Here is a 121896-nt window from a genome sequence, read left to right on the forward strand (position 1 = left end):
TCGATGGCATTGGAGATTTCTGCTCTCTTCACTCCCGTTTTAAACTTCATCGAGAGCACTCGTGGATGGTGTCTAAGCCACCAGTAGTTTGCCTTATCTCCTGCAAGGCGGGTGCAGTGTATACGAGACTGCTGTCCGGCTCCAACGCCGATAACCTGCCCGCTCTTGGCGTAACACACGGAGTTGGACTGAGTGTACTTGACAGCAATGGTGGCTACGATGAGGTCTCGGAGGGCGGACTCTGGCAGATCTTTATTCTTGGTGACAACATTGCTAAATAATGACTTGTCGACGACACCATTATTTCTCTTCTGGCTTAAATGAAGACCGAAGAGAGTTCGAACTTCATTTTCATCTGGTTTGTAAGACTGGTCCATCTGAAGAACACAGTAGTTTCCATTTTTCTTTTTGGAAAGTATTGTCAAGGCTTCTTCTTCATATCCTGGGGCAATTATACCATCAGAGACTTCTCTGGAAATAATTTTTGCAGTTGGTACATCACAAACGTCAGACAATGCCACAAAATCGCCAAATGACGACATCCTATCAGCCCCTCTTGCTCGTGCGTATGCCGTTGAAATGGGTGTAAGGGTTTTATAGAGATCAAAGACCATGCAGACTCTGGCCTCATCTTCACTGAGTGGAATTCCAACAGCAGCGCCTGCTGGGCTGACGTGTTTGAAAGAGGCAGCGGCTGGAATACCTAACGCCTCTCTGAGTTCCTTCACCAGCTGCCAGGCATTCAAAGCGTCGCACAGGTTTATAAATCCAGGGGCTCCATTTAGAACTGTGATGGGAAGCTTGGGCTTCGCTGTGTACAGCTGGGCAGGGGTCTGATGAGGGTTCATTCCATACCGCAAGGGCATCTGAGATATGCCTTTGCTGTACTGTTTCCTGAAATAATCTGAAATTGCTTCATCGTATTGTGCCGTATGACTGAATGCCTTCAAGGCTAACTGGCGTCTAGTCTCCAAGGAGGTGTCCTTGCTCTCGGAGCTCTGCATCTCTGTGGACACTGCCACATAGTCCTCAGGTTCACACACCACTGTCACTCGAGCGTGGTTTTTGGCTGCAGCTCTCAGTAAGGTTACTCCACCAATGTCAATTTGCTCCACAGCCTCCTCAACAGTTACACCTGGAGAAGCCACTGTCTTCACAAAGGGATAGAGATTGCAGGCAACAACTCTTCTAAGATTGAAATCAAGTCTGGCCATGTCAGCTTTATCTTCTGGGATATTGCGAGCCAGGATTCCAGCATGCACTGCAGGATGCAAAGTTTTCACAAGTCCCCCCAACATTTCAGGAAATCCTGTCAACTCAGAGACATCTCTGACTGCCAGACCAACATCCCTGAGAGCTTTTGCAGTCCCTCCGGAAGCGACCAGATTCAAACCGAGAGAGGTCAGGTTTCTTGCAAATTCCACAAGGCCAGTTTTGTCAGAGACACTGAACAAGGCGAGCTGGCCAGGAGCCATGACGGCAGGCGCTGGGTCTGGGACGAGCGGGAGGCAGCACTGGCGACACCACGTGTGCCTTGAGTCAACTTTTTAATTACAAGTGCAGTAAAATAGGTTCCCTTGTCTGAATCAATACTTTCTTCTTCTTTTTTGTTTTTCTTTTTTTTGAGACGGAGTTTCGCTCGTTACCCAGGCTGGAGTGCAATGGCGCGATCTCGGCTCACCGCAACCTCCGCCGCCTGGGTTCAGGCAATTCTCCTGCCTCAGCCTCCCGAGTAGCCGGGATTACAGGCACGCGCCACCGTGCCCAGCTAATTTTTTGTATTTTTAGTAGAGACGGGGTTTCACGATGTCGACCAGGATGGTCTCGATCTCTTGATCTCGTGATCCACCCGCCTCGGCCTCCCAAAGTGCTGGGATTACAGGCGTGAGCCACCGCGCCCGGCCTTCATTACACTTCTAAGGTTTCTCTCTAGTGTGAACTCTCATATGGCGTGTCAGGTGCGAAACACGCCTGAAAGCCTTGTCACAAACCTTACATTGGTATGGTTTCTCTCCAGTATGAATTCTTTTATGAATTCCAAGGTCTTGTTTCCACCTGAAAATTTTGTCACATCCTTCACATTGGTAAGGTTTCTCTCCAGTATGAACTCTATGATGACATGCAAGGGTTGATTTTTGACTAAAACACTTGCCACATTCATTACACTTGTAAGGTTTCTCTCCAGTATGAACTCTACGATGACATGCAAGGATTGATTTTTGACTGAAAAACTTGCCACATTCATTACACCTGTAAGGTTTCTCTCCAGTGTGAGTTCTAGTATGTTGTGTCAGGTGTGAAGGAACCCTGAAAGCCTTGTCACAGACCTTACATTGGCATCGTTTCTCTCCATGAATTTCCCTATGTCTTTTAAGTTCTAATTTCCGACTGAAACCTTTGTCACATTTTTCACATGTGTAAGGTTTCTCTCCAGTATGAAATCTACGATGAAATGCAAGGATTGATGGGTATTTAAAAGCCTTGCCACATTCATTACACTTGTAAGATTTCATTCCGGTATGAATTGCCTTATGAAATACAAGGGCTGAATTTTGACCAAAGGTCCTGCCACACTCATCACACTTGGAAGGTTTATCTACAGTATGAAGTCTACGATGGCGTGCAAGGATTGACGGCCGACCGAAGTTCATGCCACACTCATTACACTTGTAAGGTTTCTCACCAGTGTGACATCTACGATGGCGTTCAAGGTATCGCTTCTGATTAAAGACTTTTCCACATGTATCACATTCATACTGTTTCTCTCCTAAATGGATTATCTGATGTTTCCTTAAGAGTGAGCTACAATGAAATGCTTTACCACTCTCACTATATTGGAAAAAATTTTCCGTCATGCGTACGTCCTGTCGATGTGTAAGTAATGAAGAATGGAGGAAATTATTTTCATAGTTAATAGAAATATGGCTTTGGGGCCTACAAGAAATCCTTTGGGATGTTGAAACTGAGGAAGCATCGTTGGTAGACTTCTCTACTTGATTACCAATTTTCCCTTCAGTCTCAAATATGTGCAGTTCAGGCAGATGTGAATGAAAGCTTAATCCAAGCTCATCTTCAATAGGCTTGTTTCCAGCATGCCTTTGATCGGATCGCTCTGAACTACTAGTGAACTTTTTCATTTTTGTCATGGGAGTTTCTTGGCTATTTCTTTCCTCTTCTTCCCTCTGAAACTCAAAGTCATGAATATCTTCCTCAATTTCCTGGAAGCAAAAGTCTCCAATGTGATGACTTGCATGCGTTTCCAATGTCCCTGTGTGGGACATTTCTGTATTGCCCTGTGCTGTTGAGAACTTCTTCTTCATCATGCATTTGGAAGAGATATCTACAAAATAGAAACACCAACAGGTTTGCAATTGAGTACAGACGGTAAATAATACTGAAATGTGTAAATATTACACAGAAAAGTTTCCCAAACATGATCTTCAAAGTTTCGGAACACAAAAGGAGTGAGATTCTTTAATAAATAAAGGTCGATGACATGTACTTCAAGTCATTTCCACAGAAGCCTATTCCAGTATCATGACCACACAGTGACAGGGCACAAACATCTGTAAGCCTCAAGGAAGGAGCATTTTTCCACTATGACCCTAAAGTGTATGACAACTGGCAAAAAACGTATCACTGTCACCTCAATAAATTGAAAAATTTATATTCTTCATATTTACAGCACATTTACTGTATACAAATAAATGCTCAAGAACCATATAGTACACTGTATTGATAAATAATCCACAACAAGCTCATGTAAGCATAACCAAAATCAGTGGAAATTTTCTACTGTGAAACAAGAATAGCCCTGAGAAGTGATGAAATGATTACAAAAATTGGCCAGGCCTGGTGGCCCACACCCATAGTCACAGCTATTTGAGGGGTTGACGCAAAAGAATCACTTGAACCCGGAAGGCAGAAGTTTCAGTGAATCGAGATTGCACCACTGCACTTCATCCTGGGTGACAGAGTGAGACTCCATTTCTATTATTTATTTATTTATTTATTATGAGAAGGAGTCTCACTCTGTCGCCCAGGCTGGAGTGCAACGGTGCGATCTCGGCCACTGCAACCTCTGCCTCCCGGTTTCAAGCGATTCTCCTGCCTCAGCCTCCCGAATAGCTGGGATTACAGGCACCAGCCACCGCACCCAGGTAATTTTTGTATTTTTAGTAGAGACAAAGTTTCAGTATCTTGGCCAGGCTGGTCTCGAATGCCTGACCTCGTGATTCCCCGGCATCGGCCTCCCAAAGTGCTGGGATTACAGGCATGAGACACCACACCCAGCCGAGACTTCATCTCAAAAAAAAAAAAAAAGAAAAGAAAAAGAAAAGGAAAATATTAATATAATATTTTACTAAATAAATGTCATAAAATTACATATATCCAGAGAGAACAGGTATTTTGTGACTTTTTTTAAAGAAAACATTTATATTTTTATTTTTTTGAGACAGTCTTGCTCTGTCCCCCAGGCTGGAGTGCAATGGCGACACCTCTGCTCACCGCAACCTCCATCTCCTGGGTTCAAACGATTCTTCTGCCTCAGCCTCCTGAATAGCTGGAATTACAGGCAGGCATCACCATGCCCGGCTAATTTTTGTATTATTAGAGGTAAGATTTCACAACGTTGGCAAGGCTGGTCTCAAACTCCTGACCTCAAGGGATCCACCTGCCTCAGCCTCCCAAAGTCTTGGGATTACAGTCATAAGCCCCTGTGCCCAGCGGCACTTTCTGACATTACCAAGTGGAGTGTGTCAGTTATACTGCAGACCACATACCAAAAAGCCGTATGTAAAATCATAAAAAGTAGTCAGTCAGGTGTGGTGGCTCACGCCTGTTATTTCAGCACTTTGGGAGGCCAAGGCAGATGGATCATGATGTCAGGAGTTCAAGATCGGCTTGGCCAACTAAGCAAAACCCCGTCTCTATTAAAAATACAAAATTTAGCTGGGTGTGGTGGCACACGCCTTCAGACCCAGCTACTCAGGAGTCTGAGCTGGGAGAACTGCTTGAACCCAGAAGACAAACGTGGCAGTGGGCCAAGACCATGCCATTGCAATCCAGCCTGAGTGACAGAGTGAGACTCTGTCTCAAAAAAAAAAACAAAAACTGATTTTGGGCCAGGTGCGGTGGATCACGCCTGTAATCCCAGCACTTTGGGAGGCTGAGGTGGGTGGATCACAAGGTCAGAGTTCAAGACTAGACTGGCCAAGATGGTGAAACCCTGTCTCTACTAACAATACAAAAAGCAGCCAGTGTGGTAGGGGGCACCTATAATCCCAGTGACTCAGGAGGCTGAGACAGAGAACTGCTTGAATCCAGGAGAAACAGGCTGCGGCGAGCTGAGATCGTGCCACTGTACTCCATCGTGGGTGACAGAGCAAGACTCTGTCTGAAAAAAAATAAAAAATTAATTAATATTGTAACCAATGACAAAACCAGCAAGCAAACAGTAGTACATTTAGACAGCCTACAGAATTCTAAACAAGTCCCTCTTAAGAAAAAAGCCACGACTTCTACTTACCACCAGCACACAATATAAAAAGTGAAATAAATGGTAAGATCACTACTTTCTGAATGAACCCCAGCACACCATTGAAGAGACACATTATAAACAAACTATGGAAAATCAAAAACTCAACATTATTTTGAAATAAAAACACTCAATACACACAGAATACAAAAAAACCTACCTCAACATAATAAAGACCATTTAGGAGAAGCCCACGGTTACCATCACAGTGGATGGCGAAAGCCTGAAATCTCTTCCTCTAAGATCAGGAAAGAGACTAAGAAGCCTGCTTTTGTTATTTCTAGTCAGCATGTTACTGGAATCCTGACTGAAGAAATCAGACACAAGAAAAAGAAAGAAATGCCAAGCAGTGAGAAAAAAAGTAAAATGCTCTGTGTTCACAGAAGACATCATCTGATATGAGGAAATCACCAAAGACTCCATGGAAGACTGGGCACCACCGGTGACTCATGCCTGTAATCCCAGCATTGTGGGAGGCTGAGGTGGGCAAATCACAACGTTAGCAGTTCGAGGCCAGCCTGACCAATATGGTAAAACCCTGTCTCTACTGAAAATACAATAATTAGGAGGACATAATCCCAGCTACTCGGAAGGCTGAGGCAGGAGAATCGCCTGAACCTGGGAGGCGGAGTTTGCAGTGACTCAAGGTCCCGCCACTGGACTCCATCCTGGGCGACAGAGCTACACTCCGTCTCAAAAAGAAAAAAAAAAGAAAGATTCCATGAGAAAACCGTGGAAATTATATATTTCATCGGGGATTAATATTTAGAAAATACAAGGAATGTTTACAAGTTGGCAACAAAAGTCAAAAAACACAATTAGAAAATGAGTCTAGGAACTGCATACACATTTCTGGACAGACAAATCACCAATAAGCATAGAATAAATAAGCACCAAAACAAACAAACAAACAAACGAAAAAAAACGTAGCATGTAGGAAAAAACAATAACTACAATGAAACATCATCTCAAGTGCATTAAAAGATTTAGCATCCATAGGAATAGACAAGAAGTGTTGGTAAAAATGCAGACACGGCCAGGAGCAGAGACTCACTTTGGGAGGCTGAGACGGGTGGATCATCTCAGGTTAGGAGTTCGAGACCAGCCTGACCAACATGGAGAAGCCCCATCTCTACTAAAAACACAAAATTAGCCAGACGTGGTGGCACAAGCCTGTAATCCCAGCTACCCGGGAGGCTGAGGCAGGAGAATCACTTGCATACAGGAGGCGGAGGTTGCAGTGAGCAGAGATCACACCATTGCACTCCAACCTGGGCATCAAGAGTGAAACTCTGTCTCAGAAAATAATCAATCAATTTTTTTTTAAATGCTAAGGTGAAAAAGCCTTTTGCACTGTTGCTGTGAATGTATAATGGGATAGTCCCTTTTAAAAAATCATATAACAGTTCCTCCAATCATTCATAATTGAATAACCCCATGAGCCAAAAAATTGGAAACAGGATCTTCAAGAATATCTCTAGTAATATATAGATAGATAGATATAGATACAGATATAGATACAGATTTTTTGTTTTGTTTTGTTTTTGAGACGGAGTCTGGAAACAAAACCAGTCTACTCCACCTGGACTGGAGCACAAGGGCCTGATCTCGGCTCACTGCAGCCTCCCCTCCCGGTTCAAGAGATTCTCCTACCTCAGCCTCCTGAGTAGCTGGGATTAAAACTGTACATCACCATGCCCAGCTAAGCTTTTTTTTTTTTTTCTTTGTATTTTTAGTAAAGATGGGGTTTCACCACGTCGGCCAGGCTGCTCTCCAACTCCTGACCTCAGTTGATCTGCCCCCTGGAACTTCCAAAGTGCTGGGATTACAGGCTTCAGCCACCACGCCTGGCCTAGCAGTATTATTTATAATAGTAAAGAGAAGGAACCAACCCACATGTCCGTCGACAGATAACGATATCAACAAAATGTGGTATACACATACAATGGAATACTATTCAGCCTGAAAAGCAAACTTGCACAGGGCCAGGGGCAGTGGCTCATGCCCATAATCCCAGCACTCTGGGACTCTGAGGCAGGTAAATCACATCAGGCCAGGCATTCGAAGCCATCCTGGCCAACGTGGTGAAACAGCCATCTGGAATAGAACTACCTAAAATGAATCACGCGTGGTGACACACGTCTGTAATCCCAGCAACTCAGAAAGCTGAGGTAACGGGATCACTTGATCCCAGAAGGCAGGTGGCAGTCAGCCAGTATCACACTACTGCACTACACCCTGGGTGACAGAGTAAGAGACTGTCTCAAAAAAATAAAAATAAAGGAAATGAGAAGCCATTCCCTGACACAACAGTACTCACAATGCAGATATGAAAAAAAAAAAAAAATGAAGACTATCACTGAAAATAAGGAACTGAGGATTACATAAAATAAAAATGCATTTAGAATACATAGAAACTGGCCAGGCACAGTGGCTCACGCCTGTACTCCCAACACTTCGAGAGGCCGAAGCAGGCAGATCACCTGAGGTCAGGACTTCAAGAACAGTCTGGGCCGGGCACGGTGGCTCACGCCTGTAATCCCAGCACTTTGGGAGGCCGAGGCAGGTGGATCACCTGAGGTCAGGAGTTCGAGACCAGCGTGACCAACATGAAGAAACCCCGTATCTAAAAACAAAAAAGGCCAACATGGAGAAACCATGTCTCTACTAAAAATACAAAACTAGCCAGGCATGGTGGTGGGTACCTGTGATCCCAGCTATTCAGCAGGATGAGGCAGAAGAATCACTTGAACCCGGAAGTTGGAGGATGCAGTAAGCCAAGATCACATCACTGCACTCAAGTTTGGGCAATAAAGCAAGACTCCAACTCAAAATAAACAAACAAGTTAAAAGCCACTGTGTCTTAAACAAATGACAGAACTAATATATGGGGACCTCATTCAACCTCACAAGCCCTCCCTCAATAAGACTGATGAAAACATATCTGTTACAGGGTCGATCCTACGCCAAATTGAGCAAAAGTTTTCTTGTTAAAAATGAACGATAACACATATTGGTGTGAAAACAGTGAAATGAACAAGAGTTCAGTCAAAAGCCTCATACATATGAGGCCGTGAGCCACAAAGATGGCCTCCTTTGGAGGAATTTCAACAACACTGACCACTGCTTAGAGATGATTATTAGTTTATGAGATAAACATTGTCACAATGCCACTGGCAGAGGCTACTCTGATGCTCCTCAAAACCCAGAATAGGCCGGGCATGGTGGCTCAGGCCTGTAATCCCAGCACTTCGGGAGGGCGAAGTACGTGGATCACCTGAGGTCAGGGGTACGAGCCCAGCTTGGGCAACAAGGTGTATCTCTACTGAAATACAAAAACTGGCCAGGCGTGGTGGCCCACTCTTGTAATCCCAGCTACAAGGGAGGCTCAGGCAGGAGAACTGCTTGAACCCAGGAGGTGGAGGTTGCAGTGAGCTGAGATTGTGTCACTGCACTCCAGCGTGGGCGACAGAGGGAGACTGCTGTCTCAAAAAGCAAAACGAAAACCAAAACCAAAAAAAAAAACACAAGCACTACGGTGATAACACCTCACAGTCAGTGTCATGCTCTCTACCTCGTATCCTGGTAGAATATGAGGATTGAATACGAGCATTACAGTGGTAACACCTCACGGTCAGCGTCATGCTCTCTACCTCGTATGCCGGTAGAATATGAGCATTGAATACGAGCATTACAGTGGTAACACCTCACGGTCAGCGTCATGCTCTCTACCTCGTATCCTGGTAGAATACGAGCATTACGGTGATAACACCTCACGGTCAGCGTCATGCTCTCTACCTCGTATCCTGGGAGAACACGAGCATTACGGTGATAACACCTCACGGTCAGCGTCATGCTCTCTACCTCGTATCCTAGTAGAATACGGGCATTATGGTGATAACACCTCACGGTCAGCGTCATGCTCTCTACCTCGTATCCTGTAGAATACGGGCATTACGGTGATAACACCTCACGGTCAGCGTCATGCTCTCTACCTCGTATCCTGGTAGAATACGAGCATTACGGTGATAACACTTCACAGTGAGTGTCATGCTTTCTACCTCGTATCCTGGGCTATGCTGACAGTTGTGCTCAGGGATTCCAGGGGTGTCTCTGCCTAGAGCAGGATGGTTCAATTATATTAGTGAAAACGTTCTTCACGAATTTTCTGTTTCTATGTAAACCCACTTCACAGGAGAGTCCCTAACAAGTTATCCATGACCGATAGGAGGGTCATCACTGCAGAAAATAACGACATACACACGTAAAGCATATACAGAGGCCAGGCGTGGTGGATCTCACTTGTAATCCCAGCACTTTGGGAGACCAAGGCAGGTGGATCACCTGAGGTCAGGAGTTCGAGACTAGCCTGACCAACATGGAGAAACCTCGTCTCTACTGAAAATACACAATTAGTTGGGCATGGCGGCACAGGCTTGTAATCCCAGCTACTTGGGAGGCTGAGGCAGGAGAACAGCTTGAACCTGGGAGGCAAAGGTTGTGGTGAGGCAAGATCCCACCACTGTACTCCAGCCTGGGCAAGAGTGACACTCTGTCTCAAAAACAAACAAACAAAAAAGCATAATGTACGGGGCAAAATCACAAAAAGAAATATAAAAGCAGGAAGAGCCAAGATAGACAAGGGCAGATTCCTCGTGTCTGGAATTTTCCTCACCCACAAACTGCAGGTTCCTGTAGTTCTCCGACATCACTTCCCTGTATAAAGCCCTCTGCGCAGGGGTCAGGCATTTCCACTCCTCCAATGAGAATTCTACAGCCACATCCTTGAAAGTCAAGTGTCCCTAAAATGGAAAACACATTTCAACAAAACATGGAGGACTGAGTTACCACCTTCACATGAAATGAGAAAAGAGAAATTAAGCATCCACTTCATCACAGACTGTTCTGACAAACCCACCTTAAGGGATTTTTGAACATTTCTTCTCTATTGCTGCATTTTATTGTACTTTCCCACGAAAGATTTTAAGATCCCCAAAGTCAGTGTAGAAGTCCTGGTTTTATGGACAATATAAAAAATACACAAACAAAAAGGAAACACAAGGCCAGGCGGGGTGGCTCGCGCCTATAATCCCAACTCTTTGGGAGGCCAAGGCGGGCAGATCACTTGAGGTCAAGAGTTTGAGACCAGCCTGGCGCGGTGGCTCCTGCCTGTAATCCCAGCACTTTGGGAGGCTAAGCCCGGAAGATCACAAGGTCAGAAGACCGAGACCAGCCTTGCCAACATGGTGAAAGCCTGACTGTACTAAAAATACAAAAATTAGTGGGGCGTGGTGGCAAGTGCCTATAATCCCTGCTACTCAGAAGGATGAAGCAGAATTGCTTGAACCCAGGAGGTGGAGACTGCAGTGAGCTGACATCGCACCATTGCACTGCAGACTGGGTGACAGAGCAACACTGTTTTAAAAAATCAATAAATAAAAGATTAATTAGCTGCTGCGTGTGCTGACACGTGCCTCATCATTCTAGCTCTTTGGGAGGGTAAAGTGTGGATGACTTGAGCCCAGGAGTTCAAGGCTGCTGTAAACCAGCATTATGCCATTGTACTCCAGTCCTGGGCCACAGAATGACACATTTTCTCCTTTGTCTTTTTTTTTGTTTTTTTGAGATGGAGTCTAGCACTGTTGCCCAGTCTCTATTGCAATGGTACGATCTGGGCTCCCTGCCACATCTGCCTCCCAGGCTCAAGCGATTCTCCTGTCTCAGCCTCCCGAGTACCTGGGACTATAGGCAGGTGCCACCATGCCCAGCCAATTTTTTTTATTTTTAGAAGAGACAGCGTTTCACCACGTTAGCCAGGACGGTTTCAAACACCTGACATCGTGATCTACCTGCGTCAACCTCCCAAAGCGCTGGGAATACAGGTGTGAGCCACCATTATGCTCGCTTTTTTTTTTTCACACAGAGTCTCTATCTATTACCCAGGCTGGAGTGCAGCACAGTCTTGGCTTGTTGCAACCTCCACTTTCTGGGCTCAAGTGATTCTCCTGCCTCAGCCTCCTGAGTAGCAGAGATTACAGGCATGCACCATCACACCCAGCTAATTTTTGAATTTTTAGTAGAGACGAGGTTTCAGCATGTTGGCAAGGCTGCTTTCGAACTCCTGACCTTTAGTGATCCATCTGCCTCGGCCTCCCAAAGTGCTGGGACTATAGGCATGAGCTACTGCACCCAGACCAACAACATGTCTCTTAAAAAAAAAAAAAGTTTGGAGTCAGAGATGTGTTGATCTACTAGTGTGGCTTCCACTGCATTACCAAATCAGTTACAAAATATCTCCCCTGCCGGGCCCAGTGGCTCACGCCTGTAATCCCAGCACTTTGGGAGGCCAACGCAGGCGAATCACGACGTCAAGAGATCGAGACCATTCTGGCCAACATGGTGAAACCCCGCCTCTACTAAAAATACAAAAAAATTAGCTGGGCGTGGTGGCGCGCGCCTGCAGTCCCAGCTACTCGGGAGGCTGAGGCAGGAGAATTGCTTGAACCCGGGAGGTGGAAGTTGCAATGAGCCCAGATCGCGCCACTGCACTCCCGCCTCACGCCTGGTGACAGAGTGAGACTCTATCTAAAAAAACAAACAAACAAACAAAATATCTCCCCTTACTGGTTTCCTTTTCCAGAATTCACCACACATCTGTGCACATTAACCTATGTGTTTCATATGTGGTTTCTCTGATCTGGTCGCAAAGAGCTGATATCCAGATGTGGCCCCTGAACCATCCAGGTTGCCCAGCAGCACTGACACCACAAGGCCCACATCCCGTGTCCATCCAGGTCTGGGTGTCAGCCCTTCCCATCACCATGCCCAGTGGAGCCTCTTCCCAGGTTCATGTCACTGGGTCACAGGAGATGGAATCTCCGAGCAGATGACAGGAACTGAGGGAAGGCATGGGTGAGTGTGAGCCAACGTGTCAGGCAGGACGCTTCAGACCCAGAACAGACTGGCTACTACAATACCTGGCATTTCAGAGAGGAAAGAGACAGATGAATCCACTGAGGAGTATCACTTTACCTGAGGAAGAGCCATGCCTGGCTCCTTTTCTTGCCTCTTATGAGTTTCTTCCTCACGGAACATGAGTCTTTAGAAATCAACCCTGTATGTGAAAAAAATTTAAGACTTAACGTTGGAAAAAACTGACTCCCTTCCTATGACAACACACACAAAGCGGGGAGACCTCACCCTGTAGAAAGGCAGGCCTCTGCTGCCCACCGCACCAGAGATCATGCAGAGAGAAGAAAGTCCCTGGCCACATGTGGTGGCTCACACCTGTAATCCCAGCATTTTGGGAGGTGGAGGTGGGTGGATCACAAGGTCAGGATCTTTGGTAGAGATGAGGTCCCACTATGTTGCCCAGGCTGGGCTGAAACTCCTGGACTCAAGCATCCCCTTGCCTCAGTCTCCTAAAAACTGCTGGGATTACAGGCGGGAGCCACTGCACCCAGCCCCTCTTTCTTCTTGCTTTCTACTCTGCTTCCCTCCCTAATTCTGCACATCTCTCTCATTCTCCTCTTCTCTCTCTAGCTCTTCCTTTCTTTTCTTTTTCCCTGGGATTCTGCTCCTCACTTTGTACCCCTCTCCTCTCCTGCTGTTTATCCCCTTCTTCCCTCTATTCCTTCTCTTCCGCCTCTTCTGCTTCATCCTCACAACTTACTTAACCTCTTGTTGCTCCTTCTCCCCAATCTTTCGATCATCCTCAATCTCCATATATTTCCGACTCTTATTCCATCTCTGCCCCTCCTCTGCTCTCCCTGTTAAATTCTCTCTTCCCTGCTATACCCCCGTCCCCACTCTCTGGCACCCCACGTCCCCAGGTGTCCTCCCTGCTGTGGTTCCCTCTGCTCTCCTTGCCACCAGCACCCTCTGCTCTGTCTGCCCCGGCTCCAAATCCCTCCTCCTCTCTCTCACTCTCATGAGCCTCCCTGTTTGCTGCCCCATCCCTACCATGCTGTCCTTCATCTCTCTCTACATCTCGCTTTTCTCTACATTTCTCCACTTGCTTTAGTCCTCCTGCTTTTTTTTTTTTTTTTTTTTTTTTACTTTTGCTGTCTCTGGGCAAATCCCTCACCCATCCTCAACTTTGCCATCTGTTATGGGTCTTTCTCACTCTTCTTTTCTGTCTCAGGTTTTCTACTGCTCGGAGCGAATCTTCCAGAGGCTGGAGCTGGACAGGCAAGACCACCCCGTGGCACAAGACAGACCCCGGGCACCTCCCCAATGCGGGCTCAGCGGAAGCGGTAACTGAGGAGGGGAGACCTGGGGAGCGGCAGGGCCCCTCACAAGGAGGGAGGCGTGGGGGCGACGGCGCCTTAGCACAACGGTGGGGTCTGCAGGATCCGACGACCAGGCAGAGGACGCGTCTTCCCAGGGACTGAGGCGGCAGCGCTGCACTCAGTGGGCCGGCGAGAGTGAGGGTGGGAGGCGCCCGGGGCGGGAATCCCCCTGTCCGGTGAGGACTTTAAAAAGCGAGGGGCGGGGCCGGGAGTGGTGGCTCACACCGGGAATCCAAGCACTTTGGAAGCCAAGGCGGGCGGATCACCTGAGGTCGGGAGTTAAAGACCAGCCTGACTAACGTGGTGAAACCCCGTCTTTTTTAAAAAAAGAAAAAAAATAGGCCGGGCGCGGTGGCTCAAGCCTGTAATCTCAGCACTTAGTGAGGCCGAGGCGGGTGGATCACGAGGTCAAGAGATCGAGACCATCCTGGTCAACATGGTGAAACCCCGTCTCTACTAATACAAAAAAAAAAAAATTTAGGTGGGCATGGTGGCGCGTGCCTGTAATCCCAGCTACTCGGGAGGCTGAGGCAGGAGAATTGCCTGAACCCAGGAGGCGGAGGTTGCGGTGAGCCGAGATCGCGCCATTCCTTGGGAAACAAGAGCGAAACTCCGTCTCAAACAAAATAAATAAATAAATAAATAAAATAAAAGGGAGGAGCGGGAGGAGTTAGAAAAAGGTCTTGAGCAGGAAAAGGAAGTGTATACAGTGCCCTATAGCAGAAAAACCAGGGACGGGACAAACCTGAGAGCGACTTTACACCCAAAAGGGAGCGACCCTCGGACTCTCATGGGGTCTCAATTTGCTCTTGGTGAAGAAAAACGGGTGAGAATTTCCAGTTCTGTGGGCCCACGTCCCAGATACAGAAGCGCTGGGGCATGGGAAGCAGAGACTGAATTCAGTACAGCGAAACTCGCGCGTCACAAACGGACCTTCGTTCGACGCGAGCCGCTTCCCGCTTTGCGCGAGTGCGCGTGCGCAGGACGGAAGTCCGTCCTGGGTGGGGCCTGCAGGGAGGTGGGCGGGGCCTGGGCAAGGTAGGGGCGGGGCGCAAGGCGGAGAGACCTGACCCTTCAGAACCCGCAGAGATGTAGGGGGCAGCATGTGTGTGTCTCTCAGCCTTGATCCCAGCGCCTCTGTTTCTCAGGTTTTCGAGGTGAGACCGTCCAGGAAGGTTGAGGCCTGATTCAAAAGCCCTGGAATTGTCTGGAAGCCATCTAATAGCACTAACATGTTTTAATAACCTTGAGGTAGGCCAGGCACGGTGGCTCACCCCTATAATGCCAACACCGTGGGAGACTGAGGCAGGAGGATGACAAGGTCAGGAGATCAAGACTATCCTGGCTAACACGGTGAAACCACGTCTCTACTAAAAGAATACAGAAAGTTAGCCAGGCGTGGTGACACGCCTGTAGTCCCAGCTACTTTGGAGGCTGAGGCAGGAGAATTACTTGAGCCCAGGAGGTAGAGGTTGCAGGGAGCGGAGATCGCACCACTGCAGTCAAGCCTGGGTGACAGACCAAGACTCAAAAAAAAAAAAAAAAAAAAAAAAAAAGTTAAACAGTAACTTCAACCACAAATATATATAAAGTTCTTCAGTAAAGGTAAAGAAAAGGACAGATAGGCCGGGCAGGGTGGTTCACACCTGTAATCCCAGCACTTTAGAAGGCCAAGGCGGGGGGGGGATCACATGAGGTTGGGGGTTCGAGACCAGCCTGACCAACAAAAAGACACCCTGTCTCTATTAAAAATACAAAATTAGCTGGGCATGGTGGCACATGCCTGTAATCCCAGCTACCCAGGAAACTAAGGCAGAAGAATCACTTAAACCTGGGAGATGCAGGATGCAGTGAGTGGGGATTGCACCACTGCACTCCAGCCTTGGCAACAAGAGCAAAACTCCGTCTCATAAATAAATAAACAGTTACAGAAATTGATATAAGTGTACCTTTTCTTCATAATTCATTTTGTATTTTTTAGAAGAAAAACACATTAAAAAACACTGTACATCTATGTTAATGGAAATGCAACATACACAGAAATAATTCTGATATAAATAACAAAAACTTCTACTGGAGAAGAGGTGCTTTTTGCAGGTTATAAAGTTTTGTTTTGTTTTTTTCTTCTGGGACAGATTCTTGTTCTCCTGCCCAGGCTAGTGCAAGGCTGTAACCTTGGCTCACTGCAACCTCCACCTCCAGGTTCAAGAGACGTTCCTGCCTTAGCCTCTGAGTAGCTGGGATTACAGGAGCCCACCACCGCACCCGGATGATTTTTGTATTTTTAGTAGAGACCGAGTTTTGCCATGTTAGCCAGGCTGGTTTTGAACCCCTGATCTCAGGTGATCCACCGGCCCTGGCCTCCCAAAGTGCTGGGATTATAGGTGTAAGCACCTGGCCAGGTAATGCAAATTTCAAGTTTTATTATTATGCTATAACTTTAAGATGTTTAACATACCAGCTACATAACCTCCTCCCAAATATCTACACAACACACTTCAGTTTTTCATACTGAAAGGAATGGATACTAATGTGATTGTTATATTCACATTGTAATCATGCTGAAACCACTTACGTGTTTACTAAAAACTAAAAGCCAAAACTATTTAAAATAATAACAATGGCTGGGCATGGCGGCTCACGCCTGTAATTCCAGCGCTTTGTGAAGCTGAGGCAGGTGGATCACTTGAGATCAGGAGTTCAAGACCAGTCTGGCCAACATGGGGAATCCTCATCTCTACTAAAACCACGAAAATTAGCTGGCCGTGGCGGTGGGCACCAGCAGTCCCAGCTACATGGGAAGCTGGGACACAAGAATCCTCTGAGCCTGGGAGGTGGACTCTGCGGTTAGACAAGCTCACGTCACTGTAATGTAGCCTGCGTGACAGAGTAAGACTCTGCCATAAAAAAATAATAAAAATAGGCCGGGCGCGGTGGCTCAAGCCTGTAATCCCAGCACTTTGGGAGGCCGAGGCGGGTGGATCACGAGGTCAAGAGATCGAGACCATCCTGGTCAACATTGTGAAACCCCGTCTCTACTAATACAAAAAAAAAAATTAGCTGGGCATGGTGGCGCGTGCCTGTAATCCCAGCTACTCAGGAGGCTGAGGCAGGAGAATTGCCTGAACCCAGGAGGCGGAGGTTGCGGTGAGCCGAGATCGCGCCATTGCACTCCAGCCTGGGTAACAAGAGCAAAACTCCGTCTCAAAAAATAATAATAATAATAATAATAATAATAATAATAAAAATAAAGGAAATAAGAAAGCAGTCAAAGCACGTCTACAAACAAAAGAGCAATGAAACACAAAAAGTAGTAAATGAGAAATGAAGAACAAAGAAAACCTATAAGAATTACAGATAATATTTAACAAAAAGACAAAGGCAAGGTTTTTCTCCATCAGTAATACCTCCAGTGTAAATACTTAACTCTGCACTCAGAAGAAAAAGACTGGCTGAATCAATAGGAACCGACTACGTGTTGTCCACAGAAGACTCGTATTAGCCCTAAGGACACACACACGCTACAATTCAAAAAATAAAAACCAGCCGGGCATGCTGGCTCATGCCTGTAATCCCAGCACTTTGGGAGGCCAAGGTGGGTGGATCACAAGGTCAGGAGATCGAGACCATCCTGGCCAACATGGTGAAACCCCGTCTCTACTAAAATACAAAAAACTAGCCAGGTGTGGTGGCGTGTGCCTCTCGTCCCAGCTACTTGGAAAGCTGAGGCAGGGGAATCGCCTGAACCAGGGAGGCAGAGGTTGCGGTGAGCCGAGATCGAGCCACTGCACTTTAGCCTTACAACAGAGCAAGACTGTCACAAAAATAAATAAATAAAATAAAATACCAACAGGTATGGGGCTTGGAGGCTGTAATCTCAGCTACTTGAGAGACCAAGGAGGCTCTCTTGAGCCCAGGAGATCAAGACCAACCTCAACAACACAGCAAGACCCCGTCTCTAAAATAAAAAAAACTAAAAAATCAGCCCGGCCTGATGGCATGGACCTGTACCAGCTGGCATTGGAAGCTGGAGTGGGACAATCACTTGAGCCCAGGAATTCAAGGTTGCAGTGAGCCATGATGACACCACTGCACTGCACTCTGGGTGACAGAAAAAGACACTGTATTTTTAAAAAATTGTTTTAATACAAAATAATACAAAAGATACCTAATGATATTCCAAGCAAATGTCATCCAAGGAAAACAGAGCCGGCAACAGTTAAATATGTTTTAACACAAAATTATTATTATTATTATTATTATTATTATTTCTTTGAGACGGAGTTTCGCTCTTGTTGCCGAGGCTGGAATGCAATAGCTCGATCTCGACTCAACGCAACCTCCGCCTCCTGGGTTCAGGCAATTCTCCTGCCTCAGCCTCCTGAGTAGCTGGGATTACAGGCACGTGCCACCATGCCCAGCTAATTTTTTGTATTTTTAGTAGAAACGGGGTTTCACCACGTTGACCAGGATGGTCTCGATCTCTTGACCTCGTGATCCACCCGCCTCGGCCTCCCAAAGTGCTGGGATTACAGGTGTGAGCCACCGTGCCCGGCCCTAGGAACTCTTGAAGCTCTCAAATAATCCTTGACTCCATGTCCCACATCCCGGGTACACTGATATGAGGGACTGGTTCACAGGCTGCAAGCAGCTCCACCCCCGTGGCTTTCCACACAGAGGTTGCAAGCTGCTGGTGGCTCTACCATTCTGGGCCTGGGGTGGTGCCTCCCTTTGCACGGTGCCCTGGTGGGGGCTCCAACCACACATGTCCCCTCCATACTGCTCTAGTTGCGGTTCTCTGCCTGCCTCAGCCTCCTCAGCAGCTAGGACTACAGGTGCACGCCACTAATTTTTGTATTTTTAGTAGAGACGGTTTCACCATGTTGGCCAGGATGATCTCAATCACTTGACCTCAAGATCCACCCACCTCGGCCTCCTAAAGTTCTGGCATTACAAGCGTGAGCCACCGCGCCTGGCTGATGGTTCTATTTTTAATCTTTTAAGGAACCTCCCCACTGTTCTCTACAGTGATTGCACAATTTTTCATTCCCGCCAAGTATGCAAGGGATCCAGTTTCTCCACATCCTCACCAATACTGTCTCCTTAAACAAATAATATCGGCCGGGCGCAGTGGCTCACGCCTGTAAACCCAGCACTTTGGGAGGCCGAGGCAGGTGGATCATGAGGTCAAGAGATCGAGACCATCCTGGTCAACATGGTGAAACCCCGTCTCTACTAAAAATACAAAAAATTAGCTGGGCACGGTGGCGCGTGCCTGTAATCCCAGCTACTCAGGAGGCTGAGGCAGGAGAATTGCCTGAACCCAGGAGGCGGAGGTTGCGGTGAGCCGAGATCGCGCCATTGCACTCCAGCCTGGGTAACAAGAGCGAAACTCCGTCTCAAAAAAAAAAAAATAATAATAATAATAATAATATCCATTGCAGGATGTTTTTAACATGTTAAATACCTTGCGATTTTAGCAAAGATCACAATATTAAAAACTTGGAGAAGGGTTTCTGTGGCTCCCATTTCAAATACGAGGAAATGTCAGCTTCTGGGTTTGTAACGTCTTGCCCAAGAGCTGCGGCCGCTGACTTGTGGAGTTGGGATGGCGTCCAGGTCAGTTTGTTGCACGACCCCATAGGACAGGGACCTTTATTCTGCCATGTACCCCCGCCCCACCGCCCTCCTGGGCCTAGGTGAGTCCTGGAGGGAGCAGGGAGGACTGGAAAGAGGGTTGGGAGGTCTGGAAAGTTCCCTGCTCCCATAGATTTAGAAAGAGGTGACGCATGGGGTAACTAGCGTCATCTGATCATGCGGGTAAGCGACATTTTTCAGAAACCAAGGCCCTCCCTCTCGTCTCACTAGTGAGAAGTGTGAAAAGAACAGGATAAAAAGCTCTTCCTCTTGTGTGAGGCAGCTGCTGTGGGAGCCCCACAGGCAGGAGGCGCCCGGCCAGCACATCCTGCCCGCTTGCAGCTGCTGCAGAGTTCTGGGACCGGGGTCATGTCTCCCCACCCCACCACCCTCCTGGGCCTAGGTGAGTCCTGGAGGCAGTGGGGAGGACTGGAAAGTTCCCTGCTCAAGGCTGACTCCAGTCCAGAGGATTCTGCTGGGGGGAAGTCTCCTCCTCCCCCAAGACCGCCCTGCTGCTCTCCCCGGGGCCTAAGTATGACCAGAGAAGACCTTGTCCTAAAAACAGGGGCCTCGGTGTGGGGATGAGGTCAGCTTTAAGAGGGGCTGGGGGGCCGGGCGCAGTGGCTCACACCTGTTATCCCAGCACTATGGGAGCCAAGGGGGGTGTATCACCTGAGGTCAGGAGTTTGAGACCAGCCTGGCCAACGTGGTGAAAACCTGTCTCTACAAATACAAAAATTAGCCGGGCGTGGTGGCTCACGCCTGTCATCCCAGTTAGTTGGGAGGCTGAGACAGGAGAATCTCTTGTACCCGGGAGGCAGAGGTTACAGTGAGCCGAGATCGTGCCACTGCACTCCAGCCTGGGAAAGAAGAGCGCAACTCCATCTCCAAAAAATAAAAAAGGGCTTGGGGAGCAGGAGCCTTTTTGGAAGAGGAGACTTTGGGATTTATCTTGAAACCGTTTTGCAGCAAGAAGGATTATACTCAGAAGGTGATGTGGAGGAGGGGTGGTTTGGTCGTTATGAAATGCTGAATGTGCCCAGCTGCATGGAGCCCCCTTTTGATAGCAGCCCGTATGAGGACTGGGTGGTGGGCATTTCTCTCACTGCGGCTTCTCTTCCAGTGCTCTGCCTGGCCCAGACGATCCACACGCGGGAGGGTGAGTCCCGTCTTCATCCCGTCTCCCCAGTCCCCTCTGTACCCCAAGGGCAGTTCTGGGTGGGAGTGATGTTGATTCTCAGAGGGCCTGGAGGGATCCCCTGAAGTGCACCCTAGCTTGCAAACGATTCCAAATGTGAAATGCACAGACCTCACCTCTTTCTCTCCTTCATTCTCCTCCTGTGGCATTTTGCTTTTCTTATTTTTAACTGACAAATCTTTTTTTTTTTTTTAACAAATCTTATTTTTAATTGACAAATAATTATGTATGTTTGTGGGGTACAATGTGATGTTACAACGATGTAAACATTGTGGACAGATTAAATAAGGCTAACTAACATACCAATCACATCACATACCTATTGTGATGAGAATATTTAAAATATACTTTTAGTAATTTTGACACATATAAGTTATTATTAACTATAGTCAGCCTGCTGTGCGATAGATCTCAAAACCTACTCCTCCTGTCTCATCGAAACTTTGTATCATTTGATCGGTGTCTCTCCCAAGCCCTCCACCTCCAGCCCTAATACAATTATTCTACTCTCTACCTCTGTGAGATGACTTGTTTTTCGAGATGGACTTTCACTCTTGTCGCCCAGGCTGGGGTGCAGTGGTGCAATCTCAGCTCACTGCAAACTCTGCCTCCCAGGTTCAAGCGATTCTCCTGCCTCAGCCTCACAAGTAGCCGGGATTACAGGCACACGCCAACACACCTGGCTAATGATTGTATTGTTGGTAGAGATGGGATTTCATCATGTTAGCCAGGCTGGTCTTGAACTCCTGACCTCAGGTGATTCACCTGCCTTGGCCTCCCAAAGTGCTGGGAGTACAGGTGTGAGCCACCACGCCCGGCCGAGATGAACTTTATTTTAGATTCCACATGCGGCGTTTGTCTTTCTGTGCCCGGCTTATTTCACTTAGCCTAATGTCCTCCAGTTCATCCATGTTGTTGGAATGACAGAACGTGCTTCTTTTTCTGGGCTGAGTAATATTCCACTGTGTCTGCACACCACATTTTCCTTACCCATTCCTTTGTGGGTGGACGCTCAGGTTATTTCCACGTCGTGGCTGCTGTGGGTCGTGCTGCAGTCGTCACGGGAGCGGGCGTCACTTCCACACACCGATTTCCACATGACGGTTCAAATCCAACATGACCAAGGCTGAGCCCAGGAGCTTTCCCCAGATGAGCCCACACTTCCCTCGGCAGCTCCTTGGCGGGGAATATGACAGTCCCCAGGGGCAGACTCTGAAGATTCATCCTCTTCTGCGTCCTCCTAGATGCATCCTGTCACCCAGTCCTGGCGATTTCACTCTAAATTGTTCTCATCTTTCCCTCTCTCTTCATGTACTTTTCCTGCGTCTCCCCCACGTGACCCCCCTCCCCTCCACGGCTCCGCGAGGCCGGCCTCAGCCTGTCCATGCCCCGGCTGCCCGCTCCCTTCCTGACACCAGGGACGCTGTGATTTGCGAAAGCACAAACATGGTCATTGGACCGTCCACAGTTTTTAAATTGTGTTCAAAATTTTTCTTTTAATATCTCATTGTAAAGTGAAACATCCTTTTTTCCTCAGAGCCCTTCCTCTGTTTATCTTCAGGTAGAATCAGACCCACGCCCCTCTCTTTGGTCCGGACATGCTGATTTTCCCAGCCACATCCTGTCCCCGTGACTTCGGGCTCACTCATCTCTACATTCCTCCAGCTTCTTTTGCTTTCTCAAACACTCTGTATCCTTCCAACATTGGGCTGTCTCACATGCTGATTTAAAAAAAAATCATTTTAAAAATGACAGAGGAGGCTGGGTGCAGTGCATCACGACTGTAATCCCAGCACTTTGGGAGGCTGAGGCGGGTGGATCACCTGAGGTCAGGAGTTTGAGACCAGCCTGGCCAACATGGGGAAATCCTGTCTCTATTAAAAATACAAAAATTAGCTGGGTGTGGTGACGGGTGACTGTAATCCAGCTACGCGGGAGGCTGAGGCAAGAGAATTGCTTGAACCTGGGAGGTGGAGGTTGCAGTGAGCCGAGATTGTGCCACTGCACTCCAGCTTGGACAACAGAGCGAGACTCTGTCTCAAAAAACAAAAAATAAAATAAGATAAAATAAAATAAACAATGAAAACTGCGTGTTTATCATGTCCAGTATGATGCTGTGGGCTATGCGCAGTGTGGAACGGCTACATCGAGCTAGGTCACGCAGGCATTCCTCCCGTGCTAATCACTTCTTGTGGTGAGAACGCTTAGAATCACCTTTATTAGCAATGTCCAGTAATGCAATACATTGTTGTTAACTGTAGTCACTGTGTTGTACATTACATCTCTTGAGTTGATTTCTCCTCTCTAACTAAAACTTTGTATCCTTTATAGCGACATTCCCTGGCTGATTTTCCCCCTTTGAGTGCCCTGGTGTCCCGTCTGCTCAGCTCGGGTAGCTTCTACTCCTCCCTCAGCTCTCAGCTCAATAGCACTTCCCCCGTCTTTGCCAAGGAGGTCAGCTCCACCGCCCACCGGCCCCGAGATGCCCACACTTAACCACAGGAAGCTGACTGCAGTTCACAGCTGCATATTTGGACAATTCTTCCATCAGTATCTGTCCTCCCTTCTAGACATCCACCTCCCAAAGGCAGGCATCCTGTGTGTGTCTCTCACATTTGTGGAAATAGCAGCCCATGAAAAGTGTCTTTAAACAGATTGACAAGCAACTGAGATATGCTTAAAAGAACGAGAAATGGACAAATGGGTGGGTTTGGGGAGATGGCGGAAGGATACAAATTTCAGCTAGACAGGAGGAGTAAGTTGAGGATGGTGCAAGGTGGTGACTGGATTAATCACAATGTATTGCATGCTTGAAAACCGCTAAGAGGGCAGATTTTAAACGTTCTCACCACGAAAATACTATGCAAACTAAGGTTATACTAATTAGCCTGATTCAGCCACTCCACAGTGTATACCTGTATCAAAGCATCATGTTGCAAACCTTCAATAGATGCAGTTTTGATTTGTCAATCATAAAGAATGATAAAGTATGGATGAGCGAATTGAAGCCTTGCCAGCTCTCTGCCCTGGTCAGGGATTTTGCTGATTTTGACACAACGTTTACTGTTTCAGGGTTTCAAACCCACCTTTCCTCCTCCACCCTAAGCCCAGAGACAAATGGGGTTTTCCAAGAGCCTTAATAACAGGGAAATGCAAATTAGGCTGAGAAGAAAGCAGAGACTTTAGAGGAAAACCCAGAGGTGGTGGCTCCACAGAGACTTGCATTAGTAGCGGGGACCTGTCACCGGCTGGGCTGCTTCAAGCAGATCAGGGCTGGGGGCTTCCCCCTCCCACCCACCAGACCCTCACAGGAGCCTGGCAACCCCCATCCCGCACTCAGTCCCACCCTGGGACCGGTCAGTGCCCTCAGGCCCCAGCACCCATCATCTCCAGAACCCTCACTTCCCTGTCCCCTGTCCTTCACGAGTGACCATGTCATCCCCATGCTGTACCTCCCTCCCACCCTCGGTCCGTCTGGAAAGTGGCCCTGGGCTCTGCAGCAGACACGAAGGGCCCCAGGCTGCTCTGACTCTTCCCACGTGACCCTGAGCGAGGCTCAAGCTGTGAGCAAGTCTCAGGGTCCTTAGTGTCCACTGGGAAAATAACTCCGCAGTGATGAGAATTCACACACAGGTGGAAGGTGCAGGAAGCAGGAAATGTTCTGAAGTCGGGCTGTGGTTGTGGCTGCACAGTTGTGTAAGTTTGCTAAAAACCCTGAATTGTGATGCGAATGACATGTGTGGCATGGTGACTTCCTACAGTGGACACTGAGTCCTTCTCTGCTTCCCTCCTAGGGGCCCTGCCCAGACCCTCCATCTCGGTTGAGCCAGGCACTGTGATCCCCCGGGGGAGCCCTGTGACCTTCCACTGCCAGGGCCCAGTTGGGGTTCACGCATTCCGCCTGGAGAGGGTGAATAGATCCCAGTACAAAGATAATGATAAAGTGTCTCTAGTTAGCCCATTTTTGTCAGAGGCCACATTCCGCATTGACTCAGTGAGTGAAGACAGCGCCGGGCGCTATCGCTGCATCTATCATAAGGCCTCCAGATGGTCTGAGTACAGTGAGCAGCTGCGGCTGGAGGTGGAAGGTGAGGACGTCACCTGGGCCCTGCCATAGTCTCAGCTCTGCCCTCGAGCTTGTCCCCAGGTCCCTGGGCCCTGTCCCAGCTGCTGTCCTCCCTCTGTGGCCACCTTGCCCTCCTCCTGACCTCCAAGCCCCCCCTCCCCCTCCCCCTCCCCCTCCCCCTCCCCCTCTGCGCACAGCTCCCCTCTGCCCTCACACCTGCTTAGGTCCTGGCACCCTGGTCCCCTCTGGACACCACGGATGGCCTGGACACTCAGCCCAGCAGCGGGTGGGCTCAGAGCTGCCTCTGCTTGGCTGGGTGGGGAGTGGGTTCCCAGAGATTAGGGGGCAACCCCCCTATAAGGGGCTGAGAGTCTTTTCACACAGGATGGATGGTCCACTTGTTATTCCTTGTCACTGAGCCAGAACCTGCCCCAGGGAATGTGGTTCCTCCTGCTGTGGCTCATCTCCCATTGGGCGGAACACAGGGTCCAGGGGTGGCTCCTGACCAGGGCTGGACAGTACTGTGGGAAATCCTCTGGTATGTGGCCACACGGACCCCTGTGTGTGCTCAGCCGCAGAGATGTCCTGGAGTCAAAGTCCAATCCACTTTCATGTCCCCTCAGGGCCTCAAAGGAGTCCCCTAAGGTCAAGCAGAGCTGGTGGGGGGAGTGGAGCAGAGGGAGTGACCAGCCCCTGGCAGAATGGGCCAAGCAGTGGGGCTCTCCCAGCCTTCTGTCCCCTGCCCCATTTTCTCCGGAGTCTTGGGACATTGTCTGGGATTATGTGATGAAATGGGGCTTTTGGAGGGGGCTCAGTGGGGAGGAGGACAGGTTGGATGGGACGGTTCTAAATATTTCTCCTGCCCTTGTTTACAGGAACCCCTGGGGGTGCCAACTTCCCCTCGTACCCACCCCGCTCCCCACACAGCAACTCCTCCTCCCCCCGTCCCACTCCCCCCTGCACCGAGCTCAGCACCTCAGTAGGTCAGTAGTATGTTCCTCAGCAGGAGGGGATTACAGCGGGATCTGTGCTGGGGGTGCAGCTCTGGGTCCAGCCCTGGGCCCTGGGCTTGGAGTCAAGGACTAGGGAGACCGTGGGAAGGGACTGACACCACCCAGCTCTGGGAGGTCGCTGATGCTCATAGAGACCACAGCAGCAATGGTGCCGCGAGTGCAACCTCACTCCTAGGCTGATTCTCTAACTCCTCCTCCTCTCTAATATGCAACGCAGAAATTCAAGTTTCTTGCTCAAAGGCAGGAGGCTATGAAGGAGCAGGGGCAGGGGCAGGGGCCGCCCACCCGGGCAGCCACACCTCAGACTTCCGGGCTTGCCCGAGCTCCACGCTGCCCCTTTGTGGATGTGTCCTCACCATTCACCCCGCTCTGCACCTGCCAGTGACTGAGAACTCACCTTCCAACCTGGGACACCCAGAGAGGGACCAGGAGGCTCCTGTTGGCTATGTGATTTCCAGGGGAGGCCTGAACAGTGGAGTAAGGTCCCTTACGAGGAGGACGGTGTCAGAGGAAGGGGACATAGCCTGTGCACGGTGACCAGGATGAAGTCATGAGGCTTCCCTTCTATCTGGCTCTGCCCCTGGACTCTGTGATGGGAGTAAAGCTGCCCCAGGTCCCTGGGTGTCAAGTTGTCCACCTCCCGCTGTGGTCTGTGACCAGAACCTCCCAGGCGAGGACACGGGGTCAGAAGCCATCCACAGACCCTTCCCTACCTGTGTTCCCATCACTAGAGTGGTCATCTCTGACCTAGACCAGTGACAGTCTGTAAGGCTTGGGCTCTGAGCTCAGGCAGGTGGGACCAGGGGCTAAGGCCACATGGGAGGTGGGAGGAGTGATGCTGTGCTCCATCTAGACCCCCTCAGAGGCTCCTGGGCTGCCAGGGTGCAGTGGGACATGCTCCTGAGTCCAGCAGACCTGGTTCAAGTCCAGTGTCTGGTTTTAATTAGCCTTCTGTCTGCAGGAATGTCTTCCCTCTCCTTGTCTCCCTCTCCTTCCCTCTCTCCTCTCTCATCTTTCATGCAGTGACATATAAAGGTTACGACGACAGACCCTCCTTGCAGTCAGATTGCTGGGTTCATGGTTCAAATCCCAGTGGTTCTGCCACCCCTCAGCTGTATGCCTGATGGTGACCCACACAAACCTCCTGTGTCCCAAATTCCTCATGTGAAAAATAGGCAGTGAAAAAGCTGTCCTTGCAGAATCATTTAGGGGAGGCCAGGCGCAGTGGCTCACACCTGTAATCCCAGCACTCTGGGAGGCTGAGGTGGGTGGATCACGAGATCAGGAGTTCAAGACCAGCCTGGCCAATATGGTGAAACCCTGTCTCTACCAAAAATATTTTTAAAAATTAGCCAGGCATGGTAGTGGTCACCTGTAACAGGCCCAGCTACTGGGGAGGCTGAGGCAGAGAATTGCTTGAACCCAGGAGGCCAAAATCATGCCACTGCACTCCAGCCTGGGTGACAGAGCATCTCAAAACAAAGGAAAAAAAGAATTGTTTAGGGGACACTTGAGTTCGGGTACACACAGTGCTTCCATCAGTGCTGATGAGAAAACTCCCAAGGAGGGTGAAGTATTTTGTACTCACAGGGACTGTGCCAGGCACAGAAGCCTCCGGGTTTGATGCACCATGAATGAGAAGAAATGGCGTCCCGCCCTGTGAACCTCAATGGGGAGAAATAGTTAGAATGAGTAACAGAAATGCACATATGCCTTCACATGCATGCACAAATAAAAATGTATGATTTGCAATGTATAACTTCAGATCTATAATTTAAATTATATTAAATATGTTTACATCATATATTACATATATAAGAAACATATAAAAATATGTTAGTGAATCACTACATATGACTATAATGTATATTATATATTATATGAAATATATATTTACAATATATAGTGTAATAAATTTCAAGTGTTATAATTAATAAATAAATATAGGTATTCATGTAAATATATATTATCTATTATGTATAATTATAATAGAAAAACATTTTATAGTTAATTATAGGTTTATCAGCAATATAAATTACACATTATATATTATAGCGAATATATGTAACATATAAGTAATTATAAATCATATACACTTAACATTATATACATTAAATTGTATGTAATGTCAAGATTACATAATTAAAATATATATTTGTTATATATTATACATTTGCACAATACATGATACATATAACCATAAATATTATAAAAGTGTAATATTGCACATACATAGTACATATGTAATTTTTTTAAATGGTGGCAAATGTTGTAAAGACCAAGCCCAGGCAGTCATGGCGTAGAATAAAGCATAGTGTGCTGGATCTTGGACCCTGGAGGAGGTGTGAGGGAAGGACGCTCCAAGACAGAATGTCTGCCTTTCTTGAAGGATATTGAAGACCCTGCCTCCACACAGGGGAGGGGAGGGGCCGCTGTTCCTGGAAGAGGGACACTGGTTTGGGGGAGCCCTGCAGGACCCCATTTAATCACCTGTGAAGTAGGTAGCAGTGTGCACTGTGCAGAGGAGGGTGGATGATCGAGATGACAGACAAGCCCTGAACAAGGAGCCTGGCCGGTGCCGCACACACTCGCCCGCTAGCTGCAGGCCTCCAGGAAACAGGAGCACAGTGGGACTTGGATTCTTCCCACAGGAGGGTGGGTTACATCCCCCATCAGGGGTTTGCCGCTAGGGCAGATAAAATCAGACATAGGGATTCTAGCATTCTGGTGAGAACCCAGAAGGAGGTCACGGAGGGAAGGGCTCTTTTCCTCTTCTTACGGGTGGCTGGTCTCTGCCTAGATCCGCAGAGGGCAGAGAGCAGCGATGTCTAACACAGCTCACGCCAAGGAAACGCGCTGTATCTGCACCATCCAGTAGGGATGGCATTAGGCACGTGTGGTCACTGAGCCCTCGGGGCGCAGACAGTGCAGCTAGCTTCTCATGCCATTTAAATATCAATAGCAACGTGTGACTTTCATTCTGGACAGCAGATGTAGAAAGTTTCCATCATCACAGAAGACTCTGCTGGGGGGGTGCTGGGGAATGAAGGGAGATTCCTGCAGTGGTCGTGGGAGGACTCAGAACCTTTTCTGTCCAGCTCAGGGCTCTGCCTCCACCTCCTTCTGATTCCTTCCTCCCAGGACCCACGCCGAGGCCTTCAGACAACAGTAACAATGAGTGTGAGTGATGGGGACTGTGGGGCATGAGCTTGGTGTGTCCCTCTTGGGGAAGGAGAAAGAGGTCAGGCTTTGGGGTTGGTCAGATTCCCGCTCTGCCAATGGCTGGCTGTGTCCCTGTGCAGAGGACCCCAGCACTCAGGACCCCAGTGGTGGAAGAAGGGGATGATGATCCCTGTGCTGCAGGACTGTTTTCCCCCGAGACATTTTAATCGCTGTGCTGTGGGAAGATTATTTATCTGAGAGATCTGATATATTAGTAAGTCTGTGACACACACATGATATGTGTGTGGTATACAGTAGTGCTCAATAAGTACACACTGCTGAACACCTGTTTCGGTCTTTCTTAGATGCCCCTGCTCCCCAAGGCCTGAACGCTGAGCATCTTTATATTCTCATCGCGGTCTCGGTGGTCTTCCTCTTTTGTCTCTTCCTCCTGGTCCTCTTCTTCCTCCATCGCCAGAATCAGATAAAGCAGGGTAGGTGTCAGGGGCAGGGTGGAGTGACTTGGGGAAGCTGTCAGGAGACGCTAGGAAGAAGGTCTCCTTAATTCAGACCCCGACTGTCCTCAGGGCCCCCCAGAAGCAAGGATGAGGAGCAGAAGCCACAGCAGAGGTGAGGCCCCCGGGAATGAGTCCTGGACGTCCATCCAGTCCTCTGCCACCAGGCTGCCCCTAATGTTCATTGTTATTTTTCCTCTCAGGCCCAACCTGGCTGTTGATGTTTTAGAGAGAAAAGCAGGTAAAGGAGGAGGAGGAGGGACAGGCCTGGGACGGGGAAGTGGGAACTTGGTGCCAATCCAGATGCAATGCGGGGGGAGAGGGGAAGAATCTTCAGGAACATTCTAGAAGGTCATATTATAGATTGGGTGCAGGATGACATCTGAAGCTGGGGGTCTCAGGCAGATTTGCCCTGTGACATCCTCCCTACGAAACTGACCATGTGTCTTGTCCCCCAGACATGACCACAGTTGATGCACTTCCTGAGAAGGACAGAGAGACCAGCACCTCGGTGAGCCTTCCTGCTAGTTATCAAAGTACCCCAGATTTAGCAGCTTAAAAAAAGTCTCAGTTCCTTGGGTCAGGAATTCAGGAGTTGCTCAGCTGGGCAGTTCCAGCTCACAGTCTGTGCTGAGGTTGCTGTCGAGAGGTCGCCCAGGGCTGTGTGCATCTGAAGGGTCCTGTGGGCTGGAGGCTCCACATCTGAGACGCTCACTCCCGCAGCTGCGGCAGGAGGCCTCTGTTCCTCTCACAGGGCCTCTCCACGCTGCCAGCTTCTCCCAGAGGGAGGTACTCAAGGGTGTGGGGAGGGCAGAAGCACGATGTCTTTTGCCTCAGCTTGGAAGTCAGGAGTCTTCCCTTCTGCCTTGTTCACTGTCACATAGACCAACCCTAATATCCTGTGGGTGGGCTCTTCACACGGATGCAATTTCAGGAGCGAGTCCTCAAGGCCCATGGAGATGGCAACCACAGCCCTCCATCCCCACAGCCCTCCATCCCCACAGCCCCACATCCTCACCCTCCACCAGCCTCTCCCTCACCCTGTCTCTCTCTCTCCCAGGCCCCGGCTTCAGGGCGCCCCCAGGAGGTGACGTATGCTCAGCTGGACCACAGGGCCCTCACACGCAGGACAGCCCAGGCTGTGTCCCCACAGTCCACAGAGCCCCTGGCCGAGGCCAGCACGTACGCAGCCATTGTCAAACGCTGACTCCTGGCCCACCTGGCCTCTGCACCTGAAGACTCTAGGAAAAGCCTGAAGCAGCCCTTTGGAAGGCTTCCGCTTGGACTCATCCTCGTCTGGAAAGGCCCCCCAGGCAGATTTCCTGGAGACAAGAGCTGGAGCCTGGAGGTTTCTAACCAGCATGTGGAAGGCTCATTAGCCAACTGGTCCCTTCTACAATTGAGCAGCTCCTTGGACAGACTGAATCTCAGTTGATTCCAGAGACCCAGCTACAGTTACCTGGCTGTTTCTAGAGAACCAGCTTTACTCACCTGACTGTTTCCAGAGACCCAGCTAAAGTCACTTGCCTCTTCTGGAGGCCCAGCTACGGCCATCAGGCTATTTCCAGAAACCCAGCTACTGCCAGTCAGCTGATTTCCTGAGTAGCGATGCAGCCCCCAAACTGGTCCCAGGTGTCTCCTGTGAACCTCCAGTGACCCCAGAGGCTTTGCTGTAATTATCTTCCCTGCTGACCCCAAAGACCTGCCTAGAAGTCAAGTGCTAACCTTGAGACTGCGCTATACACACCCAGCTGACAGCTAAGCCCAATTCTCTGCATCACGCTTTCCTCTGTGCATCAATAAATTATTCTGAAGACTTCACATCTGGCAGCCCTGTTCCTGGTCCTGGGTGCACAGGTCACTTGGACCCAGCCTCTGCCTTCGCAGTTGTTCAAAGCTGAGTAAAGGAAACAGAACCTACAAAGGAGGTGTCAGAAAAAAAGCATTTCCTTTTTCAAATTTAATTGATCAAGACTGTACATATTCAAGGCGTCAAATATGATAATTTGTTATACACATATATTGTGCAACGATAACCACAATCATCTCTTTTTTTTTTTTCCAAGATGGAGTTTCGCTTTTGTTGCCCAGGCTGGAGTGCAGTGGCACAATCTTGGCTCACCACAACCTTTGCCTCCCAGGTTCAAGCGATTCTCCTGCCTCAGTCTTCCGAGTAGCTGGGATTACAGGCATGCACCACTATGCCTGGCGAATTTTTTTTTTTTTTTTTTTTTCAGACGGAATTTCGCTCTTGTTACCCAGGCTGGAGTGCAATGGCGCGATCTCGGCTCACCACAACCTCCGCCTCCTGGGTTCAGGCAATTCTCCTGCCTCAGCCTCCTGAGTAGCTGGGATTACAGGCACGCACCACCATGCCCAGCTAATTTTTTGTATTTTTAGTAGAGACGGGGTTTCACCATGTTGACCAGGATGGTCTCAATCTCTTGACCTCGTGATCCACCCGCCTCGGCCTCCCAAAGTGCTGGGATTACAGGCGTGAGCCACCGCGCCCGGCCAAATTTTTGTATTTTTAGTGGAGACGGGGTTTCACTATGTTGGCCAGGCTGGTCTCGAACCCCCAACCTCAGGTGATTCACCCGCCTCGGCTTCCCAAAGTGCTGGGATTACAGGTGCGAGCCACCATACCTGGCTGATAACCACAATCAAATTCACCAGCGCACCCATCACCACGGATACTAGATATTAGATATCCCGAACTTGCCCATCTTAGGACTTCATGTTGGTGTCAGTGTTTTCTGACAAAGCACGTGTATCAGGAATGAATGAAGGAGGTTCAGCTGGGTGAAGGCAGAGAGCTGACCCTACCAGTCCACACCTGCACATACATGCACAGGAATGCATGCTCTCACACACATGCATACACAGGTGGACAGATGTGCACGCACACTCCCATGCCCAGGAAACCAAGACGCCATTGAGCCTGCTCTGGCCGAGGCGCATCCGAGTATCCGCCCTACCTGTAGGGTCTGTTTTTTGTTGTTGTTTTGCTTTTTTTTTTGAGACGGAGTCTTGCTCTGTCGCCCAGGCTGGAGTGCAATGGTGCGGTCTCGGTTCACTGCAACTTCTGCCTCCCAGGTTCAAGCGATTCTCCTGCCTCAGCCTCCCGAGTAGCTGGGATTACAGGCGCGCACCACCATGCCCGGCCACTTTTTGTATTTTTAGTAGAGACAGGGTTTCACCATGTTGGCCAGGCTGGTCTCGAACTCCTGACCTCGTGATCCACCCGCCTTGGCCTCCCAAGTGCTGGGATTACAGGTATGAGCCACCGTGCCGGGCCCGTCTTTAAAAAACAAAAACAAAACCCTAAACAGTAACAAGATTGAAGTGGAGACTCCAGTGGGCATAGCTTCTGGTGAGACCCCACCTGAGGAGAACTGCGCGTGTAAACAAATATCAAAACATTTGATATGATTCGGCTCCATGTCTCCATCCAAAATCTCATCTTGAATTGTAATCCCCACAATCCCCACGTGTCAAGGGAGAGACCAGGTGGAGGTAATTGAATCATTGGGGCAGTTTTCCCCATGCTGTTCTCTGATAGTGAGTGAGTTCTCCTGAGATCTGACGGTTTTATAAGTATTTGGTAATTCCTCCTGTGTCCATTCTCCTTCCTGCTTGCTTGAGAAGATGCCTGCTTCCCCTTCACCTTCTGGCATGGTTCTAAGTTTCCTGAGGCCTCCTCAGCCATGCTGAACTGTGAGGCAATTAAACCTCTTCCCCTTATAAATCACCCAGTCTCGGGTAGTTCTTTATAGAAGCGTGAAAACAGAGTAATACAACATTTGTACTCCATAACTATTCACCATTATTAACTGTCAATGAAAAAAGAATACTAAACAATCCCAGAAAAGCAAACCTAACAAACGAATGAAGGGACCCGGACAAGAAGCCTGCATGCCCATTACAAAGAGAGCACTTAAAAATATTTTTTATAGAAAGATTTTTAATTCAGCAAAAATTCAGCCAGCTCTATGGGGCAGTTGCTAATTTAGTTCTAGGCAAACATTGACATATTAAATTCTCCTACAAACACTCCACAGCGTGCCCTATATTATTTTCCTCTTTAAAAAAAAAAAAAGAAACTATGGACCAAGACTTGAAGTAACTTGTCCAAGGTCAGCCATGTCTCAGCGGCGGGGGCTTCAGACCCTCATGAGGCTCCCGACTCCACGTTGTGAACCCCTGGGCAGGCTGCAGCTCACTGTGCTGGAAGGGTTCTGTCCTGGTTCAAAGAAGGTGGGTGCCTGGCTGGCTACCCAATTTTAATTGGCACTGAGATTTAATTTCCTCCTGGGATCTACTTCCCAATGCTGTACCCTGTATCTTTGCTTTCATGTGTGAACATCCTGACTGATTTTTCCTCCTCTTCACATGGGACACATTCCCCCTGCTCTGTCTCTGTCCCTGTCTCTCTCTCTTTCTGTCTTTCTCTTTCTGGGTGTCTCGTCTCTTTTTCCGCATCTCTGTCTTTCTTCTCTGGTTGTTTTTCAACCATCAGCAAAGTGTTTTCTCCCATAACATCTTGTTTGACTCTGACTCTGAGGGTGACAGCTGGGTAAATGAACTCTTTTTTTTTTTTTTTTTTTTTTTTTTTTTTGAGACGGAGTCTCGCTCTTGTTACCCAGGCTGGAGTGCAATGGCGCGATCTCGGCTCACCGCAACCTCCGCCTCCTGGGTTCAGGCAATTCTCCTGCCTCAGCCTCCTGAGTAGCTGGGATTACAGGCACGCGCCACCGTGCCCAGCTAATTTTTTTTGTATTAGTAGAGACGGGGTTTCACAATGTTGACCAGGATGGTCTCGATCTCTTGACCTCGTGATCCACCCGCCTCGGCCTCCCAAAGTGCTGGGATTACAGGCTTGAGCCACCGCGCCCGGCCAAATGAACTCTTTAGCAAAAGGTGAACAGTCTGGATATAGCAGAGGATTTGTGAATTTTTTTACCCCTTGCAGAGCACAGGAGGGCTGAGCAGGTCCCAGTGTCTGCCCAGTGTAAGGAAGTCCAGGAAGTTCGGGCAGTGAGGTCACAGTGGAAAAGGACAGATACAGTTTAGGGGAAATGAAGCAAAAACACCAAACTTGTTATTAGTAGAAAGAGGAAGAGCCAAGAGAGAGGACAGAACATCAGATGCAGGGACTCTTTCTTTCTTTCTCTTTCCTTTCCTTTTTTCTTTTCCTTCCTCTCTCTCTCTCTGTCTCTCTCTCTCTCTCTCTGTCTCTCTCCTTTTTTTTTTTAACGGAGTCTTGCTCTGCCACCCAGGCTGGAGTGAAGTGGCACAATTACTGCAGCCTCCGCCTACCGGGTTCAAGCGATTCTCCTGCCTCAGCCTCCTGAGTAGCTGGGATTACAGGCGCTTGCCACCACACCTGGCTAATTTTTGTATTTTTAGTAGAGATGGGGTTTCACCATGTTGGTCAGGCTGATCTCGAACTCCTGACCTCAGGTGATCTGCCTGCCTCAGCCTCCCAAAGTGCTGGGATTACAGGTGTGAGCCACCACGCCCAGCCCCAACTTCATTCTTTTGATGAAGATATCCAATTTGTGCAACATAATTTATTGAAGAGACTCTTTAATTGTGCTTTTTTTTTTACTTTTTTTTTTGAGACAGAGTTTCGCTCTTGTTACCCAGGCTGGAGTGCAACTGCACGATCTCGGCTCACTGCAACCTCCGCCTCCTGGGTTCAGGCAATTCTCCTGCCTCAGCCTCCTGAGTAGCTGGGATTACAGGCACACGCCATCATGTCCAGCTAATTGTTTGTATTTTTAGTAGCGACGGGGTTTTACCATGTTGACCAGGATGGTCTCGATCTCTTGACCTCGTGATCCACCCACCTCGGCCTCCCAAAGTGCTGGGATTACAGGCGTGAGCCACCGCGCCCGGCGTTCTTTCCTTTTTTACTTTTCAATTCCTTTTTCTTTGGTCCTCCCACTCTCAAGATTTTGGAGTCATCATTGATTCTTTCCTCTCTCTCCCCAGTTCAGTCCAAGGCCAAGTTCTGCAGAACCCAGAGGTAGCATCATGAGCATCTCCTCAGTGCCTTGGCGTGACAGCTTCTACTTCGCCATCCACCTCGGATGAGCGGCTGAAGACAGTCCTTCCTCAGAGACGCCCGCCCCGCGCGCCGCTCCCTCCTCAGAGACGTCCTCCCCGCGCGCCTCAGAGACGCCCTCCCCACGCGCCTCTCCCGCCTCAGAGACGCCCTCCCCGCGCGCCGCTCCCGCCTCAGAGACGTCCTCCCCGCGCGCCTCAGAGACGCCCTCCCCACGCGCCTCTCCCGCCTCAGAGACGCCCTCCCCGCGCGCCGCTCCCGCCTCAGAGACGTCCTCCCCGCGCGCCTCAGAGACGCCCTCCCCACGCGCCTCTCCCGCCTCAGAGACGCCCTCCCCGCGCGCCTCTCCCGCCTCAGAGACGCCCTCCCCGCGCGCCTCTCCAGCCTCAGAGACGCCCGCCCCGCGCGCCTCTCCCGCCTCAGAGACGCCCGCCCCGCGCGCCGCTCCCGCCTCAGAGACGCCCTCCCCGCGCGCCTCTCCCGCCTCAGAGACGCCCTCCCCGCGCGCCTCTCCCGCCTCAGAGACGCCCTCCCCCGCGCGCCTCTCCCGCCTCAGAGACGTCCTCCCCGCGCGCCTCTCCCGCCTCAGAGACGCCCTCCCCGCGCGCCTCTCCCGCCTCAGAGACGCCCTCCCCGCGGCCGCTCACGCCTCCCGCGACATGCCGGTCCTCCCTCGGAAATACGTCTCACCGTCACGCAATCTCATGTTCATTGAAGGAAATCAGATGCAGCAGCAAACGTGCTTCTCAGGCTCAGAAACGGCCCCCTGGCCACTGTGGCGGTAAGTCTGCTCTGCGCTTCTGAACAGTGTGGAAAAGGTTCGTGCCTGAGGCGCGGGCACGCCTGCGGTTCCTTCCATCCGGGCATCCGCGCATTTTCCTGAAGCAAGTATGGTCTGATACGTGAGGTCACCTGTCCAGGGTCGGCCGGGTTTCAGGGAGGGGGTCTTCAGACCGCCCGGGGCCTGGCTCTGTGTTCTAAACCTCGGGCTGCAGCGCTCTGGGCTGCGACAGTTCTCCTGGCTCCAGGAGAGTGAGGCGTGGCCATCCTGACCGGGTTCGGGAAAGCTGAGCTAGTCAAGTTTAGTTTCATCCAGAGATCTTCCTAACCCTCTGTTATTTATCGTTGTTTTTGTGAACAAATTCGAACCTCAGAGACCCAGTCCTTCAAGATGAATCCTAAGTGGTCGACTGGGCCGCTGATACAAATTGCTTGGCTCTAATATAAAGTCTAATATTTATTTATAAATATTCTAATAAATAAATGGAATTTATCTATTAATATAAATTCCAATATTTATGTTAGAGCCTAGCAGCTATTTTAGGGCCGGAAGTCGCACACGCGCCCCACCAACTGTGGGGCTTCCAGAGCTCACCTGAACCAGCCAATCAGGGCTCAGCTGTACTGACCAACATTAAGCGAGTTTAAATCCTTCCTGACCTCGCCCCTTATTCCCCTGAGATGAGTCCTGGGGCTGGAGGGGTGTATGCGGGGGGTCTGCAGTGGGGTCCAGTGTGGAGCGGAGGAGAGACATCACCTTGACCAGGTGGGGCAGCAGCAGATATTTGCAGATACTCACAGACGCCCCTGAATCCCTGGGACTACGTGGACCTTGAGGCATGTGACGGTTAATATTCATATTAGGGGTAAACTTCTTGATTGGATTGAAGGGTGCCTAGAAGCTGGTGAAGCATTGTTTCTGGAGACTGACATTTGGGTTAGTGGCCTGGGAGAGAAGGACCACCCTCAGTGTGGGTGGCACCATGAAATCGCTGCCAACGCAGCTCTGACAAAGCAGGTGGGAGGAGAGGATGAGCAGCTTGCCGAACCCTCTCGCCCTGGCTCTCTTCCTACCCCCGACACTTGCTTCCTTCCCGCCTGTCCCTGGCTCCAGGTTCTTTGACCTGTGGACTCCAGGACTCACACCAACGACCTCTGAGGGTCTTTTGGGTCTTTGGCCTTAGACTAAGGGTTTGGGTGGCTTTTGGACTCTGACTGAGCCACACTATCGGCTTCTTTATTTTTCTAGCTTGTACACAGTATATCGTGGGACTTCACCTTGGAATTGCATGAGCCAGTTCTCCCTTATAAACTTCCTTTTATCTAATTAATTAACTTACTAGTTTATTTTGAGATGGAGTGTTTCTCTGTCACCCAGGCTGGAGTGCAGTGACGCAATCTCGGCTCACTGCAAGCTCCGCCTCCTGGGTTCAAGCGATTCTCCTGCCTCAGCCTCCGGAGTAGCTGGGACTACAGGTACCTGCCACCACGCCCGGCTAATTTTTGTATTTTTAGTAAAGATGGGGATTCTCCATGTTGGCCAGGATGGTTTCGATCTCCTGACCTCAGGTGATCCACCAGCCTGGGCCTCCCAAAGTGTTGGGATTACAGGCATGAGCCACCATGCCCAGCCTATTTAAAAAAATTTTTTTGAGATGGAATCTTTCTGTGTCGTTGAGGCTGGAGTGCAATGGCACAATCTCAGCTCACTGCAACCTCCCTCTCCTGGGTTCAAGTGATTCTCCTGCCGCAGCCTCCCTAGTAACTGGGACTGCAGGCGCACACCACCACGCCCGGCTAAGTTTTGTATTTTTAGTAGAGAGGGGGATTCACTATGTTGCCCAGGGTGGTCTCGAACTCCTGTCCTCAGGTGATCCACCTGCCTTGGCCTCCAAAGTGCTGGCATTACAGGGGTGAGCTACCACACCTGGCCCTTCCTAGAACTTTCTTATTTCAGAACAAGTTGCACTGTGGTCTAGGGAGTGTTTACGTGAGGCAGGACCTTCACCAGGTTGGAGATGCCCGAAGTTCCACAGTGCCCAGGCACTGGCCCAGTGATGAAATGTCCACTGTCATTTATGAATAGTGATGTGGCTGAGCATGGAATTTAGGGCAAGCACTAGCATTCCTGCATTTTGGAAGCCTTTGTGGGTCTCCCCCATTCCACTCAAAGTAGAGCACTGCTGCTCGTTTTCCTTTTCAGTGAGGAGAGATTTGGGAATTTCCTGTGAGCCACTCTACCATAAGGGTTCTTATATCACATGTCTTAATCTAGTCAAGGAAACTACACCAGATTAAAGCCTTCCATGTCTCCATGCACACATATGTTTATTGCAGCACTGTTCACAATAGCAAAGACTTGGAACCAACCCAAATGCCTATCAATGATTGACTGGATAAAGAATATGTAACACACACTATGGAATACTATGCAGCCATAAAAAAGAATGAGTTCATGTCCTTTGTAGGGCCACAGATGAAGCTGGAAACTATCATTCTCAGCAAACTAACACAAGAACAGAAAAGCAAACACCACATGTTCTCACTCCTAAATAGACATTGAACAATGAGAACACATGGACACAGAGAGGGGAACATCACACACCACGGCCTGTCAGGGGGTTGGGGGCTAGGGAGGGATAGCATTAGGAGAAATACTAATGCAGATGATGGGGAAGGGGGGATGGATGCAGCAAACCACCATGGCATGTGTATAACTATGTAACAAACCTGCACGTTCTGCACATGTACCCCAGAACTTAAAGTATTATACTAATAATAAAGAAATAAGAAATTTCAGAGGGAAGAAGTGCTTCCGAGAAACAAAACCAGACAGCAGGCCCAGGAGGGAGGTAGCACTTCCTCTGCAGTCTGTTGACAGCCTTATAAATAGCTCCCTAGCCTGGTTCCTCCCCAGGGTCATTCGTCCTGTGATGACACCATGGGTTGCTCCAGTGAACTAAGAGAATGAAACAGACCCTAGTTACTCACTTTTGTTTCACATACAGTGAACAAATCCAAGCAGTTGTACCCTTCAGCCCTCCTCGCCCACATCCCCTGGTCCATCCCACAGCGCAAGCTCACTGGAGACTGAAGACAGCCTGTCTGTACCATCACATCAGCCTCCTCCTGGTCCCTACTCCAAGACCTCACTCCATGCTGACATCTTTTATTCTCACAGCCCCCAACCTCATCTGTGGCTGACTCTTCCTTGGTCAAAATCCTCCCCCAGGTCTGAATCTTCCTCCAAATAAGACACAAGTATATCTGCCTGATGTTCATGATGTTGATGACCAGGACTAAGCTAACACCTCCAGTGCCAGAAAACATGGCTCCTCCCTACAGAGCAAATTCATTACAGGAAACCACTTCCCCATTCCCCCACCACGCTTCAGAAAGACACTTGAGATAGTAACATATGTCTGCCTTCTCAGTCAAGTCCCTGAGAAAATTTAAACCTAGAAAATGCCTTTCCAAACTCCTAACTATGGTAAAGAAAAGGAAGTCTTGCTGTCTCATCCCATTTTACTGCATTCATGACTTAGGATTTAAGAATGAATTTCAGGAGAAATCCACATTAACCACTTAGAGTACTGATTGGCATATTACCTAGAGGTCAGCTGAATGCTGGAGTTGTATCACTGCTGATTATCAACACAGCCCTTCTACCATCCATGCCTATATAGTGGTAGTTTTCTCTCTCTCTCTCTCTTTCTTTTTTTTTTTTTTTTTTTTTTTTGTCATCCAGGCTGGAGTGCAATGGCTCGATCTCGGCTCACTGCAACCTCTGCCTCCTGAGTTCAAGCGATTCTCCTGCCTCAGCCTCCCGAGTAGCTGGGGCTAAAGGCATGTGCCACCTCGCCCGGCTAATCTTTTTTTTTCAGTAGAGATGGGGTTTCACTGTCTTAGCCAGGATGGTCTCGATCTCCTGACCTTGTGATTCGCCCGTCTTGGCCGATTACAGGCGTCAGCCTCCCAAGTAGCTGGGATTACAGGTACCCACCACCACATCTGGCTTATTTTTGTATTTTTAGTAAAGATGAGGTTTCACCATGTTGGCCACGCTGGTCTTGAACTCCTGACCTCGGGTGATCTGCCTGCCTCAGCCTCCCAAATTGCTGGGATTACAGGTGCGAGCCACCACACGCGGTCGGTCAGTGGTTTTCTTAAAACAGAAATCTGCTCACACGTTCATTTGCTTAAAATTTACCAACTGTCTTCAAGATGAAATGCAGGCCGGGCGCGGTGGCTCACGCCTGTAATCCCAGCTACTCAGGAGGCTGAGGCAGGAGAATTGCCTGAACCCAGGAGGTGGAGGTTGCGGTGAGCCGAGATCGCGCCATTGCACTCCAGCCTGGGTAACAAGAGCGAAACTCCGTCTCAAAAAAAAAAAAAAAAAAGAAAGATGAAATGCAAGTATACTTGCAAGCCACACAAGAGCCTGAGTGACCAGATCCCTACATTCTCTGGATTACTGTCAGCTCTGAGAACAGCTCACACTCTTCCTGGTCGAGGGCTCCCACCCTTGTCTCTCTAGTAGCTCCAAATATTCAGGACTTGGGCTCCCGTTCTCCAGAAGGTCACCCTACTGTGATGGCTCTGGCTGTTTCATGTTCACCTGCTGTTGAGTCTCATCCTCTCCTGGTTCTCTGCTTCTCTATGGTTCAACAAAACCATAGCTGAATTATCTGTTACCTGATAATTGCAATGTTTGTCTTTATCAGTCTGAGTTCTACAAGTCCAGGGAAAATGTCTTTTCCACTTGTATTCCTCTAGATCCTCCAGAAAAAGAGAACTTGAGAGCTTATAGAATACACACACACACGCAGAAATGCACACACACAGTTTTATAATGAATTGACTCATAAGATTATACAAACTGAGAATTCTTTTTTTTTTTTTTGAGATAGGGTCCCATTCTGTTGCCCAGGCTGGAGTGCAGTGGCCCAGTCTTGACTCACTGCAACCTCTGCCTCCCAGGTTCAAGCACTTCTGCCTCAGCATCGCAAGTAGATGGGATTACGGCGTGTGCCACCATGCCTGCTAATTTTTTTATTTTTAGTGGAGATGGGGTTTCACCATGTTGGCCAGGCTGGTCTGGAACTCCTGACCTCAAGTGATCCACCTGCCTCAGCTTCCTAAATGCTGGGATGATTTTTTGAATCTTTTTTTTTTTTTTTTCCTAAAAAGAGCAGCCTGTAAAATCAAGCTGCAGATATAAGCAAGCTGTAGGGTTGCCCAGGTGAATGCCGGCAGCTGCACCAATAGGAAAATTCTACCTGGGGCTAGGTGTGTCCAACATGGTGGCTCTATCTTCCCTTTCCTTGCCAACCATGTGTGTAGTAGGGAGCACACTGCATGGCGCCAGCCAAGTAGAAAAGCCATTTGCATAATAGATTAGGGTGGGTGGCCAGCTTCTTCACGTGATATGTAAATGTCACACCTGGGTCCAACCAATCTTTGGGCCCTATGTAAATCAGACACTCCCTCCTCAAGCCTGTCTATGATGAAAATCAGGTTTTTTCCTGTGCTGTTGTGATAGTGAATAAGCCTCAGGAGTTCTGATGGTTTTATAAATGGGAGTTCCCCTGCACACGCTCTCTTGCCTGCCACCATGTACAATGTGACATTGCTCCTCCTTGGCTTCCACCATGATCGTGAGGCCTCCCCAGCCATATAGAATGGGCAGTCCATTAAACCTCTTTCCTTTATCAATTACCCAGTCTCAGGTTTGTCTGTTAGCAGCGTGAAAACAAACCGATACACTCCTCCTCCTGTTGCACACCCCCGTGACCCCAGTGTTTGTGTTCTCAGGATAGGAGCTCCATGACCCATGTGCATGGAAATTATAGACCCTCAGCATGCATCCCTATGCCAGGAGAGCCCTGGGCTGGAATGGGAAGGAAGGAGTAGAAGAGAGGGTTAGACACAGGGCAATCCCAGCCCAGAGAAGATAAAAAAAGACAGTTATTCTCACTCTCATCCCATGCCTTACCTACCTCACTTGGGAGTCACAGATGAGTGAAGGAAGATTAACAATGTTGGAGGTTTACCTTTTAGGAAAGGAGATGGAGGCGAGGGACAGAGCAAAGGGAACCAGAGCCTTACATGTTCCTCTTGTCATGTCCCAAGCAGCATGTGGGTTCTGCAGCCCTTCACCCACATGAATGCACTTCACATCTGCTGAGTAAGAGGGTCCTAGAGGAGTCACAATCTCCCCAAGTCCTGAGCTGAGTTTCTCAGTGTATCCTGCACATGAAATCTTTACAGAAGAGGTTGCTTCCAGAAGGGGTAGGGAAGAAGGGGAGATGAAAAGAGAAGGCTTTATTTTTCCAGCAGTGCTGGGGTCATTGGTAGCTCTTGGGTGGTCATTGTGGAAGGAAACAAGTGAAGGTTAAGAGGCCCACCTGAAGTGGGAAGAGAGAACAGACCGCATCCCTTGCTCTTGTCCACGGTGCTGATTTTTTTTTTTTTTTTTTTTTTAATTACAAACAGATATCTCCAAAACCAATGGAATCAGGCCCCAGTTTGAAGACCAGAATAAAAGGAGTCTTCTATTCTAAGGGACAGGGTGGTCGGGGAACTCGTGGAGAGTGGAAGTTCAAGGTTGAACTTCAGCTGCTCTGAAGATGAACACCTTTATTAAACTCTAAATAAATCTGGGATGTTATTCTCCCATTTATCAAAGGCAGAATGCCATTTGTGTTGTGTGTGTGTATGTGTTTTGAGACAGAGTCTTGCTCTATTGCCCAGGCTGGAATGCAGTGGTGCGATCTCGGCTCACTGAAGCCACCACCTCCAGGGTTCAAGCAATTCTCCTGCCTCAGCCTCCCGAGTAGCTGGGATTACAGGCACCCACCAACACGCCCAACTAATTTTTTTATTTTTAGTAGAGACAGGGTTTCACCATGTTGGCCAGGCTGGTCTTGAACTCCTGACCTCAGGTGATCTGCCCGCCTCGGCCTCCCAAAGTGCTGGGATTACAGGCATGAGCCACCACGCCCGGCCCATTCTTGTTTTCAAAAGCTCATTCTTTTCTGAACTTCTGTCCCAGTGACTTTCTAGGAAAGGCAATGCCAGATACATCTTTTCTTGGACTCCAGTCCACTCTGGACATATTTTGTCTCCACCAGTAACCATGGCCATTGTGTTGATGAAGGAACAGAAACAAGGTAGAGATTTTCTGAGCAGATTTCTGTGAGCACCAGGCTGTCACCCTGCAACCACAGGACTTGAAAGTGACTCTCCCCTGCATATGACACCCACTGTGCTACTTTCCTCAAAATCTCACTTTCCTCCCCAAGAAAATAAGAGCTCCCCAGCTGAACCAACACATGGGTTTGGGGATGTGAAAAAGGGAAATGAAAGAGATAGAATATTTATGATTTCGACCACACTGGGAACTCATGGAACCTGCTGTAGCCAACCCAAGAAACAGGGGCCAGGCTAAATTTGGAGAAAGATACACAGCTCCCATTTTTAGAACCCAAGAGGCCTGCAGTTTGTATTATTATTAATTTGTTTTTATTTTTATTTTGGAGATGGAGTCTCGCTCTGTCGCCCAGGCTGGAGTGCAGTGGTCTGATCTCCGCTCGCTGCCACCTCCGCTCCCTGGTTCAAGTGGTTCTCCTGCCTCAGCCTCCCGAGTAGCTGGGATTGATTACAGGCACCCACCACCATGCCCAGCTAATTTTTTTGTATTTTTAGTAGAGATGGGTTTCATCATGTTAATCAGGCTGGTTTCAAACTCCTTACAGGTGATCCGCCCACCTCGGCCTCCCAAAGTGCTAGGATTACAGGCGTGAGCCACCACGACTGGCCCAGCATTCTTCTTCTTAAATATATTTTGGTAAAGTTTTTTTTTTTCCAAAAAGGTAAAAAAAATTACTGTTCTACAAGGATAAAATGTACGCAAGTTTTTATTTAACTTAATGCAGGAACTGGAAAGATGTTAATACTTAAAGAATAATGTAAAGAGCAGACATTGATATGTTTGGTAATGTTTAAAGGAGTTCAAAAATAAGGCTAATTTTTGCATTTTTAGTGTAGAGACAGGGTTTCACCCTGTTGGTCAGGCTGGTCTCAAACTTCTGAACCTCAGGTGATCTACCCACCTGGGCTTTCCAAAGTGCTGAGAATACAGGCATAGCCATTGTGCCTGGCCATAAAATTGATTTTTAAGTACGTTAATAAAACCTACTACTTTTCACCACCACATCTGCCTACATAATTTCTAGTTGGCTATCTCTTCTCAAATATGCTGCATGCTGTCCCCATCTTCCCCCATGCACATGATCTTACAAAGAACATTTCTCCCAGACGTGACTCAGAAATCAGGGCTGTCCAGAGGGGATTGTGGCAGCTACTTCTGTCTAGGGAAATCAACTCTTCCAAACTTAGCATCTGCTCAAGGCTGTAGCTGGCAAGGCAGAGTCCAGTGTGACCTCCCAGTCACACGTGGGAAGACATCCAGGTGTGACAATACCACAGACTTTTTCACACGCACACACACACAGGGGAGATGGAACTTTCTCTATGGGGAGGCTCTGAGAGGGAAGGAGGAGCTGTCAATCCTTCTTGCCTGGAAGGGGGTGACTCAGGGAGGCAGTGGGTCTATTTGCTGCCACATCCTGGCCCTTGGTGAGATGAGGACAGATTAGACAGCAGCTAAGGTGAGGGGAGACCCCATTTCTGTCTGTAATAGCTCCAGAGAGCCTGGTGTTCACTCCCAGAACAAGCCCTGGGAAATGAGAGCCAGGCTCCTGGGGAGGGGCAGTTCTTCTTTCTGCCCCTCATGTGCTCTCACCAGCAAGCAGAGATACGGCAGTGCCCATGTACAAACACGGAAGATGCGGGGGCACAGGTCCCCACCTTCACCTGGAGCCCTGGTTCCTCCCTATCTGTCAGGAACCTGGACTTCCTTTTCTGTCCCCCACAGAGATGGAAACGTCCTTTTTTTTTTTGAGATGAAATTTCGCTCTTGTTGTTCAGGCCGGAGTGCAATGGGGTGATCTTGGTTCACTGCAACCTCCACCTCCCAGTTTCAAGCAATTCTCCTGCCTCAGCCTCCTAAGTAGCTGGGATTACAGGTATCTGCCACTATGCCCAGCTAATTTTTGTAGTTTTAGTAGAGACAGGGTTTCATCATGTTGGTCAGGCTGATCTCGAATTCCTGATCTTGTGATCTGCCCGCCTTGGCCTCCCAAAGTGCTAGGATTACAGGCGTGAGCCACTGTGCCTGGCCAAAAACATCCTTCTTAACAATCCCCTTGTGAATCCCCATTTCTGTTGAAATACCTGCAGAGAGCCTGGTGCTCACCCTCAGAACAAGCCCTGGGAAATGAGAGCCAAGCTCCTGGGGAGGGGCAGTTCCTCTTTCTGTGGGGCTGCCGATGGGACGACCTCGTGATGGGGAGGACCCAGCCTCCGAGTGCCCCACACCATGTGTCTGTCTGTCCTGTGGGCACCACGGTCACATCCACCTGCACAGCCGGGGCCAGGAGGAGGAGATGCCATGACTCCCATCCTCACAACCCTGCTCTGCTTTGGTGAGATCTTAAGAGGGGGAGGAGAGACCCTAGTCTAGGAGAGACCCCAATCCATAGCCAGACCCTGATCAATTAGGACACCCCAGGGGCTCTAGGAAAGAAGATCTGCTCAAGCTTTGGGGACAAATCTCTCACAGGGAACTCTCTTCCAGCGCTGAGTCTGGACTCCAGGACCCAGGTGCAGGCAGGTGAGTCTGTCCCCAGCTGTCCCAGGTCCCTCCTCCTCACTAGGGACAAGGGGTCACTTGTAGGCAGGTGGGGATGGAGAAGAGCAGCTTAGGGCTGACTGCTGGGGATGTCTGGAAGGTCCTGGGGCTGAGAGTTGGGATCTGAGAGGTGGGGACATCTTGGGGCCTAACCTGTGATTTCCTCCCAGAGAACCTACTCCAACCCATCCTGTGGGCTGAGCCAGGTACCGTGGGCACCTGGAATAAGCCTGTGACCCTCTGGTGTCAGGGCACCCAGGAGGCCCAGGAGTACCGTCTGGATAAAGATGGAATTTCAATGTCAAGGACTATATTAAAAACACTGGATTCTGAAAACAAGGTCAAATTCTCCATCCCAGCCATGCAGTGGGAACATGCAGGGCAATATCACTGTTACTACCAGAGCCCTGCAGGCTGGTCGGAGCCCAGCGGCCCCCTGGAGCTGGTGGTGACAGGTGAGAGGACACTCAGGGGTCCCAGCCCCAGGCTCTGCCCTCAGGAAAGGGGTCAGCTCTCAGGGGTGTCTCCCTCTCACAGCCTAGCCCTGAGAGAGAGGGTGGGAGGTGTGAGCCCCATTTAACAAGGCTGCTGTTTTTTTCTCCTAAAGGCTACAGCAGACCCACCCTTTCAGCCCTGCCGAGCCCCGTGGTGACCTCAGGAGTGAACGTCACCCTCCAATGTGCCTCTCGGCTGGGACTGGACAGGTTCACTCTGATTGAGGAAGGAGCCCAGAGGCTCTCCTGGACCCTGGACTCACACCAACACAACCATGGAAAGTTCCAGGCCCTGTTCCCCATAGGCCCCCTGATCTTCAGCCACAGGGGTACATTCAGATGCTACGGCTATCAAAACAATACTCCCTACGTGTGGTCGGAACCCAGTGACCCCCTGCAGCTCTTGGTGTCAGGTGAGCACACCACGGCCTTCCCTTATACAACGTCAGGGCACCGGGGGAGCTGTTGGCAGCCTTGCCCTCAGGCTAGTCCCACTCGAGAAGAAAAGGGAAAGATGGGCCCCTGGGGACACAGAGTGAGGAAAAACAAGGACACTGGAAACCCGAGTGAGGAAGACTACGGAAGGAGGGGGCAAGGGAGGAATCGGCCTTCTGAGTCCTGGCTCCTCTTTCCCTCCAGGCGTGTCTAGGAAGCCCTCCCTCCTGACCCTGCAGAGCCCCGTCGTGGCCCCCGGAGAGAACCTGACCTTCCAATGTGGCTCTGATGTCGGGTACGTCCGATATGCTCTGTACAAGGAGGGGGGCGATGGCCTCCCCCAGTGCCCTGGAGAGCAGCTCCAGGCTGGGCTCTCCCAGGCCAACTTCACCCTGAGCCCTGTGAGGGTCTCCCACGGGGGCCAGTACAGATGCTACGGTGCACACAATGTCTCCTCCGAGTGGTCGGCCCCCAGTGACCCCCTGGACATCTTGATCACAGGTGAGCCCAGCGGGTTCAGTCAGGGACCCAGGCTCTGCGCAAGCCCTGCTGGGGGAGACCAGATGATGATGGCCAGGATGAGGGGTGGGGGTCCCAAGGGAGGGAGAGACAGACAGAGACAGCGGATGGGCGGGTAGGGGGAGACAGAGAAAACAGAGACTGAGGGTCCCAGAGAGAGGCCTGGGTAGGTCTCAGCTCAGAACAAGGCGGGGTAGCCCCTCACCATCCTTCTCTCCAGGACAGATCCCTGACAGACCCTCCCTCTCAGTGCAGCCGGGCCCCATGGTGGCTTCAGGAGAGAATGTGACCCTGCTGTGTCAGTCACGGAGCCCAGTGTTCAGTTTCCTTCTGACCAAGGAGGGGGCAGCCCATCCCCTGCTGCGTCTAAGATTCACTTACAGAGCTCAACAGTACCTGGCTGAATTCCCCATTGCTGTGACCTCAGCCCACGCAGGGACCTACAGGTGCTACGGCTCATACAACTCCAACCCCTACCTGCTGTCTCACCCCAGTGACCCCCTGGAGCTCGTGGTCTCAGGTGAGGGCCCTGATCCTGTCCTCTCTGAGCTCAAAGGCTCAGCTCAGGCCCTGCACCTAGGAGAGCTCAGGACACTAAGGAGTGAGGGGAGTGAAGGGGGAGGGCCCGAAGGGGAGGGTCCAGCCCATGAGAGAATAGATGGGGACCTTCCACCACTGGCTCCCACCCCTGAAATCTCAGTAGGGTAAAGAGTAGGGAGGGCTGGGAGGAGATGGGGTGAACCTCAGAGGAGATGAGATTAGACTGAGGGTGTAGGACGGAAGTCCCACACATTCCCCTCCTGATGTCTCCACCTCAGATTCAATGTCTGGGTGTCCCAGCCCCTCACCACCAGGTCCTGACCCCATGGGAGATGAAAACACAGTTACTCTGACCCAGTGTAATACTCTACTGTTGTCTCAATCTTATCTCCAATATTCGGAAAAGGGGTCTGTTCCCCAGGAGGAGCAGAGGGGAGGGTGGACAGTAAGGGTGTGGTCCACATGGCTCCCTGAGACTCCAAGGATGGGGCAGGTGTTCCCTCCATGGTAGTCAGAGGGGAGGGAGGTTTCCTGGGACCAGGTAGGAAGGAGGGAGCAGTGATGATGGGTGGAGAAGCCAGGTCCTCCCCTACCTGAGCAGGACTTGGGGTCCAGGCCTGACTTGGACAAGGGGAAGATGCTGGGGCTGATGGAGGAGGAAGAAAGGTGGGCAAGTTGGACAACGTCAGGACACGCTCCCTTGGAAGCTCTCATTTTTCATTTCCAAGAGCCCCTGGGGATGGAGCCCCTCACCCACACTTGTGGGGTTCCTAGGCCCTCTCAGGACAGGAGGGGAGGCTGCTGAGAGGCCTCAGTCGGATCTCACTGTGATGAGGGTGGAGTCCACCCCAGATGTGCTCCTTTAGAGAGAAGCACCCCAGCTCTGGGTACTGCTTGGGCCCCTGGTGGCCTCTAGATGGCCTGAGACTAAGGAGGGGCTGTGCACCTGCTCCCTGGATAAGTTAGGGAATTATTCACAGCAGGTCTTGTGTGTTATTCATTTCTATTCTGTGTTTTCTGTGCACATTTGTCTATTGCTATTCTTTTCCTGAAACTTTAAAAGCCAGACTTATGTGTATCAATTTAATTTAAGATATATGTATATATGATTTTAAAATAAGTAATTCTCCGATTTTTATTGAGATACATTAAATGTATACATTCATTTAAATAGAAAGTCACTTCTTGTTAACATTAAATCTTTTAGCACTTCTATTTTTATTTTAATTTATAATTTAACTTGATTTTATTTTCTTTTTAGAGATGGGGTCTCACTCTGTTGCCCAGGCTGAACCACAGTAGCAGGATCATAGCTCAGTGCAACCTAAAACTCCTGGGCTCAAGCAATCCTCCTGCCTCAGTTTCCCTAGTAGCTGGAATTGTAGGTATGCACCACCATGTCTGGCTAATTTAAAAAAAAAATTTGTTGGGCCAAGCATGGTGGCTCAACCATGTATAAGGGAAGGCCGTGGTGTGCTCACCTGTAATCCAAGCACTTTGGAGGCCAAGGCAGATGGATCACCTGAGGTCAGGAGTTCAAGACCAGCCTGACCAACATGGTGAAACCCAGTCTTTTAAAATATATATATATATTTTTTAAAAAATTTTTGGAGACAAGGTCTCTCTATATTGCTTTTTAAGATTTTTTAAATTGAGGTTATTAGTGAATTTTGGAAATGTTTTGAAGTTTTATTTAGACTAATTGTGTACATTCATAGGTACATTTAAGAATTGCTCAACCACTGTAACAATATTTAAGTAGAGTCTTTGATTTCTTTGTATTTTATATGAAAAAGAGTTAAGAATCCATCACAAAGCTATTTCTTTGTATGTATTAATTTATTTCACATGAACTTACTACAGATTCTGTCCCTTTTAGTTGCTTTTCAATTATCTCTTCTGATTTACTGATGAAGTTTATATCAGCCATAAAAAATTAGAAATTTCATTTTTATATTTCCAAATTGTAAGCCCATCTTTCTCATCTCAAATATGAATATATATGTAGTTACATATATATTTTTTAAAACAAATCTCTAAAGCCACATATCCATATGCATCTATAATCATTATATTAGTCTGTTCTCACACCGATAGAAAGAAGTACCTGAGACTGGGTAATTTATAAAGCAATGAGGATTCACTGACTCACGATTCTGCAGGCCATACAGGAAGCATGGCTGGGGAGGCCTCCGGAAGCTTTCCATCATGACAGAAGGCGGAGGGAAAGCAGACACATCTTATACGGCTGGAATAGGAGGAAGAGAGAGAAAGGGGAGGTGCTACCCACTTTAAATAACAAGATCTCGTGACGGATCACTATCACGAGAGCAGCAAGGGTGAAGTCCACTCCCACGATCCAGTCACCTCCCATTGGGCCCCTCTATGGGGATTACAAGTCAACATGAGATTTGGGAGGGACACAAATGCAAGCCATGTTAATCACATATATTTTATATGAATATATGTGTTATGTACCTATAGAGACACACACATATAGGTATTAAGCATAGGAATGCTTAATATTTCATTCATTCCTATGCTTAATATTTTTTCATCGGGTATGTTTTTTTGATATTTACTTGTTTTTATTTTACTTTAAGTTCAGGTGTGGTTTTTTGTTTTTTTGATGGAGTTTCACTCTTGTTGCCCAGGCTGGAGTGCAATGGTATGATCTTGGCTCACCGCAACCTCCACCTCCCAGATTCAAGTGATTCTCCTGACTCAGCCTCCCAAGTAGCTGGGATTACAAGCATGTGCCATCATGCCGGCTAATTTTGTATTTTTAGTAGATATGGGGTTTTTCCATGTGGTAAGGCTGGGCTTGAGCTCCCGACTTCAGGTAATCTGCCTGCCTCAGCTTCCCAAAGTACTAGGATTACAGGTGTGAGCCACCACACCCGGCCTCGGGTATGTTTTTAAATATTTGCTTTTCACTTTCCAATCTAGGTTCATACTTCAAAAAAGCAGAAATGATGTTTTTCTATCCCACTCATTATCATTTAGAAAAAAAAAATACATTTTTGTATTTAAGTATATCACATTGTAGGTGTTCTTAACTATATGAAGAGTTAGTTAACGAGACATTAAATGGATGAGGAAACCACAGGGGAGCTAGCTGAGGCAGCATGAAGCAGAGGCAGTCGCAGCCCTCAGCCCTCGTGCTCCTGATTTTCAAGAGTGGCTGAGGACCAACTCCTCATCCACGGAGCCTGGGTCCTCATCGACTGAAAAATGGGAATTTCTATCTCTGGGGGAATTTGTTGTGTTCTTGTTGCGCAAGATTGCACATCTAAGACAGCACTTAAGAGCTCAGTTCTTTCTAGTTGGGAGATCATTCTTCTCACTAATCTTGAGCTCTTGGGCTCAAGTAAACTTTGTTCCAAAGTGACTCAGACACAAGATCTGAATTCCTAGAGCACAGAGAGGCTGAAGAACCCAATGAGGTACCAGGGAAGGCCTGCTAGAGCAGAGATTGTGTTCACTAAGGATCTATATAAAGTCACCACACAAGAGACAGAGGAATGTAAGAATGCAGAACCCAGGGGAGAGGCTCTTCAGCTTCTCACCAACATCCTTGTTCTTTGATTCTTAGGAGCAGCTGAGACCCTCAACCCACCACAAAAAAAGTCAGATTCCAAGACTGGTGAGTGAGGAGATGCTTTCAGTTACGGGGCTGGGCACAGAGGGTCAGATCCTGTCAAGGGGAGGTGGGTGCCCTGGGTGGACATCCAGGGGTCCTAGGTAATTGTGATCTGCCCTGACCTCTGTGGCCTCTTTGTCTACCATCCCCAGCCTCACACCTCCAGGATTACACAGTGGAGAATCTCATCCACATGGGCGTGGCTGGCTTTATCCTGGTGGTCCTCGGGATTCTGCTATTTGAGGCTCAGCACAGGCAGAGAAGCCCCCAAGATGCAGCCAGGAGGTGAACAGCAGAGACAGTGCACCCTTCAGAGTGGCAGAGCCTCAGGAACAGATCTGATGATCCCAGGAGGTTCTGGAAGTCTAGGGCAGCAGCTGGGGAAGTGTCTGCTGAGAATGTCAAGGGGAAGAAGCATGGGTCAGGTACAGGACGATGTCTGGGTGTCTGTAGAAGGTGCTTCCTCCACTAAATTGTGGTGTTTTCCTCCTCATTGTCAACTCTCCTTGACTTCCCCTCTCTTCGCTTTTCTTCCCTATGATGTGAGGCTTCACCCATACAGTGGGTTTGGATCTGCTCCACTTTCAGGTAATGCATCTTTCATTATTTCTAACTACTGCATTTTCTGATGTGTATTACTGGGACTATCTTTTCAGCTCATAACATGACATTTGCTTTTTGATAATTAAATGCATGGGCAAAAATCAGATTCATGTTTGGAAAATTTAAGTCCAAAATGATGCCCTACCACTAGTCACTTTTCCTCTGTAGTTTCTCCAGAAATGTGGTCACTAGGAATCAAAACAGAGGTGTCTGATGGAAAAGCCTGCAGTTGTGCCCTAAACTGGCTTCCTGAACGACAACAAAAGGTTTTCTAAAAAGCATTTATGGTTGGGCACAGTGGCTCACGCCTGTAATCCAAGCACTTTGGGAAGCTGAGACAGGTGGATCATGAGGTCAAGAGATCGAGGCCATCCTGGCCAACATGGTGAAACCCTGTCTCTACTAAAAATACAAAAATTAGCCAGGCATGCTGGCGGGTGCCTGTAATCCTAGCTATTCAGGAGGCTGAGGCAGGAGAATCACTTGAACCTGGAAGGCTGAGGTTGCAGTGATCCAAGATAGTGCCACTGCACTCCATTCAGCCTGGAATCCAGATTGGTGCTAGGTGGGAAGAGGGAGGGTCTTGGAAAGGCCACCAGGTAGATGGAGGGGAGAGCTTTAAGTGGAGGTGGGGACTCCAGGATAATTCCAGTTCCTCACTCCCCTTCTGTACTAATTCCCAGGACCCCTGGGGTCCCAGTCCCCTACCCACCGGTCCCACCCCCACACCTGGTGAGTCACTGAGGCCTCTAGGCTCAGACAGATGGATCCCATGCGTGTCTCATGACTCTCAGGTACGAATCCTGTGAACACGCTGACCACTGCCTTCTACGTGACTGACCAGCACTATGAAATTGGCATAAATATGAAAAGAAAACATACTGTCCCCACATTCCCTAAAATAAAACTGGATCCTCGTCCTTGGGCTTTTGCTGGATTATACTAATAAAAGGCATATCTTACAGCAGATTCCATAGACTCACATCTCAGAGAAGATTCCTCCCACAGTCTCAGGGCCCTTAACACATTGCTCTACTCTTGGGGCTTGGAGACACTCTGCACTTGGGTCTTCACCCCACCTGTGTGCCCTAATTACTTCTTCCTCCGTGTTTTGTACAATACGTTTTCCCAGTACTACTGTCTACTCCTCTGCAAGAAATTCCTTGCTGGTTCCACTGCAATCTCCTCAGGGCTTCTATTTCATAAATTGGAAATGGAATTCTTCATATACCTTGAAAAGTAGAAGAATTATCCAAACACTATAAAATACAAACATCCATCTAGCAAAATATTTCTTAGTACATCATAAATCAAATATATATAAGACACAATGACTGAGGATTTTATATATTTTGAGCGATGTTGAAGTTTTTATCACATCTTTTTATAATTCACTGGAAACTAAGTTATAATATTGTCTGAGAATATAATATATAATAGCCATTTAGAAAGAGTTTTTTTCTTTTTTTGTCCACTAAATACTTAACATTTTATGTGCAATGCCTGCCTTAAATATGGGCATTCCCTCCTTTGAGATATGTGTTCATAAATGTACACACACATATATACTCACACGTATTTACTGTACAGTAGCATCTACAAATACTGTGTATACACACATAGTGTGCTTGTATGTAATATGTAAATAATACACATAACACCTAGAGTGTGTGTATCCTATATATCAGAATATATGCGGATTCTTTTCTCTATACAAACTATAATATTCCTTTATACATCTACATGCATATATGTGTGTATATAGTATTTATGTATATATGTAAATATATACATATTAACATGTATACACATATATCAGAATTTGTTTTTCTTTACAAATCCCATAATGTATATAACTAGAACATTTTACCATATATATGTACTTTAGATTGAAAATTAACTTGTATACGTTACTCATTAATTTTTTCTCTTAACCTATCAGATCTTCATAAATATTTGTTTCAATCACCAAATATAACTTTATGTTGTATATATTTTAAGAACCTATGGTTAGATGAATGAAAGTTTACATATATTTTGTCACCTTTAATATACCTTCCTTTTTTTTATTTTAATAGAGATGAGTGTTACTATGTTGCCCTGGCTGGTCTCAAACTCCTGGGCTCAAGTGATCCACATGCCTCAGCCTGCAAATACCTTTTGTGTCCAGCCCTTACTACCTACATTAAAACACAAAATTTTAGTTTTTATTTCTAAAATTTTTTATTATGTTTCATTTTGTTGAATATCAATATTTCCAATAGATATTTTAATAGCATAATTTTCTTCCCTTACTGATTGGAAATTATCATTTTATTTTAGATGGTACTATTGTGTTTCATGCATGGGTGTTATCAGGGGTATTAAGCTATTTAACTCATCCTTCAGTAGGTGAATTACTTTTACAGATGGCAAAAAAATGAATAATTTGCAATAATTTCACCTATTTAGTTAAGTATTCATTCAATTATGTATTTCTGAATGAGGATGCCTTTATCCTTGTCTTTAGAGAAGACAGGTTCTAATTCCATCGTAGCTGAACTCTGAGTACTCGTACGTGTGCGCCCGTGTGTGTCTGCATTCGTATGTGCGTGTCTGTGTGTGTGATTTTCAAATACTTGCCTGTTTCCCACTTTTCATCACTGTGGCATCTCACATTCTACATTTTGGATTCATTTTCTTCTAACTGGATTATATCATTTAAAATCGCTTTCACTGAGCGTGAAAACAGTAATATCTAGTAACTTGCAGCTCAGAAAATGCCTTCTTCTTCCTCACACTCTCTCTATCAAAGTAGATGAAAACATTTCTATATTAATGAAAGGATAAGACAGAACACCTGAAGAAAAAGCACATCTGATGATTGAGGGATCCACCCTCCGATCCCTCCTCGGCCCTCAAGCAGGGGAAGCTTGACCTGATGAGCTTCACAGGTCCCTCTTACCCTGAGCTGCTTCTGCTTAGGAATTGGTCCCCTGCTAACCCTTTTACCTTTCAGATACTAACTTGAGTGAGCATCGAATTCCTCACTTTCAGTTCATTCCTTGAAGGTACTTTTTCAACATCTCCTGGCCTTTCTTTTTTCTGTTGGGAGTCCCATCTCAACGAGAAGCAATTCTTTTAATATGTTGAGTCGAAAATCACAAAACACAAAAATCTGTTTTAAATTAGATAATTCAGTCTAGCATATGTATTTGTTAATTTACTCCTGTTTTTCAGTTTATCATGGTAAGTCAAGATTTGCATTTTATTCTTAAATGTATACACCCTGGTGTCTTAGTTTTTCTTCATCTCTTTCCGTTTAACTCTAGAGCTGTTGCCAGACCTCATTCTCCTTTCTTTTCTTCTGACATGTACAATAAATATGACATTATTTCTCCTCACAATATTTTCCCAAGTACTGTGAATTTCCACTATTTGTCTCTCCATGGTGCATTCTGGACAATTCTCTCAAATTTTGTTTTCCTATTTACTAAATGTCTCTTCAGCTGTATCCTGACCTTAATGAAATAAATATTTTCATTGTATTTCTTCAATTGAAATTTTTGCCTCTAGGATTTCTAACTCATTGGTCTGATGCCCATTCTTCAAAATTATAATCCATATTCTTGTCTCAGAGATTCAATTTCCTCTTGTATTTTTTCAGATATTTAAACATGTTTAATTGAAAAGGGGTCTCATACATTCCTCGTGTTCTATTTCTCTGGATATGAACATCCTTATCAATGAGTGTGTATATTGATAATCATAGCACTTTTTATCATTAGAAGGATAACTCTTGGTTGTCTATCTTTGTTAGACACTCACTTGCTACACCCATTAGTGACCATAAAAGGCTGTTCTAGTACTTCCGGCCTAAAAACAGGGAGTTGTTCCCACTGCTCATGACATGTGTGTGGCACTCATCTTCCAAACTTAGTGTCTGCTCAAGTTGCTACCAGAAGAAATAAATCCACATGAGACTCACATTCACACGTGGTACAGATGCCAACATGTAACAACACTGCAGTGAATTTGTTTCACTTACACATGGGGAGTTGGCTCAGTGGTGATTACGGGCCCAGATCAGTAAACAGAGATGTCTCATCACAGGCTCCAGCCTTGCTGAGAGCCCCGACCCCTCCCTGCGTGTGAGGTCCCTGGGCTCCTTATCTGTTCTGCACAAAAATGGAAACTTCCACCCTAATGGCACCAGACTCAAATGCTGTTTTTAAATGCTGCTTCTGAAGAGCTTTCATTTCCTATTTTCTGCACATGACCATGACAACTGGGGTTTTGATGAAATATGTTAAGAAACATCTCTCAAGGGTAGGAACAAAGAGGCACTCCTGAGTGGAAACATCAGTCACAGGCCTTGAGCATGGACACCAGCATCCCTTCATGTCTCCACCCCTCATGTCTCCACCTGCTCTGGAAGTCACCCATGGCTGAGACCCATGCAGCTCCCAGGCACCAATGACCCAGCTCCCCTGTGATGAATGGAGTTCATGACAGGCTTCAAATGAGGAAACTGAGGCTCAGAAATGGGAGGTTACGGCCAAGGTCACACGGGCAGGAGGTGATACGTGAATATTTAAATGAAGATGAGATTTCCCTTCAAATCAGAGTGCTAAACCCATGTACTGTCCCAAAACCTGAACACAGGAGCAAAACATGAGAACAGGAGTGTTCGAACGAAAACGGGGGCACCAAGAAGGCAGAATCAGGTCAATGTTGTTTCCAGGGAGATGGGGGTGGATGCTGTGGTGACGACTAAGGAGAAGTTCATGAAAGGAACTTTTTTGCATAAAAGAAAACCCACACTCCAGTTCTGGGAAAAGAGTCGTGATTCTTCCCTTAATCCCTGTATTTCCTCTTTTGCTCATTGCAACAATGAAGCACAAATGGAACTGCACAGACAGATGTGAGATGAGTTTCTGTTGATCTGAGTCTGCCCTGCAGCCTGAATTTGCATCTTCCCTGAAGCCTCCCCAGGGCTGATGAGAAGACTGGCCGTGGTAGGGACCCTACAAGGATATGTTTATGGTTGAGCTGAAAGAGAAAGTGAGACCCCATGGGAAGGCACGGAGCGGGAAGGAAGAGTCCTCCATTTCCTTCACCTGGAAGGGACTGACTCAGGAAGGCACCACGTCCATTTGCAGCTACCTACTGGCCCTCAATGAGATGAGGACAGTTCCGGCAGACAGTGAAAGGAGATCAGGGAAGATCCCATGTTTGTCTGAAATATCAGCAGAAAACCTGGTGCCGTCTCAGCCCAAGCCCTGGGAAAACAAGAGCCAGGCTTGTGGTAGGGCGGGGGACAGTTCACTACCCATGGAGATGCTGATGGGAAAATCCTGTAAGCAGGAGAAAACGGCTTCCGTGTGCCCACGCCCTGTGTGTTCTGTGGACACCATGGTCTCTTCCATCTGCACAGCCAGGGCCAGTAGGAGAAGACGCCATGACTCTCACACCCATGGCCATGGCCCACTTCACTGAGATCTGACGAGGGGAACGGGAGATTCTAGCATGAGAGGGACTCTGCCCTGCAGGTAGGCCCTGGTCCAGTAGGAGACCCCAGGGGCTAGGGAGGATTCCATTTCCATTTTCTTTTTTTTTTTTTCTTTTTTTTTTGAGACAGGGTCTCACTCCGTCACCAGGCACCAGGTTGGAGTGCAGTGGCATGACCTCCACTCACTGCAACCTCCGCCTCCCAGGTTCAAGCAATTCTCCTGCCTCAGCCTTCCCAGTAGCTGGGACTGCAGGCGCGCACCACCACTCCTAGCTAATTTTTTTGTATTTTTAGTAGAGGTGGGGTTTCACCATGTTGGCCAGGATGGTCTCAATCTCTTGACCTCATGATCCACCTGCCTCGGCCTCCCAAAGTGCTGGAATTACAGGCGTGAGCCACCGCGCCCGGCCTCCATTCCCATTTTGTTGGGAAAATGTTTTCACTTCTCCCCATTCAATTTGATGTTGCCTGGTGGGTTTTCATGTAGGGTGCTTATTTTGAGGTATGTTTCTTTCATGCCTAGTTTGTTGAGGGATGTTGGACTTTATTGAATACTTTATATGCATCTATTGAGATGATCATATGCTTTTTGTTCTAAGTACAAGTTTATGTCATGAGTCACCTTTATTGACTTGCATATATGGAACCATCCTTTCATCCTGGAATAAAGACAACTTGATCATGATGAATTATGTTTTTGATACACTGTTAAGATTCTGTTTGCTAGTATTTTCTTGAGGATTTTTGCATCTGTGTTCCTCAGGTTTCTTGGCCTGTAGTTTTGTTCTTCTGTTGTGTCCTTGTCTGATTTTGCATCAGGGTGATACTGGTTTCATAGAATGAGCTAGGAATGAATCCCACTTCCTTGATTATTTTGGAATTGCTTCAGTATGATTGGTACCAGCTTTTCTTTGTACATGTGGTAAAGTTTGACTATGAATCCATCTGTTCCTGGGCTTTTTTGCTGGAAGACATTTTAGTACTGATTCTTTCTCATTGCTTGTTATTAATCTGTTTAGGTTTCTAATTTTTGCCTGTGCAATCTTGGGAAGTTGTATGTGTCTAGGAATTCATCCATTCTTGCTCTATGTTTTCTAGTTGATGTGCAGAAAGGTGTTCACAGTCGTCTCTGATGATCTTTTGTATTTCTGTGGTGTTGGCTGTAATGTCATCTTTGTCATTTCTGATTGTGCTCATTTAAATCTTCTCCCTTTTTTTGGTTAGTGTAGTCAGCCATCTGTCAATTATGTGTATACTTTCTTTCTTTCTTTTTTCTTTTTTTGAAATGGAGTTTCGCTCTTGTTATCCAGGCTGGAGTGCAATGGCGCGATATCAGCTCACCACAACCTCCACCTCCTGGGTTCAGGCAATTCTCCTGCCTCAGCCTCCTGAGTAGCTGGGATTACAGGCACGCGCCACCATGCCCAGCTAATTTTTTTGTATTTTTTTAGTAGAGACGGGGTTTCACCATGTTGACCAGGATGATCTCGATCTCTTGACCTCGTGATCCACCCGCCTCGGCCTCCCAAAGTGCTGGGATTACAGGCGTGAGCCACCGCGCCCGGCAAATTATGTGTATACTTTCAAAAACCCAACTTTTTATTTCATTAATTCTTTGCAATATTTTCATCTCAATCTCATTCTTTTTCTATCCTTTCGGAGTTTCCTTTTTTTTTTTCAGGGTCTATTGCCAGAGAGTGAATGTGACCCGTTGGTGGTGCCACAATATTCAGATTTTTCACACATCCGAATCCTCACACTGATTCCTTCTCATCTGGAGAGGCTGCCGCTCATTCTCTTTGGATTTATTTTCACTGGGATGGGGTTTCTTTGCACATTCCCCCAGCCCCGCAGGGAGTGTGACTGTAGAGCATGCTGGGAAGGGTCTTTCAGCTTTTTTCCATAGTCTTGGGCGCTTCTGCAGCAGGGTTTGTGTCGGGCTGTGCAGTTCAAATTGCAGGCCGGGAGCTGGTGCTTAAAGGGAAGAGCCAGCCTCTGCACAAGCAGGTGGGTATGGACCTGTCTGCTTCCTGTGAGGTGCTGTCTGTTGTTTCAGGTGAAGGGCTGGACTGTGGAGCGTCTGGAGCCCTGAACTTCCTGTTCCACAGGGTGAGGAAACACAGCTGGGCAGAACCGGAACCCCTGGTTTGCCCACAAATATCCCAATGATGAGTGCAGGCACCGGCTCTGATGGGTGTGGCTGGGGCAACTCCTGGTGAAATGCCCTGAGGTCTCTGTGGGGTGGTGGGGGCGGGGCGGGGGTTGGGTGAAGGACCTACATCTATTTCCATTCCTCAATAGGGAGGAACACTATCTGTTTCCCTATCACACCCCTGCTCCAGGGCTCATGAGTCTCAATTCAGACTGTTGTCTCTCCCCAGGCCACTGTGTGGCTGAGAGCCATGGGAAACACCTGCCTGCCACTCTCTGCAGGAATCATCCCAAGGTAGAACCTCCTCACTCAGCGCAGTGCAGACCCCTCAGTGGCTGCCTGTGTCTGACGTCGTCACACTGCTGCTTCATGTAGCTGGGATGTGGGGCTTCTGCCTTTCTGGCTGGACAAGTGGACGTCAGTTGTGGTGTTGCTGGCTGGGGGGACCTGACCTCAGGCTCTGGGGTGAGTGGTCAGGTGCCAGCAGAGTGAGAAAGGGCTGGCAGTTCCCTGGATCACAGGCCTCTAGGTGGCCAGCTGGACAGTGCGTGTGAGTCCTAAAGGGCCTGGACTGGGATTCAGCTGTGCCGGGTTTCAGGTGCTGGCTGTGATGAGGAGGGTTGGGCCGGTCCCCAGGTCACCGGCAGAGCTCTCAGGTGGGGCAGGCAGAACGCTCAGGTGGTAGAGCCTGGGGGCAGATCACAGGCCTGTGGGGACTGGGCTATCAGAAGGGGGCTGCGGCTGAAATGTCCAGGTGGGGGCAGGGCAGCTGTGCTGTGGGCCTGTCCCTGGGGAGGGCAGGGCCCCTTGGCTGAGGCACTGGAGACTGGCAGGTGTGGGCACAGGGCCCGTTCACACTTCCCTCCTGAAGAAGTGGTGCTCAGTTTTGCTCTGGGGACACATAAAAGTGCCAGATCTCCCCATACTTTCCCTGGGCCTGGGGCAGCAGGGGCCAAGGCAGAGGTGGCAGTGACTGTATAGGGCTTGTCAGGAGCCTCTGAGCATTGGGCTTTCAGAGGGCACCCAGCCAAGGCCACAGTGTTCACGTGGGGACAGGATGGGTGCACTGGTGCCCTGAAGCTGGCAAGCCCCATTTAGCAGGAAGCAACAGAGATGGGGAGTTGTGGGGTGCTCAGCTTGGCTACTCTGTACCCCAGTTGTCATATTTATTCTGAGGTCCGTGGAAGTGCCTGGCCTCCTCCCTCCATGGAAAGGCAGGGGCAGCTGGAGCCGGGTTGCTCAGGGATGAAAAGCCTATGGGATTCCATGTGGCTCCAGCGGGGCCTCAGCACACTCTCTAGGAGCAACCTGTGTGCCCCTGGAGGCCCAGAGGGGCAGGTACTCTCCTGTGAGCAGGATTGTAAGAGTCCACAGCAGAGGGGTGGATGCCAGGGGCTCTCACTCACCCCTTCCCCATGTTAGGGGGCCTCCCTCTCACCCCTTCTTCTTTTCAGGGAGCCCCTTACTCACCCCTTCCTTGTGTTAGGAGCCGCTCCTGGCTCTCAGCTTGTCTCTTCTCTGCTTTCTGTGTCCTCGGGGTTCTCTGGTGCACCCCAGCATCCTCTCTTAGAACATCTGCTTAACGTGTTGGTATTTATTCACCATTTTGGTTCCTCTCTATGAGAACGGCACACGCCACCTGCTTCCATTCAGCCAACATGAGCCTGAACCCATAGGTATTTTTTCAGCACTTCATACTCTTTGGAAATCCAGTCCTCATGAGATTGTCATTATTTTAGAATAAATTTCATTTTTTTATTAGTTTTTAAATTACTGTTATTTATTCTAGATACCCTTCACTCTACCATAGTTAACATGTTCATTTCAGTGATGAATTTGTGCACATTGAATTCGTGTTCTTTCTTCATTTCTGTAAAAATATCAACTATTTTCTTTGCAAGTATTTACTAACATAGTCCTTTCCTTCATTCTGAAATTGTGACAGAGAGATATCTGTTTACTCTTCTCATTCTATTTCTGCGCATATTAATTTTCTTTTATTTTCTTTCCTTTTTTTCATCTCTAGGGTTTCCATGATGGCTTCTGAAAAAGAAAATAAATATTCTACACCAATATGATATTTATCATTTTAGCTGTGTCTTGTTCTGGATGAAATTATTTCTAAATGTGTTGATATAATTTACTATTTTTCACATCAGTATAGTTTCCTAATTCATTTCTATAGTTGCCTGTATCTTCTCTAATGAACTGTTTGATTTTCATTCCTCTGGGGTGGTTTTCCTCTCACACACCTGATCTTCCTTAGGGTTTCTCAGGGCTGACTCAGGAATGAAAACTGATGAGGGTATTGCTGTAGCCGCTCCTGCCCTGCAGTGTCCACGCTCCCAAGCTTAGAATCAGCTCCTTGTTGTGCCCGGCACAGCGGGGCCGTTGTGAGCCTCACACTCATGGATGAAAGATGCCCAGTCCAATGATAATAAAGTGTGTGTGTGTGTTATGCGCACCTGGGAAAGGTGGCTCAGAGCTGAGTGTGGCCTGAGTCACTGAGCTGAGCTATTTCAGGGCCCGTCCACAAACACAGAAGAGAGGGAGCCACAGTCTCTCCATGGTGGAACAGTTTCCTAAACTTCTTTCTTTGTTCTGAGAGAGAGAAAGACAAAGTGCCATGACTGCTCTGTGGGCTGGACAGATGCATGTTTTCACCTGCAGGCTTGAATCCAAGCTGAGGTCTTGAGCATTCCCAGCTACTGATAAAGCACCTTAGGTTATTTCTAGAAAACACTGAAAATTTAACCCTTTTGCTAATGATGTAGAAACAAGCCCTGCCCTGGACAAAATTCCTGAAACTCTCAGGTTAAACTTCATAACCCCAGTCCCTTCACTGCAGACACCCAATAGGCAAGCCACAGTTCCAAGGATGAGATGACTCATTTTTAAAAAGGGGAAGTTGAGATGGGAACTATTTGGTTGAAAGAAAACCTAAAATCCAGCGCCAAGAAAGAAGTCAACTTTCCTTCCCCTGTTTCCCTGCATTTCTCTTCTGTGCTCACGGCCACAGGCAGCTCAGCCTGGACCGCACAGACAGATGTGAGATGCATCTCTGCTGATCTGAGCCTGCCTGCAGCATGGACCTGCATCTTCCCTGAAGCATTTCCAGGGCTGAAGAGACAACTGCCAGAGTAAGAACCCCACAATGCTGTGCTGATGGACAGGCTGAAGGAGGGAGGGAGACCTCATGGGAGGCTGTGAAAAGGAAGAGGAATCCTTAGCTCACCCTCTTCTGGAAGGGCAGATACAGGAAGGCACCAGTTCTATTCGCTGCTACGTCCCGGCTCTCAGTGAGATGAGGACAAACCAGATAGACAGTGATTGGGGGTCAGGAAAGACCCCATTACAGTCTGAAATGTCTGCAGAGGAGTTGGGCCCACCCCCACCTCAGCCCTAAAGGAATGAGAGCCAGGCTCCCGGGGAGGGCAGTTCTGCTTCCTGTGTGGCTGCAGATGACACAACCCCATGACAAGAACGACCTAGCCTCCAAGTGTCCACACCCTGTGTCTCTCTGTCCTGCCAGCACCGAGGGCTCATCCATCCGCAGAGCAGGGCGGTGGGAGGAGACGCCATGACCCCCATCCTCATGGTCCTGATCTATGTCGGTGAGATTTGAAGAGGGAGGGGAGATTCTAACCTAGAAGGGACCTCACCCCACAGCCAAACTCTGGTCCATGAGGAGACCCCAGGGCTCACAAAGATCCCAGGGAGGGGAGGACCTGCTCAGGCTTCAGGGGCAAAGCTCTCACAGGGAACTCTCTTCCAGAGCTGAATCTGGGCCCCAGGACCCATGTGCAGGCAGGTGAGTCTGTCCCCAGCTGGCCCAGGTCCTTCTCCTCACTGGGGACAAGGCCCACCCCCGTGCAGCTGGGGAGGGGAATAGCAGTTCTGGGCTGACTGATGGGGGTCTGGAGGGTCCTGTGGCTGAGAGCTGACATCTGTTGGGTTGGGTGGAAATGACTTAGAATCTGACCTCTGCTTTCCTGCCAGGGACCCTCCCCAAGCCCATGCTTTGGGCTGAGCCAGGCTCTGTGATCACCCAGGGGAGTCCCGTGACCCTCAGGTGTCAGGGGAACCTGGAAGCCCAGGAGTATTATCTATATCGAGAAAAAACATCAGCATCCTGGATGACGTGGATCCCACAGGAGCGTAGGAAGAAGGGCCAGTTCCCCATCCAGTCCATCTCCTGGCAACACGCAGGGCGGTATCGCTGTCTGTATTACAAACGCACTAGCTGGTCAGAGCCCAGTGACCCCCTGGGGCTGGTGGTGACAGGTGAGAGGACACTCAGGGGTCCCAGCCCCAGGCTCTGCCCTCAGGAAGGGGCTTTGCACTCAGGGGGTGTTTCCCCTCTCACAGCCCAGCCCTGGCGATGATGTGGGAGGTATGAGCCCCACTTAACATGGTGCTTCCTTCTCTTCTAGGAGTCTACAGCAAACCCACCCTCTCAGCCCTGCCCAGCCCTGTGGTGACCCCAGGAGGAAGCGTGACCCTCCAGTGTGGCTCAGAGTTGACATTTGATGGCTTCATTCTGTGTAAGGAAGGAGAAGATGAACGCCCACTATACCTGAACTCCCAGCCCCATGCCCATGGGTCGTCCCGGGCCGTTTTCTCCGTGGGCCCCGTGAGCCCAAGTCGCAGGTGGATGTACAGGTGCTATGGTTATGACTCTGACAATCCCTATGTGTGGTCGTCACCCAGTGATCTCCTGGAGCTCCGGGTCCCAGGTGAGAAATTCACAGCATTGCCTGGAGGTCCCTGAGTCTCCGGGCAGGTGCGGAGGAGCCGCGTCTCAGGACAGCTCCAGGTGGGATGATGTTGGGGTGAGAGGGCTCAGGGCTCCTGGGCCAGAGACACAGGAACATCAGCAGTGGTGAGGCCAGGGGAGAGGGAGGATTTGTGGGGAGCCTGAGGGTCGGCTCCTGGAGACCATGCCCACCTTTCCCAGGTGTTTCTGAGAAGCCATCACTCTCAGTGCAGCCGGGTCCTGTCGTGGCCCCTGGGGAGAGCCTGACCCTCCAGTGTGGCTCTGATGTCGGCTACGACAGGTTCACTCTGTACAAGGATTGGGGACCTGACCTCCTCCTGCGCCCTGGCCGGCAGCTCCAGGCCGGGGTCTCCCAGGCCAACTTCACCCTGAGCCCTGCGAGCCGTTTCCACGGGGGCCAGTACAGATGCTCCGGTGCCCACAACCTCTCCTCCGAGTGGTCGGCCCCCAGTGACCCCCTGGACATCCTGATCACAGGTGAGGAGCCCAGCGGGTTCAGTCAGGGACCCAGGCTCTGCACAGGCCCTGCTGGGGAGCCCAGGTGGTGATGGCTGGGATGAGAGGTGGGGGTCCCAAGGGAGGGAGAGACAGAGAGAGAGAGAGAGAGAGAGAGAGAGAGAGAGAGAGAGGATGGGAGGGGAGGGGGAGACTCAGAGAAAACAGAGACAGAGCCTGTAATCCCAGCACTTTGGGAGGCCGAGGCGGATGGATCACGAGGTCAAGAGATCGAGACCATCCTGGTCAACATGGTGAAACCCCGTCTCTACTAATACAAAAAATTAGCTGGGCACGGTGGCGCGTGCCTGTAATCCCAGCTACTCAGGAGGCTGAGGCAGGAGAATTGCCTGAACCCAGGAGGCGGAGATTGCGGTGAGCCGAGATCGCGCCATTGCGCTCCAGCCTGGGTATCAAGAGCGAAACTCCGTCTCAAAAAAAAAACAAAAAAAACAAAACAAACAAACAAACAAAAAAAAACAGAAAACAGAGACAGAGACTGAGGGTCCCAGATTGAGGCCTGGGGAGGTCTCAGCTCAGAACAAGGCGGGGCAGCCCCTCACCCATCCTTCTTCTCTCCAGGACAGATCCGTGCCAGACCCTCCCTCTCAGTGCAGCCAGGTCCCAGGGTGGCCTCAGGAGAGAATGTGACCCTGCTGTGTCAGTCACAGAGTCCGATGGACACTTTCCTTCTGACCAAGGAGGGGGCAGCCTATCTCCCCCAGCGTCTGAGATCAAAGTACCAAGCTAATAAGTATCAGGCTGAATTCCCCATGAGTCCTGTGACCTCAGCCCATGCGGGGACTTACAGGTGCTACGGCTCACACGGCTTCGACTCCTACCTGCTGTCTCACCCCAGTGACCCCCTGGAGCTTGTGGTCTCAGGTGAGGGCCCTGACCCAGTCCTCTCTGAGCTCAAAGGCTCAGCTCAGGCCCTGCCCCCAGGAGAGCTCTGGGCTGGGATGGAGGGAGGGGGGTCTGAAGGAGGCTCAGCCAGAGGGGCCTCAGCCCTCAGAGGGAAGGAGGACAATGGGGCCCTCCCAGGCATACCCACCCTCAGTGGCATCGCCAGCATCATGAAGAGGAGAGGTGGGTTGGGGAGGGGACTGGAGGGCCACAGGGTGGATGTAGAGAAATTTGGTTTGAGGTGGAGGCTTCAGACAAGACCCAGCTCCTCCTCGTCCTCTCATTCTTTACCCAGGACCCTCCAGGGAACCCAGCCCTCCACCCACCGGTCCCAGCCCCATACCTGGTGAGTGACTAAGGCCTCTCGGCTGGGAGGGAGTGCGGCCTCCCCCAGGGCAGTCTCGAGTCTCCCAGAGGATCCCGTTCCCCTCAAGGACTCAGTACAGACTTCTCTCCAGAGAGCTGGGCAGAGACAGATGGGGGCACAGGCTTCCAGGGCTCTGAGGCTGGGCTGGTGAGGGGCAGGGCGTCGAGGCAGTTGGGGCCCAGCCTGAGGGAGGAGGAGCCGGGCTGATATGGGGAGAAGGACAGCCCCAGGCCTCAGCTCCCCATCCTGAGTCAGCAGTCCCTGAGGACCAGCTTGTCCCTCCCACGGAGTCAGATCCCCACAGTGGTTAGTCAGGGTCTCTGAGCGGGAGGTGGGTGGGGTCCAGGGGAGGCAGGGCTGAGTTCAGGCCCCTCCCCCACCTGGGCCTCAGTTTCTCCAAGTGTAAAGGAGAGAAGCCTGCAGGGTGGGAAAGTTCCTTTCAGCTCTGACTCCCAGCTGTGACCTCCTGGAGAGGAGGACTCCCAGGGAAGCCTCCCAGACCCAATTTCCTCAGGGGCCTGTCCTGTCCCACCTGCAGCAGTGACAGTGACGGTGACGTGGGGCAGGGGAGGGGAGCAGGGCTGTGGTTCAGGAGGTCAGGCTCTTTCCCTGTAGCTCCTAGGCTCAGCTCAGGTGCAGGGAACAAGGGCTGCAGGTCAGACTCCTGGGTTCCCTTCCTAGCTCTGCCGCTGCCTAGCTGGGGGGCCTGGGGCAGGCAGCTCCCCTCTCTGAGCCTCAGTTTTTCATCTGTAAAGTAGGTGGGGTGGATGTGTCAATTCCATGGTGCTCGACTGTTGTGGGGGTTGGAGGAGATGAATAAGAGAGCCAGCAGTCACCTGCACACAGTAGGCTCTCAATTCAATGACATCACTCCATTCCTGACATCATCATGCTCAAGGTCTGGGAAGGAACCTGGGGGTTGTGACTGGGGTCTCAGTGGCCTTCATCCTGCTGCTCTTCCTCCTCCTCCTCCTCTTCCTCATCCTCCGACATCAGCGTCAGGGCAAACGCTGGACATCAGGTGAGTAGGGAAGGGGCAGATCCTGTGGGCCAACCAAGGGTGGGCTCAGGGCACCAGCCAGAGGGAATCCAAACCGCTGGGAAAATGCAGCTTTGAGAAACTGTTCTAGCATTTCTTACCAGGCGAATCGAGAAAGCACTTAATGTCAGTTCTCATGTACAAATGTAAAGTGTCCTTCGGGCTCTCTCCATCTTTTGAGACATTTGGAGCATGGAAGCAGGAGTGTTTCCAGGTTTCCTTCCTTACCTTCGAGCTGCACGTTCAGGGCAGGTGTTCCCAGGGCTGAGACGCTGTCCTTCTTCACACAGCCCAGAAAGAGGCTGATTTACAACATCCTGCAGGGGCTGTGGAGCCAGAACCCACAGGCAGAGGCCTGCAGAGGAGGTAATTCTGCCCGAAGACCCCAGACTCCCACCCACCCCGGCCCATACACTGCCCCTAAAGCTCCCGTGTCCTCTTGTAGGTCCAGCCCAGCTGCCGACACCCAGGAAGAAACCCTTTGTGAGTGAGAGGAAGAGGTGACCCCAGCCAGGAGGGAGATGGGGGCCCACAGTTTCCATAGCAATGGGAAAAGGGCACAGGCTGGAAGGGGTCTGGGGCTCAGGGTGACAGGATCTCACCCCACACTGTGGGACCTCGGGACATCACAGCCCCTCCCTGGATCTCAGTTGCCCCATCTGGGAGCTGGGCAGGGGCTGGTGGGGCTGAGAGGTCCCAGGGAACCTTCCCAGGAGATGAACCCCTTGCTCTGCCCCAGCAGATGCTGCCGTGAAGGACACACAGCCTGAGGATGGGGTGGAGCTGGACACTCAGGTGAAACCCCGCCCCTGTCCCGGGCACCAAAGGCCTCCTGGTGCCGGATCTAATCCAGCAGGACTTCTCTGTCCTCCTTCCCCAGCTCTCAGCATTGTCCAAGGTGGACCCTCCATGTCCAGCACACTGCCTCCCGCTTGCTGTGACCTCACTCTCTCCTACTGTCCTGGGACCTCGTAGGCCTCCTCCCGGGTCCCCTTCCTGCTCCTCGTCCTCTCTTTGGCTGTCTGGTTGTTAGAGGGCTCCCCAGGCCTCAGGAGGATGAGGAATGAACCACCCCGGTGCCCTGGGCTTCCCTTCATTCACCCAGCAAGTATTCCCAGGAGCTCACTGTGGATGGGGCCCCCAGTGGGAGCTGCAGACACAGCAGGGAGCAAAGCCGCCCCCGCCCTTCTAAGCTCACCTCGTGGTGGGAGACAAAATGCAAATAAACGCACAGTGTCCGGGAGTGCGACGTGCTGTAAGGAAAATAAACCAGGGAAAGGGCAGAGTGTGGGCAAGTGGGGCCAGTCTGGATGGTAAGGGGAGGGCTGTCTGGTCAGCTGTCATCTGAGAAGCCTGGACCGAGAAGGCCACACCAGCCTCTGATGGATGAGCCCCTGCAGGCAGAGGAAGCAGCAGTGCAAAGGCCCCGAGGCCGCAGTGAGCTCTTGTGGGAAGGCTGGCGTGAGGCTGCAGCCAAATGGGCAAGGTCAGAGTGAGGAGGAGAGGCCAGAACCGCAGGGAGGGAGCAGCCAGACCCTCCACGGCCTTAGCGAGTCGCTGAGATTCCATCAGGAAAGGGATGTACATGGATCACTCTGGGAACAGTGGGAAAAATTGACTCCAGGGGGTCAGGGGGACTCAACGACACCCTCCAATCGCTGTCTCTCTCGAGCAGAGCCCATATGATGAAGACACCCAGGCAGAGACCTATGCTGAGGTGAAACATTCCAGACCTAAGAGAGAAATGACCTCCCCTGCTTCTCCACTGTCCAGGAAATTCCTGGACACAAATCACAAACAGGCAGAAGAGGACAGGCAGATGGACAGTCAGGTAGATACTTTCCTCTCCAGGCCCCCAGGCCTCACCCACCTTCCAGCATGTTCCTTCCCTCTCACTCTCCTCTCACTGCAGGCTGCTGCATCTGAAGCCCCCCAGGATGTGACCTACGCCCAGCTGGACACCTTGACCCTCAGACAGAAGGCAACTGAGCCCCCTTCATTCCAGGAAGGGGCTCCTCCAGCTGAACCCAGTGTCTACGCCACTCTGGCCATCCAGTAGCCCAGGGGGACCCAGACCCCACAGTCAGCAGAAGGAGACTCAGGGACTCCAGAAGGCACGTAAGCTGCCCCCAGTGGACACCAATGAACCCCAGCCAGCCAGGACCCCTAACACAGACCACCAGGACATTCTGGAGACATTGGGACTCACTTGATTTCTGCAGTCTAAATAACTAATATCCCTACCTTTTTTAGTTAAAGCAACAGATTTCTCAATAATTGAGTTAACTGAGAAAACTAAAACAAGTCAGAATGTGCTTGAAACTGAATCACAATATAAATATTACACACCACGCAATGAAATTGGAAGACTAAAAACCACAACTGAATAAAGTAAAAAAGAAAAAAAACCTAGGAAATGAATGATCTTGGCTTTCATATCAGGAATTTAGAAGAAGAGTAATAAATTATTCGAAATGAAGGTGTAAGGAAGGGAATAATAATAAGAGGAGTTTCTCATTAGGAAAAAACAAAACTGGAAAATTCAACAAAGCCAGTGAAGCTCATTCTTGAAAACATTAATTACACTCACGAATCCTAGCTACAATGAGCAAGAAAAAGAAAGAGCAGGCCCGCATTTCCATACGGGAGTGAGTGAGCAGACAGCCCTACAGATCTACACACATTTCCAAAACTAACAACAGAACAGGCTGCAGGCGGGCACAATTGTTCATGCCTATAATCCCAGCACTTTGGGAGGCTGAGGTGGGTGGATCATGAGGTCGGGAGTTCAAGACCACCCTGGCCAAGATGGTGAAACCCTGTCTCTACTAAAAATACAAAAATTAACCAGGCGCAGTGGTGGGCACTTGTGATCCCAGCTACTCAGGAGGCTGAGGCAGGAGAATCGCTTGAACCTGGGAGGCAAAAGTTGCAGGGAGCCGAGAGCCAAGATTGCGCCATTGCACTGTAACCTGGGTGACAGAGTGAGAGTGTCTCAAAAAAAAAAAAACAACACAGGCTGCAAGCCTATGCCCATATGCCAATATACTAGAAAATGCAGATTACACAGACAAAATATTCACAGCTGTAGACTACTTAATGAATGTAAGAGTAAACAGAGAATTTGAATCATTTTAGATGTGTATATATTTTTCGCATATATATATGAAAAACACACATGTATATACACACACGTTAATTAAAATGTCATGGTATAAGCTCCAGTTCTCAGGGACTCTAGAAGGCGCAGGAGCTCTCCAGCAGAGCCTACATGATTCAGACCCTCAAGCAGTGACCTATGCTGAGGTGAAACACTCCGGACCTAGGAGAGAAATGGCAGAAGCTCATTGGTGATTTCTTTTTTTTTCTTTTTCTTTCTTTCTTTTTTTTTTTTTTTGGTGATTTCTTATAAATATTATTTCGGGAAGCTTCATTGGTGGTTTCTTATAAATATTGACACATGAATGAAACACAAACACACTCAGAGCATCACAAATGTTTCTTGAAAATAGAAAAAGAGGCAATGTGCCTGGGTGCAGTGGCTCACGCCTGTAATCCCAACATTTTGGGAGGCAGAGGCGGCAGATTACTGGAGGCCAGGAGTTCAAGACCAGCCTGGCCAACATGGCAACCCATCTCTACTAAAAATACAAAAATTAGCCGGACGTGGTGGTGCACGCTACAATCCCAGCTACTTAGGAGGCAGAGGCAGGAGAATCACTTGAACCCAGGAGGTGGAGTTTGCAGTGAGCTGAGATTGTGCCCCTGAACTCCAGCCTGGGCAACACAGACAGACTCTGTCTCAAAAAATTTAAAAAAAAGAAGTCATCAGGAGGCTGAGGCAGGAGAATTGCCTGAACACAGGAGGCGGAGATTGCGGTGAGCCGAGATCGCGCCATTGCGCTCCAGCCTGGGTATCAAGAGCGAAACTCCGTCTCAAAAAAAAAAAAAAAAAAAAAAAAAAAGAAGTCATCACATATAAAATGGAATTTTCCATTATATAAAAGGCACGTTTTTAAATGTACAGTTTGTTTCAAAATAATATTTTTTATTTTAATGTTTTACTTTATTTTATTTGGCAATAAAAAATTCTACATATTTAGGGTGTACAACATGATATTTTAATACGTGAATATCCTGTGAAATCCCTAGGTCAAGCTAATTAACTTATCTGTAACATCACATAGTTATCTTTTTGTTAAGAGAACATTTAAAATCTACTTTCTTACCAGTTTTCACATATATAATCCATTGTTAGTAACTGTAGTCACCGTATTTTACAAAAGATCTGCTAAACTTATTCCTCCTATGTAACTGAAATGTGGTCTCCTTCAATACAGCTGATTCCACCCAGCCCAGCTCCCGGGAACCACCTTCCACTCTACTTCCATGAGTTGGCCTGGCGCATTCCACACATAAGTGAGATCATGGAGTAGGTGACTTCCTGTGCCTTCTTTATTCCACCTAGCGTGATGTCCCCTAGGCTCATCTATGTTGTCACAAATGAAACAATTTCCTTCCTCTAGAAGGCCGAATAGTCTTTTGCTGTGTATATACTGGGCACTTCATTTTCTGTATCCATTCACCTGCTGATGGACACTTGGGTGGATTCCATGTCTTAGTTATTGTGACTGATGCTGTAGTGAGCATGGGAGTGTGGGCATCTCTTCAACATTCTGATTTCATTTCCTTAAGGTACACATCCAGCAGTGACATTGTTGAAACATATGGCAGTTCTAATCATTAACTTCTGAAAAACATCTGTAGTATTTTTGTGATCATTGTACTCACATTACCACTAGCAGAGTGCAATGATTCTATTTTTTCCACATTCTCATCAACACTTGTTACTCTACTCTTTCTTTTTTTGACATGGAGTCTCGCTCCATCACCCAGGCTGGAGTGCAGTGGTATGATCTCATCTCACTGCAACCTCCGCCTCCCAGGTTCAAGCAATTCTCCTGTCTCAGCCTCCCGAGTAGCTGGGACTACAGGTGCCTGCCACCCCAGCTAATTTTCTTATATTTTTAGTAGAGACAGGGTTTCACCTTGTTGGTCAGGCTAGTCTCGAACTCCTCACCTCAGATGATCCACCCGCCTCAGCCTCCCAAAGTGCTGGGATTACAGGCGTGAGCCACGTGCCCAGACTACTCTTTTTCATAGTAACCATCCTAACAGATGTGAAGTTATAGCTTATTAAAGTTTATATGTATGTATGTATATACATATATGTATACATCCAAATGTATGCATACATACATATGCATCCAAATGTATATATACAAACATGTATATATATGCACATACATATGTACATATAAATGCATGTGTATATATGTATTCATATGTATACACGTGTAAAAAGTAAAATTTTGCAGTGAGATATCACTTCACAGCTGTTAGATTGGCTATTTTCAAAATGATGAAAGGTAACTGTTGGGGAGGATGGAGAGAAAAGAAAATCCTTGCATACCATTGGTGGACATGTAAGTTAATACAGCCATTTTGGAAAACAGTATGGAAGCTCCTCAAAAAACTAAAAGTGCGACCACCATATAATCCAGAAATCTCACTTTGTATATACACAGAGGAAATGAAATCGGCACACAGAAGAGATGTCCACACTCCTAAGTTCATGCAGCACTATTCATGATTACCAAGTTATAAAAACGATCTATATTTTTGAAAAAGGATTCATTTCTCCTCTCCCTGTAGAGAAAACAGGTTCTAATTACACATTAGCTGAACTCTGAGTACTCACCCATGTATGAGTATCTAGTAGGGCACATGGGCATGTGTGTGTGTGTGTTTCAGTAAGTGGTTTTCCCATTCTGAGTACTCATCCATGTATGTATCTAGGAGGGTGCATGTGCACGTGTGTGTGTGTGTGTGTGTGTTTCAGTAAGTGGTTTTCCCATTCTTAGTACTCATCCATGTACGTAACTATGAGGATGCATGTGCACATGTGTGTGTTTCAGTATGTGGTTTTCCCATTTTTCCTCCCTCAAGGATGCCACATTATACATTTTGGATTCTCTGTTCTTCCAACTAAATTACATCATTTAGAATTGCTTTCACTGAGTGTGACAACATTAAAATATTTTTTAAATTGTGACTCTGGAAATACCTTCCTTTCCCTTTCACTCTCTACCAAGTTTGTGAAAAAAAATAATTTTTATTTGTATTTTAAGTTCTGGGGTATATGTGCAGGATCTGCAGGTTTGTTACACAAGTAAACATGTGCCATGGTGGTTTGCTGCACATATCAGTCCATCACCTAGGTATGAAGCCCAGCATGCATTAGCTGTTTATCCTAATGCTTTCCCCTTCCTGCCCTGCCCTCCTCCATCAGGCCTCAGTGTGTGTAGTTCCCCGCCCTGTGTCCATAGGATCTCATTGTTCAGCTCCCACCTATAAGTGAGAACATGCAGTGTCTGGTTTTCTGTTCCTGTGTTGGTTTGCTGAGGATAATGGCTCCCAGCTCCATCCATGGCCTGGTCAAAGGCATGATCTCGTTTCTTTTTATGGCTGCATAGTATTCCATGGTGTATATGTACCACATTTTCTTTAACCAGTCTATCGTTGATGAGCATTTGGGCTGATTCCATGTCTTTGCTATTATGAATAGTGCTGCAATAAACATGTGCATTCATATTTGTAATAAAATAATTTTTATTCCTTTGGGTATATACCCAGGTATTGCTGTGTCAAATGGTATTTCTGGTTCTAGATCTTTGAGGCATCACCACAGAATCTTCCACAATGGTTAAACTAATTTACATGCCCATCAACAGTGTAAAAGCGTTGCTATTTCTCTGCAACCTCACCAGCCTGTTTTTTCCTGACTTTTTAATAATCGCCATTCTGACTGATATGAGTTGGTAACCCATTGTGGTTTTGACTTGCATTTCTCTAATGACCAGTGATGTTGAGCTTTTTTTCATGTTTCTTGGCTGCATGAATGTCTTCTTTTGAGATGTATCTGTTCATGTTCCTTGCCCACTTATTAATGAGGTTGTTTTATTCTTGTAAATTTGTTAAGTTCCTTGTAGATTCTGGATGTTAGACCTTTGTCAGATGGACACATTGCAAAAATTTTCTCCCATACTGTAGGTTGTCTGTTTGCTCTGACGATGGTTTCTTTTACTTTTCAGTTTAATTTGATCCCATTTGTCAATTTTAGTTTTTGTTGCAATTGCTTTTGTTGATGTGGTCATGAAATCTTTGCCTGTGTCTATGTCCTGAATTATATTAAATAAAGCATAATGAAATATATGTAGAAGGGAAAGTACATGTAACGGTGAAGGCGTCTACTGAAACCTGACAGAGTGGGTTTAATGTGAGACAAGCTGCCAACAGGTCGTTTACCTTTGTCTTTGAGAATTTAGGTTAATATAGAATTCTTCACTCACCATGAATTTCTGAAGGCATTTCTTTACTATCTCCTGGTGTTGAATTTGCTGTTGGAAGGTCCAATCCCAATGAGCATGCAAATCCATTGAAAATAATTTGCATTGTTATGAAGAAATAATTTTATGATTTTTTTGTTTGTTTACAGGCCAGATCTCTTTGTATTTTTTAATGACCTGAAAATTATATAATACAAAAATAACATTTTAAAACCCACAATTCAGGCCAGACACAGTGGCTCATGCCTGTAATCTCAGCACTTTGGGAAGCCAAGGCAGGCAGATCACTTGAGGTCAGGAGTTCGAGACCAGCCTGGTCAACATGGCGAAACCGTCTCTACTAAAAATACAAAAATTAGCTGGGCGTGGTGTCACACACCTATAATCCCAGATACTTGGGAGGCTGAGACAGGAGAATTGCTTGAACCCAGGAGGCAGAGGTTGCAGTGAGTGAAGATCACACCATTGCACTCTAGCCTGGGTGACACAGTGAGACTCTGTCAAAATAAAAAATACAAAACCCACAATTCAGCCTAGAATTAGTTTATTAAATTTACATTTGATATTTTTGCTTAGGATTGGTTTGGCATTCATGCTCTGTTTTGGTTCCATATGAATTTTAGGATTGTTTTTTCTAATTCTATGAAAAATGATGTTGGCATTTTGATGGGGATTGCATTGAATCTGAAGATTACTTTGGGTAGTATGATCATTTTCATAATATTGATTCTTGCAATCCATGAGCATTGGATATGTTTCCATTTGTTTGTGTCATCTACAGTTTCTTTCAGCAGTGTTTTGTTGTTCTTCTTGTAAAGATCTTTCACCTCCTTGCTTTGGTATATTCTTGGGTATTTTTAATTTTTTGCAACTGTTGTACAAGGGATTGAGTTTTCCAGCAACTTAAATGGAACTGCAGGTCACTATTCATGACACCACACCCAGCTAATTTTTTTTACAGATGACGTTTTGCCATGTTGCCCAGGCTGGTCTTGAATTCCTGGCCTCGAGTGACCCGCCTGCCTTGACCTCTCAAAGTGCTGTGAAGTGCAGGCATGAGCCACAGCGCCCGGCCAATCATAGCACTTTTGATCATTAGGACGATTCCTCCTTCTTGTCATTCTTAGACACTCGCCCCCAACAGGCCTTATCTGTCAAAGAGGATTTCTACCAGGGCTGTGTTACAGCTTGAAAAGGGGAGATGGTTCCACCTGCCAGTGTCACATAAGTCTGCTCAGGGCTTTGCTCAGCAACGGAGGGTCCAATGTGAGCCTCAGACTCGCATGTGGGACAGACACTGATGTCTGATAATGCTGCAGTGAATCTGTTTCACACACACATGGAGGCGGCGGCCTGGGGCTGACCATGGACCTGAGTCTAAAGTAGAGATATTCCAGTGCCATCCACAAACACAGGGGATGAGGAGCCACAGCTTCTGTCCTTCATTTGAAATCCTGACACTTCCCTGTCTGTGGGGTCCCTGGGCCTGGGGCTCTCTTCTTTCTCACACAGAGGTCAAAACTTCCCCCCTTAGTCACCCCTTGACATTGCGAGTCACCAGCAGCCACTCAGCTCTGGTCTCTGCTGCTTCTTAAGGTTTCCGGCCTGTGTCAGGAAGTTTCATTTCTCATTTCTTCATCGTATCATGGCTACATATTTCAGAAACTTTGTAAGTAGGTTTTATCAGTGTTTGGAGGAGATGTGGGCTGTTGCGCACATAAGTTGTTCACCATGACTGTGCAGTCCAACAGCAGGATCCACTCATGTTTCAACCCCTCAGGTCTTAACCTGGTCTGGAAAAGTACCACAATTGAGGTCCTCCCATGACCCAGGCACAACTGGCCCCCAAAACCACTCAGGAGGGGATTTATGACAACAGGCCGCAAATGAGGAAACTGAAGCTCAGAGATGGAACATACTGCCCAAGGTCATGCAGGCAGGGATAAAGGTCAGCAATTCAGAAAATAAAATTGATTCCCTATCCCACGACAAAATCAAAGCTCAAGACTAAGTACTTGTTCCCAAACTCTTCAATTCAGACTGAGATGCAGGAGAATGCCCAAGGAAACAGTATTAGGGATGGGGGGGACATCGATGAGGCAGGAATGATTCAGAGGTTACTTTTAAGGGAGGTGGAGGTGAACACTATTAAAAAATGGGGGAAAAAAGGGAAGTATAAAAAGGAAACTGAAAGGAACAAAACCCATACTCTAAAGATAAAAAGAAGAGTGAGCATTTCTTTATTTCTCCTTTTTTCTCATTGCCACCTGCAGCCCAACTTGAATTTCATAGCCAGATGTGAGATACGTCTCTGCTTATCCAAGTCTGTCCTGCAGCATGGACCTGCAACTTCCCCGAAGCATCTCCAGGGCTGGAGAGATGACTGCCTTGGCAAGGATCCCGCAATGCTGTTTTGATGGACAGCCTAAAGGAGAGAAGAACCCATGGGGAGGTTCTGAGAAGAACAAGCACCTAGTAACCCTCACTTAGACAGGACAGACTCAGAAAGGTGCTGGGTCTATTGGCTCCTACGTCTTGACCCTTGATGAGATGAGGACAGATGAAGCAAATAGCAGAAAAAAATCAGGGAGACACCATTTCTGTCTGAAATGTATGAAGAGAGCCTGGTGGCTGCCCCCAGCCCCATCTATAAGGAAATGAGAGCCAGGCTCCCAGAGAGGGCATTTCCCCTTCCTGTGGGGCTGCTGATGGGACAACCTCAAGATGAAGAATTCAGCTTCCCAGTAGATTTACTCCATCCAGGCACTGTAGCCTCATCCATCTGCACAGCCAGGGGCTGTGGGAAGCAACGCTATGACTCCCACTCTCAAAACCCTGATCTGTCTTGGTAAAATTCACAGAAGAAGACAGGAGACTACAGCCTGGGAGGAATTCCACCTCACAACTTGGTCTGGATCAATTAGGAGACCCCAGAGTTTCACAGAGATCCCAAGGTGGGGAGGATCTGCCCAGGGTTCAGAAGGCAAATCTCTCACAGGAAACTCCATGACCCCCTCCCTAATGCTGCACCTGTGCCTCAGTGGGATTTGGAGAAGATGCCTTAGATTAGAGGGTATTGTGTCTTTCACCAACAAAACCATACAAAAAAACACCTGGACATTTCACATCAGTGGATAAAGCATATCTTGTGCCAAATCAAGACCTACCTGTAGTGAATTTTAGGGCTCACACTATAGTTACTCACCTTTAGGGAAAAGCATTCCAGGTTTGTGTCTATCTCTGTGATAAACATCTCCCTTCCTGGGTACAGATAATGGATTAAAGTAACACTAGCTGAACAGAACTATATTCACCTGATGATTATACTGAAAAATAGCCATAAAATTGTTCCCTCAAACTCCAATTCCCCTTTTGACAGTTCTCAAGATATACAAATGGCCAACAAACATGAAAAACAGGTGTGTATATATATACACACATACACAAACACAAACGTTCACATACACACACACAACATGGAATACTTCAGCCATAAAGAACAAAATAATGGCATTCACAGCAACCTACAGGCAGTTGGCGACCATTATTCTAAGCTAAATAACTCAGAAATGGAAAACAAAACATTGTATGTTCTCATAAGCAGAAGCTAAGCTATGAGGATGCAAAGGCATAAGAATCATGTAATGGACTCTGGGGACTCAGGGGAAAGGATGGGAGTGGGTGAGGGATAAAAGACTACACACTGGGTACACTACACTGCTTGGGTGATGAATGCACCAAAATCTTAAAAATCACCACCAAAGAACTTATGCATGCAACTAAACACCACCTGTTCCCCAAAAACTACTGAAACTTTAAACAATAAATAAAAATAAATTAACCACATTAACAACAGCAAAATTAACCACATTAACAACAATGGCAAAAATCCAATTCCACTTAGCATAATGTTTTCACGGTCTATGCATGTTATAGCATGTAACTGGTCTTTGTTCCTTTATATGACTGAATGATACTCCATTCTATGGATATATCACATTTTGTTTATACATTCACCAGTTGATGGACATCTGGATTGTTTTTACTCTTTAACTATTATGAATAATGACACAAAAGAACATATGTTTGGGGTTTTTACTTTTAAGAAGTTATAACCTTTTATTTTCTGAGACAGAGTCTGACTCTGTCGCCCAGGCTAGAGTGCAGTGGTGCAATCTCAGCTTACTGCAACCTCTGTTTCCTGGATTCAAGCAATTCTCGTGCCTCAGCCTCCCAGGTAGCTGGGATTACAGGTGTGCACCACGACACCTCGTTTTTTTTTTTCTTTTTTTGTATTTTAGTAGAGACAAAGTTTCACCACGTTGGCCAGGGTGGTCTTGAACTCCTGGCTTCAAGCCTTCCACCTGCCTCAGCCTCCCAAAGTGCTTGGATGATAGACATGAGCCACCACCCTGTGCCAAAAGGTTATAATCATTTAAATTCTGGTTGCAACCATGTTTACAATTCTCCACACTTAGATTAAAAAACATTGTATTTATAATCAACCTAGAACATAATTAATGCATCTTAATTAAGTTTCTACTGATGTATATAGAAGGCTAAAGGTACAATTTTTATTCACATCTAGTAGAGTAACCAACCATAAAATCATTAGTTACTTTCAGGTTAATAACTGACATTCCTCAAATGAGCTGTTTTCAATCCTCATAATTCTTTTTTTAAAAAAAATAAAATTTTTTATTTACTTTTTGGAAATATAAATAACAAAATAATTGGCAAAAACCAAACCAAAACAAATGACGTTATATGAGTGATCATCTCGAAGTACATTTATAAGTGAATATAAAAAATAAGTTTTATTATTTTTATTTGCTTTTCTGTTAGAAGCTTGAGTTGCTAAGATAATTCCACAGCTACACTGGCTCCTATGATGTGACTGAGTGAGGTTAAGGGCCCACTCCCATTAGGGAAATCTCCTTGGGGATTCTGAAAAAAACAACTAAGCCCTTAGAAACTTTAAAAAATGGGTGCTTTCATTAGGATCTTTCTAACATGGACAAAATACAGCCATTGTACATTAAAACACAATCCAATTTGGATACTCTTCAGATTTTCTAAATTCTCCACCTGATTAAGACTAGGCCACTATCTTTTCTGGCAACCCAACCTACAGCCACTGCCATCTTCCTAACTAGCAGCCCCCCAAACTGCACTAAAACTGGGATTAACAAAACCGAAGATAACACGTTTTTGACCTTTCTTCCTAGAAGTCAAAGGGCTCTTCGGATAGAAAAGGTCAGGAGGTTTTGCATCAAGCTTGCCTTCACACTCACTATTAGTGGAAGGGCTGTGAAATCTACACATCGCACACCTGTATTGAGTGTTTGAGTGTACTTAGCACCCATCACCACACAAGAAGAGTAAATTAACAAGTCACTCTGGACCAAGCCCCTCAAAACGGAGGCAAATTTGGTGAACCAAGGTCATTCACTGCCTGTGGTAATAACCTCAGTTCACCTAAGTTCTTTCCTGAAAAACCACATTAATCTCCTGATTCAAGAGGCACCTCTGGCCAGCACAGAGCAAGAAGGAAAGGATCACTTCAGGGTAGGGTAATGCACATTGAATTTAGAAGTTGTGATTTAGCCTACAGCAAAAGATGGCAGCATTGCTAGTATTTAGAGCTGGAAAGAGTATTGCCTGGACCACACTCCTGGAGCATCGTTACTAACGCAGCTGAACAGCAGTTGCTCAGATGTCGTTGCTGGGTAACGGTGGAAGGACCCATCCTTGGTGAACGAAGATGCCTTTGGGATGATCGGATGGCACCAGGCACTGATCCCAATCATGCCTGATCCGGATGAGCGCTGGCAGGGAGTGCTCAGCTTGGAGGTAAAACTGCCAGAAAGGCTCCAAGAGGTGAGCACGTGGGAACTCGTCTGGCTCCCCAAACTCGGACTGCATTTCACGTTTCTGAAGTAAAATTTTCTTTTTCTTTTCTTTCTTTTTGAATTCTCTTTTCCTCTCTATCTTTTCTCCTTCCAGCATAACTCTGAGGGCTCTCTTCAGCTTCATATAGTTCACAGCGCTTTTTCATGAGTTTTCTCAGTCGCTGAAGATGATGCTCAAAAGTCTCATCTGCTGAGGCTGCAGCCTCCTTCTTCAGTTTCCTCAACTTCTCTAAAGCCCGAAGACTGTCCACCATTCTTTTGGTATCGCTTGTTTTTTCCTCACTTCAGACAGTACGCCATCAGCGGCTGCTTGGACTTCCTGCTCTCGCTTCTTCTCCACCTCCTGCACACACTTGACCGTCCAGCGATCAATCTCCTGCTCGCGTTACAAGGCCCACGCGGCCTCTGCCTCCCGCTCGGCCTCACGTTCCCGAGTCCTCTCCAGCCTCCTCTGCGACTCCCGCCCACCACCCCCGACCCAACAGGCAGCCTGGGTCAACGGCTGTAGCCGCTCGGCCAGTTCCGTACGCCTTCGGCTTCGGCCTCGCGCAGGGATTGGATCAGGCCGTGAAGCCGCCGCACCGGGCACAAAGACCCGCGCAATGGCGCGCGCACTTCGCCAAGACTGGGCCCGGCGTGCGTGCGCGCGCTTGGTCACCGGACAGCCCGCCCCTCGCGGTGTCCAGAACACTCTGGGAACCGCCAGTCGCACAGGCGCTTGAGGGCCGCATCCCCGAGCAAGAAGGCGGGCGGCGGCGCATCAGACCAGCGCTGGCTTCGAGGCGTCGCCGGCATCGGTCCAGGGGAAGGGCCGGCACTGGGACAGCTGCGGAGGCGGTGGCACCGGGTAGAAGGTGCCAGCGCCGCCACCGCCGCCGCAGGAGGCTTCCGCGGAGGCTCGGAGCTGCAGAACCAGCGGAGGCTGAAGGAAGGGGGCGGAGGCTCCCGGAAAAGGGGCGGGCTGCTGGGGGAGACGCGGCGGTGGCGTACAACCAAAAGGAGTGGGAAGCGGTGGCTGCGGGAGCTTTGGGGGCTGCTGGCTTGGGCGGGCCTGGCCGAAGAAGGGCGGAAATGCCATGTTCACGAGGGAGAAGCTGTAGGAAGTGACAGGAATCAGTGATTACTCAGGAGAATTTTCCGGCGGAAGTGACGTCTTACAGCGCGCGCCGCCGGTAGACTCGCCCCTCCGGAAGGCTCGGTGGGTAGGTGGGCCGTCGTTCAACCCTCGATCGTTCAGTTCATAAATACTGTTCTTACTGAGCATGCTAGGTGCAGAGCTACCCCCTGCTCATACAGTGAGACTGAGAGATACAGATCTTCTCTTCTTGGAACTTCTGTCTAGTATAACACAGTAATCAAGTAATCATGGTGAGTATCTTCGAGAGGTTGGAGAGGGTTATCCTAAGGAACTGCGGCTGCAGCTGAGATAATTCCACATGGCTGAGGAGGCCTCACAATCATGGCGAAATACAGAGCGATAATTTTGCAGTGAACGACGAGAGAGCAATCCTCGTAGTTCTTTTTTTTTTTTAATTTTTTTAAATATATATTTTATTGCGTTTTAGGTTTTGGGGTACATGTGAAGAACATGAAGGATTGTTGCATAGGTACATACATGGCAATGTGGTTTGCTGACTTTCTCCCCATGTTATCCCTCACCAGCTCCCCACCCCTCGCTGTACCTCCCTTAATTCCCCCCACAGACCTCAGTGTGTGATGCTCCCCTCCCTGTATCCATGTGTTTTCATTATTCAACACCCGCCTGTGAGTGAGAACATTCGGTGTTTGATTTTCTGTTCTGGTGTCAGTTTGCTGAGAATGATGGTTTCCAGGTTCATCCGTGTCCCTACAAAGGACATGAACTCATCGTTTTTTATGGCTGCATAGTATTCCATGGTGTATATGTGCTACAGTTTCCCTGTCCAGTCTATCATCGATGGGCATTTGGGTTGGTTCCAAGTCTTTGCTATTGTAAACAGTGCTGCAATGAACATTCCTGTGCATGTGTCCTTATAATAGAACAATTTATAATCCTTTGGATATATACCCAATAATGGGATTGCTGGGTCAAATGGAATTTCTAGGTCCTTGAGGAATCGCCACACAGTCTTCCACAATGGTTGAACTAATTTACACTCCCACCAACAGTGTAAAAGTGTTCCTATTTCTCCACATCCTCTCCAGTATCTGTTGTCTCCAGATTTATTTTTATTTATTTGTTTATTTATTTTTGAGACAGAGTTTTGCTCTTGTTACCCAGGCTGGAGTGCAATGGCGCGATCTCCGCTCGCGGCAACCTCCGCCTCCTGGGTTCAGGCAATTCTCCTGCCTCAGCCTCCTGAGTAGCTGGGATTACAGGCACGCGCCACCATGCCCAGCTAATTTTTTGTATTAGTAGAGACGGGGTTTCACCATGTTGACCAGGATGGTCTCGATCTCTTGACCTCGTGATCCACCCGCCTCGGCCTCCCAAAGTGCTGGGATTACAGGCTTGAGCCACCGCTCCCGGCCGTCTCCAGATTTTTTAATGATCGCCATTCTAACTGGCGTGAGATGGTATCTCACTGTGGTTTTGATTTGCATTTCTCTAATAATCAGTGATGATGAGCATTTTTTCATATGTTTGTTGGCCTCCTATATGTCGTCTTTTGTAAAGTGTCTGTTCATATCCTTCACCCACTTTTGAATGGGCTTGTTTTTTTCTTGTAAATCTGTTTTAGTTCTTTGTAGATTCTGGATATCAACCCTTTGTCAGATGAGTAGATTGCAAAAATTTTTTCCCATTCTGTTGGTTGCCGATTCACTGTAATGATTGTTTCTTTTGCTGTGCAGAAGCTCTGGAGTTTAATTAGGTCCCATTTGTCTATTTTGGCTTTTGTTGCCAATGCTTTTGGTGTTTTAGTCATGAAGTCCTTGCCTTTGCCTGTGTCCTGAATGGTTTTGCCTAGATTTTCTTCTAGGGTTTTTATGGTGTTAGGTCTTATGTTTAAGTCTTTAATCCATCTGGAGTTAATTTTGGTGTAAGGTGTCAGGAAGGGGTCCAGTTTCTGCTTTCTGCACATGGCTAGCCGGTTTTCCCAACACCATTTATTAAACAGGAAATCCTTTCCACATTGCTTGTTTTTGTGAGGTTTGTCAAAGATCAGATGGTTGTAGATGTGTGGCGTTGCCTCCAAGGCCTGTGTTCTGTTCCATTGGTCTATGTCTCTGTTTTGGTAATTCTTTATTTTTAAAAATATATGTTTGCCATGTGATGCTAATTTGCAATAGGTGTCATAATGAGAATAACCAAAATTGGGTAAATGTGACAAAAGATTGACAAACTGTTTCACACCCTTAAATTATACTATACTACGTCAAGAATGAGGAGAAAGCATTACAAAAGACTACTGCAGTGCTTATATTCTTGCAGTAAAACCAGCAAAGCATCCATATCAAGAGAGTTCTCATCTCACTTCCAACATTTGCCCCTCAGGAACAATTTGAATGTCTGGCATCCAAAGTCTCATAGGTCAATAAAACTTCTGGTAGATTTTTATGCTCCTTTGCATGACTTTTCAAGATAAAAGTTTTACTTGTTCATATAAAAGGGTTCTCATTTCTTGTTCAGTGGCAGATTGAGTTTCTGGACTTAGTTTCTCTGTATCACTGTAGGTCATAACTCCAAGCTTTTCACTAACTCCAAATTTGGTAACTATCCACCTTGCTATTTCGGTGGCATTATCAAAATCACTGGAAGTACCAGTTGTAACATGGTAGGTTTCAAATATAAGCTCCTCTGCCACTCTCGCCCCCATACTAACATCCATTTGTGCAAGCAGCTTGACTCCAGTTCCGTTTCATCTGTCACACTGGGTAACAGGAAGACATGTCCAAGTGTTAGCCCTTGTGGCATGATTGTAGCTTTGTTGATAGGCATTTCATCCTTTGTGTAATATGCAATAATGGCAGATTCATGATATACCGTGATGGATTTGTTTTTGTTATGAATTTTTATGCTTCTTTTCTCAGGCCTCGTAAGAATTTTATCTTTGGAAAACTCAAATTTCCTCATGATAAACATTTCTTTTCCATCAACAGCTGCAAAAGGGCATATATTTGGTGTGATTTGATTTATACAAAATATCCCGAATAGACAAAGCAATAGAAACAGAAAGTAGAGGCCGGGCGCAGTGGCTCACGCCTGTAATCCCAGCACTTTGGGAGGTCGAGGCAGGTGGATCACGAGGTCAAGAGATCAAGACCATCCTGGTCAACATGATGAAACCCCATCTCTACTAAAAATACAAAGATTAGCTGGGCACGGTGGCGCGTGCCTGTAATCCCAGCCACTCGGGAGGCTGAGGCAGGAGAATTGTCTGAACCCAGGAGGCGGAGGTTGGGGTGAGCCGAGATTGCACCATTGCACTCCAGCCTGGGTAACAAGAGCGAAACTCCGTCTCAAAAAAAAAAAAGAAAGAAAGAAAAAGTAGATTAGTGATTTCTTAAGGCTGAGAGAAGAGGAGAATTAGGACTCACTAAATAAGGGGTTCTTTCTGAGGTGATGGAACTCCTGTGGAATGGGGTAGGGATGGTGATTGCACAGCATAGTGAATACACTAAAAACCATTTATTCGTAGACTAAAAAATGGTGCATTTCATATGGTGTGAGTTATATCACATAAGCAAGTAAATAAATAAATCATTTATATTCCAGTTTCTGCCCAGGTTTTGGGAAGCTGGAAAGAGTTTCACTGCACTCCTAACCATGAGTAAAACTCAGATCAGCTCTATAATGTAGATTTGAGACCACCAGAAATCTGAGCTCTGGGAGCAATTGAGTAACCTAAATGCCAAGGAGGAGTAGGTTGCCATGACAAGCTCCACAGAGACAGAACGCACGAGGACGGGAGGCTGCATTACAAGCTGGGAAGGAGGAATCAGGTGAAATTGTAATGAATTCCTGGAGAGTTAATGTTTGCTGGCCAACAACAAACAAGTATTTCTGGGAACCTAAAACAGAAGGGCACTAAACACTCACCCACAGGCTTTTTTCCAGGGGTCTCAACTGGGCATTCACAAAATAGATTGTGAGTAAGGCGGAGACCCAATATTTGTGGTCAAACATGATTACCTTCCACTGTGCATGGTCTGAAATCTCACCCCCTGCCCAGATACTTCTCCCATGTGTAGAAAAAGACTTGTCACTGGGAGAAGTTCAGCAAAACCTGCCAATCGCACACCATAGGAAACAACCCATTGTGGATGTAAGAAGGTAGATTTAAGAGTTCCTCTATCCCTAGGAGTACTGCAGAAAATTTCTGAAACCACAAACATAGATATACAAAGAGGAGGGACGGGAAATTCCATCCCAAATCAACCAAAACTACCAAGTACAATCCATCTGCCATGGAGAAGGAGGACAGAGACACTGAAAGACCCCCACCCTTCAGGCCCATACACATAGAAATTCCCCAAAACTGAGGCTAGCTGAGGACAGGAGAAATTTCTACTCCCCACCATGAGCCTATCCCTGAGAAGCAAGCAAGAGCAGTCTACGGCTGGGGGAGGCCCTAAGGCACCAAGTGGAGTACAGGATTGATGCAGTGGAGTCCATCCAGCTGTGGGGTCAGCAGTCCCAATGCAAGCAGGAGGGACCCATGAGTGGAATAGCCATAGGGCAAGAAAGGAGGACATGCCTGGATGCAACACCAGTGACTCCCTCTCATGAGGGACCATGTAGCCACCACTGTAGCCGAAAGTCTCACCTGTGACTAGCAGCGAGGTCTAGATGTGATGCCACCCTTTGAGGAGACCAGCAATCCACCTGGTGGCAACTCGATGACATGAAACACATTCCACTCAGGAGGGGGCAGCAAATCTTCATTAGTCAGAAGAATGCTTGCACTGAAATAGGGTCTGACTGAGCTCATCGTAGGAGTCTGTGAGGACTCAGAATGTCTGACTTGTTTAAACGAAATATCCCATGATTTATTCTCACAATGAGAATCCAGATGCCCGCGAAATCAGTGAAGGGAATGAGAACATGGTCACATAATATTCTGAGGATGACCTGAGATAGAGTTATGTACCATGCAGTGGTTTGGTATTGCTGGGACTCAAAGAACATTGAAATGGCCTCTTAAAATGGGATGTATTGAACAGTTTGTGATTGAGACTCTGCAATTTGGGTGTTCTGTTATGGTGTAATAGAGATAAATAGGGATATAGAAAGCTGTAGATGATGTAAAGACAGTAGATGATACTGCGTGTTTTGATAGGTAAAATGCATGGACTCGAGTAAAATGAGAGATTAATGAACAGCATCTATCACTAATGTTACAGATGACACACTTGGGAGATGTGCACGTCCTGTGACTGAACTTTTAGGTGGCCCTGGGTTAGAAGGCCTGCCCGGTAAGAAACCGCTATGAGGGAACAACACAAAAGTTACTTTTTACCAAAAATGATGACTTTGTGGTGTTTCCTTTGGTTTCTTCATCACAGTATATCAGAAGGTAGGGAGAAAGAGATTATACTGTCCTGGGTAATTTTCTTAAATGATGATGAGGAGGATTTGGTGAAGAGAGAGTAGTTGGGCAGCTTAGATAATTTGTTGTGGAACCATGCCTGGGCTTGGGGTTTGTATTGTATCCCCAAAAAGGTATGCTGAGAGCCTAACCTCTTGTAGCTGTTAATATGAACTTATTTGGAAATAGGATCTTTGCAGGTATAATTTGTTGAGATGTGGTCCTGCTGGCTTAGGGCATGATCTAAATCCAATATTGCTCACATCCTTAGACGATATGAAAAAGACACACAGGGAAGAATAGAATGCCATGAGAAGATGGAGGCAGAGATGAGAATGAGAAGTCTGTAAACCAAGCAATGCTAAGAATTGCCAGCAAGGACCAAAATCTAAGAAAAAGACACATAAGTTTTTTCTTCCCTCTGGAAGAAAGAAATTATACCAACATTTTGATTTTTTATTTCTGGCCTGCAGAACTCTGAGAGAATAAGTTTATCTGACTTTTAGCCAACACTTTGCAATAATTTGTTAAGACAACCTCCAAGAAACAAACACAGTGGCAACTACAACAAGAAAGCCTGAGACAGGCACAATAACCAGGTGCTCAGATTCCTCGCAGTTGAAATTTACGTTTGTTTCACTGGACTGATAGATTAGACAGCAGAGTTTTTCATGTGAACTCTGGCAGAATGTAAGCAGAATCTAGAAAGGGTGATAGACAACAAAGCTGGTAAATATCAAGGATCACCTCAGGATTAATTACAACAGAGAACACTACTTTTCCTCATTCTCACCCATATGCTGTGTTTGCTCACTTTTAGGTAAATGTGTCCAGCATGTTGTTGCTTTGGCAGCACATATGCCAAAATCGGAATGATACAGAGAAGATTAGCATGGCAGCTGCACAAGTATGTTACAAAATTCCCTGAAGCATTTTGTGTATATTTTTTAATATGTCCAGCAAAGACCTGGAAGAGGTTATAGTGTGAAAAAGACATGAACATGAGGTTCATGGAACTATGAACAGGAAAAAGTGTAGCCCACACAACAGACAGGGCAGACCCTGGTGATGCCCCATCAGTGTTGTCTGGGTCATCTCTTCTTTTTTTTTTCAAGACGGAGTTTTGCTCTTGTTGCCCAGGCTGGAGTACATTGGCACGATCTTAGCTCACTGCAGCCTCCTCCTGGGTTCAAGCGATTTTCCTGCCTCAGCCTCCCGAGTAGCTAGGATTACAGGCACCCACCACCATGCCCAGCTAATTTTTGTATTTTTAGTAGAGACGGGGTTTCACCATATTGGTCAGGATGGTCTCAAACCCCTGACCTCAGGTGATCCACTCACCTTGGCCTCCCAAAATGCGGCTATTACAGGCATGAGCCATTGCTTCTGGCTGTGTCGTGTCTTTTTAGTTCATGTCATCCTAAATCTCCATGGTCCAAAGTTTCCTCTCCTAGAGATTCTAGATACTATAAATGATAAGATAAATGAAAAAATAGAGGACATTCTTTAGAAGAAGACATCAAAATCAAGCACTCAAAAACCTAAGATTCATAGTGTTCACCATTCAGTCAATAATTACTAACCATTTAAACGTTAAAGAAACTTTACAATGTTTACATTTTTCTTTTTTTTTTTTTTTAACTTTCCTCTGGGTAATTTCAAAAGATCTATCTTCAGGTTTAGAGATTCATTCTTCTTGATCTTGTTTGTTGTTGACATTGTATATTACATTTTTTATTTTTCCCATTGAATTCTTCAGCTCCAAAATTTCTGTTGAGTTTTTTATTAATCTATATCTTTGTTGAATTTCTCATTCAAATTATGAATTGTCTTCCTGATTTTGTTAAATTTCCTATCATTATGCTCCTCAAGATAATTTTGAGTTTCTTTTGAGGAAAAATATAAATTTCCTTTTTCTTTGGGGTTCAGGATATAACACTGTAATTGTGGTGACTGAACTACTCTAATCGTAAGTAGAAAGATTAAATGACAAACTAATCAAAAAATACAGCTACAACAACTTTTCAAGACACAGTCAGTACAATAAGATATAACTGGAAACTACATCTTAAAAAGCAAGAAAATGAACTGAAGGCGTAGAGTTTTTGTTTTCTTTTTGCTTGTTGTTTATGCAAACAGTGTTAAGTCATTAAAAGGTCAAAATAATAGGTTATAAAGTAGTATTTGCAAGCCTCGTGGTAACCACAAACGCAAAAAAAAAAAAAATTTACAATAGAAACACAAAATATGCACAGCAAAGGACTAAATCGTATCACCAGAGAAAACCACTTTCACTAAAGGAAGACAAGAAGAAAAGAAAGAAGGAAAAAACACACACAGGACAGCCAGAAAACAAGTAACAAAGTGGCAGGAGTATTCATTGAACTCTTCAGCTCTAGAATTTCTCTTGGGTTCTTTTTTATTATGTCTATACCTTTGTTGAATTTCTCATTCGGATTATGAATTATTTTCCTGATTTTGCTGAATTGTCTGTTGTTATGCTCCTCAAGATCATTTTGAGTATTTTTTAACAAAAATGGTGAATGTCCTTTTTTTGGGGGGTCAGTTACTCAAGAATCATTGTGATCCATGAGTGGTGTCATGGTTGCTTGCTTTTTGGTGCTTCTTGTGTCCCTGCCTTCATGTCTGCAAATCTTGTGGAATAATCACCTTTTCTAAACTCTAAGAGGCTTCCATAGGATAACACTGTGACGCGGAGATGAGTCTTAGTGTGCTGGTTAGGAAGAGTAGGGTGGTTCTGGCTCCAAGTAGATGAAGTGGTATAGACCTCATGCAGCTTCTTAAGCCATTGCCGATATTAGCAATGACTGGATGTCTAGGTGGACTAAACTGAAGAAATTTGTGGTAGAAGTGTCACAGATTGTTGGTGTCCTTGGTGCCAAAAGCATTTGGAGTCCTATTTTTATTTTCCCACAAAGGAAAGTCTCAGTTGAGAACATCCCTCTTGGTGTTGGGTCTGACGTGTCCCACAAACAGCTGCAGGGGTAAAGGATTCCAGGGTGTCAGTGATCAGAGCAGCTGTGGTGCAGGACTCGGGGGCTCAGTGTCTCATGAACCTATTGTGCTACCTAGGTTTTGGGGTTCACATTCACTTTCCAAGGCATGGTTACATACAGATTTTCCACAAAGTTTTCAGGCGCTCCTTAGCAGCTTAGAACCAGTGGGCCTGGTTTGGTTATGACTCTAACTCTGGAGACAGACAAAAGCACTGCCGTAGCTCTGAAGAAGGAGAGGTGCCCTGGGCAACAAGAGCAAAACGCCATCTCAAAAATAAAAAGAAAGAAATTGAAGATAACACAGAGAAAGAATTCAGAATTCTGCCAGATACATTTAACAAGAACATTGAAATGATTAAAAAAAAAAAATCAAGCAGAAATTCTGGAGCAGCGAAAAGCAACTGGCATACCTGAAGAATGCATCGCAACTTTTAACAGAATTGATCAAGCAGAAGAATTTGTGAGCTTGAAAATAGGCCACTTGAAAATACAAAGTCAGAGGCGACGGGGAAAAAAAACTAAAAAAAAAAAAAGCAATGAATCATGCCTGCAGGATCTAGAAAATAGCTTTAAAAAGGAAAATCTAAAAATTACTGGCCTTAAAGAGGAGGAAGAGAAAGAGATAGAAGTAGGAAGTTTATTCAAAGGGATAATAACAGAAGAACCAGTAACAATCCTACTGAAACTATTCAGAAAAAGAAGGTGAGAATACTTAAAGTGATTCTACAAGGCCAGTATTACCCTGATACCAAAACCAGACCAAGACAATCCAAGAAAATAAAACGACAAGCCAATGACTGATGAGTATGATGCAAATACACTCAACAAAATACAAGCAAACTGAATTCAACGGTACGTTTAAAAAGATCATTCATCATGACCAAGTGGGATTTATCCCTGGGATGCAAGGATAATTTAACATACACAGATCAGTGTGATAATCTTATCAACAGAATGACAGACAAAAACCATATGATCGTTTCAACTGATACCAAAAAAGCATTTGATAAAAATCAGTATGCCTTCATGAAAAACAACTGAGTGTAGCTGGCATGGTGACCCATGCCTGTAATCCCAGAACATTGGGAGGCCAAGGTGGGTGGATCACTAAAGGTGGTGAGTTCGAAACCAGCCTGGCCAACATGGTGAAATCCCATCTCTACTAAAAATACAAAAATTAGCTGGATGTGCCTGCTTGAACCTAGGAGGCAGAGGTTGCAGTGAGCCGAGACCGTACCACTGCACTCTAGCCTGGGTGACAGAGCGAGATTCTGTCTCAAAAATTGAGTGTAGAAGGAACATATCTCATCATAAAAGCCAAATGTAATAGACCCATAACCAGTATCATACTGAATAAAGAAAAACTGAAAGTTTAGATCTTCCCCTATCTCGAACATGACAATGTTGGTTCACCACTGTTAACCAACATAGTTCTGAAACTTCTAGCTAGAGCAGTGAGACAAGAGAAAGAAAGGGCATCACGTTGATAAGGAAGAAGTCAAACTATCCTTGTTTGCGACAATATGTTTGTTTGTTTGTTTTATGATGGAGTCTTGCTTTGTTACCCAAGCTGTAGTGCAGTGGTGCAATCTCAGCTCACTGCAACCTCTGCCTTCTGGGTTCAAGCGATTCTCCTGCCTCAGCCTCCCAAGCAGCTGGGATTACAGGCACGTGCCACCACACACAGCTAATTTTTGAATTTTTGGTACAGATGGGGTTTCACCGTGTTGGACAGGGTGGTCTCGAACTGCTGACCTTGTGATCTGCCCACCTCGGCCTCCAAAGTGCTGGGATTACAGGCATCAGCTACCACATCCTGCCAATATGATCTTATTTTTAATGGCATTAATTTACATACAGTTTTCCCTTCATAATATTGTCTAAGTCATCTAAATAAATATCCAGTTGTTTAAAAAGAATATTAAACAGATGCCTTTTTTCTTTAATATACACTTTGCTCTTCATTCTTGTTGGACGGCTTTCCTCCCACACACCTGATGTTGCAAAAAGAGTTTCTCCCAAGGCTGTCCCTGGCTGGCATCAGACCTCATGATGGGGGATTGTTGCAGCTGTTCCTGTCTCACTCTCCCAAAAGTTGCATCAGCTCAGGTTTGTACCCAGGAGGGACAGGACTAATCCCGGCCTCACACTCGTGTGGGCAGATGCTTCTGTCTGACCACAGCAGACTGAATCTGCTAAACAACAGGAGAGGGGCCCAGTGCTGATCATGGACTTCACTCAGTGTGCGGAGATATCCCAGTTCCTGTCCACAAACACGAGCAAGGGTGAGCCACAGCCTTTCCTCTTCATCTGAAGCCCTACCCACTCCCTGACTGTGAGGACCCGGGGTTCCTCTTCTGTCCCATACAGAAGTGGAAATCTTCCTAATGACCCGACAGTGGTCCTAGGCACATGCGGCCTTTCAGCTTTCAACTCTGTTCTTTGATGTGCAACCTTCTCAAACTAAAAAACTTTTCTTTTCTGCACAAAACTTTCATAATCTACATAATTCAGATATATATATATATGTTTTGAGACAGGTCTTACTGTCTCGCCCAGGCTAGAGTGCAGTGTCATGATCATGCCTCACTGCAGCCTGGACCACCCAGGCTCAAGCAATCCTCCCACCTCAGTCTCCCAAATAGTTGAGACTGCAGTCATGCACAACCACGCCTGATTATTTCTTTTTTATTATATGCAGAGATGAGGTCTCACTATGCTCTGCAGCCTGGTCTTGAACTTCTGAGCTCAAGGGCTCTTCCATCCTCAGGTGCTCAGATTACAGGGCTGGGCCACCATGCCTGCAACTTTAAACATAAGGAGCATTTCTTGGTATTTGGAGCTGATGTGGGCTCTTGAGTGGGTACATCAATCATCCTTTTCCACTACAGAGCTCAACGCCAGGATCTTCTCACACCCAACTACTCCTGTCTAAATACGGTCTGGAAACTCACCATGGCTGAGCCCCTTCCATGTCTCAGGCACCACTAACCCCCCACATCCACTCTGAGAACTGGAGGTCATGACCACAGGCTCCAAAAGATAAAGGCTGAAGGAAGCCGCCAATTGTCCAAGGTCACATGGTAAGTGGAGGAGAATTGGAATTAAATTCAGCTCCCCATTCCACGCCCTGAATCAGACGACAGACCTGAGTAATTGTTCCGAAAACCTTGAACATGGTTTGAGGTGCAGAGGGACGGCCAAGGACACGGGCACTGAGGAGGCAGGAACGACTCAGAGGTTCATTCCCAGAGGAGGGGGATTTGCTGCTCGGCCCTAGTGCACACAACCTTGGTGAGCTGAATATAGGGCAGGCAGACAGTGGCTAGGCCTTAGGGAGACCCTATTTCTGTCTGAAATGTCTGCAGAGAGCCTGGAGCTCACCCCAGCCCCATCCCTGGGGAAATGAGAGCCCTGGGGAGGGCAGTTCCCTGTCCTGTGGGGCTGCAGATGGGACAGTCTTGCGACAGGGAGAACACAGCCTGCAGTCCACACTGCGTGCTCCTGTGTCCTGCTAGGCACTGTGGTCTCATCTGCCATGACCCTCACCCTCTCAGTCATGACTTGCCTCGGTGGGGTTTGAAGAGGGGAAGGAAGGGAACTCACTCTACAGCCAGGCTCTGGTCTCTCAGAGGCTCCTAGGGAGGAGAGGAACTGCTGGGGCTTTGGGGCAAATCTCTCACAGGGAACTCTTCCAGGGCTGAGCCTGGGCCCCAGGACTAGCGTGCAGTTGGGTGAGTCTGTCCCCAGCTGTCCCAGGTCCCTCCTTCTCTCTGGGGACAAGGACCCAACCCTGGGCAGCTGGGGGTGGAGACACCAGTTCTGGGCTGACCAATGGGGATGTCTGGAGGGTCCTGGGGCTGACAGCTGGGATATGAGGGTTGAGCATATCTTGGCATCAGTCTCTGATTCCATTTCAGGCACCATCCCCAAACCCACCCTCTGGGCTGATCCAGGCTCTGTGATAGCCCAGTTCAGCCCCATGGCCCTCAGGTGTCAGGGGCCCCTGGAGACTGTGAAGTACCATCTGGAAGGACGGAATCCCATGGCACAGACAGAACCCACTGGAGCCAGGAGCCAAGGCCAAGTTCCACAATCCATCCATGGAATTTCACGCTGCAGGGCAATACCACCGCTACTATGAGACCCCTGCAGGCTGGTCAGAGCCCAGTGACCCCATGGAGCTGGTGGTGACAGGTGAGGGGACACTCAGGGGCCCCAGCCCCAGGCTCTGCCCTCAGGAAGGAGGTCAGCTCTCAGAGGTATCACCCCTCTCACAGCCCAGTCTTGGGGATACCAAGGGAGGTGTGACCCCATTAAACACGTTGCCTCCTTTCCTAGGATTGTATGCAGAACCCACCCTCTCAGTCCTGCCCAGCCCTGTAGTGGCTTCAGGAGGGAACGTGAGCCTCCAGTGTGACACATGGAATGGATTTCTCATGTTTGTTCTTGTTGAGGAAGGAGAACAGAAGCTCCCCAAAGGGCCATCCCAGGCCCTGTTCCCTGTGGGCCCTGTGACCCCCAGCCACAGGTGGAGGTTCAGATGCTATTACTGTTTCTGGAAAAAACCTCATGTGTGGTCAAACCCCAGCGATCTCCTGGAGATTCTGGTCCCAAGTGAAAAAGCCACCATGCTTCTTTATACAATTGAGAGGAGCCACACAGGAGTCATCTGGTTGATGACTGATCATGGCCAGGACCCCAGAAGGATGTGTTGGGGGCTGGGCTGAAAGTGTGAGGAGGACCCCATGCGGAGGCTCTGATAAGGAAAGAGGAGCCTCAGTCACCGGCACCTGGATGGGGTCAACTCAGGAAGGCACTGGGTGTATTTGCTGCAATTTCCTGTCCCTCGATGAGATGACAGACCAGACAGAGTGGCCGAGAGTCAGGGAGACATTGGTCTGGAACCTCTCTAGGACAGCCTGGGTGAGAAGGAGCCCCTAGGGTCCGAGACACAGAGTGTGAGAGACACTGAGACCTGCAGGGCCAGGACGGGAGAAGGAAGGGGCGTGGGAGGAACCAGCCGTCCCAGTCCCCGCTCCTCTTTCCCTCCAGGCGTGTCTAGGAAGCCCTCCCTCCTGACCCCGCAGGGCCCTGTCGTGGCCCATGGAGGCAGCCTGACCCAGCAGTGTCGCTCTGATGTCGACTACGACAGATTTGCTCTGTACAAGGACCAGGGAGTTAACCTCCTCCAGGGCTCTGGCCAGAAGTTCCAGGCTGGGCTCTCCCAGGCCAACTTTACCCTGAGCCCTGTGAGCCACTCCTACGGGGGCCCGTACAGATGCTACGGTGCACACAACCTCTCCTCTGAGTGGTCAGCCCCCAGTGATCCCCTGGACATCCTGATCGCAGGTGAGGAGCCCAGCAGGTTCAGTCAGGGACCCAGGCTCTGCACAGGCCCTGCTGGGGGAGCCCAGGTGGTGATGGCTGGGATGAGGGGTGGGGGTCCCCAGGGAGGGGGAGACTCAGAGAAGACAGAGAGACTGAGGGTCCCCGAGAGGCCTGGGGAGGTCTCAGCTCAGAACAAGGCGGGGCAGCCTCTCACCTATCCTTCTCTCCAGGACAGATCCCTGCCAGACCTTCCCTCTCAGTGCAGCCGGGCCCCAGAGTGGCCTCAGGAGAGAAGGTGACCCTGCGGTGTCAGTCATGGCACCACGTGGACACTTTATTTTTGACCAAGGAGGGGGCAGCCCATCCCCCTCTGCGTCTAAAGTCAAAGTACCAATCTTATAGGGACCAGGCTAAATTACCCATGAGTCCTGTGACCTCAGCCCAGAGTGGAACTTACCAATGCTACAGCAGAATCAGCTCCTACCCCTACCTGCTGTCAGACCCTAGTTACCCCCTGAAGCTTGTGGTCTCAGGTGAGAGCCCTGACCCTGTCCTCTCTGAGCTCACAGGCTCAGCTCAGGGCCTGTCCCCAGGAGAGCTCTGGGCTGGAATGGAGTGTAGAGGGGTGTCAGGGGGCTCAGGCAGAGCGGGACTCACCCCTCAGAGGGGAGGAGGACAGTGGGCCACCTCCCAGGCAGGCCCGCCCTTGGCCCCATCTCCTGGGACACAAATCATGAAAGGTGAGCAGAGGAGAGTTTCCAGAGAAGCGACCGGCAGGTGGAGCGAGGGGCTTCAGTGGACATGGGGACTCTGGGGCCAAAGCTCCTCACTCCCTTTCTGTGCTTGCTCCCAGGAGCCTCTGGGAGCCCCAGCCCCCCTCCCACAGGTCCCACCCCCGCACCTGGTGAGTGACTAAGGCCTCTCGGCTGGGAAGGAGTGTGGCCTCCCCCGGGGCAGTCCCAACTCTCCCAGAGGATCCTCTTCCCCTCAAGGACTCAGCACAGACTTCCCTCCAGAGAGCTGAGCAGAGACAGGGTGGGGCACAGGCTTCCAGGGGCTCTGAAGCTGGGCTGGTGAGGGGCGAGGGGTTGAGGCAGAGGGAGATGTTGGGGCCCAGCCTTGGGGAGGAGGAGCTTGGGTGATGTGGGGAGCAGGACAGCCCCAGCCCTCAGCTCCCCATCGTGACCCAGCAGAAATGAAGAGAAGGTGCTGCTATTTGGAGAAATAAGGAAGTCAGACTGGGGAGGTTTGGGAGAAACACACCACCCTTCCTAGGCATTGGGAGGCTCTGCTTCTCTCTGTGACTCAGTTAACTGCCTTAAACACACCTCCTTCAGCCTCCTTTCCACGTGGGGTCATTGCTCCATGGGGTCATGACCCTGTTGGTTCCTCTTGTCAACCAGGTCACAAAATGGAAGAGCCTTCATTTCCTCAGCATCCTCCTCTTCAGACAGGAAGAACAGTCCACAGCATTCTACCTCAGAGCCTTATCATCAGTGTCTCCTGTCCGATGCTACAGTCCAAGCTCATCAGCTCAGCACTTCTTGGTTTGTGGCAGCACAACTCCAAACTCCGCCTCCATCTCTGGGCTGGTTTTCCATTAGTACTGCGGAAGCCCCCATTCTGTGCAATGAGACACAGTGACACACCAGACACCCCCTCCAGCCAAGCCCCCGGAGGATCTGAATGGAGGTCAGGACTGCAGAGTTGCCCAGGAACATGGTTTCACACATGCTTCTGCAGGAAATCCATAACCACGATCACCAAGTGGTCATTTCCAGCATCTCAGGGTGTAGGGGATGCTGGCGAGTCCCTGCAGTGACACATCCTTTGGCAACTAAATTATTGTGACCCTATGAAGAACCTTTGGAGGTCCTGTGAAGGAAGATCCTATAAAGATGCTATGGAGGCCCTATGGAGATCCTATGAAGGTCCTATGGAAGTCCTGTGAAGGCCCTTTGGAGACCCTGTGGAGGTCCTATTGAGACCCTGTGGAGGTCCTGTGAAGTTCTGATTGAGATTCTGTGATGGTCCTAGGGAAGTCTTATGGAGACCCTGTGGAGGTCCTGTGGAGGTCCCGTGAAGGTCCCGTGGAGATCCTATAGAGGTCTTGCAGATCCTGTGGAGATCGTAACACTTTTGATGCATGAGGTTGGAAATAGACTAGCAGTTTCAAGATAGGAAGCCTAAGGCCAGCACTGTGTTTTCTGAGCGACCTCAAAGTAAATTGTTTCATGATCTTGAAGAAGCCCAAATCTTACATGTCTCCTGGAGACATACAAGCATCCTTCACACATAATGAACAAAGTTCACACACTTCCTCAGTAAGGCACAGAAAGATGGACAGAAAGAAAACTAGTCAAGGGCTGGCTAAAAATCCACTGACCTGAGGATCCGCTGATGGCCTGACGAACACTGAGCTTCAGCCAGCTCTCAGCAGCCCCAGTGCACGGAGGAGGGGCCCATGAGTGTCGTGGCCATACAGCAAAAAAAAAAAAAGGACATGCAGCCAGCCGTGGTGACTCACACCTGTAATCCCAGCTCTTTGGGAGGCCAAGGTGGGCAGATCACCAGAAGTCAGGAGTTCGAGACCAGCCTGGTCAACATAGCGAAACCCCATTCCTACTAAAAATACAAAAATCAGACAGGTGAGGGGCAGGCACCTGTAATCCCACCTACTCGGGAGGCTGAGGCAGGAGAATCAGGAGATGGAGGTTGTAGTGAGCCAAGACTGTGCCACTGCACTCCATCATGGGAGACACAGCGAGAGTCCTTCTCAAAAAAATAAAAAGAAGAAAAGAAAAAAGAAGATGCATGGACCCAACACCAGCAACTCCTCACCAAGGACCATGTAGCCTCCACTGTGGCTGAGAGTCTCCCCAGTGACCAGCAGAGCCTTCTGGATGGGATGCCTTCCTTTGAGGGAACCGGCGAGCCATCTGGTGGCCGCTTGACAACATGGCGCATATCCCACCAGGAGGGGCCGTAAATCCTCCTGACCATGATGGATGGATGCTGGTGCTGAGATGGGTTTCACTGGGCTCATTGCGGCTCTCCGCCAGGAATCAGAGGGTCCCACCTGTTTAAGTGGAGCATCCTGTGACTTAATCACAGCTCGAGGGTCCCACACACCCATGAAATCAGTGGGGCAATGAGAACAGGGCCACGTGATGTCCTGGGGATGACCTGAGATGGGATGCCTGCAATGCAGTGGTTGGTGCTGCTGGGGCTGAGGGAGCCTCGGAATGGCCTCTCACAGGAGATGCAAGAAACAGGCTGTGGATGAGACGCTGCAGTCGGTGCTCTCTGATGGTGTCATAGACATAGATGTGAAACAGAGATAGAGACAGCTGGAGACAATGTACGTATTCATATGAACAAACACCAAATGAGGCTATGGCTTTTCCTTTTAATATTTGCGTTCGTATTTATTTTCCTATAATGGGCTCTGCAAATGAAAATGCTACATCTTTACACAGGTGGAACACATGGGCTGGGAAAGCAAAGGAGAGCATAATGAACAGCCTCCATCACACCTTCCAGGTCACCCACCTGGGAGACATGCATGTCCTGGGCCTGCTCTTTTGGGTGATTTGGGGTTAGACAATCTGCCTGGTGGGAAATTACTACCGGAAGAGAACAAGGGTTACCCAATACCAGAAGTCATCACTTTGCCGTTTTTTTTTTTTCACTCTGCAACCTCTGCGTCCCGGATTCAAATGATTCTTCCTGCCTCAGCCTCCATAGAGTAATCCCTCTGGGGTTACCGGCGTGTGCAACAATGCCTGGCATGTGCTACGAAACCTGCTTTTTTTTTTTTAATCAAAGTCTGATAAATATTTCTTCAAATCCTCCGTTGTGTATCAGTTGACACTTTGTAAATTTGAAGGACACGTGATTGGTTGAGTGAAAGCGTATAACTTTCTCCTCTCAGCAGACTGTGATTTAAAAGTATGAAACATCAACTGTTCTTTTAAAACAACAGTTGTCGTAGTATTGGTATTGGTTTGCTGCTGGTGCCATAACGAATGACTGCATATTGAGTAGCTGAAGCAACATGAATTCATTATCTCATGGTTCTGAAAGTGAGAATTCTGAACAGGTCTTTTAGGATAAAATCGAGGCCTTCACATAGCTGCATTCCTTTCTGGAGGCTCCAGAGAGGAGAATCCATTTCCTTGCTCTTTTATATTCTTAGTAAAAATGTATGTACTTGTATATACACATATGACTGATCTGTGCGGATTTAGTGTTTCGTATGTACTGCTCATTTCATTTATTCACAGCAGCATCTCACCTTCTCCATTTGGGGTTCATTATTCTACTCACTGACTTACGTCATCATTTAGTATTGCTTTCAGAGAGACTCCAGGTGCAAAAATACCTGCAGCCTTGCAGCTCTAGTGATGCCTGATTCTCTCTCTCTCTCTTTCTCTCTCTCCCTCCCTGTCTGTCCCTCTTTTCCTTTCTCTGTCTCAGTCTCTCTTTCTCTCTCCCCCCACCCTCTCTGTCTCTCCCTCTCTCTCTCTCCCTGTTCTTATCATAATACCTGATAACAGGAAAATGAACACGCCCTCCTTATTCCTCATAAGGCGACCGCCTGAGCTGAGGGTTTAACGTGTGAGACATGAGTCCTGACAGATCACAAATGCCCCGAGTCTCCTTGTGTACCTTACCACGACTGAGATACTAAATATAGTCACAGACTGACATTTTCTTTTCAGTTCTGTAAAAATTCCAACCACTAGCTCTTCATATATGTCATGAACTAACAACCTTCTTCCTTCTTTCATTCTGAAACGGGTACAGACGTTCTTTCTTCTGATTCTACTTCCTGTATACATTAATATTTTCTGTTCAATGTCTGTCCTTTCCATGATACAGTCCGGAAAATTTAATGAATATCTCATGCCAATGTGCATATTTACTATTGCAGTGGTCTTGGCCTGGATTAAATTGTGTTTTGGATTTTGTTATGTCTACATAGTAGATATATACAGTGAGTAAATTACTTATTTTTTTTTTGAGACAGTTGTGGTCTTCTTGTGGGGCTGAAGTGCAGTGGTGCAATAGCACACTGCAGCCTCCGTCTCCAGGATTCAAGAGATTCTCCTGCCTCAGCCTCCCCATATATATATATGGACATCAAATATATATATATATTTGATTCTCTTTCTGTTTATTCCCTGTATTTCTCCTTTTGAGACAGGGTCTTGCTCTGTCACCCAGGCTGGAATGCCTAGGGGTGATCATAGCTCCCTGCAGCCTCTACCTCCCAGGCCCAAGTGACCCTCTCACATCAGCCTCCTGAGTTGCAGGGTCTGCAGGCGTGAGCCTCCATGCTCAGCTAACTTTTTTCTTTTCTGTACAGACAGGGGCTTGCCATGTAGTCCAGGGTAATCGGAAGCTCCTGGCCTCAAACCATCCTCCTGCCTCAGCCTTCTGAGGTGCTGGGATTCCAGGCGGGAGCCACCATGGTAGGGCCTGCATTTCTCCTCTGTGCTCACGGCCACACGCAGCTCAGCCTGGACTGCACAGCCAGGTGTCAGGTGTGTCTCTGCTGACCTGAGCCTGCCTGCAGCATGGACTACGTCTTCCCTGAAGCATCTCCAGGGCTGGAGAGACGATGGCCATGGTGAGGACCCCGCACTGCTCTGCTGATGGACGGGCTGAAGGAGGGAAGGAGACCCCATAGGGAGGCTGTGAGAGGGAGGAGGAGCCCATGGTCATCCTCACCTGAAAGGGGCTGACTCAGGAAAGCACCAGGGCTATTTGCTGCTGTGTCCTGGCCCTCAATGAAATAAAGATAAGTCGGACAAAGAATGGTTCGGGGGCAGGGAGACCCCATTTCTCTTTGTAATGTCTGCAGAGAGCCTGGCGCCTGTCCCCACCACAGCCCAAAATGAGAGCCAGGCTCCTGGGGAGGGCAGTTCCCCTTCCTGTGGGCTGTGGATGAGACAACCCCATGACAAGAAGCACTCAGCCTCCAAGCGGCCACACCCTGGATGTCTCTCCGTCCTGCCAGCACCGAGGGCTCATCCATCTGCAGAGCCCGGGGCCACTGGGAAGCGACACCATGACCCACGTCCTCACAGCCCTGCTCTGCCTTGGTGAGATTTCAAGATGGGGAGGGGGAGATCCGAGTCTTGGAGGGACCCCACCCCACACAAGCCCTGGTCCATCAGGAGACCTCAAAAGCTCAGGAGGCACTAGGGAGGGGAGGCTCTGCTCAGGCTTCAGAGGCAAATCTCTCACAGGGAACTCTCTTCCAGGGCTGAGTCTAAGCCCCAGAACCCGAGTGCAGGCAGGTAAGTCTGTCCCTAGCTGTCCCAGGTTCCTCTTCCTCTCTAGGGACAAGGCCCACCCCTGGGCAGCTGGGGGTGGAGACAGCAGTTCTGGGTGGCTGATGGGGATGACGGGGGGTCCTGGAGCTGAGAGCTGATATCTGAGGGCTGACGGAAGTCTTGGGATCCAGCCTCTGATCTCCTTCCAGGGTCCCTCCCCAAACCCATCCTCTGGGCTGAGCCAGGCTCTGTGATCCTCTGGGGGAGTCCTGTGACCATCTGGTGTCAGGGGAACCTGGAAGCCCAGGAGTATCATCTGGAAAAAGAGGGAACCCAAGTACCCTGGGACAGACAGAACCCACTGGAACCCAGGAACAAGGCCAGATTCTCTATCTCAACCATGTCAGAGCACCATGCAGGGAAATATTGCTGTTACTATTTCAGCTCTACAGACTGGTCAGAGCGCAGTGAGCCCCTGGAGCTGGTGGTGACGGGTGAGAGGACACTCTGGGTCCCAGCCCCAGGCTCTGCCCTCAGGAAGGGGGTCGGCTCTCAGGGACGTGTCCCTCTCCCAGCCCAGCCCTGGGGGTGATGGGGGAGGTGTGAGCCCCACTTCACATGGTGCTTCCTTCTCTCCTAGGAGTCTACAGCAAACCCACCCTCTCAGCCCTGCCCAGCCCTGTGGTGACCTCAGGAGGGAACGTGACCCTCCAGTGTGGCTCACAGAACGGATATTACCATTTTGTTCTGATTAAGGAAGGGGAACACCAGCTCCCCCGAACCCTGAAGTCACAGCAGCTCCGCAGCGGGTGGTTCGAGGCTCTGTTCCCTGTGGGTCCCGTGACCCCCAGCCACAGGTGGAGGTTCAGATGCTATTACTATTATAGGAACACCCCCCAGGTGTGGTCACACCCCAGTGACCCCCTGGAGATTCTGGCCGCAGGTGAGGAAGCCCCAGCTTGTCTAACACTTTGGGAGCAGCAGACAGGTTGGGAGCTTGGCTGGTGACTGAAGATGGAGAGGACCCAGAGTGATGTACTGATGGACGGGCTGAAGGCGTGAGGGAGGCCCTATGGGGAGGCTCTGACATGGAGGAGGAGCCCTCGGTCACCCTCACCTGGAAGGGATGACTCAGGAAGGCTCCAGTGTGTTTGCTGTGAGGTCCTGGCTCTCAGGGAGAGGAGGGAAGATCAGGCACAGTGGCCGAGGCTTAGGGAGACCCCACTCCTCTGAAATGGCTCCAGGACAGCCCAGGGTGAGAAGGAGCCCCTGGGGTCCGAGACACAGAGTGTGAGAGACACTGAGACCTGCAGGGCCAGGACGGGAGAAGGAAGGGGCGTGGGAGGAACCAGCCGTCTGAGTCCCCACTCGTCTTTCCCTCCAGGCGTGTCTAGGAAGCCCTCCCTCCTGACCCTGCAGGGCCCTGTTGTGGCCCATGGAGGCAGCCTGACCCTGCAGTGTCGCTCTGATGTCGACTACGACAGATTTGCTCTGTACAAGGACCAGGGAGTTAACCTCCTCCAGGGCTCTGGCCAGAAGTTCCAGGCTGGGCTCTCCCAGGCCAACTTCACCCTGAGCCCTGTGAGCCGTTTCCATGGGGGCCAGTACAGATGCTACGGTGCACACAACCTCTCCTCCAAGTGGTCGGCCCCCAGTGACCCTCTGGACATCCTGATCGCAGGTGAGGAGCCCAGCGGGTTCAGTCAGGGACCCAGGCTCTGCACAGGCCCTGCTGGGGAGCCCAGGTGGTGATGGCTGGGATGAGAGGTGGGGGTCCCAAGGGAGGGAGAGACAGACAGAGACAGCGGATGGGTGGGGAGGGGGAGACTCAGAGAAAACAGACAGAGACGGAGGGTCCCAGAGAGAGGCCTGGGGAGGTCTCAGCTCAGAACAAGGTGGGGCAGCCCCTCACCCATCCTTCTTCTCTCCAGGATGGTTCCCTGACAGACCCTCCCTCTCAGTGCAGCCAGGTCCCAGGGTGGCCTCAGGAGAGAATGTGACCCTGCTGTGTCAGTCACAGGGGTGGATGGACACTTTCCTTCTGACCAAGGAGGGAGCAGCTGATGCTCCCCTGCGTCTAAGATCAAAGTACCAATCTGATAAGGACCAGGCTGAATTCCCCATGAGTCCTGTGACCTCAGCCCATGCGGGGACCTACAGGTGTTACGGCTCACGAAGCTCTGACCCCTACCTGCTGTCTCACCCCAGTGACCCCCTGGAGCTCCTGGTCTCAGGTGAGGGCCCTGACCCTGTCCTCTCTGAGCTCAAAGGCTCAGCTCAGGCCCTGCTGAGAAGGGAGGATGGAGGGAGGCTTAGCCAGAGGGGCCTCACTCCTCAGCAGGAGGAGGCCAGCAGGGGTTCTCGTAGGCACGGCCACCCGTTCTCCTTGCTGGCATGCAGAAGGTACCAGGTGGGCAGAGAAATGTTTCCAGGGAATGCACTGGGCGGACACAGGGGAGCTGGAGTGAAGTGTGCGCTCCACAGACAGCCCCGGCCCTCACCCGCCTCCTGTGCTCCTTCCAGGACCCTCTGCAGGCTCCAGCCCACCACCCGCAGGGCCAGCCACACCCGGTGAGTCACGGAGGCCTCTTGGGGAGCACGGCCTCCCCCAGGGCAGTCCTGAGTCTCCCAAAAGATCCCATTCCCCTCCCCTCAAGGACAGGCTTGTGTCCCAGGGGCTCTGAGGCAGGGCTGGTGAGGGGCGGGGGGTCAATGCAAAGGCAGATGTTGGGGCCCAGCATGGGGGAGCAGCTGGGCTGATGTGGGGGACAAAGCAGTCCCAGCCCCTCACCCCTCAGGGTCAGGCCCCCAGAGTAGTGAGTAAGGGTCTCTGAGCAGGAGGTGGGCAGGTCCAGAGGAGGCGGGGCTGGGTTCTGTCCTAGGTTCAGGTTCCTCTGGAGATGGTGACGGGGACAGGCCCCTCCCCCACCTGGGCGTCAGTTTCTCCAAGTGTAAAGGAGAGAGGCCTGCAGGGTGGGAAAGTTCCTTTCAGCTCTGACTCCCAGCTGTGACCTCCTCGGGGAGGAGGCCTCCCAGGGAAGCCTCCAGACCTGATTCCACAGGGGCCTGTCCTGTCCCACCTGCAGCAGTGACAGTGACGGTGACGTGGGGCAGGGGAGGGGAGCAGGGCCATGGTTCAGGAGGTCAGCCTCTTTCCCTGCAGCTCCGGGGCTCGGCTCAGTGCAGGGAACAAGGGCTGCAGATCAGACTCCCAGGTTCCCTCCCCAGCTCTGCCACCGCCTGGCTGGGGACCTCGGGCAGGCGATTGCCCTCTGAGCTTCAGTTTGTGTATCTGTGAAATGGGTTGTGGGGGCAGCAGTCCCATGTTGCACAACTACTGTGAGGGTTGGAGCTCATGAAGGAATGACTTGGCACACGCCTGCGCACAGTAGGTGCTCACATCAATGACATCCTCATTCCTGATGTCATCACACTCAAGGTCTGGGAAGATACTTGGAGGTACTGATCGGGGTCTTGATTGGCTTCGTCCTGCTGCTCTTCCTCCTCCTCTTCTTCCTCCTCCTCCGACACCGGCGTCAGGGGAAACACAGGACCTTGGGTGAGTAGGGAAGGGGGACACCCATAGACTGGCCAAGGTTGGGCTCAGGGAACCAGCCAGAGGGAACCAGGACACACAGGGAAGTCAGCTTAGAAAACCGGTTCCAGAGGTGCCTAATGTCAGCACACATTTACCTTTTTTTGATTTTTTGAGACAGAGTCTTGCTCTATAGCCCAGGCTGGAGTGCAATGACACAATCTCAGCTCACTGCAACCTCCGCCATCTGGGTTCAAGTGATTCTCCTGCCTCAGCCTACCAAGTAACTGGAGTAGCTGGGACTACAGATGCCCACCACACCTGGCTAATTTTTGTATTTTTAATAGAGACGGGGTTTCGCCATGTTGGCCAGGCTGATGTTGAACTCCTGACCTTGTGATCTGCCTGCCTCAGCCTCCCAAGCTGCTAGGATTACAGGCGTGAGCCACTGTGCCCAGCTGGTCAGCACACATTTATAAACCTCCATGTTCATGGAGTTGTTTTCTATCTCATGAGATATGCAGGACATCCTGTAGGAATATTTTAAGCTTTTCCACTTTCCCTCAGGTTGCATGTGTAGGATGGGTGGTTCTAATGTTCCCAGGGCTGAGACTCTGTCTGTCTTCACCCAGACCAGAGAGAGGCTGATTTCCGCCATCCTACAGGGGCTGTGGAGCCAGAGCCCAAGGACAGGGGCCTGCAGAGGAGGTAATTCTGCCCGAAGACCCCAGACTCCCACCCACCCACCGCCCATACCCTGTCCTTCTCACACTCCTGCGTCCTCTCCCAGGTCCAGCCCAGCTGCTGATGTCCAGGAAGAAAACCTCTGTGAGAGGAAGAGAGGGGACAAATGGGGGTGCTGGGGAGACAGGAGTCCCAAAATTTCATTAGCAACAGGGAGGGGCTGGGAAGGGGCTGGGCCTCAGTGGAAGATGGTGTCCCCCCACACTGTGGGACCTCCCTGGATCTCAGTGGCCCCATCTGGGAGCTGGGCAGGGGCTGGCGGGGCTGAGAGGTCCCAGGGAACCTTCCCAGGAGATGAACCAGCAGATGCTCTGCCCCAGCAGATGCTGCCGTGAAGGACACACAGCTTGAGGACGAGGTGGAGCTGGACACTTGGGTGAGACCCCGCCCCTGTCCTGGGCACCAAAGGCCTCCTGGTGCCGGATCTAACCCAGCAGGACTTCTCGGTCCTCCCTCCCCGGCTCTCAGTACCGTCTAGGGTAGACCCTCCATGTCCAGCACACTGCTTCCCGCCTGCTGTGACTTCACTCTCTCCTGGTGTCCTGGGACCTCGTGGGCCTCCTCCCGGGTCCCCTTCATGCTCCTCATCCTCTGTTTGGCCGTCTGGTTGTTAGAGGGCTCCCCAGGCCTCAGGAGGATGAGGAATGAACCACCCCGGTGCCCTGGGCTCCCCTTCATTCATTCAGCCAGAGTGTTCCCAGGAGCTCACTGTGGACGGGGCTCCCCGTGGGAGCTGCAGACACAGCAGGGAGCAAAGCCGCCCCCGCCCTTCTGAGCTCACCTCGTGGTGGGAGACAAAATGCAAATAAACGCACAGTGTTCAGGAGTGCGACGTGCTGTAAGGAAAATAAACCAGGGAAAGGGCAGAGTGCGGGCAAGTGGGGCCAGTCTGGATGGTAAGGGGAGGGCTGTCTGGTCAGCTGTCATCTGAGAAACCTGGACCGAGAGGGCCACACCAGCCTCTGATGGATGAGCCCCTGCAGGCAGAGGAAGCAGCAGTGCAAAGGCCCCGAGGCCGCAGTGAGCTCTTGTGGGAAGGCTGGCGTGAGGCTGCAGCCAAATGAGCAAGGTCAGAGTGAGGAGGAGAGGCCAGAACCGCAGGGAGGGAGCAGCCAGACCCTCCACGGCCTTAGCGCGTCCCTGAGATTCCATCAGGAAAGGGATGTACACGGATCACTCTGGGAACAGTGGGAAAAATTGACTCCACGGGGTCAGGGGGACTCAAGGACACCCCCCACCACTGTCTCTTTCCAGCAGAGCCCACATGATGAAGACCCCCCACGGAGTGACATATGCCAAACACTCCAGACTCAGGCAGCAGTGGCCTCCCCTCATTCACCCTGTCTGGGGAATTCCTGGATACAAAGGACACACAGGCAGAAGAGGACAGGCAGGACAGTCAGGCAGGTCCTTTCCTCTCTCACACCCACCACGTTCCTTCCCTCTCACTCTCCCCCACTGCAGGCTGCTGCATCTGAAGGCCCCCAGGATGTGACCTACGCCCAGCTGCACAGCTTGACCCTTAATCGGGAGGCAACTGAGCCTCCTCCGTCCCAGGAAGGGGAACCTCCAGCTGAGCCCAGTGTCTACGCCACTCTGGCAGTCCACTAGTCCAGGGGGACCCTGACCCCACACTCAACAGGAGACTCAGGGACTCCAGAAGGCACGTAAGCTGCCCCCAGTGGACACCAATGAACCCCAGCCAGCCTGGACCCCTAACACAGACCACCAGGAGGCACTGGGAACTTGTGGGACTCACCTGACTCAAAGATGACTAATATCCTCACATTTTGGAAATAAAGCAACAGACTTCTCAATAATCAGTGAGTCAATAATTAAAAAAAACGTAAAGGCCAGGTGTGACACTTGAGAGGCTGAGTCGGGAGAATGCCTTGAACACAAGAGGTGAAGTCTGCTGAGGCTTCAGTGAGCCATGACTGTGCCGCTGCACCCAGCCTGTGTGATAGAGCGAGACCTTGTCTCTTAAAAAAAAAAAAAAAAGAGTGGGCCGGGCGCGGTGGCTCATGCCTGTAATCCCAGCACTTTGGGAGGCCGAGGCAGGTGGATCACGAGGTCAGGAGATCGAGACCATCCTGGTCAACATGGTAAAACCCCGTCTCTACTAAAAATACAAAAAATTAGCTGGGCATGGTGGTGCGTGCCTGTAATCCCAGCTACTCAGGAAGCTGAGGCAGGATTGAACCCGGGAGGTGGAGGTTGTAGTGAGCCGAGATCGCGCCATTGCACTCCAGTCTGGGCTACAAGAGCGAAAACTCATCTCAAAAAAAATAATAATAATAATTCACCATTGTGTGAACATCAAAGAGCGAGCGTACTTACAGAAACCTATGGGATGTAACCCGCTCCGCGCATCGGCTGCATCATCACACGCGACGTGTAGCTGACTGCAAGGTCGTATGCGGCACGTGGCTGTATTCAGGCTTGCCTAATACAGCCTCAGACAAAAGTCTGCTCCTCTTCTCTGTTATTTGCTGACTCCCCTTTCCTGCCTACACTTGGTTTTTTAGAAATGCTTTTAGTTTTGTTAAAAACATGATTCCTGGACTTTTCTATTTAATAGTTTTGGACCATGATGGACCACCAGGTAACTGAAACCACAAAAAGAAAATTACAGAGCAAGGGGGACTACTGTATTGGAGATTTTAAAAATACGTTTAAAATTTTTTTGTAGAGGTGGGGTCTCGCTATGTTTCCCGAGCTGCCCTCGAACTCCTTGGCTCAAAAGCTTCCCATCTCAGCCTCCCAAAGTGTTGGCATTGCAGGCATGAGCCACTGTGCCCAGCTTAAGAGTTTTTAATTGACAAATAATAATTGGACATATTTATGGGGCACAGAATATTTTATCTTATCTACTAGTGTGTGGTTTTTGTCAGTTGAGACAGTTTCACTCTTGTTGCCCAGACTGGAGTGCAGTGGTATGATATCAGCTCACTGCAACCTCCGTCTCCCGGGTTCAAGCAATTCTCCTTCTTCAGCCTCCCAAGTAGCTGGGATTACAGGCACGTGCCACCATGCCCAGCTAGATTTTTTTTGTGTTTTTAGTAGAGATGGGGTTTCACCATGTAGGCCAGACTGGTCTCAAACTCCTGACCTCAGGCAATCCATCTGCCTCAGCCTCCCCAACTGCTGGGATTAAAGGTGTGAGCCACCGTGCCCAGCCTATCTACCCGTGTTTTAATTGTAACTCTTTGTACACATATAGGTGGCTGTTTTAGATATTATGCATGCCTAACTCTATGCAATTTTACCTCTAAAAATGAACTGCTGGAATCTTAGGAACACAGACGTTCCTCTATCCCCTCCCCTTTAAGTTACAGTTATCATATGTATTACATTTACATTATACATTGAAACCCCACCAGACAAAACTAGAAATTCTATTCCAACAAAAGAAAAGGAAAATATTTATTTACCGTGATACATAGCATTTTTTTATCTTCCTTTATTTTTGAATTGTCACGTTTCCTTCTGGAATTACTATCACATTTTTCGTCCCAAATAACTTCCCTTAACAATTCTTTTACATTATGTCTGTTGGAAACAAATTTTCTTAGTTTTTTTCCCCCAAATATGACTTTATTTGGCCGGGCGTGGTGGCTCACACCTGTAATCCCAGCACTTTGGGAGGCCGAGGCGGGCAGGTCACCTGAGGTCAGAAGTTAGAGACCAGCCTGACCAACATGGTGAAACCTGGTATCTACTAAAAATACAAAAATCAGCCAGGCTTGGTGGTGCACGCCTGTAGTCCCAGCTACTCAGGAGGCTGAGGCAGGAGAATCGCTTGAACCCAGGAGATGGAGGTTGCAGTGAGCCTAGATTGCGCCATTGCACTCCAGCCTGGGAGACAGAGTGTCTCAAAAACAAAAAGAATCCTAATCAGCACATCACCTAGCAACTGGGTTCACACTTCATTAATGCAAGCTCCATGAGTCCAGCAGGAATCCTACCGGCCTCACCCACCACTCCCCTCCTCCTGCTCAATAAACTTCGCCTGATCATGAGGCTGATGAGAGAAAAGATGCATTGCAGAGCTCGGGACACGGAAGGCATCTGCCTCTAGAATTAGAACCGTGACTGGGCTGTGTCCTGAGGCCCTGCCCTCTCTGGCCTCATGTGCTAGAACAAGGGTCACCCTGGATTTGAGTTGGGCACGGTGGAGGCAGGCAGAGCATGAGGGAGTCAAATGTGACCCAAATGTCTGAAAGGCCCCTAGAGCCTACTGTCCCTCAGCCCCATCCTTCAGGGGGAGCAGAGTGAGGCTCTGGGGGAGGGGGCTGTTCCACTCCTTCGAGGTCACTGGTGAGAACACAGAGCCCGGGACTCCTTGCACCCAGTGCGCCCATCTGCCCTCCAGGCTCTGTGGGCTCAATGATCTAATTCATCTGCACTGCTGAGGACCATGACAGACAGGGCCACAAGCCCCATCTCATTGCCCATCTCCCTGCTGTGTCCAGGGAAGCCTCAGGTGGACACGGGGTGGTTGGTGACACTGACCTCTTGGGCCAGAACCACAGGCAGATGACATGGAGTTGAGACCGTGGGAACTCTCCCCACAGAGTGTATCCCCTTAACACTGATCACCTCCTCTCAGGGGCGCACAGGCAGCCCACAGCCCTCCCTCAGCACAGCCGGACTCGCTGGAGCTCACGAGACAGCCTGACCCCCCAGTGTCACTGAAGCCGGATCTGGCAGCTGTGTTGATCAGGACAAGGGGCTCCCAACCCCCCAGTGCCTACGTGGGCAGCACATTCCCGACTTTCTCCCAGGCCCTGTGAGCCACACCCAGGGGGCCAGCACAGATGCTGAGGTGGACACATCTCCTGTCCAAGGTCGGCCCCTGCCGCCCCCACCCAACATCCTGGTTGCAGGTGAGAAGCCCCTGCCCAGCCCCCATCCTGTTATCTGCTCAGGACCCTGGGTTCAGGGTCATCCCTGGTGATGAGGGTCGTGGGAGGGAATGAGATGAGGCAGTGGTCTAAGGAGCTCCCCAGGAAAGGGAGACCCAGCAGGCCAGGCACTGTCTCACACCTGTAATCCTCCCGCTCACTGCCTCTGCAGGAAGAGCCCTGAAGATGAAGACCCCAGGGAGCGCATCCTTTCCTTCCCAAGCGCGTAGGCTTCACAGCAGAACGCATCCCTCCCCTCCCTCCAGTCTGCTGCATCTGGAACTCCACAAGATGTGAGCTGCACCCAGATGAGCCACCAGCTTTCAGACCAGAGGCAACTGCACTCTCTTCCTCCCAGGGGAGCCCAGTGAGTCCGCTGCTCTGCCATCCACTAGGCCAGGACAAGACCCAGACCCCACGATCCAGAGACCACAGTGACCCCAGAAGGTGCAGCAGCTGGCCCCATGAACGTCCAACAAGACCACCATCATTTCCCAAGTGGCAACCCGGAGAGAAGGGCTGACCACCTAGCTCAAGCAAGCTGGGGTGGACTTAGACTTCTCCGCAGGGTTTCCAGAACTCAGCTGCGTTCCAGAGCTGTCCCTGTATGGACGCTGCCCTGACCTTCAAATACCGAAGGCCTCTAGACAAGGACCCCATCGACCAGGGCCTGAGAGGGTTGCACAATTTCAAGTTTCTCACTTCCTCAGAGACCAAACCCATCCTGACACAGCTCATCAACAAGGCAGAGGAAATGGAAGCCTAACCTCCTGACCATGAGTCCACAGAAACCAAACGTGGTAGGAGGAAGAGTTCCCCAACACCCCTCCCCTACACTAACCCAATTCCCCTAAGTGAAGACAAAGCTGGGAACTTGCCCAGCATCACCCACATCACGAGCTCTGACACCAGCCCGCAGTTCTGTGAAGTGCTGCCCATCGAAACCACTGCTAACACAGTCTACCCTTCCCAGCAACCAGGCCAGCCTCAGAGGGCAGCTCCCATCCCACTTCTTTCCCGGGGTCAGGGTCAAAGGGCCAACGGCCAGGGCAGGCCCCACCTCCACCTGACTAACGACTCCCTTCTACCCTGTATGCAAACGCTGGCTTACTTAGAATTTCCTTCTGGTTCTGTTTTTCCCAAAATACCATCAGTCTCTCCACCGATGACAGCAGTACTGAAGCCAGGGCCCACCATCTGCTAGGCATTCCCGGGGCATCTCAACACCCACAAGTGAGCGAGCTGCCTGCTGAGCTTCCCAGGGAAGGCGACAAGGTCAGAGCAGGGTTGAGGCAAGGAGGAGACACAACACACCAACTACATGAAGCGCCAGTTCTGTTTATTCAGCAGGAAAACTCGGCAATCATGAGCCCAAGAGGGGGACGGGTGGGCTTAATCCTCCTCCTCGTCATCCCCAGCTCCAGCCCCACCCTGACCCTTCTTGGCATTCTTCCTCTTCACGCGGCCCGGGCGGCCACCCCCATAGGGAGAGCGGAGGGAGAAGTCGATGTGCTTCTGGGAATCCAGGCGGACAATGAAGGACGGGATGTTCACCACCTGCTTGCGGACCCTGGAAGAGGGGACGGCAGTTAAGTGGACTGGGGAGAAACGGAGCAAGCCCAGCGGAGGTGCCCATCCTCTTCACTCAGCCCGTGAGGCGGCCACGGCTGCTGCTAGGGCTGCAGACACCCAGGCACTGCCGGAAGGGCGCTCCTGATCCTGTGGGCCTCATGTGAGTCCAGGGTCTCAGGGCATCACCTTTACCCCCAAAAATGCTTTAGATGAGTTTCTCAACCACATTTAGTAGGAGAAATTCGAACGTATCCCACATAAGACCACAAAGCAAATGAGGTGGCCACTAAAAGCCCGAAGTGTGAAACACTCAACCCCACACCTGGCACTGAGCTTTACCACGCACGGCGGCAATGCCCACCGTGACACAGCAACCCAAGGCTGCGTCCACAATGAAGGTGTCACACACAGAAGGCTGTGCCCATGGCTCACAGGGTTAGTGAAGGGCTGAGGTGGAGATTCTAAATGTAAACATCTTGGCCACTTCCTGCACAGCTCCTCCCTCTCAATGGTGCCACGTTACAGAAAAGGCACCCTGAGTACCCAGAATGCAATCACGGATTAGGGTCTGGAACTGACTTAACAAGCGAGCCCAGGAGACAGCTGAACCCACCACCCAAGCAAGGAGGCTGGTTCTCTGCCTCCACCGGGGAGGCCAAGAGCTGTTACCTGTCCAGCTGCCCACACGCCTGGCAGAGGCCTTCACAAGGTGTACGGCGAGAGCCGCAGTGACCCTTGCGCTGGGCTTTTGGGACATGAGGCTGCCCCAGCTCCCTCGTGAGCTGTGTGCAAGGGTGAATCTGTACCCTCAGGGTGAGCTCACACCCATCACCTCCGAGGGCTGCAGGAGATAGGGACAGCAGGCTTAGTGAGGGCAACCATCAGAGGGCAGCGTGGAGGAAGATTCAGACGCCCACAAGAGGTGGTACCTGATATGGCGCTGGCGGATCAGCACGCGAGCGTGGTGGATGGACTTGGCCAAACCCAGCTTGAAGACCTGGGTCTGCAGGCGTCTCTCTAAGAAATCCTCAATCTTCAGGCCCAGGATGTAATCCAGCTTCATCTTGCCCTCATCCAGCACCCCAATGCGGACCAGCCGCCGCAGCAGGGCATTGCCTGGGAAGGGTGGAAGGAAGCACTGATTCAGCTTCTGACGTTCAAATCCTGGCTCCTCCTCTTAGGCTCTTCGTGGTGGTGAGGCATGGTAGTATTAGCAAGCAAGGGGTAAGTCTGATAAGACTCAATGCACCAGTCACTGTGACCCAGGTCATCGTCAAAACCATGCTTGTATTCCCAGCACTTTGAGGTCAGGAGTGGGCAACATGGCGAAACCCCATGTCTACTAAAAATACAGATAATTAGCCAGGCTGTTGGCGCATGCCTGTAATCCCAGCTATTCAGGAGGCTGAGGCAGGAAAATCGCTTTAACCCGAAGGCAGAGGATGCTGTGACCTGAGATGGAGCCACTGCACTCCAGCCTGGGTGACAGAGTGAAACCCTGTCTGTCTCTCACACACACACACACACACACACACACACACAAAACCAGCCTATGACTATCATCCACAGTAACCTGGCAGGAGACAGGAGGGCAAATACACCTGAGAATGTAACATCCTGTGCTCCACATTCTTAGCAAGAGTAAATGAAATTTCCGTACAAGGACTCAGTCTGCAAAAGACCAAGTGCAGCTGCGATTAAGCTCCCACTACCCTAACAAAGCACAGTGGTTAGTTAAGAGTTCACATGCTGGGAATACAGGCACCCACCACCACATCCAGCTAATTTTTGTGTTTTTAGTAGAGATGGGGTTTCACTATGTTGGCCAGGCTGGTCTTGAACTCTTAACCTCAGGTGATCCTCCCACCCGGCCTCTGTTGGTTATTAACTGCCAGCCAAACGTTAATGGCTGTTCAATCTTTTTAACAGATGAGACTCAGAATCTTGCTAGTCATGTATCATTGTGGGAAACGCTGATCTGAATCAAGGCACGACTACACCAAAAAGCAAACATCAAAGCTCCTCCTTCCTGTCCCTGGCTAGGCTAGACAGCTTCACTTACTAGAAAGTACACCTACCTGAAGAGCTGTCTACCCCTTGGGATCTTTCACTTCTGCCTCGGAATACCACAAATAACCCTCAGACACCTACACCGCTTTCTCACATGACTAAGTTTCATTGCTATTAGGCTCTGTATTAACAAAGTCCTCCCTAAAACCAGAACCAGCTGTATAGCCCACTCGCCACAGGACTCTGGGATAAACTCCCACCCAATTATCAGTAACCTTGGGGGTCGCAACTCCAGCACTTTCATGAAATTGTCAAAGGGGGTTACAATCTAAGAAAAAGAATGAAAGGGTCTGGTGCAGTGGCTTACACCTGTAATCCGAGCACTTTGCAAGGCTGAGGCAGAAGGATCACTTGAGGCCAGGAGTTGGAAACCATCCTATCCTGGGCAACATTGCAAGATCCTGTCCCTATTTAAAAAAAAAAAAAAAAAGCTTGTAGCATCTGCAGGCCTGGGGCACTGTGATAATCTGTGGCTAAGCATGCTCCAGGGCTTTCTCGATGTCCAACATGGACGACCACTCTCTCAGGCCTAACAGTCAGGGCTCAGGTGTAGACTGCTTTTCACCATAAATGATGACTACCCAAGCTCAGGCAAATGCAGTGTCTCAGGATACACTAATGTCAATCTTGGTTGTGCCAATCTGCTGTAGAAAGCACTCCAGCAACACTGCATCTCAGAGCAGAAACTCGAGATCTTAAAACAAATGGTTAAGATGACAAATTTTCATGTTAATGTCTATTAACAATTTGTAAAGTAAGCCAAAGTCTGTATGATCTGCATACCCTCCCAAAGTCATCACCTGAAATGCTGTTCCCTGATACATTTAAGATTCTCTCCTGTTCAGGCCTTTGCTAAATGCTACCTAAATGTCCTTGACCAGCTTAATAAAGCAAGCACCAGCCTGGCCAACATGGGGAAACCTGGTCTTTACTAAAAATACAAAATTAGCCCTGCGTGGTGGCGCATGACTGTGATCCCAGCTACTTGGGAGGCTGAGGCAGGGGTATTGCTTGAACCCGGGAGGCGCAGGTTGCACTGAGCCGAGATCCTGCCATTGCACTCCAACCTGGGCGACAGAGTGAGACTCTGTCTCAAAAATAAATAAAATTTAATTTTAAAAAATAAGCAAATGTGAACTCTTATCACCATCACTCATTCCAGAAATTCGACTTCACAGTCTACTCTCACCACTAGCAAAGAGACCACATGATCAGAATTGTTTTTGCGACATAATACAAAGATATACTCAGGTGCCCAAGTGTGCCAGGCCTCTCTTTAGCTCTGGTCATTACTAAACTGAAGGTCCAGGAACTGGTTAACAAAAGCCACACAGCTAGGAAACAGGGCAAAGACTGATCCCGCTCCACTTTTCCTACTCCGTAAGTTCTATTAAAACACCAAGTTAAAAGGCTATCTCTGTTTGTCCAATGACACAATTCCCATCATTGGAACAGAGGAGCTAGAAGGGACAATGAACCTCACAAGCCCTGCGGTCCATCCCTCTGCTGTGGGCTCCCATACGCACCTTCGAAAAGACGCCGTGGATCCTTCTCGTCAAGTGTCAGCAGCTCTCGGGCGGCCTTGCGGATCTTGGCCAGGGTAAATTTGACCCTCCAGACCTCACGTTTGTTCCGGAGCCCATACTCGCCTGCATACGGTGGGGAGAAGGGGGTGCACAAGTTTAGTCTCGGGGATTAGTACAAAAACTAGGCTGGCAACTGTGGATACACAAAACCCTTCTAAACCACGAACAGTGCCAAATTTAGAGGGCAGACTAGATCGAGCACGTGGGCACCCTCATCCACGTGCTAACCGCCTCTCGGAAGGCCTGGCCACTCACCGATCAGCTTCAGCTCTTGGTCGAGACGAGATTTCTCGAAGGGTCTCCGCGGGGTCACATAAGTTTTGCGACAAACCCAGCTCCGGGCCACTGGCATGCTGGCTCCGCTTACCCGTCTGCGCCTGCGCGGAAGTAAAGTTGGAAAATGAGGGCTCTGGGTGTCGCCAGCGCAGTCCCACAACTGCGCCAAAACTTCGCGGCGCCCAGATTGAATCTCGCGAGAATCACCTCAAAAGCTTTCATAGTCAGCATCCGCCCCAACAACCGTGCTGCTTTCCCATTCGGCCACCCTGCTCTGATCCCTAACGTCTTTAGCTTGCTCATGCAAGCTCGGAAGGCCCGCGCGAACATCCAACCCAAACCCTAGCCAAAAGCCACATCAAGACACCTCACCTGAGTACAGGACCCGGTCACTGAAAAAAAGACGCGCACGCGACACAGCTGCGCTCTTATAGTAACGCCGGCGCCTCGTGACCTTATCACGCACAACGCACGTCTGAGCCAATCAGAGGAGGCGTTGGCTGGCGGAGAAGCAGTCGAGATGTGAGTCTGGGCTAGAGCGGCGTGCTAAACATGGACGACTAGCTTTTTTCCGGCTAAGGAGTGGAAACTTGAGAAGGAGGGAGAGCCTTCTTTCTCCATCCCTGGACTGTGGTTTTATCTCTTTCTTTTTGAGACAGGGTCTCGTTCTGTCGCCCAAGCCGGAGTGCAGTTGCATGATCTCTGCTCACTGCAGCCCCGACCAACCTCTCGGGCTCGAGCGATCCTCCCACCTCCTCCGGAGTAGATGAGATTAAAGGTACACGCCACCACGCGCGGGTAACTTTTTTTTCCCCGTACAGTCGGCGTCTTGCTACGTTGCCCAGGCTGGTCTCGAACTCCTGGCCTCGAGAGGTCCTTCCGCCTTGGCCCCCCGGAGTGCTGAGATAGGCGTGTGCCACCGCGCCCAGCCGAGATTATTTCTATCACTAACAATAATGTGGCATTCTGGAACGCTGTGTGACACATACTAAGAATTTTAAATGTATTTACTCAATCCTCAGTATATACTTATGTTACGGAGCACTCTCAGAGAAGGTGCCCCCCCCCGCCGACGAAACGGTACTGTTATCAAATTCTCGCTTAAGAAATATTAATAGTATTATCAGTAATTTTTTTTTTTTTTTTTTTTTTGAGACGGAGTTTCGCTCTTGATACCCAGGCTGGAGTGCAATGGCGCGATCTCGGCTCACCGCAACCTCCGCCTCCTGGGTTCAGGCAATTCTCCTGCCTCAGCCTCCTGAGTAGCTGGGATTACAGGCACGCGCCACCATGCCCAGCTAATTTTTTGTTTTAGTAGAGACGGGGTTTCCCCATGTTGACCAGGATGGTCTCGATCTCTTGACCTCGTGATCCACCCACCTCGGCCTCCCAAAGTGCTGGGATTACAGGCGTGAGCCACCGCGCCCGGCCTATTATCAGTAATTTATTTTTATTTATTTTTGAGATGGAGTTTCGCTCTTGGGAAAGAGGGTGGAGTACAGTGGTGCGAGATCTCGGCTCACCGCAACCTGCGACTCCCTGGTTCAATCGATTTTCATGCCTCAGCCTCACGAGTAACTAGGACTATGGGCGCCCACCACCGTGCCAGGCTAATTTTTGTATTTTTAATAGAAACGGGGTTTCGAACTCCTGGTCTCAAACTCCAGACCTCAAGTGATCTACCCCGCCTCAGCCTCCCAAAGTGCAGGGATTATAGGCGTGAGCGATCACGCCCCGCCTAGAGTTCTCTTTTTATATATAGTCTGGTTATTGTCTTTGTATACCCATCTCTCCACACTGGATGCGATGGTCTGTCTCCACTGTGTTCTTCAGTTCTGTACGCTGCTGCCTTGGCAGGCAGGCAGTCTCTCCGCAGGAAGCAGTCCCACCCACCCCTGTCTCTTCCACGGCATCCACACCATCCGGATGCCTGGATTCAAATGTCATATCACCACTTGGCTAGCTGCAGTGCCTTCGACAAGCTTGTCAATTACTCTGTGCCTCAGCGTCCTCCTCTGTGAAACGGAGAATGAGGGTAGTGCCTCCCTCATAAGCTTGCATGTGAGGACTGAGAGTCTATCTAAAGAGCTTAGGGGAATGTCTGGCACAAAGAAAGCGCCCTGTGTTAGCTATCATCGCTATTATTATCATCTGCATTGTACTTCCATATCTTACAAACCACCTTTTTCAGTTTATGCTTTTTATTTTTTGAGACAGGGTTTCACCATGTTGTCCAGGGTCGTCTCGAATTCCTAGGCTCAATTGATCCGCTTGCCTCAGCCTCCATAAGTGCTGGGAGTACAGGTGTGAGATTACACTTGAATTACACTGCGCCCGGCCAAATTTTATGCATTTTTGTATCTTGAACATGCTTACATTTTTCATCAGGAAGGGGAAAACAGGGAAGGAAAAAACTCTTCCATAAGTTTTCACTCCCTTCAGGATGAAGTCCAAGCGCCACAAATTACAGGTGCCTCATGATTAGAGATGGTTTTCAAGTCAAAAAACATGTGTTTGAACCTCAGCTGTCACTGACCAGCTCTTGATCTGAGGCGAATGAGCCTCTTCAAGAGTGCTAAATGGGAGCAAGTAACAGGACTTTCCTCGTAGGGTTTGATGATTTAGAGTAAAAAAAAAAAAAAAAAAGAAAACCAGACCAGAGCCCTGCATACTGAAGGTGCTTCATCCAGCTGACTCCTGTCCAATGAGGGGGCTGGGAGCACTGATTTCCAGCTCAGCTGAAAACCTCCATATAGCCGGGTGAGGTGGCTCACACCTGTAATCTCAGCACTTTGTAGGAGGCTGAAGCAGGCAGATCAAATGAGGTCAGGAGTTCCAGAACAGCCTGGCCAACATGGTAAGACCCCATCTCTACTAAAAATACAAAAATTAGCCAGGCATGGAGGCAGGTGCCGGTAATCCCAGCTACTCAGGAGGCTGAGACAGGAGAATCAATTGAACCCACGAGGCAGAAGTTGCGGTGAGCCAAGATCATGCTACTGCACTCCATCCTGAGTGACAGAGCAAGACTGCCTCAATGACAAAAAAGAAAATCTGCATATAACTTTTGACTTTCCCAAAACTTAACTACTAGGCCAGGAATGGTGGCTCACACCTGAAATCCCAGCACTTTGGGAAGCTGAGGTGGGCAGATCACTTGAACCTAGGAATTAGAGACCAGCCTGGGCAACATGGCGAAACCGCATCTCTATAGAAAACAGAAAAATTAGCTGGATGTGGTGGCATGCGCCCATAGTTCCAGCTACTTGGGAGGCTGAATTGGGAGGACTGCTTGAGCCAAGGAGGTTGAGGTTGCAGTGAACCAAGATTATGCCACTGCACCCCAGCCCGGGTGGCAGAGCGAGACACTGTCTCAGAAAAAAAACTAATCATAGTGTCCGGAAGCCTTGCCAGTAACATAGTCCATTAACACACGTTTTGTATATTATATGTATTATATACTGTATTCTTACGATGAATTAAGCTAGAGAAAAAATATTAAGAACACTTTGAGAAAATACATGAATCCATTTACTATTCATTAAGTGGAAGCGGATCATCATAAAGGTCTTCATCCTTGTCCTCATGCTGAGTAGGCAGAGGAGGAGGGGTTGGTCTTGCTGTCTCAGGGCGGCAGAGGTGGAGGAGGTAAAAGGCAGAGCAGGAGAGGCAGGCATGCTGTGTGACCTTCTTTAAATCTGCAGTAAGTGGAGCTGAGCAGTTCAGACTCATGTTGCTCAAGGGTCAGCTGATGAGATTGGGCCTCACCCTGATCCTCTTCAGAAGCATGGTCCAATCACATGGCACTGGCCCCTCTTCCACAAACCCCTCATGCTTCCTCCCTTTCACTCAGCCCGGAGCCCTCTGGTCCTTCCGCTCTGAAAAGCGCACAGGTAATATAAAAGGAACCCTTGCTTTCCATCCTGGGTTGCCAGGGACCAGCTGGGCACGCTTGGGGAGCTGAATTCCTTTCTCTTCTTTTGTACAAGTGTAATAAAATCTAATTATGCCCCATCTGTAGGATGCAAAGGCATGTAGCTGTTTGCAAAAATGAGGCAAGCCTGGGCATGTCAAAAAAGCAAGCTGCCGAGTGTGTATAGTATGCTACAGTTTGCATTAATAATCATAAATATATGTATATTAAAAATATGCTTAGAAAGTAGTGTATTAGGAGAAATTACAATTTCCAAGTTGTCTCAGCCAGCCTTGATTTAAAAATGATAGTTTAAACCACTCATGGCCGGGCGCAGTGGTTCACACCTGTAATCCCAGCACTTTAGGTCAGGAGATTGAGACCACACTGACCAACATTGTGAAACCCCATCTCTACTAAAATACAAAAAATTAGCTAGGCATAGTCGTGTGCACTGATAGTCCCATATACTCGGGAGGCTGAGGCAGGGAAATCAGTTGAACCCAGGAGGCAGAGTGAGCCGAGATCTTGCCACTGCACTCCAGCCTGGCAACAGAGAAAGACTCAGTCTCAAAAAAAAAAAAAAAAACCAGGCCGGGCGCGGTGGCTCACGCTGTAATCCCAGCACTTTGGGAGGCCGAAGGTGGGTGGATCACGAGGTCGAGAGATCGAGACCATCCTGGTCAACATGGTGAAACCCCGTCTCTACTAAAAATACAAAAAATTAGCTGGGCATGGTGTCACGTGCCTGTAATCCCAGCTACTTGGGAGGCTGAGGCAGGAGAATTGCCTGAACCCAGGAGGCGGAGGTTGCGGTGAGCTGAGATGATTGTGCCATTGCACTCCAGCCTGGGTAACGAGCGAAACTCCGTCTCAAAAAAAAAGAAAAAAAAAAAAAAAAACCAAACTCATTGATTTAGCAATAATATACTGACTGCTTACTTTGTGCTAGGAACTGTTCTTGATCCTGGGGCTACTGCATGAACAAGGGAAAATGCAACAAAAACCAAAACCTTTCCTTAACTGGAAACGAATGCCAATCAACTTGTGAATGGATAAACAAGATGTGGTGTGTCCACACAATGGAAGCTTCATCGGTAAAAAGGTACAAAGCTGGCCGGACAAGGTGGCTCACGCCTGTAATCCCAGCACTTTGGGAGGCCGAGGTGGACAGATGGCCTGAGCTCAGTAGTTCGAGCCTGGGCAACTCTACTAAAATACAAAAAACTAGCCTGGCATTCAGGCGGTCACCTGTAATCCCAGGTACTTGGGAGGCTGAGGTGGGAGACTCGCTTGAACCCGGGAGGCAGAGGCTGCAGTGAGCTGAGACTGTGCTACTGCACTC

The 121896-nt window shown here is 48.9% G+C and overlaps 7 protein-coding genes, 1 long non-coding RNA gene, 1 other non-coding gene and 2 pseudogenes across 29 annotated transcripts in view; 6 read left to right on the forward strand and 5 right to left on the reverse strand.

Annotated features, from left to right (window-relative positions):
• The window catches only part of LOC135276704 (bifunctional purine biosynthesis protein ATIC-like), a 2200-nt gene extending 720 nt beyond the window's left edge, over nucleotides 1-1480 (reverse strand). The window contains exon 1 of the mRNA XM_064380862.1: nucleotides 1-1480. This exon is cut by the window's left edge and continues 720 nt beyond it. Within this exon, the coding sequence (XP_064236932.1) occupies nucleotides 1-1475 (1475 nt within the window). The 5' untranslated portion in view covers nucleotides 1476-1480.
• A 429-nt stretch (nucleotides 1481-1909) lies between these two features.
• Nucleotides 1910-12609, reverse strand: LOC135276705 (zinc finger protein 888-like). 2 transcript variants are annotated; one of them, XM_064380864.1, is made up of 5 exons: nucleotides 12572-12609; nucleotides 10219-10341; nucleotides 6112-6231; nucleotides 4500-4501; nucleotides 3123-3340 (listed from the first exon to the last, which is right to left on the reverse strand). In XM_064380864.1, exons 1-5 carry the CDS (start codon nucleotides 12584-12586, stop codon nucleotides 3211-3213), a joined length of 390 nt encoding a protein of 129 aa, XP_064236934.1. In that variant the 5' UTR covers nucleotides 12587-12609; the 3' UTR covers nucleotides 3123-3210. The 2 variants fall into 2 exon arrangements, with proteins under 2 accessions (XP_064236933.1, XP_064236934.1); XM_064380863.1 differs by lacking the exons at nucleotides 4500-4501; nucleotides 6112-6231 and having other exon boundaries at nucleotides 1910-3340; nucleotides 10215-10341.
• Nucleotides 12610-19709: 7100 nt separating this feature from the next.
• LAIR1 (leukocyte associated immunoglobulin like receptor 1) lies at nucleotides 19710-31242 on the forward strand. 9 transcript variants are annotated; one of them, XM_012474667.2, is made up of 9 exons: nucleotides 19710-19870; nucleotides 20591-20626; nucleotides 24460-24753; nucleotides 25607-25714; nucleotides 28886-28924; nucleotides 29272-29400; nucleotides 29477-29662; nucleotides 29880-29932; nucleotides 30482-31242. In XM_012474667.2, the coding sequence occupies exons 1-9, from the start codon at nucleotides 19837-19839 to the stop codon at nucleotides 30626-30628; spliced, it is 1026 nt and encodes a 341-aa protein (XP_012330090.2). In that variant the 5' UTR covers nucleotides 19710-19836; the 3' UTR covers nucleotides 30629-31242. The 9 variants fall into 9 exon arrangements, 8 of the variants coding, with proteins under 8 accessions (XP_012330090.2, XP_012330096.2, XP_064236935.1 ...); XM_012474673.2 differs by lacking the exon at nucleotides 25607-25714 and having other exon boundaries at nucleotides 29494-29536; nucleotides 29625-29662; XR_001111009.2 differs by lacking the exon at nucleotides 19710-19870 and having other exon boundaries at nucleotides 20226-20626; nucleotides 29477-29536; nucleotides 29625-29662; nucleotides 30482-30513.
• A 4943-nt stretch (nucleotides 31243-36185) lies between these two features.
• Nucleotides 36186-42965, forward strand: LOC135276706 (uncharacterized). Its single transcript, XR_010344207.1, has 2 exons — nucleotides 36186-36272; nucleotides 42767-42965. It is a non-coding gene; the product is annotated as an uncharacterized LOC135276706 (long non-coding RNA).
• Nucleotides 42966-45396: 2431 nt separating this feature from the next.
• LOC105725357 (uncharacterized) lies at nucleotides 45397-70855 on the forward strand. Its single transcript, XM_064380757.1, has 25 exons — nucleotides 45397-45819; nucleotides 45906-46007; nucleotides 46196-46480; nucleotides 46633-46932; nucleotides 47159-47455; nucleotides 47694-47993; nucleotides 51609-51659; nucleotides 51809-51941; nucleotides 57401-57597; nucleotides 59807-59859; nucleotides 60132-60196; nucleotides 63012-63042; nucleotides 63435-63516; nucleotides 63678-63713; nucleotides 63902-64186; nucleotides 64336-64638; nucleotides 64860-65156; nucleotides 65757-66059; nucleotides 66376-66426; nucleotides 67346-67468; nucleotides 67777-67852; nucleotides 67932-67969; nucleotides 68229-68281; nucleotides 69162-69317; nucleotides 69399-70855. Exons 1-25 carry the CDS (start codon nucleotides 45714-45716, stop codon nucleotides 69543-69545), a joined length of 3870 nt encoding a protein of 1289 aa, XP_064236827.1. The 5' UTR covers nucleotides 45397-45713; the 3' UTR covers nucleotides 69546-70855.
• Nucleotides 70856-77112: 6257 nt separating this feature from the next.
• Nucleotides 77113-81885, reverse strand: LOC105732504 (programmed cell death protein 7-like; annotated as a pseudogene).
• On the forward strand, nucleotides 81780-113775 carry LILRB3 (leukocyte immunoglobulin like receptor B3). Of its 12 annotated transcripts, none has more exons than XM_064380870.1 (15): nucleotides 81780-82175; nucleotides 88137-88223; nucleotides 101036-101299; nucleotides 101534-101774; nucleotides 101937-101972; nucleotides 102393-102442; nucleotides 102589-102891; nucleotides 103333-103629; nucleotides 103880-104182; nucleotides 104472-104519; nucleotides 105388-105507; nucleotides 106116-106191; nucleotides 106274-106311; nucleotides 106551-106603; nucleotides 107692-108047. In XM_064380870.1, the coding sequence occupies exons 4-15, from the start codon at nucleotides 101617-101619 to the stop codon at nucleotides 107836-107838; spliced, it is 1629 nt and encodes a 542-aa protein (XP_064236940.1). In that variant the 5' UTR covers nucleotides 81780-82175; nucleotides 88137-88223; nucleotides 101036-101299; nucleotides 101534-101616; the 3' UTR covers nucleotides 107839-108047. The 12 variants fall into 12 exon arrangements, 11 of the variants coding, with proteins under 11 accessions (XP_064236940.1, XP_021522180.2, XP_064236943.1 ...); XM_021666505.2 differs by having other exon boundaries at nucleotides 101040-101299; XM_064380873.1 differs by lacking the exon at nucleotides 88137-88223 and having other exon boundaries at nucleotides 101040-101299.
• On the reverse strand, nucleotides 84254-84726 carry LOC105732518 (ATP-dependent zinc metalloprotease YME1L1-like; annotated as a pseudogene).
• Nucleotides 88158-88260, forward strand: LOC135276844 (U6 spliceosomal RNA). Its single transcript, XR_010344402.1, has one exon. It is a non-coding gene; the product is annotated as a U6 spliceosomal RNA (small nuclear RNA).
• LOC105732503 (leukocyte immunoglobulin-like receptor subfamily B member 5) lies at nucleotides 92561-96503 on the forward strand. Its single transcript, XM_064380758.1, is given in 8 exon segments — nucleotides 92561-92618; nucleotides 93852-93905; nucleotides 94254-94362; nucleotides 94364-94530; nucleotides 95389-95685; nucleotides 95895-96282; nucleotides 96284-96353; nucleotides 96355-96503. Coding segments are annotated over 8 exon segments (1197 nt in total). The 3' UTR covers nucleotides 96409-96503.
• On the reverse strand, nucleotides 112453-117112 carry RPS9 (ribosomal protein S9). The gene is made up of 5 exons (XM_012474648.3): nucleotides 117011-117112; nucleotides 116618-116739; nucleotides 116303-116425; nucleotides 113636-113822; nucleotides 112453-112704 (listed from the first exon to the last, which is right to left on the reverse strand). The coding sequence occupies exons 2-5, from the start codon at nucleotides 116712-116714 to the stop codon at nucleotides 112527-112529; spliced, it is 585 nt and encodes a 194-aa protein (XP_012330071.1). The 5' UTR covers nucleotides 116715-116739; nucleotides 117011-117112; the 3' UTR covers nucleotides 112453-112526.
• Between the last annotated feature and the right edge of the window lie 4784 nt (nucleotides 117113-121896).

The sequence above is a fragment of the Aotus nancymaae genome, unplaced genomic scaffold (assembly GCF_030222135.1).
Source record: "Aotus nancymaae isolate 86718 unplaced genomic scaffold, 86718_ANA_hifiasm-v0.15.2.pri h1tg000028l, whole genome shotgun sequence".
NCBI lineage: Eukaryota > Metazoa > Chordata > Mammalia > Primates > Aotidae > Aotus > Aotus nancymaae.

Coding starts and splice junctions, on each gene's coding strand:
- LILRB3 (XM_064380868.1), top strand. CDS start 101,741: ATGACCCACGTCCTCACAGCCCTGCTCTGCCTTG. Junction 104,520..105,387: donor CGCAGGGCCAGCCACACCCG/GTGAGTCACGGA, acceptor ATCACACTCAAG/GTCTGGGAAGATACTTGGAG. Junction 106,192..106,273: donor GACAGGGGCCTGCAGAGGAG/GTAATTCTGCCC, acceptor GTCCTCTCCCAG/GTCCAGCCCAGCTGCTGATG.
- LAIR1 (XM_012474665.2), top strand. CDS start 20,494: ATGCTGAATGTGCCCAGCTGCATGGAGCCCCCTTTTGATAGCAGCCCG. Junction 24,754..25,606: donor GCTGCGGCTGGAGGTGGAAG/GTGAGGACGTCA, acceptor CCTTGTTTACAG/GAACCCCTGGGGGTGCCAAC. Junction 29,933..30,481: donor ACAGAGAGACCAGCACCTCG/GTGAGCCTTCCT, acceptor TCTCTCTCCCAG/GCCCCGGCTTCAGGGCGCCC.
- LOC135276705 (XM_064380863.1), bottom strand. Junction 3,341..10,214: donor CAGGAACCTGCAGTTTGTGG/GTGAGGAAAATT, acceptor TCTATTTTGTAG/ATATCTCTTCCAAATGCATG.
- RPS9 (XM_012474648.3), bottom strand. CDS start 116,714: ATGCCAGTGGCCCGGAGCTGGGTTTGTCGCAAAACTTATGTGACCCCG. Junction 116,426..116,617: donor CCAAGAGCTGAAGCTGATCG/GTGAGTGGCCAG, acceptor CACCGTATGCAG/GCGAGTATGGGCTCCGGAAC. Junction 113,823..116,302: donor TCCACGGCGTCTTTTCGAAG/GTGCGTATGGGA, acceptor CACCCTTCCCAG/GCAATGCCCTGCTGCGGCGG.
- LOC105725357 (XM_064380757.1), top strand. CDS start 45,714: ATGTGTCTGTCTGTCCTGTGGGCACCACGGTCACATCCACCTGCACAG. Junction 63,517..63,677: donor CATGGTCCTGATCTATGTCG/GTGAGATTTGAA, acceptor ACTCTCTTCCAG/AGCTGAATCTGGGCCCCAGG. Junction 67,970..68,228: donor CACCCAGGAAGAAACCCTTT/GTGAGTGAGAGG, acceptor CTGCCCCAGCAG/ATGCTGCCGTGAAGGACACA.